This window comes from Ranitomeya imitator, chromosome 1, assembly GCF_032444005.1.
Source record: "Ranitomeya imitator isolate aRanImi1 chromosome 1, aRanImi1.pri, whole genome shotgun sequence".
Classification (NCBI taxonomy): Eukaryota; Metazoa; Chordata; class Amphibia; order Anura; family Dendrobatidae; genus Ranitomeya; species Ranitomeya imitator.
Window position 1 is genome coordinate 602042401 of NC_091282.1, and position 144179 is coordinate 602186579.

Sequence of the window (144179 nt, forward strand, 5' to 3'; positions counted from 1 at the left end):
GGGTTAGGGTTGTGGTTAGGGGTGTGTTGGGGTTAGGCTTTGGATTAGGGTTAGGATTATGGTTAGGGGTGTGTTGGGGTTAGGGCTGTGGTTAGGGGTGTGTTGGGGTTAGGGTTGTGATTAGGGTTATGGCTAGAGTTGAGATTAGGGTTAGGGGTGTGTTGGGGTTAGTGTTGGAGTTAGAATTGAGGGGTTTCCACTGTTTAGGCACATCAGGGGTCTCCAAACGCAACATGGCGCCACCATTGATTCCAGCCAATCTTGCGTTCAAAAAGTCAAATGGTGCTCCCTCCCTTCCGAGCCCCGACGTGCGCCAAAACAGTGGTTTACCCCCACATATGGGGTACCAGTATACTCGGGACAAACTGGGCAACAACTATTGGGGCCCAATTTCTCCTGCTACCCTTCTGAAAATAAAAAACTGCTTGCTAAAACATCATTTTTGAGGAAAGAAAAATGATTTTTTTATTTTCACGGCTCTGCGTTGTAAACTTCTGTGAAGCACTTGGGGGTTCAAAGTGCTTACCACATATCTAGATAAGTTCCTTGGGGGGGTCTAGTTTCCAAAATGGGGTCACTTGTGGGGGGTTTCTACTGTTTAGGCACATCAGTGGCTCTGCAAACATAACATGATGCCCGCAGACCATTCCATCAAAGTCTGCATTCCAAAACGTCACTACTTCCCTTCTGAGCCCCGACGTGTGCCCAAACAGTGGTTGCCCCCCACATATGGGGTGTCAGCGTACTCAGGACAAACTGGACAACAACTGTTGGGGTCCAATTTCTCCTGTTACTCTTGTGAAAATAAAAAATTGCGGGCTAAAAAATAATTTTTGAGGAAAGAAAAATGATTTTTTATTTTCACGGCTCTGCGTTATAAACTTCTGTGAAGCACTTTGGGGTTTAAAGTGGTCACCGCACATCTAGGTTAGTTCCATGGGAGGTCTAGTTTCCAAAATGGGGTCACATGTGGGGGAGCTCCAATGTTTAGGCATACAGGAGCTCTCCAAACGCGACATGGTGTCCGCTAACGATTGGAGCTAATTTTTCATTCAAAAGTCAAATGGCGCTCCTTCCCTTCCGATCCTTGACGTGTGCACAAACAGTGGTTTGTGACCACATATGAGGTATCGGTTTACTCAGGAGAAATTGCCCAACACATTTTAGGATCCATTTTATCCTGTTGCCCATGTGGAAATGAATAAATTGAGGCTAAAAGAAATTTTTTGTGAAAAAAGTACTTTTTCATTTTTACGGATCAATTTGTGAAGCACCTGGGGGTTTAAAGTGCTCACTATGCATCTAGATAAGTTCCTTGGGGGGTCTAGTTTCCAAAATGGGGTCACTTGTGGGGGAGCTCCAATGTTTAGGCACACAGGGGCTCTCCAAACGTGACATGGTGTCCACTAAAGATTGGAGCCAATTTTTCATTGAAAAAGTCAAATGGCGCTCCTTCCCTTCCGAGCCCTGTCGTGCGCCCAAACAGTAGTTCCCCCCCACATATGGGGTATCGGCGTACTCAGGACAAATTGTACAATAACTTTTGGTGTCCAGTTTCTCTTTTTACTCTTGGGAAAATAAAAAAAAATGTTGCTAAAAGATCATTTTTGTGACTAAAAAGTTAAATGTTCATTTTTTCCTTCCATGTTGCTTCTGCTGCTGTGAAGCACCTGAAGGGTTAATAAACTTCTTGAATGTGGTTTTGAGCACCTTGAGGGGTGCAGTTTTTAGAATGGTGTCACTTTTGGGTATTTTCATCCATATAGACCCCTCAAACTGACTTCAAATGTGAGGTGGTCCCTAAAAAAATGGTTTTGTAAATTTTGCTGTAAAAATGAAAAATTGCTGGTTAACTTTTAACCCTTACAACTTCCTACCAAAAAAAAAAAAATTTGTTTCCAAAATTGCGCTGATGTAAAGTAGACATGTGGGTAATGTTATTTATTAACTATTTTGTGCCACATAACTCTCTCGTTTAACAGAATAAAAATTCAAAATTTGAAAATTGCGAAATTTTCAAAATTTTAGCCAAATTTCCTTTTTTTTCACAAATAAATACAAAAATTATCGACCTAAATTTACCACTAACAATTTACCAATATGTCACAAAAAAACAGTCTCAGAACCGCTAGGATTCGTTGAAGCGTTCCTGAGTTATTACCTCATAAAGGGACACTGGTCAGATTTGCAAAAAACGGCCAGGTCATTAAGGTCAAAATAGGCTGGGTTATGAAGGGGTTAATATAATTAATAATATAATAATTATAATACATCGATATTAATATTGAGCAAAATTAATTTTGGCCTATTTATTTGGCCCTCCACAACAGTCACGGTCCCTCATGTGGCCCACCCCTGCTCTAAGGTATGCCCACGCACCACCTCATGTGGTTCAGATTGTCTGATGTCCTAGGTCTGTTAGAATTTTTGAAGATCCCTAACTCTCAGGAGATCTTTGCCTCCAAAGATAGCAGGCGTTAGATATTGACATCATATTTTCTATTGTGATTTTACCTTTATATAGAGACCAAATATGACCTGGTTTGCGTCATCTATCAGACTGTTATTCAATTGGAGTGATTCTAGTGGCGATGTGAGTGAATGTGTCGCGTCCATCCCTTTACTACAATACCAGAAATCTATATCTTATAAATATCAGATTGATTCAAACCCCGTGGGGGCTGGGCTGTCTTCAGTCTGTGCTGTGTGAATGGAAGCTCTGTGCCTGGGAAAGCACACTTCTGCTCTTCTAGTAAACACCTCTCCTTTTGGTATCTGTTTTTCCACTGAAGACCATTCCTTAATTACCTACACACTACAGGGATTCCTGGCTTCATAGATATTAGAGTATCAGCTCTTTCCCTATTTCTCTTGTTTTAATTACTTTCTCTCACCTCCCCATACATTCTGTGTAAAGGCCTACTTCCAAAAGAAGTTTAAATTCTGTCCAATGTGAGCTGGGAGGGGGGCATGCCCTCACCCTGGAGATCAGGGCCGGCGTCAGCACCCGGCGTACCCGGGCAAGTACCGGGGCCCTGGAGAGACAGGGGGGCCCATTCAGGGCCGGCGTCAGGGGCAGTCTGCCCGCATGCGGCCCCTGAGGCAGGCATCTGCAGCCCGAGGTGCACGCTAGAAGAGAGGAGGCAGCACGGAGCTCTAGGACTTTCGCAGCTCCTGGAGAGCCGCCCACAATCTGTCGCCATGGATACGCAGAGTGACTTCCGACCGTCCAGTGCCCAGAGAATGAGCCGCGCGTCACCAAACAGGAAGTGTGCAGCACCTGCCACCTGGAGCAAAGGATTGCGGGGGGATGCAGAGCCTGGCTGGGAGGAGGACAAGGTATGGGCTCTTATATACTGTGTGGGCTGTGTTATATACTATGTGGGCTGCTATTTACTACGTGGGCTGCTGTTTACTACGTGGGCTGCTATATACTATGTAGACTGCTATATACTACGTGGGCTGCTATATACTACGTGGACTGCTATATACTACATGGGCTGCTATATACTACGTGGGCTGCTATATACTACATGGGCTGTGCAATATACTACGTGGGCTCAGCTGCTATATACTACGTGGGCTGCTATATACTACGTGGGCTGCTATATACTACATGGGCTGCTATATTCTATGTGGGCTCAGCTGCTATATAACTCGTACTACATGGGGTGCTATATAATACGTAGGCTGCTATATACTACGTGGGCTCAGCTGCTATATACTACGTGGGCTGCTATATACTATGTGGGCTGCTATTTACTACGTGGGCTGTGTTATATACTGCGTGGGCTGCTATATACTATGTGGGCTGCTATATACGTGGGCAGTGTTACATACTATGTGGGCTGTGTTATATACTACGTGGGCTGCTATATACTACGTGGGCTGCGCTGTAGACTACTATGTGAGCAGTGCTGTATACTACTGTGTGGGCTGTGCTATATACTGTGTGGGCTGTGCTATATACTACTGTGTGGGCTGTGCTATATACTACTGTGTGGGCTGTGCTGTATACTACTGTGGGCAGTGCAGTGCTGTATACTACTATGTGGACTTTGCTGTATACTACATGGCTGTTCTATATACTATGTGGCTGTGCTATATACTATGTGGGCTGTTATATGCTACGTGGCTGTGCTATATAGTACGTGGGCTGTGTTATATACTACATGGCTGTGTTTATATGCGATCATGAATTGTGGTATGTGTTAAAGGGGGGGCCCACTGAGACTCTTTTGCCCGGGGCCCTCAAAAACCTGGAGCCGGCCCTGCTGGAGATGTTTTATGCATTTTAAAGGGAACCTGTCACGAGGTTTGGCCCATACGAGTTACGGCCACTGCTTTAAAAGGGCTCATAATGCTGTATATAAACCCCAACCCAACCTAGAAGAAATGAAAAATAAGTTTTATACTAACCTCTCACCTGCGGTGCGGTCTGGTCAGAGGGGTGTCGTTAGTCTTGGTCCGGCGCCTCCTATCTCCTTGCGATGCTGTCCACCTTCTTGCTTCGTGTGGATGACTCGTACCTGCATAATCCACACCGGCTCCTGGCATCACGCTCCAGCGCAGGCATACTTACGGTATCTGCCCTGTTGAGGGCAGAGCAAAGTCCTGCAGTGCGCTGGGCCTCTCTGACCTTTTCCGACACCTGCACCCTGCAGGACTTTGCTCTGCCCTTAACAGGGCAAATAAGTACGCCTGCGCCGGAGCGCGATGCCGGGGAGCCTGTGTGGATGATGCAAGGACGCGTCATCCATACAAACCAAGGAGGAGGACGGCATTGCAAGAAGATGGGAGGCACCAGACCAAGTAGAGTGACACCCCTCGTTACTCCCCGCAGGTGAGTATAAGAAAGTATAATAAGTTATTTTTCAGTTCGGGTTGGGGGCAGATATACAGCATTATAGAATGCTGTATATCAGGGGTGTCAAACTGCATTCCTCGAGAGCCGCAAACAGGTCATGTTTTCAGGATTTCCTTGTATTGCACAGGTGATAATTTAATCACCTGCACAGAATGATTCCAGCACCTTGCGTAATGCAAAGGAAATCTTGAAAACACGCATGGTCTGAGGCCCTCGAGGAATGCAGTTTGACACCCCTGCTGTGTATCATCCATGAAAGGTGAAGTCCGTAACTCGTATCGGCCAAACCTGGTGACAGGTTCCCTTTAATCTTTCTCTATGACACCAGGGATTAGACCCTCCGAGACTTCAGGGCATCCAGGACTAACTACACCAACCAGTAACACCCCAGCTCCAGCAAACAAAAAGGGTCTTGGATGAAACAAAGACTAATGTCCCTTTACTTAATAAAGGGAGAGCACGTGTGGCACAATTAAGAATAATTCACCTCTGAACTAGTGTTCAGATTGAAGCTGTGTCTTCACAATCGAAACTGCTGTATAGCCATCACATAGGAAACACTGTATATATCACATAGGAAATAGACTGCTGTATATACATTGCATAGGAGACGCCAAGACTGCTGTATATATATATATCACATAAGAGACGAAGAGACTGCTGTATATACATGACATAAGAGACATATACTGCTGTATAGACATTACATAGGAGATGCCAGCGTTGCTGTATATACATCACACAGGAGATGCCGGGGCTGCTGCAAAGAGAGCACACAGGAGACGCCGGGCTGCTGTAAATACATTCCACAGGAGACACAGTAGCTGTTGGATATACATCACACAGGAGATGCCAGGGCTGCTATATATACATCACAGGAGACACCGAGGCTCTCGATGTTTATAGTGCTGTGGATGCACTATAAACATCACACAGGAGACACTGTGGCCACTGTATATACATGATATAGGAGATGCCGTAGCCACTGTATAGTCTTGACATAGGAGATGCCGATGCTGCAGTATACACATCACAGGAGACGTCAGGGTTGCAGTATGTACATCACACAGGAGACGCTGAGGCTGCTGTAAATACAACCCACAGGAGACACCGGAGCTGTTGGATATACATCACACAGGAGATGCCACGGCTGCTATATATACATCACAGAAGACGCCAGGGCTGCTGTATATACATGACACAGGAGATGCATTATAAACATCACACAGGAGATGCTGGGGTTGCTGTATATATCACACAAGAGACGCCGGGGCTTCTGTATATACATCATACAAGCGATCCAGGGCTGCAGTATATACTTCACACAGGAGATGCTGGGGCTGCTGTATATACATCACACAGGAGATGCCGGGGTTGCTACATATACATCACACAGGAGATGCCGGGGCTGCTGTATATACATCACACAGGAGATAATAATAATAATAATCTTTATTTTTTATATAGCGCTAACATATTCCGCAGCGCTTTACAGTTTTGCGCACATTATCATCACTGTCCCCAATGGGGCTCACAATCTAGAATCCCTATCAGTATGTCTTTGGAATGTGGGAGGAAACCGGAGTGCCCGGAGGAAACCCACGCAAACACGGAGAGAACATACAAACTCTTTGCAGATGTTGTCCTGGGTGGGATTAGAACCCAGGACCCCAGCGCTGCAAGGCTACAGTGCTAACCACTGCGCCACCGTGCTGCTCAGATGCTAGGGCTGCTGTATATACATCACAAAGGAAATTCTGGGGCTGTTGCTGTCGTCTGTGGGACTGACTGCCCACAATGAATGTCCTAGTAATGGCTGGCGTCAGGACGTAACCCTTCAGTGCATGTAGGGCAGTGTTCTGTAGTGAATGCTATGTATAAATGCTTGCATTGTAAGGAGAAGTGAAAGGGTCATGAGATGGCAAAATGCAGCCACCAGCCCAAGCACTGCAGTACCTGGGAATCTGCCCTGCGGACGAAGAACAGGACATTGTGTGCCGGAGGTTCCCCATCCCTGCTATAAGGGAGACACAGAGTGGCAGTCTGGGTTCCTTCATCCTTCAAGAAACTGTTCTCAAGATCTCTGCTTATTGTCAGTGAATAAAAAGCACCATCCAGAGCCAAACAGCTCCGATCTCAGCAAGCAGAGGGATTGAGGAAGGTAAGAAATTGTAGCGGTCGGGCCCTTTAAGCCATGAGTAAATGACAGCTGAGCGGGGCCATAAATAGCGGCGTCCGTCCTGCCGAGTATTAATAGCTGTCGCTGGCCCGTATTTAGTATGCAGCTCTGCTCCGATGCTGCCTCACGACCCCCTATTCATGGACAGTCTGGAGCTGTGTAACGCTGATGTCCTGCCCCTGTCCCCACAACAACCACTGCCCGCTATGTGCACCCCTAGTGTGTGGAACTACAGGTCCCAGCATGGCCCCTTGCTGGTGTCCCCATAGCGGTACCAGGGTGACATTACTCCCATACCACCTGTACCAAACAGGAGAGTGTCACCCCACAGTGTATCACTACTCCCATCATCCACGGCCCTGGAGCTCACAATCTAATCTATCACACAGTGTATAACTACTCCCATCATCCCTGACCCCAGAGCTCACTATCTAATCTATCACACAATGTATCAGTACTTCCATCATCCCTGACCCCAGAGCTCACAATCTAATCTATCACACAATGTATCAGTACTCCCATCATCCCTGACCCCGGAGCTCACTATCTAATCTATCACACAATGTATCAGTACTTCCATCATCCCTGACCCCAGAGCTCACAATCTAATCTATCACACAATGTATCACTACTCCCATCATCCCTGACCCCAGAGCTCACAATCTAATCTATCACACAATGTATCAGTACTCCCATCATCCCTGACCCCAGAGCTCACAATCTAATCTATCACACAGTATCACTACTCCCACCATCCCTGACCCGGAAGCTCACAATCTAATCTATCACACAGTGTATCACTACTCCCATCATCCCTGACCCGAGCTCACTAGTGTCCTATCACACAGTGTATCACTACTCCCATCATCCCTGACCCCGGGAGCTCATAATCTAATCTCCTATCACACAATGCATAACTACTCCCATCATCCCTGACCCCGGAGCTCACAATCTAATCTATCACAGTGTATCACTACTCCCATCATCCCTGACCCCGGAGCTCACTATCTAGTCTCCTATCTCACACACTGCATTACTACTCCCATCATCCCTGATCCCAGAGCTCACTATCTAGTCTCCTATCACACAGTGTATCACTACTCCCATCATCCCTGACCCCTGAGCTCACTATCTAGTCTCCTATCACACAGTGTATCACTACTCCCATCATTCCTGACCACGGAGCTCACAATCTAATCTATCACACAATGCATCACTACTCCCATCATCCCTGACCCCTGAGCTCACTATCGAGTCTCCTATCACACAGTGTATCACTACTCCCATCATCCCTGACCACGGAGCTCACAATCTAATCTCCTATCACACAGTGTATCACTACTCCCATCATCCCTGACCCCTGAGCTCACTATCTAGTCTCCTATCACACATCACTACTCCCATCATCCCTGACCACGGAGCTCACAATCTAATCTCCTATCACACAGTGTATCACTACTCCCATCATCCCTGAGCTCACTATCTAGTCTGCTATCACACAGTGTATCACTACTCCCATCATCCCTGACCACGGAGCTCACAATCTAATCTCCTATCACACAGTGTATCACTACTCCCATCATCCCTGACCCCGGAGCTCACAATCTAATCTATCACACAGTGTATCACTACTCCCATCATCCCTGACCCCGGAGCTCACAATCCAATCTCCTATCACACAGTGTATCACTACTCCGAACATCCCTGACCCCAGAGCTCACAATCTAATCTCCTATCACACAGTGTGTCACGATTCACACCGTGACCGTCACCCCTACGTCACCGATCGGGGTGACTTTAGGCCAACAGACGGCTATCACATGTGCAGGGGGGCTTATCTTAGTTACCCTCCACTGCTACAGTGTGATGAAAAAAACACACAAAAGGCTATTGACCTCTTAGTTTACAGCAGGGGCTTATTTTAGGTATCCCACTGCTCTTCAATATACCACGAACTGCAGGGATTTATGCATATCCTGCTTTACAGTTCCGCTTGAACTTGCAGCTCTCTGGCACCCCACTTACCCTCAGGTCAGATTAGGTACTGCACCTAGGTTAGTCGTCAGAAAGGCTGCCTGCTATGTACTGGCTATTGGGCACGCTGCAGCAAAGCGATATAAATACTCCCACTCAGGCAGGAACAATAATTGTCAATGCCGCAGTCGCTACGACTCCCAAAGGCACAGCACACGGTATGCTGCCACCAGCTTCGATTAAACGGGTCCGAAGCGAACCCAAAACAGTAGCGTAATTCCCTTCAGAAGACGGTACGTTTTAGAGCAGGAAAAACAAAACTAGTATTTTATGTATTTTACTCCGTTAAAATTAAGGCAGTGTTTATAAAAAAGAGGTTACAATATGAGACAATTGAAAATATGTACAAGGTAATTATAAAAATAGCATGGATTAAAGAAGAAAGGTAAAACACATGTTTTCAGATCATGTCAAGCAAAACCATGCTGGCAGGCAGACCCCAAATGTCCCAGTGCATCAGGAGGTCTGGGTAGAAACAGCTCCTCAGGTAAGATTCAGGCTCAGACTGAAGACTGAATCTGAAGGCTGGGTTAAGTGTAGAGATTTTTAAACCCCAGCCTCGTGACCTTGTTAATGATATTTACTGAGGTCAGAGATCTTTACGTTCTCAGACCCTAGAGACAAAGAAATTCCAGACTGAGAAGGGAGGGACCACAGGTGGCTTTGCAGGATTGGTCACCTGCAGTTTAAAGCCACACCCTGCTCACACACAAGCTTCAGGTTACCCAGTGTCTGCCATAGGGCTGGTATTGTATTCAAAGGGGGGAAAGAGAGGGGGTTTTTACAGCTGCCATGTGTTTTCAGGACCATGGTTAGAAGTGCTAAAATCCCTCAGCTAAACTCCATGCGCACCTCAGTAGGTTCACCCTGGCGGGACAGTCCATCTGCATTTCCATGCTCCCTGCCCATTTTGTGTTCAATGGTGAAGTCAAACTGCTGAAGGGCAAGGCTGTAGCGTAGCAACCTGCCGTTGGTTCCACACATGGCGTTTAGACAGCGCAGAGGGTGGTGGTCGGTCACCACAGTGAAGGTGCGACCGTACAAGTAGGGCTACAAGCGCTGCAGGGCCCAGACTATGGCCAGGCACTCCTTCTCGATGGTGGAGTAGGCCACCTCCCTTGGCAAAAGTTTCCAGCTCAGGTATAACACGGGGTGCTCTTGGACCTCCAAGTCAACCTGGCTGAGCACAGCACCAAGGCCAAACTCGCTGGCATCGGTCTGCACCAAGAATGGTCGACTGCTGTCGACTGCTTTCAACACAGGGGCGTTGCACAGTGCTGTTTTCAACGCCTGGAAGGCCCCCTCACAGCCATCGGTCCAGTTGATGATGTGGGGTAGCTTCTTCCTGGTGAGGTCCGTCAAGGGTTTTGCCAGGCTACTATAGTGCTGTACGAAGTGCCTATAGTAACCTGCAGTGCCCAGGAAGGACATCACCTGTTTCTTGGTCACGGGAGTGGGCCAGTTCACGATCGCGCCCACTTTCTCAGGCTCTGGCTTTAGGGTGTTTCCGCCTACCCGGTGCCCCAGGTAGTGGACCTCCCTCATGTCCATCTGGCACTTTCCTGGCTTGATAGTCAGTCCTGCTTGGTGAATTCGCCTGAGCACCTCCTCGAGATGCTGCAGGTGTTCCTCCCAGGAGGGACTGAAGATGGCAATGTCATCCAAGTACGCCAAAGCGTACTTCTCCAGTCCCTGAAGCAGGAGGTTGACCATCCGCTGGAAAATTGCAGGGGCATTCTTCATGCCGAAGGGCATGACCGTGGACTCGTACAGTCCGAAGGACGTGATAAAGGCGTACTTCTTCTGCGCCTAGGGGCTCAAGGGAATCTGCCAGTATCCTCTACTCAGATCCATTATTGTCAGGTATTTTGCGCCAGCTAACCTCTCAAGCAGCTCCTCGATGCGTGGCATTGGGTGCGCGTCAGAGGCTGTGATGGCGTTGAGCCCCCTGTAGTCCACGCAGAACCAGGTGGACCGGTCTTTCTTTGGCACGAGAACTACAGGTGAGGCCCACGCGCTCTTTGACCGTCTAATCACCCCCAGCTGTAACATCTCATCGATCTCCTCGCGCGTAACCTACTGCACCTGGTCAGAGATTCGATAGGGTGTTCGCCGTAGTGGGGCATGGTTCCCGGTGTCCACCTTGTGGACTGCTAACTCAGTCCTCCCAGGTCGGTTGGAGAACACGACCCGGAAGGGTTCCAGTGTGGTTTGCAACTGCAACCGCTGTGGTTCAGTTAACGAGGCGCTTACCTCCACGTCCTCGATGGACCCACCAGCCTTGGCTTGGGCCAGCATGTCCAGGAGGGTGTCTTCCTCCCCGTCTTCGGGTAAGCTGCAGACCGGTAGGATGAAAGGTTCACGTTCGTGATGAGCCTTCATCATGTTGACGTGAAAGGCCTTCGCCTACCCCGAGCGTGGTCAAGCGTGACCACGTAGGTCACCGGGTTGAGCTGTTGGTGGACGACGTATGGGCCCTCCCAGGCTGCCTGAAGCTTATCCGTTGGTACGGGGACCAGCACCCACACCTTTTGACCCACGTGGTAGGTCCGCTCCCGGGCGTTCTGGTCGTACCAGTGCTTCTGGTCATGCACCAACTGCATCAAGGTCTGCATCTTGTCACGGAAGCGCATGACATACTCCACTATGGACACTTCAGAAGGGTTTGGCTCCTCTTCCCAGGATTCTCTTACCAACCCAGGGGGTCCCCGGACTCACCTACCGTACAGGAGCTCAAAGGGGGAGAACCCCGTCGAGGCCTGTGGAACCTCTCGGTAAGCGAATAGCAGGTGTGGGAGGTACCGCTCCCAGTCACGCCCTTGGGTCTCAATCAGCATGCGTAGCATCTGTTTGAGGGTACCATTGAAGCGTTCACACAAGCCATTGGTCTGTGGGTGATACGCACTCGATACCAGGTGCTTCACCTGCATTCTCTTACAGAGAGCCTCCATTAGGCGAGATATAAATTGGGTCCCTTGATTAGTAAGCATTTCTCTGGGAAATCCTACACGTGAAAAGATGGCCACACTGTCGTGTGGGCCAAGTTGGAGGTTCCGGAACTTTCTACGGTAAACCTCGGGTGTAAGGTGGTACTTTGCTATCAGGGCCTGCTTGATGGCCTCATAGTCTCCATCTTGAGGGAGGGCCGCAAACTCCTCCAGAGCTTTGCCTCTCAGCCCTGGTGTCAGGTATCGTGCCCATTCTTGTGCAGGCAGCTGGTACTGTCTGCAGGCTTTCTCAAAGGCCCGCAGAAAAGTGTCCAAGTCCCCATCCTTTTCCATAACTGGAAAGTGATCGGGCCGGGGCTTAGTTATCTGAGCGCTGCTGGGCTCACGGCTCTGGGCGGTGGGAGCATCTCCCGTTCATGTTCTTGCTGGGCTTGGCGCTCGGCTCTCTCAGCCTCCCGCTCGGCTCTCTCAGCCTCCCGCTCGGCTCAGGCCTCTCGCTCGACTCGCTCCTGTTATTGCTGGATCAGCTGCAGACGTCTCTCTAGGTCATCTGCGGAGCATTGTTGCAGAGCCAGCTGCAAGAGGAGGTCTGCGTCCTCCTGGTTGCCAGTAGGGCCCGTATTCAGTGGTTGGACCTCTGCTGCAGCACCATGTTTGCTTGTGCTGGCTTCTGCGGCCTCTGGGCTCTGTGGCCTGGCTTGGTCTGCTTCAAATTGCACCAGGTCAGCGACCATTTGAACCTTGGTCTTACCCTGGGGGTTCAGACCATGGTATGAGCATATTCCAGCAAGATTGTCCTTCTGCTGGGTGTACCAGGCTTCTCCTTTCGCAGCCATGGTTGCCAAATAAAAGATAGGACAGAAAAACAAAGAGAAAGGGAGGGGATAATTACCAGTACACAATTGTCTCAAGACTAATAAACACTGAGTTCGTTCTCCAAACTTATTTGCGCAGAGTCCTCGCAAGAACTTTGCAAGTTTTTAGTGAGATGAATGATTACTCAAACCAAATCACTAATGCTCTAAGATATCCCACCGCCTTGCCACCAATTTGTCACGATTCACACCGTGACCGTCACCCCTACGTCACGGGTTGGGGTGACTTTAGGCCAACAGACGGCTATCACATGTGCAGGGGGGCTTATCTTAGTTATCCCTCCACTCCACAATGTGATGAAAAAAAAAAACACAAGGCTATTGATCTCTCAGTTTACAGCAGAATTAATTCTAGGTATCCCACTGCTCTTCAATATACCAGGAACTGCAGGGATTTATGTATATCTCGCTTACAGTTCCCCTTGAAACTTGCAGTTCTCTGGTGCCTGCCCCCTTACTCTCAGGTCAGATTAGGTACTGCACCTGGGGTAATTAGTCGCCAGAAAGGCTGCCTGCTATGTACTCGCTATTGGGCACACTGCCGTGAAGCGATATAACTACTCCCACTCAGGCAGGAACAATAATTATCAACGCCGCAGTCGCTACAACGCCACCCAAAAGCCTGCACAAATGTATGCTGCCACCAGCTTCGATTAAACGGGTCCGAAGCTAACCCAAAAACAGTAGCGTAATTCTCTTCAGAAGACTTAGGTTACGTTTTAGAGCATGAAGAACGACTCTAGTATTAAATATTATACTCCGTCAAAAGTTTCAGGTAGTATTTATAAACAGTCATATAAAGATGTTACAATAAGAGACAATTGAAAATATGTACAAGGTAATTATAAAATAAAGGGATTAAATAAGAAAAGGTACAACTCACATGTTCTCAGTTCATATCAGGCAAAAAACCATGCTGCATGCACAGCCCAGATGTCCCAATGCATGGGGACTGGCAGTCAGGGCTTCCCAGGTAAAACTCAGACTCACATAGGCTCCAGCAGATAGACTGACTGCTGGGATCTGGGCAAAAACTTATAGCTGCAGCCTGTGACATCACAGAAAGGGGTTGGTTTGCTCCGTCCCTCCTACCTCCTCAGTTTAAACTAACTTTAACCCAAATTTCTCTAATGCTTGTAACTCTGATACAGAACATGTCATGGTCATAACAAAGCCAGCATTCATCGCATATTAACATAGGACATATTTGATCTCATTAGAATGCCAATGTGTGATGCGTAATTACAGAGAAATCCCTACTTTTTTACCTGATGGAGTTAGAAGCTCATGTTTACAGCGGTTAACAGATCCGTCGCTGGACATAAAGAATATGTATTTTCCTTTTTTCTAGCCTAACTCATTAGCCCAATATCTTATCATATTGGAACAAATGACTCTCATGGATTTCTGGAAACTTCTAGACAGTTCTGCTAGAGGGAGATTTGAGCCTAGTCATAAATACCTTTCGGCAATAAAACCCTCTTCCCCCATACATTCCAACACAAAGAGACAAAGAGAGCCATAGAGAGAAGAGGGGGGTTTAGGCCCCAGCATGAGCTGAAGGACAAAGCTACAACATCATATTATATTTCATACAATATCGTGACATACACTGTGTGATAGGAGATTAGATTGTGAGCTCTGGGGTCAGGGATGATGGGAGTAGTGACACACTGTGTGATAGATTAGATTGTGAGCTCCGGGGTCAGGGATGATGGGAGTAGTGATACACTGTGTGATAGGAGATTAGATTGTGAGCTCTGGGGTCAGGGATGATGGGAGTAGTGATACATTGTGTGATAGGAGATTAGATTGTGAGCTCTGGGGTCAGGGATGATGGGAGTAGTGATACACTGTGTGATAGGAGATTAGATTGTGAGCTCTGGGGTCAGGGATGATGGAAGTAGTGATACACTGTGTGATAGGAGATTAGATTGTGAGCTCTGGGGTCAGGGATGATGGGAGTAGTGACACACTGTGTGATAGATTAGATTGTGAGCTCCGGGGTCAGGGATGATGGGAGTAGTGATACACTGTGTGATAGGAGATTAGATAGTGAGATCCGGGGTCAGGGATGATGGGAGTAGTGATACACTGTGTGATAGGAGATTAGTTTGTGAGCTCCGGGGTCAGTGATGATGGGAGTAGTGATACATTGTGTAATAGGAGATTAGATTGTGAGCTCCAGGGTCAGGGATGATGGTAGTAGTGATACATTGTGTGATAGCAGACTAGATAGTGAGCTCGGGGTCAGGGATGATGGGAGTACTGATACACTGTGTGATAGGAGACTAGATAGTGAGCTCCAGGGTCAGGGATGATGGGAGTAGTGATGCATTGTGCGATAGATTAGATTGTGAGCTCCGGGGTCAGGGATGATGGGAGTAGTGATACATTGTGTGATAGGAGACTAGATAGTGAGCTCCAGGGTCAGGGATGATGGGAGTAGTGATACACTGTGTCATAGGAGATTAGATTGTGAGCTCCGGGGTCAGGGATGATGGGAGTAGTTATACACTGTGTGATAGGAGATTAGATTGTGAGCTCCGGGGTCAGGGATGATGGGAGTAGTTATACACTGTGTGATAGGAGATTAGATTGTGAGCTCCGGGGTCAGGGATGATGGGAGTAGTGATACACTGTGTGATATGAGATTAGATTGTGAGCTTCGGGTTCAGGGATGATGGGAGTAGTGATACTCTGTGTGATAGGAAATTAGATTGTGAGCTCCGTGGTCAGGGATGATGGGAGTAATGATACATTGTGTGAAAGGAGATTAGATTGTGAGCTCTGGGGTCAGGGATGATGGGAGTTGTGATGCACTGTGTGATAGGAGATTAGATTGTGAGTTCCCGGGGTCAGGGATGATGGGAGTAGTGATGCACTTTGTGATATGAGATTAGATTGTGAGCTCCGGGGTCAGGGATGATGGGAGTAGTGATACATTGTGTGATAGAAGACTAGATTGTGAGCTCCGGGGTCAGGGATGATGGGAGTAGTGATGCACTTTGTGATATGAGATTAGATTGTGAGCTCCGGGGTCAGGGATGATGGGAGTAGTGATACATTGTGTGATAGGAGACTAGATTGTGAGCTCCGGGGTCAGGGATGATGGGAGTAGTGATACACTGTGTGATAGGAGATTAGATTGTGAGCTTCGGGGTCAGGGATGATGGGAGTAGTGATACACTGTGTGATAGGAGATTAGATTGTGAGCTCCAGGGTCAGGGATGATGGTAGTAGTGATACACTATGTGATAGGAGATTAGATTGTGAGCTCCGGGGTCAGGGATGATGGGAGTAGTGATACACTGTGTGATAGGAGATTAGATTGTGAGCTCCAGGGTCAGGGATGATGGTAGTAGTGATACACTGTGTGATAGATTAGATTGTGAGCTCCGGGGTCAGGGATGATGGGAGTAGTGATACACTGTGTGATAGGAGATTAGATTGTGAGCTGCGGGGTCAGGGATGATGGGAGTACTGATACATTGTGTGATAGGAGATTAGATTGTCAGCTCCAGGGTCAGGGATGATGGGAGTAGTGATACACTGTGTGATAGTTGATTAGATTGTGAGCTCCCGGGGTCAGGGATGAGATGAGTAGTGATATATTGTGTGATAGGAGATTAGATTGTCAGCTCCGGGGTCACGGATGATGGGAGTAGTAATACACTGTGTGATAGGAGATTAGATTGTGAGATCTGGGGTCAGGGATGATGGGAGTAGTGATACACTCTGTGATAGGAGATTAGATTGTGAGCTCCGGGGTCAGGGATGATGGGAGTAGTGATACACTGTGTGATAGGAGATTAGATAGTGAGATCCGGGGTCAGGGATGATGGGAGTAGTGATACACTGTGTGATAGGAGATTAGTTTGTGAGCTCCGGGGTCAGTGATGATGGGAGTAGTGATACATTGTGTAATAGGAGATTAGATTGTGAGCTCCAGGGTCAGGGATGATGGTAGTAGTGATACATTGTGTGATAGCAGACTAGATAGTGAGCTCGGGGTCAGGGATGATGGGAGTACTGATACACTGTGTGATAGGAGACTAGATAGTGAGCTCCAGGGTCAGGGATGATGGGAGTAGTGATGCATTGTGCGATAGATTAGATTGTGAGCTCCGGGGTCAGGGATGATGGGAGTAGTGATACATTGTGTGATAGGAGACTAGATAGTGAGCTCCAGGGTCAGGGATGATGGGAGTAGTGATACACTGTGTCATAGGAGATTAGATTGTGAGCTCCGGGGTCAGGGATGATGGGAGTAGTTATACACTGTGTGATAGGAGATTAGATTGTGAGCTCCGGGGTCAGGGATGATGGGAGTAGTTATACACTGTGTGATAGGAGATTAGATTGTGAGCTCCGGGGTCAGGGATGATGGGAGTAGTGATACACTGTGTGATATGAGATTAGATTGTGAGCTTCGGGTTCAGGGATGATGGGAGTAGTGATACTCTGTGTGATAGGAAATTAGATTGTGAGCTCCGTGGTCAGGGATGATGGGAGTAATGATACATTGTGTGAAAGGAGATTAGATTGTGAGCTCTGGGGTCAGGGATGATGGGAGTTGTGATGCACTGTGTGATAGGAGATTAGATTGTGAGTTCCCGGGGTCAGGGATGATGGGAGTAGTGATGCACTTTGTGATATGAGATTAGATTGTGAGCTCCGGGGTCAGGGATGATGGGAGTAGTGATACATTGTGTGATAGAAGACTAGATTGTGAGCTCCGGGGTCAGGGATGATGGGAGTAGTGATGCACTTTGTGATATGAGATTAGATTGTGAGCTCCGGGGTCAGGGATGATGGGAGTAGTGATACATTGTGTGATAGGAGACTAGATTGTGAGCTCCGGGGTCAGGGATGATGGGAGTAGTGATACACTGTGTGATAGGAGATTAGATTGTGAGCTTCGGGGTCAGGGATGATGGGAGTAGTGATACACTGTGTGATAGGAGATTAGATTGTGAGCTCCAGGGTCAGGGATGATGGTAGTAGTGATACACTATGTGATAGGAGATTAGATTGTGAGCTCCGGGGTCAGGGATGATGGGAGTAGTGATACACTGTGTGATAGGAGATTAGATTGTGAGCTCCAGGGTCAGGGATGATGGTAGTAGTGATACACTGTGTGATAGATTAGATTGTGAGCTCCGGGGTCAGGGATGATGGGAGTAGTGATACACTGTGTGATAGGAGATTAGATTGTGAGCTGCGGGGTCAGGGATGATGGGAGTACTGATACATTGTGTGATAGGAGATTAGATTGTCAGCTCCAGGGTCAGGGATGATGGGAGTAGTGATACACTGTGTGATAGTTGATTAGATTGTGAGCTCCCGGGGTCAGGGATGAGATGAGTAGTGATATATTGTGTGATAGGAGATTAGATTGTCAGCTCCGGGGTCACGGATGATGGGAGTAGTAATACACTGTGTGATAGGAGATTAGATTGTGAGATCTGGGGTCAGGGATGATGGGAGTAGTGATACACTCTGTGATAGGAGATTAGATTGTGAGCTCCGGGGTCAGGGATGATGGGAGTAGTGATACACTGTGTGATAGGAGATTAAATTGTGAGGTCCGGGGTCAGGGATGATGGGAGTAGTGATACTCTGTGCGATAGGAGATTATATTGTGAGCTCCCGGGGTCAGGGATGAGGGGAGTAGTGATACATTGATAGGAGATTAGATTGTCAGCTCCCGGGTCACGGATGATGGGAGTAGTGATACATTGTGTGATAGATTAGATTGTGAGCTCCGCGGTCAGGGATAATGGGAGTAGGGATACATTGTGTGATAGGAGATTATGTTGTGAGCTCTGGGGTCAGGGTGTTGGGAGTAGTGATACACTGTGTGGGGAAAATGTATAATCTAAGTTTTAGTCTCTCTGCCAGCACATATAGGATGGGCGTTGACCCCCCTTCACTCTTTGTTTAGCTGAGGGAATTTTGCACTTCTAACCATGGTCCTGAAAACACAGGGCAGCTGTAAAAACCCCTCCCTCCCCCCCCCCCCTGAATACAACATACCAGCCCTATGGCAGACACTGGGTAACCTGAAGCTTGTGTGTGAGCAGGGTGTGGCTTTAAACTGCAGGTGACCAATCCTGCAAAGCCACCTGTGGTCCTTTCCTTCTCAGTCATGAATTTCTTTGTCTCCAGGGTCTGAGAACGTAAAGATCTCTGACCTCAGTGAATATCATTAACCAGCCCTTATGTGTGGTCACGAGGCTGGGGTTTAAAAATCTCTACACTTAACCCAGCCTTCAGATTCAGGCTCAGACTGAAGACTGAAGGCTTACCTGAGGAGCTGTTTCTACCCAGACCTCCTGATGCACTGGGACATTTGGGGTCTGCCTGCCAGCATGGTTTTGCCTGACATGATCTGAAAACATGTGAGTTTTACCTTTCTTCTTTAATCTATGTTATTTGTATAATTATCTTGCACAAATTTTCAATTGTCTCATATTGTAACATCTTTTCATAAACACTGCCTTAATTTTAACAGAGTAAAATACATAAAATACTAGTTTCGTTTTTCCTGCTCTTAAACGTTCCCTGTTTTCTGAAGTGAATTACGCTACTGTTTTGGGTTAGCTTCAGACCCGTTTAATCGCAGCTGGTGGCAGCGTACCGTGTGCTGTGCCTTTGGGAGTCGTTGTAGCGACTGCGGCGTTGATAATTATTGTTCCTGCCTGAGTGGGAGTATTTATATTGCCTCGCTGAAGCATGCCCAATAGCCAGTACATAGCAGGCAGCCTTCCTGGCGACTAATTAACCTAGGTGCAGTACCTAATCTGACGTGAGGGTAAGGGGGGGCGCCAGAGAGCTGCAAGTTCAAGCGGAACTGTAAAGCGGGATATACATAAATCCCTGCAGTTCGTGGTATATTGAAGAGCAGTGGGATACCTAAAAAAAGCCCCTGCTGTAAACTAAGAGGTCAATAGCCTTGTGTGTGTTTTTTCATCACATTGTAGCAGTGGAGGGGTAACTCAGATAAGCCCGCTTGCACATGTGATAGCCGTCTGTTGGCCTAAAGTCACCCCGATTCGTGGCGTAGGGGTGACGGTCACGGTGTGAATCATGACATATTCGTGGCAAGGCGGTGGGATCTTAGAGCATTAGTGATTTGGTTTGAGCGATCATTCCTCTCACTAAAAACTTGCAAAGTTCTTGCGAGGACTCTGCACAAATACGTTTGGAGAACGAACTCAGTGTTTATTAGTCCTGAGACAATTTTGTGTACTGGTAATTATCCCCTTCCCTTCTCTTTGTTTTTGTGTCCTATCTTTTATTTGGCAACCATGGTTGTGCTGGGAGAAACCTTTTATAAGCAGCAGACCAAAGAGACCCTTATTGCCTTATACAGGTCACAGCACATTGACTTTGCAGGCAAAAACAAAGCCCAACTGGTCTCAGATATGGTGCAATGAGAAGCCGCTCTAGACCAAGCCAGGCCACAGAGCCCAGAAGCCGTAGAAGCCAGCACAAGCGAACATGGTGCTGCAGCAGAGGTCCAACCACTGAATGCCGGCCCTATTAGCAATCAGGGCGAATTGGACCCCCACTTGCTGGCGGTCTTGGAACTACTCCCTGCCGATGACCATGATGGATATCGGCAGCTGCTCCAGCAATACCAGGAGAGAGCCGAGCGGCAAGCGGAGCGGAAATACCAGCTGCAGTTAGCCCGACTGCAAATGCAGGGGTCATCCCACTCCAGCCGTGAGCCCAGCAGCGCTCAGATACCGAAGCCCCAGCCTGATCACTTTCCTGTTATGGAAAAGGACACGGACTTGGACACTTTTCTGCGGGCCTTTGAGAACGCATGCAGGCAGTACCAGCTGCCTACACAAGAATGGGTACGATACCTGACACCAGGGCTGAGAAGAAAAGCTCTGGAGGCGTTTGTTGCCCTCCCTCAAGAACAAGATGGTGACTATGAGGCCATCAAGCAGGCTCTGATAGCCAAGTACCAGCTTACACCTGAGGTGTACCGTAGAAAGTTCCGGAACCTCCAACGTGGCCCACATGATAGCTACAGCGATGTGGTGCATGGACTCAGGACCCACTTTAACCAGTGGATCCAAGGACTGTCAGTGACCACCTTTGAGCAGCTGGGAGACCTGATGATCAAAGGCCAGTTCTTACATCTTTGCCCAGCTAATGTGCGACAGTTCGTGATGAACAGAGAACCCAAAGACGTGATGAAAGCAGTGCAGATTGCCGATGCCTATGAGGCCAACCGTAGATCGGAAGTGCGGAAGCCAGTCACCACCAGCTGGAGAGGGGGTAAGCCTGAAACCAAGGCCAGTATCCCTGCCAGCCAACACACCAGAGGTCCTGTCCCCGTGGCCAACAGCACCAGACCTACCACCGAACCTCGCCAGTGTTTCTTCTGCAAGCGGACTGGCCATATCAGTCCCTACTGCCCAGACAAGCAGAAGAACCCCCCAACCAAGGCCCCAGGGCCTAACACAGCAGTTCTTTTGGTGGGTGGGGTGGCGGGGAGGGTGTATGACAACGTACAGCACGTCACCGTGGGAGGCCATGTCGCTACAGGCATCAAGGACACCGGGGCTGAACGAACCCTCATCCGACCCGAACTGGTGGCCCCTGAAGAAATCATTCCGGGGAAAACCCTGTCACTGGGATTGGGGGCATCAGCTGTCCTTTGCCAATGGCCCGGGTTTATATTGATTGGGGTGCCGGAAGCGGGGTGAAGGAAGTGGGGCTGTCTGATAATTTGCCCACTGATGTTTTGTTGGGGACTGATTTGGGGAGAATGGTTGCATACTACGCCCCTGACACCCCTCCTCAATCTGCTAATAAGGGTAACGTTCACCCTGAGGATCATGATGATGATGATGATGATGATGATGATGGGAAATCGCATGTGTTACCTGACTATGCTTTATCTTGTAATGATGCATCTAATAACCATTTGTTCCCTAGGATTGATGGTGGAAATGTTGTACCTGTGCCAACTGAACCTGATAATGATTCTGTGAAGGTTGATGTGTCCATAGGTACAGGAGTGCTCAGCCACATCGCTCTGCGGAGTGAGATGGCTGAGGAACCCCTAGCAGGGGCAAGTGTCGGTGCTACAGGTAATGGGGAGAAGCATGAGAACCGTGAGAAAGGTGAGGCCATGAAATTGACCAGTGCCACAGAGGAAGGTAACTGGCCCATAAGTAGCACTGCCCCTGGAGTGTTGGGGGGGGGGGGGATGGGGAGGTAGGGACCATAGCAGCGCCGGTTGATGGGTCTGTAGAAATCCCCGGGGAGACAGCCTACGTAGCTGCTGTCACCCGCAGTCAGAATACCCGGAACACAGATAACTATCTGCCTTCCGGACCCTCCTCAGTCATCATTGTGCCTGAACCAGAGGTGGACCCAGAGCAGGTCCAAGAGGGTTCCCGTGGGGAAGGGACCCTGACATCGCTTCTGGCTTCCCCTAGCCAGGAGTTTCAGGCCGCTCTGCGTGGAGATGCGATCCTAGAGAGTTTGAGACAGCTCGCCGAGACATCCATCTCCGTGACTGAGAACGAGAGGGTGTTCTGGGAACGAGGAAAGTTGTACCAGGAGACAGTACCCGGAAAATCACAAAAGGAGTGGTTGAGGGAAAGACAGCTGGTCGTCCCGCAGCAATTTCGGGGTGAGTTGTTACGGATTGCCCATGAGATCCCGCAAGCTGGACACTTGGGGATCAGCAAAACTAAGGCCCGGCTGTCTCAACACTTCTATTGGCCTAAGATGGGGACAGATGTGTCAAACTACTGCCGCTCCTGTATCACCTGTCAAAGAGTGGGGAAGGCGGGGCCTGCTCTTAAGGCTCCCCTGATCCCTTTGCCAGTGATAGAGGAGCCTTTCCAGAGGGTCGCGATGGACATTGTGGGCCCGCTGGCCGTCCCCAGCAACTCTGCAAAGCAATGGATCCTTACTGTGGTAGACTACGCTACCCAGTACCCAGAGGCAGTAGCTCTGTCATTGGCCATCTTTTCACGTGTAGGATTTCCCAGGAAGATGCTTACTGATCAAGGGACCCAATTTATGTCTCGCTTAATGGAGGCTTTCTGTAAGAGAATGCAGGTGAAGCACCTGGTATCGAGTGCGTATCACCCACAGACCAATGGCTTGTGTGAATGCTTCAATGGTACCCTCAAACAGATGCTACGCATGCTGGTTGAGACTCAAAGGCGCGACTGGGAGCGGTAGCTCCTACACCTGCTATTCGCTTACCGAGAGGTTCCGCAGGCCTCGACGGGGTTCTCCCCCTTCGAGCTCCTGTACGGCAGGCGAGTACGGGGACCCCTTGGGTTGGTAAGAGAATCCTGGGAAGAGGAGCCGACCCCTTCCGAAGTGTCCATAGTGGAGTATGTCATGCGCTTCCGTGACAAGATGCAGACCTTGACGCAGTTGGTGCATGACATGACGCAGGCTCAGGCTGACCAGAAGCACTGGTACGACCAGAACGCCCGGGAGCGGATCTACCATGTGGGTCAAAAGGTGTGGGTGCTGGTCCCCGTACCAAAGGATAAGCTTCAGGCAGCCTGGGAGGGCCCGTACGTTGTCCACCAACATCTCAACCCGGTCACCTACGTGGTCACGCTTGACCACGCTCGGGGTAGGCGAAAGGCCTTTCACGTCAACATGATGAAGGTTCATCACGAACGCAAACCTTTCATCCTACCGGTCTGCAGCTTGCCCGAAGACGGGGAGGAAGACACCCTCCTGGACATGCTGGCCCAAGCCAAGACTGGTGGGTCCATCCAGTTGCGGACCAAGCTGGAACCCTTCCGGGCCATTTTCTCCAACCGACCTGAAAGGACTGAGTTAGCAGTCCACGAGGTGGACACCGGGAATCATGCCTCACTACGGCGAACACCCTATCAAATCTCCGACCAGGTGCAGCAGGTTATGCGCCAGGAGATCGATGAGATGTTACAGCTGGGGGTGATTCGACGGTCAAAGAGTGCATGGGCCTCACCTGTCGTTTTCGTGCCAAAGAAGGACCGGACCACCCAGTTCTGCGTGGACTGCAGGGGGCTCAACGCCATCACAGCTTCTGACGCGCACCCAATGCCGCGCATCGAAGAGCTGCTTGAGAGGTTAGCTGTTGTGAATTCTGCTTTTGGGCTCCCTCCGGCGGTTGGGGATCTGGTCTGGTTGTCTTCCCGTCATGTTCCTATGAAGGTTTCTTCTCCTAAGTTTAAGCCTCGGTTTATTGGTCCTTATAGGATTTCTGAGATTATTAATCCGGTGTCTTTTCGACTGGCGCTTCCGGCCTCTTTTGCTATCCATAATGTCTTCCATAGATCTTTATTGCGGAAATATGTGGAGCCCGTTGTTCCCTCTGTTGATCCTCCGGCCCCTGTGTTGGTTGATGGGGAGTTGGAACTCTGTCCTATCCTTTCCTATTTTAGCTAGAGTGGCCTCTTGTGCTAAACCCTGTTTTCTGACTGTGTGTGTCTTTCCTCTCCAATAATTGTGGGGGGCTGCCTATCCTTTGGGGTTCTGCTCTGAGGCAAGGTAGAATTCCTATTTCCATCCTTAGGGGTATTTAGTCCTCCGGCTGTGACGAGGTGTCTAGGGCTTGTTAGGTACACCCCACGGCTACTTCTAGTTGCGGTGTTAATATCAGGATTTGCGGTCAGTACAGTTACCACCTACTCCAGTGAAAGTTTTCATGCTGCTCCAAGGTCACCGGATCATAACAGTACAACTGGCCAATAATGAGTTAAATGCATCTCAGAAGAAGGGAAGAAAGGTGTTGAGCCATTTTTTTTTCTTCAGTCTGCTTTATCTTCTCTTCCCTCTTTATCTCTGGGTGGCTGAGGAGCCTTGTGCAAGCATGGATGTTCAGGAATTAGTTTCTCGTGTAGACCAGCTTGCTGCTAGGGTACAGGGTATTTCTGATTATATTGTTCAAACTCCTGTTTCAGAGCCAAAGATTCCTACTCCTGATTTGTTTTTTGGTGACAGGTCCAAATTTTTGAGTTTTAAAAACAACTGTAAACTATTTTTTGCCCTGAGACCTCGATCCTCTGGTGATTCCATTCAGCAGGTTAAAATCGTCATCTCCCTGCTGCGTGGCGACCCGCAGGATTGGCCGTTTTCCCTGGAATCTGGGAATCCGGCTTTGCTTAATGTAGACTCTTTTTTTCAGGCTTTAGGATTATTATATGATGAACCTAATTCTGTGGATCAAGCTGAGAAGACCTTGTTGGCCCTGTTTCAGGGTCAAGAGGCGGCAGAATTGTATTGTCAGAAATTCAGAAAATGGTCTGTGTTGACTAAATGGAATAATGATGCTTTGGCGGCAATTTTCAGAAAGGGTCTTTCTGAATCCGTTAAAGATGTTATGGTGGGGTTTCCCACGCCTTCCAGTCTGAGTGATTCTATGTCTCTGGCCATTCAGATTGACCGGCGCTTGCGGGGGCGCAGAACTGTGCGCGCTGTGGCGTTGTCCTCAGAGCAGATTCCTGAGCCAATGCAGTGTGATAGGATTCTGTCTAGAACGGAACGACAAGGATTCAGACGTCAGAATGGGTTGTGTTATTATTGTGGCGACGCTTCTCATGTCATTTCAGTCTGCCCTAAGCGGACAAAGAGGATCGCTAGTTCATTTACCATCAGTACTGTACAACCTAAATTTCTGTTATCTGTGTCCTTGATCTGCTCATTGTCATCATTTTCTGTCATGGCGTTTGTGGATTCAGGCGCCGCCTTGAATTTAATGGACTTTGAGTTTGCCAGGCGTTGTGGTTTTCCCTTGCAGCCTTTGCAGAACCCTATTCCTTTAAGGGGCATTGATGCTACACCCTTGGCTAAAAATAAACCCCAGTTTTGGACACAGGTTAACATGCGCATGGCGCCAGCCCATCAGGAAGATTGTCGATTTCTGGTGTTGCATAATTTGCATGATGCTATCGTGCTGGGTTTTCCGTGGTTGCAGGTACATAATCCTGTGTTGGACTGGAAGTCCATGTCTGTGACTAGTTGGGGTTGTCAGGGGGTTCATAATGATGTTCCTTTGATGTCAATCTCCTCTTTTTCCTCTTCTGAAATTCCAGAGTTTTTGTCTGATTTTCAGGATGTATTCGATGAGCCCAAGTCCAGTTTCCTTCCACCGCACAGGGACTGCGATTGTGCTATTGACTTGATTCCAGGCTGTAAGTTTCCTAAGGGCCGACTTTTCAACCTGTCTGTGCCTGAATATACTGCCATGCGGAGCCAAATTAAGGAGTCTTTGGAGAAAGGGCATATTCGGCCATCTTCTTCAACGTTGGGAGCGGGGTTCTTTTTTGTTGCTAAAAAAGATGGGTCCTTGAGACCCTGTATTGATTATCGCCTCTTGAATAAAATCACGGTCAAGTGTCAATACCCTTTACCTTTGCTTACCGATTTGTTTGCTAGGATTAAGAGAGCTAGTTGGTTTACGAAGATTGACCTTCGGGAGGCATATAATCTTGTTCGTATTAAGCAGGGTGATGATATCTTCCGGGATTATCTTGATAAATTCTTGATTGTATATTTGGACGATATTTTGATTTTTTCCGATGATTGGGAGTCTCATGTGCAGCAGGTCAGGATGGTATTTCAGATCCTTCGTGACAATGCCCTGTTTGTGAAAGGGTCTAAGTGTCTCTTTGGGGTGCAGAAGGTTTCTTTTTTGGGCTTTATTTTTTCTCCCTCGTCTATAGAGATGGATCCGGTTAAGGTTCAGGCCATTCATGATTGGATTCAGCCCACATCCGTGAAGAGCCTTCAGAAATTTTGGGGTTTTGCAAATTTTTATTGCCGTTTCATTGGTAATTTTTCCAGCGTGGTTAAACCCTTGACCGATTTGATGAAGAAAGACGCTGATGTGGCGAATTGGTCCTCTGCGGCTGTCTCTGCCTTTCAGGAGCTTAAACATCGATTTACTTCTGCTCCGGTGTTGCGCCAACCGGATGTTTCTCTTCCATTTCAGGTTGAGGTTGATGCTTCTGAGATTGGGGCAGGGGCCGTTTTGTCTCAGAGGGATCCTGTTGGTTCCTTAATGAAACCGTGTGCCTTCTTTTCCCGTAAGTTTTCGCCTGCTGAACGCAATTATGATGTCGGCAATCAGGAGTTGTTGGCTATGAAGTGGGCGTTTGAGGAGTGGCGACATTGGCTTGAGGGAGCTAAACACCGTATTGTGGTCTTGACCGATCATAAGAATTTGATTTACCTCGAGTCTGCCAAACGGCTGAATCCTAGACAGGCTCGATGGTCCTTGTTTTTATCCCGTTTTGATTTTGTGGTCTCGTACCTTCCGGGTTCTAAGAACATTAAGGCTGATGCCCTCTCTAGGAGTTTTTTGCCTGATTCTCCTGAGGTCTTAGAACCGGTCGGTATTCTGAAAGAAGGGGTGGTCCTTTCTGCCATTTCCCCTGATTTATGACGGGTTCTTCAGGAATTTCAGGCTGACAAACCTGACCGCTGTCCTGTGGGGAAACTGTTTGTTCCTGACAGATGGACTAGTAGAGTGATTTCTGAGGTTCACTGTTCCATGTTGACTGGTCATCCTGGCATTTTTGGTACCAGAGACTTGGTTGGTAGGTCCTTTTGGTGGCCTTCTTTGTCGCGTGATGTGCGTTCTTTTGTGCAGTCCTGTGGGACTTGTGCGCGGGCCAAGCCTTGTTGTTCCCGTGCTAGTGGGTTGCTTTTGCCATTGCCGGTCCCTGAGAGGCCCTGGACGCATATTTCTATGGATTTTATTTCTCATCTTCCGGTTTCCCAGAGGATGCCAGTTATCTGGGTTGTTTGTGATCGGTTCTCTAAGATGGTTCATTTGGTGCCTTTGCCTAAATTGCCTTGCTCTTCGGATTTGGTTCCGTTGTTTTTTCAGCATGTGGTCCGTTTGCATGGTATTCCGGAGAATATTGTGTCCGACAAAGGTTCCCAGTTTGTTTCTAGGTTTTGGCGGGCCTTTTGTGCTAGGCTGTGCATTGATGTCTTTTTCTTCTGCGTTTCATTCTCAGACAAATGGCCAGACCGAGCGAACTAATCAGACTTTGGAGACTTATTTGAGATGCTTTGTGTCTGCTGATCAGGATGATTGGGTGGCTTTCTTGCCATTGGCTGAGTTTGCCCTTAATAATCGAGCTAGTTTGGCTACTTTGGTTTCGCCTTTCTTTTGTAATTTTGGTTTTCATCTTCGTTTTTCTTCTGGGCAGGTTGAGCCTTCTTACTGTCCTGGTGTGGATTCTGTGGTTGACAGGTTGCAGCAGATTTGGGCTCATGTGGTGGACAATTTGGTGTTGTCTCAGGAGGAGGCTCAACGTTTTGCTAACCGTCGTCGGTGTGTTGGTTCCCGGCTTCGGGTTGGGGATCTGGTCTGGTTGTCTTCCCGTCATGTTCCTATGAAGGTTTCTTCTCCTAAGTTTAAGCCTCGGTTTATTGGTCCTTATAGGATTTCTGAGATTATTAATCCGGTGTCTTTTCGACTGGCGCTTCCGGCCTCTTTTGCTATCCATAATGTCTTCCATAGATCTTTATTGCGGAAATATGTGGAGCCCGTTGTTCCCTCTGTTGATCCTCCGGCCCCTGTGTTGGTTGATGGGGAGTTGGAATATGTTGTTGAGAAGATTTTGGATTCCCGTTTTTCGAGGCGGAAGCTTCAGTACCTTGTCAAATGGAAGGGTTATGGCCAGGAGGATAATTCTTGGGTTTTTGCCTCTGATGTCCATGCCGCTGATTTGGTTCGTGCCTTTCATCTGGCTCATCCTGATCGGCCTGGGGGCATTGGTGAGGGTTCGGTGACCCCTCCTCAAGGGGGGGTACTGTTGTGAATTCTGCTTTTGGGCTCCCTCCGGTGGTTGTAGGTGGTAATGCAGTTGTCCCTGGGCTGCAGTCTTGGACAGGTGTATCTGCTGATTGCAATTCTGACTGGGGTATTTAGGTTTGCAGGACTCATTAGGCTAGGGTCACATTGCGTTAATGCAACCCGTTTAGCGCTAGCGGGTTGCGCTAACGCAATGTTTTTAATGGGGCCGCGTCCTGGGGTCGCGGTAACGTCCCCACTCTCGCAGATCCCCGATCTGCGAGAGCGGGGAACGGACCGCGGGCGCGCCTCGGACGCTGCGAGCAGCGTCCGCGGCGCGCCAGGAAACACTGGCGCGTCGCTAGCGTGTGCCGAACATGGCACGCGCTGGTGCTGTGCGTTCCCATTGCCGTGAATGGGCGCGCTAACGGACGCGTTGCACGGCGTTTATTTCGCCGTGCAACGCTGTCCGTTAAGCGCGTTCCCATAACGCAATGGGAACCCAGCCTTAGTCCTTGCCAGTTGTCAATGTTTCTTGGGAAGTGTTGGACCTCTATCTGGCTTCTCCTGCTTAGCTGCCAATTCAGCAAAGATAAGTGTCTGTTTCTTTTTCTATGGCACACAAGCTGTGTGCTTGTTTTTTTGATTGTATTCCTGCTCTGTGTGTAGGAGTCTCTGGAGTTGCAGATATATGTTCCATGTCTTTAGTTAGATGGAGGAATTTTTTGTATAATCTGCTGTGGATATTTTTGGAAGGGTTTTAATACTGACCGCACAGAACTCTGTCCTATCCTTTCCTTTTTTAGCTAGAGTGGCCTCTTGTGCTAAACCTGTTTTCTGACTGTGTGTGTCTTTCCTCTCCTACTCACAGCCAATATTTGTGGGGGGCTGCCTATTCTTTGGGGTTCTGCTCTGAGGCAAGGTAGAATTCCTATTTCCATCTTTAGGGGTATTTAGTCCTCCGGCTGTGACGAGGTGTCTAGGGCTTGTTAGGTACACCCCACGGCTACTTCTAGTTGCGGTGTTAAGATCAGGATTTGCGGTCAGTATAGTTACCACCTACTCCAGTGAAAGTTTTCATGCTGCTCCAAGGTCACCGGATCATAACAGTTAGCTGGCGCAAAATACCTGACAGTAATGGATCTGGGTCGAGGATAATGGCAGATTCCCCTGAGCCCATGAAGAGCAGGAGAAGTCTGCCTTTATCACACCCTTTGGACTGTATGAGTCCACGGTCATGCCCTTCGGCATGAAGAATGCCCCTGCCACTTTCCAGCGGATGGTCAACCTCCTGCTTCAGGGACTGGAGAAGTACGCAGTGGCGTACTTGGATGACATTGCCATTGTCACGATTCACACCGTGACCGTCACCCCTACGTCACGGATCGGGGTGACTTTAGGCCAACAGACGGCTATCACATGTGCAGGGGGCTTATCTTAGTTATCCCTCCACTGCTAACAATGTGATGAAACAACACACACAAGGCTATTGACCTCTTAGTTTACAGCAGGGCTTATTTTAGGTATCCCACTGCTCTTCACTATACCATGAACTACAGGGATTTATGTATGTCCCGCTTACAGTTCTATTTAACACTTGCAGCTCTCTGGCGCCCCCCTTACTCTTAGGTTAGATTAGATACTGCACCCTGGGTAATTAGTCGCCAGACAGGCTGCCTGCTATGTACTGGCTATTGGGCACACTGCAGCGACGCGGTAAACTACTCCCACTCAGGCAGGAACAATAATTATTAACGCCGCAGTCGCTACAACATCACTCAAAAGCCTGTACGGTATTGCTGCCACCAGCTCCGATTAAACGGGTCCGAAGCTAACCCAACACAGTAGCGTAATTCCCTTCTGGAGACTTAGGGTACGTTTTAGAGCATGGAGAAAGAACTAGTATTAAATAATATACCCCACAAAATTTAGGCAGTGCTTTATCAAAATATTTTACAAAGATGTTACAAATGAGACAATTGCAAATATGTACAAGGTAATTATAACATAAAGGGGATTAAAGGAGAAAAGATAACACTCACATGTTCTCAGTTCATTGCCGGCAACCAGGCTAGTGGAGCTCCCATACGTCCCAGTGCATTGGACGTGCTCCAGGAAAAAGACAAGAAGTGCCTGCTAGGAGCCTGCCAGAAACATAAAACCTGCAGCTAGTGACATCACAGAAAGGCTGGCTTATCCAGACCCTCCTCTCTCTACATTCTGAGTACTTCAACCTTAAATTTGTCTACTATCTATAACTTCACTACAAAACATGTCATATTCATAACAAGCCCAGCATTCATCTCGGATTAATGTGGGCATTCTAATGAGATAAAATATGTCCTGTCTGTGATACATATTTACAGAGAAATCCCTACTTCTTTACCAGATGGAGTTAGAAGCCCGTGTTTAGAGTGATTAATAGATCCACCGAGGGAGATTAAGAATATATATTTTCGTGTTCTTAACTTAAATGGTTTGCCTAATATCTTACAAAAGCAGAACAAAGGACTTTAATGGATTCTGGAAATTTCTAATCCAGTTATAGCTGGAGAAGAGTTTGAGCCTTCCAAAGCGATCGTAAATTCCTTTGCTCTCCGAGCTAAAGGTACCTTCACACATAACGATATCGTTAACGATATCGTTGCTATTTGTGACGTAGCAACGATATCGTTAATGAAATCGTTATGTGTGACAGCGACCAACGATCAGGCCCCTGCTGGGAGATCGTTGGTCGCTGAATAAAGTCCAGAACTTTATTTCGTCGCTGGACTCCCTGGAGACATCGCTGGATCGGCGTGTGTGACACCGATCCAGCGATGTCTTCACTGGTAACCAGGGTAAACATCGGGTAACTAAGCGCAGGGCCGCGCCTAGTAACCCGATGTTTACCCTGGATACCAGCGTAAAAGTAAAAAACAAACAAACACTAGATACTTACCTACCGCTGTCTGTCCTCCAGCGCTGTGATCTGCTCTCCTCCTGTACTGGCTGTGAGCCGGAAAGCAGAGCGGTGACGTCACCGCTCTGCTTTCCGGCTCCCAGACAGTACAGGAGGAGAGCAGAGAAGCAGAGCGCAGCGCTGGAGGACAGACGGCTGTAGGTAAGTATCTAGTGTTTGTTTTTTTTTACTTTTAGCATGGTAACCAGGGTAAACATCGGGTTACTAAGCGCGGCCCTGCGCTTAGTTACCCGATGTTTACCCTGGTTACCGGCATCGTTGGTCGCTGGAGAGCGGTCTGTGTGACAGCTCTCCAGCGACCAAACAGCGACGCTGCAGCGATCCGGATCGTTGTCGGTATCGCTGCAGCGTCGCTTAATGTGAAGGGGCCTTTAGGGCAATAAAATTTCCCCCACACCCACTGACAAGGAGAGCTGAACTCTGAAGTAGAGGAAGGGGGGGTTTGAGCCCAACCTGGGCTAACAGGATACTAAACTTATATGATATTTCATACATCGTGACAGCCATTTTCAGTTCTTCCTGGAAGGAACACCTGCAGCATCTCGAGGAGGTGCTCAGGCGAATTCACCGAGCTGGGCTGACTATCAAGTCGGGAAAATGCCAGATGGGCATGAGTGAGGTCCACTACCTGGGGCACAGGGTAGGCGGGGGCACCCTAAAGCCAGAGCCTAAGAAAGTGGGAGCGATCGTGAACTGGCCCATCCCCAGGACCAAGAAACAGGTGATGTCCTTCCTGGGCACGGCAGGGTACCATAGGCACTTCGTACAGCACTATAGTAGCCTGGCAAAACCTTTGACGGACCTCATCAGGAAGAAGCTACCCCACATCGTCAACTGGACCGACGGCTGTGAGGGGGCCTTCCAGGCGTTGAAAACAGCACTGTGCAACACCCCTGTTTTGAAAGCAGTCGACAGCAGTCGATCGTTCTTGGTACAGACTGACGCCAGCGAGTTTGGCCTCGGTGCTGTGCTCAGCCAGGTTGACTCGGAGGACCAAGAGCACAACGTGTTGTACCGGAGCCGGAAACTTTTGCCGAGGGAAGTGGCCCACTCCACCATTGAGAAGGAGTGCCTGGCCATAGTCTGGGCCATGCAGCGCTTGCAGTCCTTCTTGTATGGTTGCAACTTCACCGTGGTGACCGACCACCACCCTCTGCGCTGGCTAAACGCCATGTGTGGAACCAACGGCAGGTTGCTATGCTGGTGCCTTGCCCTTCAGCAGTTTGACTTCACCATTGAACACAAAACGGGCAGGGAGCATGGAAATGCAGTTGGACTGTCCCGCCAGGGTGAACCTACTGAGGTGCACATGGAGGAATACCGAGGGGTTCTACCTCCGTATCACAGACCAAAAGGGGGAGGTGTCACGATATTGTATGAAATATAATATGATGTTGTAGCTTTGTCCTTCAGCTCATGCTGGGGGCTAAACCCCCCCTTCTCTCTGTGGCTCTCTTTGTGTTGGAATGTATGGGGGAAGAGGGTTTTATTGCCGAAAGGTATTTACGACTAAGCTCAAATTTCCCTCTAGCAGAACTGTCTAGAAGTTTCCAGAAATCCATGAGAGTCCTTTGTTCCAATATGATAAGATATTGGGCTAATGAGTTAGGCTAGAAAAAAGGAAAATACATATTCTTTATGTCCAGCGACGGATCTGTTAACCGCTGTAAACATGAGCTTCTAACTCCATCAGGTAAAAAAGTAGGGATTTCTCTGTAATTACGCATCACACATAGGACATATTTGATCTCATTAGAATGCCAATGACAATACGAGATGAATGCTGGCTTTGTTATGACCATGACATGTTCTGTAGCGGAGTTACAAGCATTAGAGAAATTTGGGTTAAAGTTAGTTTAAACTGAGGAGGTAGGAGGGACGGAGCAAACCCCTTTCTGTGATGTCACAGGCTGCAGCTATAAGTTTTTGGCCAGATCCCAGCAGTCAGTCTATCTGCTGGAGCCTATGTGAGTCTGAGTTTTACCTGGGAAGCCCTGACTGCCAGTCCCCATGCATTGGGACATCTGGGCTGTGCATGCAGCATGGTTTTTTGCCTGATATGAACTGAGAACATGTGAGTTGTACCTTTTCTTATTTAATCCCTTTATTTTATAATTACCTTGTACATATTTTCAATTGTCTCTTATTGTAACATCTTTATATGACTGTTTATAAACACTACCTGAAACTTTTGACGTAGTATAATATTTAACACTAGAGTCGTTCTTCATGCTCTAAAACATAACCTAAGTCTCCTGAAGGGAATTACGCTACTGTTTTTGGGTTAGCTTCGGACCCGTTTAATCGAAGCTGGTAGCAGCATACATTTGTGCAGGCTTTTGGGTGGCGTTGTAGCGACTGCGGCGTTGATAATTATTGTTCCTGCCTGAGTGGGAGTAGTTATATCGCCTCGCTGCAGCGTGCCCAATAGCCAGTACATAGCAAGCAGCCTTTCTGGTGACTAATTACCCCAGGTGCAGTACCTAATCTGAACTGAGAGTAAGGGGGTGGGGGGCGCCAGAGAGCTGCAAGTTTCAAGGGGAACTGTAAGCGGGATATACATAAATCCCTGCAGTTCGTGGTATATTGAAGAGCAGTGGGATACCTAGAATAAGCCCCTGCTGTAAACTGAGAGGTCAATAGCCTTGTGCAGAGGTGTCAAACTGCATTCCTCGAGGGCTGCAAACAGGTCATGTTTTCAGGATTTCCTTGTACTGCACAGGTGATAATTTAATTACCTACACACATAATGATTACAGCACCTTGTGCAAAGCTAAGGAAATCTTGAAAACACGCATGGTTTGCGGCCCTCGAGGAATGCAGTTTGACACCCCTGGCCATGTGTGTGTTTTTTTCATCACATTGTGGAGTGGAGGGATAACTAAGATAAGCCCCCTGCACATGTGATAGCCGTCTGTTGGCCTAAAGTCACCCCGACCCGTGACGTAGGGGTGAAGGTCACGGTGTGAATCGTGACGTGTATCACTATTCCCCATCATCCCTGACCCCGGAGCTCACAATCTATTCTATCACACACTGTATCACTACTCCCATCATCCCTGACCCCGGAGCTCACAATCTAATCTCCTATCACACAGTGTATCACTACTCCCATCATCCCTGACCCCGGAGCTCATAATCTAATCTCCTATCACACAATATATCACTACTCCCATCATCCCTGCCCCCTGAGCTCACAATCTAATCTCCTATCACACAGAGTATCACTACTCCCATCATCCCTGACCCCGGAGCTCACAATCTAATCTATCACACAGTGCATCACTACTCCTATCATCCCTGACCCTGGAGCTCACAATCTAATCTCCTATCACACAGTGTATCACTACTCCCATCATCCCTGACCCCAGAGCTCACAATCTAATCTCCTATCACACAGTGTATCACTACTCCCATCATCCCTGCCCCCTGAGCTCACAATTTAATCTCCTATCACACAGTGTATCATTACTCCCATCATCCCTGACCCCGGAGCTCACAATCTAATCTATCACACAGTGCATCACTACTCCCATCATCCCTGACCCTGGAGCTCACAATCTAATCTCCTATCACACAGTGTATCACTACTCCCATCATCCCTGACCCCAGAGCTCACAATCTAATCTCCTATCACACAATGCATCACTACTCCCATCATCCTTGATCCCGGAGCTCACAATCTAATCTCCTATCACACAGTGTATCACTACTCCCATCATCCCTGACCCCAGAGCTCACAATCTAATCTCCTATCACACAATGTATCACTACTCCCATCATCCCTGACCCCGGAGATCACAATCTAATCTATCACACAGTGTATCACTACTCCCATCATCCCTGACCCCGGACCTCACAATCTAATCTACTATCACACAGAGTATCACTACTCCCATCATCACTGACCCTGGAGATCACAATCTAATCTCCTATCACACAGTGTATCACTACTCCCATCATCCCTGACCCCAGAGCTAACAATCCAATCTCCTATCACACAGTGTATCACTACTCCCATCATCCCTGACCCCAGAGCTCACAATCTAATCTCCTATCACACAGTGTATCACTACTCCCATCATCCCTGACCCCGGAGCTCACAATCTAATCTCCTATCACACAATGTATCACTACTCCCATCATCCCTGACCCCAGAGCTCACAATCTAATCTCCTATCACACAGTGTATCACTACTCCCATCATCCCTGACCCCAGAGCTCACAATCTAATCTCCTATCACACAGTGTATCACTACTCCCATCATCCCTGACCCCGGAGCTCACAATCTAATCTCCTATCACACAGTGTATCACTACTCCCATCATCCCTGATCCCAGAGCTCACAATCTAATCTCCTATCACACAATGTATCACTACTCTCATCATCCCTGACCCCGGAGCTCACAATCTAATCTCCTATCACACAGTGTATCACTACTCCCATCATCCCTGACCCCGGAGCTCACAATCTAATCTCCTATCACACAGTGTATCACTACTCCCATCATCCCTGACCCCAGAGCTCACAATCTAATCTCCTATCACACAATGTATCACTATTCTTATCATCCCTGACCCCAAAGCTCACAATCTAATCTCCTATCACACAGTGTATCACTACTCCCATCATCCCTGACCCCAAAGCTCACAATCTAATCTCCTATCACAAAATGTATCACTACTCCCATCATCCCTGACCATGGAGCTCACAATCTAATCTCCTATCACACAGTGTATCACTACTCCCATCATCCCTGACCCCAGAGCTCACAATCTAATCTCCTATCACACAGTGTATCACTACTCCCATCATCCCTGACCCTGGAGCTCACAATCTAATCTCCTATCACACAGTGTATCACTACTCCCATCATCCCTGACCCCAGAGCTCACAATCTAATCTACTATCACACAGTGTATCACTACTCCCATCATCCCTGACCCCAGAGCTCACAATCTAATCTACTATCACACAGTGTATCACTACTCCCATCATCTCTGACCCCAGAGCTCACAATCTAATCTACTATCACACAGTGTATCACTACTCCCATCATCCCTGACCCCAGAGCTCACAATCTAATCTACTATCACACAGTGTATCACTACTCCCATCATCCCTGACCCCGGAGCTCACAATCTAATCTCCTATCACACAGTGTATCACTACTCCCATCATCCCTGACCCCAGAGCTCACAATCTAATCTACTATCACACAATGTATCACTACTCCCATCATTCCTGACCCCAGAGCCCACAATCTAATCTCCTATCACACAATGTATCACTACTCCCATCATCCCTGACCCCAGAGCTCACAATCTAATCTCCTATCACACAATGTATCACTACTCCCATCATCCCTGACCCCAGAGCTCACAATCTAATCTCCTATCACACAATGTATCACTACTCCCATCATCCCTGACCCCAAAGCTCACAATCTAATCTCCTATCACACAGTGTATCACTACTCCCATCATCCCTGACCCCAAAGCTCACAATCTAATCTCCTATCACAAAATGTATCACTACTCCCATCATCCCTGACCATGGAGCTCACAATCTAATCTCCTATCACACAGTGTATCACTACTCCCATCATCCCTGACCCCAGAGCTCACAATCTAATCTCCTATCACACAGTGTATCACTACTCCCATCATCCCTGACCCCAGAGCTCACAATCTAATCTACTATCACACAATGTATCACTACTCCCATCATCCCTGACCCCAGAGCCCACAATCTAATCTCCTATCACACAGTGTATCACTACTCCCATCATCCCTCACCCCAGAGCTCACAATCTAATCTACTATCACACAGTGTATCACTACTCCCATCATCCCTGACCCCAGAGCTCACAATCTAATCTACTATCACACAGTGTATCACTACTCCCATCATCCCTGACCCCAGAGCTCACAATCTAATCTATCACACAGTGTATCACTACTCCCATCATCCCTGACCCCAGAGCTCACAATCTAATCTCCTATCACACAATGTATCACTACTCCCATCATCCCTGACCCCAGAGCTCACAATCTAATCTATCACACAGTGTATCACTACTCCCATCATCCCTGACCCCAGAGCTCACAATCTAATCTCCTATCACACAGTGTATCACTACTCCCATCATCCCTGACCCCAGAGCTCACAATCTAATCTCCTATCACACAGTGTATCACTACTCCCATCATCCCTGACCCCAGAGCTCACAATCTAATCTCCTATCACACAGTGTATCACTACTCCCATCATCCCTCACCCCAGAGCTCACAATCTAATCTACTATCACACAGTGTATCACTACTCCCATCATCCCTGACCCCAGAGCTCACAATCTAATCTACTATCACACAGTGTATCACTACTCCCATCATCCCTGACCCCGGAGCTCACAATCTAATCTATCACACAGTGTATCACTACTCCCATCATCCCTGACCCTGGAGCTCACAATCTAATCTCCTATCACACAGTGTATCACTACTCCCATCATCACTGACCCCGGAGCTCACAATCTAATCTCCTATCACACAGTGTATCACTACTCCCATCATCCCTGACCCCAGAGCTCACAATCTAATCTCCTATCACACAGTGTATCACTACTCCCATCATCCCTGACCCCAGAGCTCACAATCTAATCTCCTATCACACAATAGATCACTACTCCCATCATCCCTGACCCCAGAGCTCACAATCTAATCTCCTATCACACAGTGTATCACTACTCCCATCATCCCTGACCCCAGAGCTCACAATCTAATCTCCTATCACACAGTGTATCACTACTCCCATCATCCCTGACCCCGGAGCTCACAATCTAATCTCCTATCACACAGTGTATCACTACTCCCATCATCCCTGACCCCAGAGCTCACAATCTAATCTCCTATCACACAATGTATCACTACTCCCATCATCCCTGACCCCAGAGCTCACAATCTAATCTCCTATCACACAGTGTATCACTACTCCCATCATCCCTGACCCCAGAGCTCACAATCTAATCTCCTATCTCACAGTGTATCACTACCCCCATCATCCCTGACCCCAGAGCTCACAATCTAATCTCCTATCACACAATGTATCACTACTCCCATCATCCCTGATCCCGGATCTCACAATCTAATCTCCTATCACACAGTGTATCACTACTCCCATCATCCCTGACCCCGGAGCTCACAATCTAATCTCCTATCACACAGTGTATCACTACTCCCATCATCCCTGACCCCAGAGCTCACAATCTAATCTCCTATCACACAGTGTATCACTACTCCCATCATCCCTGACCCCAGAGCTCACAATCTAATCTCCTATCTCACAGTGTATCACTACCCCCATCATCCCTGACCCCAGAGCTCACAATCTAATCTCCTATCACACAATGTATCACTACTCCCATCATCCCTGATCCCGGATCTCACAATCTAATCTCCTATCACACAGTGTATCACTACTCCCATCATCCCTGACCCCGGAGCTCACAATCTAATCTCCTATCACACAGTGTATCACTACTCCCATCATCCATGACCCCGGAGCTCACAATCTAATCTCCTATCACACAGTGTATCACTACTCCCATCATCCCTGACCCCGGAGCTCACAATCTAATCTCCTATCACACAGTGTATCACTACTCTCATCATCCCTGACCCCAGAGCTCACAATCTAATCTCCTATCACACAATGCATCACTACTCCCATCATCCCTGACCCCAGAGCTCACAATCTAATCTCCTATCACACAGTGTATCACTACTCCCATCATCCCTGACCCCGGAGCTCACAATCTAATCTCCTATCACACAGTGTATCACTACTCCCATCATCCCTGACCCCGGAGCTCACAATCTAATCTCCTATCACACAGTGTATCACTACTCCCATCATCCCTGACCCCGGAGCTCACAATCTAATCTCCTATCACACAATGTATCACTACTCCCATCATCCCTGACCCCAGAGCTCACAATCTAATCTCCTATCACACAGTGTATCACTACTCCCATCATCCCTGACCCCAGAGCTCACAATTTAATCTCCTATCACACAGTGTATCACTACTCCCATCATCCCTGACCCCGGAGCTCACAATCTAATCTCCTATCACACAATGTATCACTACTCCCATCATCCCTGACCCCAGAGCTCACAATCTAATCTTCTATCACACAGTGTATCACTACTCCCATCATCTCTGGCCCCAGAGCTCACAATCTAATCTCCTATCACACAGTGTATCACTACTCCCATCATCCCTGACCCCAGAGCTCACAATCTAATCTCCTATCACACAGTGTATCACTACTCCCATCATCCCTGACCCCGGAGCTCACAATCTAATCTTCTATCACACAGTGTATCACTACTCCCATCATCCCTGACCCCAGAGCTCACAATCTAATCTCCTATCACACAGTGTATCACTACTCCCATCATCCCTGACCCCAGAGCTCACAATCTAATCTCCTATCACACAATGTATCACTACTCCCATCATCCCTGACCCCGGAGCTCACAATCTAATCTCCTATCACACAGTGTATCACTACTCTCATCATCCCTGACCCCGGAGCTCACAATCTAATCTCCTATCACACAGTGTATCACTACTCTCATCATCCCTGACCCCGGAGCTCACAATCTAATCTCCTATCACACAGTGTATTACTACTCCCATCATCCCTGACCCCGGATCTCACTATCTAATCTCCTATCACACAGTTTATCACTACTCCCATCATCCCTGACCCCAGAGCTCACCATCTAATCTCCTATCACACAGTGTATCACTACTCCCATCATCCCTGACCCCAGAGCTCACCATCTAATCTCCTATCACACAGTGTATCACTACTCCCATCATCCCTGACCCCAGAGCCCACAATCTAATCTCCTATCACACAGTGTATCACTACTCCCATCATCCCTCACCCCAGAGCTCACAATCTAATCTATCACACAGTGTATCACTACTCCCATCATCCCTGACCCCGGAGCTCACAATCTAATCTCCTATCACACAGTGTATCACTACTCCCATCATCCCTGACCCCGGAGCTCACAATCTAATCTCCTATCACACAGTGTATCACTACTCCCATCATCCCTGACCCCAGAGCTCACAATCTAATCTCCTATCACACAGTGTATCACTACTCCCATCATCCCTGACCCCAGAGCTCACAATCTAATCTCCTATCACACAGAGTATCACTACTCCCATCATCCCTGACCCCAGAGCTCACAATCTAATCTCCTATCACACAGTGTATCACTACTCCCATCATCCCTGACCCCAGAGCTCACAATCTAATCTATCACACAGTGTATCACTACTCCCATCATCCCTGACCCCAGAGCTCACAATCTAATCTCCTATCACACAGTGTATCACTACTCCCATCATCCCTGACCCCAGAGCTCACAATCTAATCTCCTATCACACAGTGTATCACTACTCCCATCATCCCTGACCCCAGAGCTCACAATCTAATCTCATATCTCACAATGTATCACTACTCCCATCATCCCTGACCCCAGAGCTCACAATCTAATCTCCTATCACACAATGTATCACTACTCCCATCATCCCTGATCCCGGATCTCACAATCTAATCTCCTATCACACAGTGTATCACTACTCCCATCATCCCTGACCCCAGAGCTCACAATCTAATCTATCACACAGTGTATCACTACTCCCATCATCCCTGACCCCAGAGCTCACAATCTAATCTCCTATCACACAGTGTATCACTACTCCCATCATCCCTGACCCCAGAGCTCACAATCTAATCTACTATCACACAGTGTATCACTACTCCCATCATCCCTGACCCCAGAGCTCACAATCTAATCTCCTATCACACAGTGTATCACTACTCCCATCATCCCTGACCCCAGAGCTCACAATCTAATCTCCTATCACACAGTGTATCACTACTCCCATCATCCCTGACCCCAGAGCTCACAATCTAATCTATCACACAGTGTATCACTACTCCCATCATCCCTGACCCCGGAGCTCACAATCTAATCTCCTATCACACAGTGTATCACTACTCTCATCATCCCTGACCCCGGAGCTCACAATCTAATCTCCTATCACACAGTGTATCACTACTCCCATCATCCCTGACCCCGGAGCTCACAATCTAATCTCCTATCACACAGTGTATCACTACTCCCATCATCCCTGACCCCGGAGCTCACAATCTAATCTCCTATCACACAGTGTATCACTACTCCCATCATCCCTGACCCCGGAGCTCACAATCTAATCTCCTATCACACAGTGTATCACTACTCCCATCATCCCTGACCCCGGAGCTCACAATCTAATCTACTATCACACAATGTATCACTACTCCCATCATCCCTGACCCCAGAGCTCACAATCTAATCTCCTATCACACAGTGTATCACTACTCCCATCATCCCTGACCCCAGAGCTCACAATCTAATCTACTATCACACAGTGTATCACTACTCCCATCATCCCTGACCCCAGAGCTCACAATCTAATCTCCTATCACACAGTGTATCACTACTCCCATCATCCCTGACCCTGGACCTCACAATCTAATCTCCTATCACACAGTGTATCACTACTCCCATCATCCCTGACCCCGGAGCTCACAATCTAATCTCCTATCACACAGTGTATCACTACTCCCATCATCCCTGACCCTGGACCTCACAATCTAATCTCCTATCACACAGTGTATCACTACTCCCATCATCCCTGACCCCAGAGCTCACAATCTAATCTCCTATCACACAATGTATCACTACTACCATCATCCCTGACCCCAGAGCTCACAATCTAATCTCCTATCACACAGTGTATCACTACTCCCATCATCCCTGACCCCAGAGCTCACAATCTAATCTACTATCACACAGTGTATCACTACTCCCATCATCCCTGACCCCAGAGCTCACAATCTAATCTCCTATCACACAGTGTATCACTACTCCCATCATCCCTGACCCCAGAGCTCACAATCTAATCTATCACACAGTGTATCACTACTCCCATCATCCCTCACCCCAGAGCTCACAATCTAATCTATCACACAGTGTATCACTACTCCCATCATCCCTCACCCCGGAGCTCACAATCTAATCTCCTATCACACAGTGTATCACTACTCCCATCATCCCTGACCCCGGAGCTCACAATCTAATCTCCTATCACACAGTGTATCACTACTCCCATCATCCCTGACCCCAGAACCCACAATCTAATCTATCACACAGTGTATCACTACTCCCATCATCCCTGACCCCAGAGCTCACAATCTAATCTCCTATCACACAGTGTATCACTACTCCCATCATCCCTGACCCCGGAGCTCACAATCTAATCTCCTATCACACAATGTATCACTACTCCCATCATCCCTGACCCCGGAGCTCACAATCTAATCTCCTATCACACAATGCATCACTACTCCCATCATCCCTGACCCCAGAGCCCACAATCTAATCTATCACACAGTGTATCACTACTCCCATCATCCCTGACCCCAGAGCTCACAATCTAATCTCCTATCACACAATGTATCACTACTCCCATCATCCCTGACCCCAGAGCTCACAATCTAATCTACTATCACACAGTGTATCACTACTCCCATCATCCCTGACCCCAGAACCCACAATCTAATCTCCTATCACACAATGTATCACTACTCCCATCATCCCTGACCCCAGAGCTCACAATCTAATCTACTATCACACAATGTATCACTACTCCCATCATCCCTGACCCCGGAGCTCACAATCTAATCTCCTATCACACAATGCATCACTACTCCCATCATCCCTGACCCCAGAGCCCACAATCTAATCTATCACACAGTGTATCACTACTCCCATCATCCCTGACCCCAGAGCTCACAATCTAATCTCCTATCACACAATGTATCACTACTCCCATCATCCCTGACCCCAGAGCTCACAATCTAATCTCCTATCACACAGTGTATCACTACTCCCATCATCCCTGACCCCAGAGCTCACAATCTAATCTACTATCACACAGTGTATCACTACTCCCATCATCCCTGACCCCAGAGCTCACAATCTAATCTACTATCACACAGTGTATCACTACTCCCATCATCCCTGACCCCAGAGCTCACAATCTAATCTCCTATCACACAGTGTATCACTACTCCCATCATCCCTGACCCCGGAGCTCACAATCTAATCTCCTATCACACAGTGTATCACTACTCCCATCATCCCTGACCCCAGAGCTCACAATCTAATCTCCTATCACACAGTGTATCACTACTCCCATCATCCCTGACCCCGGAGCTCACAATCTAATCTCCTATCACACAGTGTATCACTACTCCCATCATCCCTCACCCCAGAGCTCACAATCTAATCTACTATCACACAGTGTATCACTACTCCCATCATCCCTGACCCCAGAGCTCACAATCTAATCTCCTATCACACAGTGTATCACTACTCCCATCATCCCTGACCCCGGAGCTCACAATCTAATCTCCTATCACACAGTGTATCACTACTCCCATCATCCCTGACCCCAGAGCTCACAATCTAATCTATCACACAGTGTATCACTACTCCCATCATCCCTGACCCCAGAGCTCACAATCTAATCTCCTATCACACAATGTATCACTACTCCCATCATCCCTGACCCCAGAGCTCACAATCTAATCTCCTATCACACAATGTATCACTACTCCCATCATCCCTGACCCCAGAGCTCACAATCTAATCTCCTATCACACAGTGTATCACTACTCCCATCATCCCTCACCCCAGAGCTCACAATCTAATCTACTATCACACAGTGTATCACTACTCCCATCATCCCTGACCCCAGAGCTCACAATCTAATCTATCACACAGTGTATCACTACTCCCATCATCCCTGACCCTGGAGCTCACAATCTAATCTCCTATCACACAGTGTATCACTACTCCCATCATCCCTGACCCCGGAGCTCACAATCTAATCTCCTATCACACAGTGTATCACTACTCCCATCATCCCTGACCCCAGGAACTCACAATCTAATCTATCACACAGTGTATTACTACTCCCATCATCCCTGACCCCAGAGCTCACAATCTAATCTCCTATCACACAATGTATCACTACTCCCATCATCCCTGACCCCGGAGCTCACAATCTAATCTCCTATCACACAATGTATAACTACTCCCATCATCCCTGACCCCAGAGCTCACAATCTAATCTCCTATCACACAATGTATCACTACTCCCATCATCCCTGACCCCAGAGCTCACAATCTAATCTCCTATCACACAATGTATCACTACTCCCATCATCCCTGACTCCGGACCTCACAATCTAATCTCCTATCACACAGTGTATCACTACTCCCATCATCCCTGACCCCAAAGCTCACAATCTAATCTCCTATCACACAGTGTATCACTACTCCCACCATCCCTGATCCCAGAGCTCACAATCTAATCTCCTATCACACAGTGTATCACTACTCCCATCATCCCTGACCCCAGAGCTCACAATCTAATCTCCTATCACACAGTGTATCACTACTCCCATCATCCCTGACCCCAGAGCTCACAATCTAATCTCCTATCACACAATGTATCACTACTCCCATCATCCCTGACCCCAGAGCTCACAATCTAATCTCCTATCACACAATGTATAACTACTCCCATCATCCCTGATCCCAGAGCTCACAATCTAATCTCCTATCACACAATGTATCACTACTCCCATCATCCCTGACCCCAGAGCTCACAATCTAATCTCCTATCACACAATGTATAACTACTCCCATCATCCCTGATCCCAGAGCTCACAATCTAATCTCCTATCACACAGTGTATCACTACTCCCATCATCCCTGACCCCAGAGCTCACAATCTAATCTCCTATCACACAGTGTATCACTACTCCCATCATCCCTGACCCCGGAGCTCACAATCTAATCTCCTATCACACAGTGTATCACTACTCCCATCATCCCTGACCCCAGAGCTCACAATCTAATCTCCTATCACACAATGTATCACTACTCCCATCATCCCTGACCCCAGAGCTCACAATCTAATCTCCTATCACACAGTGTATCACTACTCCCATCATCCCTGACCCCGGAGCTCACAATCTAATCTTCTATCACACAGTGTATCACTACTCCCATCATCCCTGACCCCAGAGCTCACAATCTAATCTCCTATCACACAGTGTATCACTACTCCCATCATCCCTGACCCCAGAGCTCACAATCTAATCTCCTATCACACAGTGTATCACTACTCCCATCATCCCTGACCCCGGAGCTCACAATCTAATCTTCTATCACACAGTGTATCACTACTCCCATCATCCCTGACCCCAGAGCTCACAATCTAATCTCCTATCACACAGTGTATCACTACTCCCATCATCCCTGACCCCAGAGCTCACAATCTAATCTCCTATCACACAGTGTATCACTACTCCCATCATCCCTGACCCCGGAGCTCACAATCTAATCTCCTATCACACAGTGTATCACTACTCTCATCATCCCTGACCCCAGAGCTCACAATCTAATCTCCTATCACACAGTGTATCACTACTCCCATCATCCCTGACCCCGGAGCTCACAATCTAATCTCCTATCACACAGTGTATCACTACTCCCATCATCCCTGACCCCAGAGCTCACAATTTAATCTCCTATCACACAGTGTATCACTACTCCCATCATCCCTGACCCCGGAGCTCACAATCTAATCTCCTATCACACAGTGTATCACTACTCCCATCATCCCTGACCCCAGAGCTCACAATTTAATCTCCTATCACACAGTGTATCACTACTCCCATCATCCCTGACCCCAGAGCTCACAATCTAATCTCCTATCACACAGTGTATCACTACTCCCATCATCCCTGACCCCAGAGCTCACAATCTAATCTCCTATCACACAGTGTATCACTACTCCCATCATCCCTGACCCCAAAGCTCACAATCTAATCTCCTATCACACAGTGTATCACTACTCCCATCATCCCTGACCCCGGAGCTCACAATCTAATCTTCTATCACACAGTGTATCACTACTCCCATCATCCCTGACCCCAGAGCTCACAATCTAATCTCCTATCACACAATGTATCACTACTCCCATCATCCCTGACCCCAGAGCTCACAATCTAATCTCCTATCACACAATGCATCACTACTCCCATCATCCCTGACCCCGGAGCTCACAATCTAATCTCCTATCACACAATGTATCACTACTCCCATCATCCCTGACCCCGGAGCTCACAATCTAATCTCCTATCACACAATGTATCACTACTCCCATCATCCCTGACCCCGGATCTCACTATCTAATCTCCTATCACACAGTTTATCACTACTCCCATCATCCCTGACCCCGGAGCTCACAATCTAATCTCCTATCACACAGTGTATCACTACTCCCATCATCCCTCACCCCAGAGCTCACAATCTAATCTATCACACAGTGTATCACTACTCCCATCATCCCTGACCCCGGAGCTCACAATCTAATCTCCTATCACACAGTGTATCACTACTCCCATCATCCCTGACCCCGGAGCTCACAATCTAATCTCCTATCACACAGTGTATCACTACTCCCATCATCCCTGACCCCAGAGCTCACAATCTAATCTCCTATCACACAGTGTATCACTACTCCCATCATCCCTGACCCCAGAGCTCACAATCTAATCTATCACACAGTGTATCACTACTCCCATCATCCCTGACCCCGGAGCTCACAATCTAATCTCCTATCACACAGTGTATCACTACTCCCATCATCCCTGACCCCGGAGCTCACAATCTAATCTCCTATCACACAGTGTATCACTACTCCCATCATCCCTGACCCCAGAGCTCACAATCTAATCTCCTATCACACAGTATCACTACTCCCATCATCCCTGACCCCAGAGCTCACAATCTAATCTCCTATCACACAGTGTATCACTACTCCCATCATCCCTGACCCCAGAGCTCACAATCTAATCTCCTATCACACAGTGTATCACTACTCCCATCATCCCTGACCCCAGAGCTCACAATCTAATCTCCTATCACACAGTGTATCACTACTCCCATCATCCCTGACCCCAGAGCTCACAATCTAATCTACTATCACACAGTGTATCACTACTCCCATCATCCCTGACCCCAGAGCTCACAATCTAATCTCCTATCACACAGTGTATCACTACTCCCATCATCCCTCACCCCAGAGCTCACAATCTAATCTATCACACAGTGTATCACTACTCCCATCATCCCTCACCCCGGAGCTCACAATCTAATCTCCTATCACACAGTGTATCACTACTCCCATCATCCCTGACCCCGGAGCTCACAATCTAATCTCCTATCACACAATGTATCACTACTCCCATCATCCCTGACCCCGGAGCTCACAATCTAATCTCCTATCACACAATGCATCACTACTCCCATCATCCCTGACCCCAGAGCTCACAATCTAATCTCCTATCACACAGTGTATCACTACTCCCATCATCCCTGACCCCAGAGCTCACAATCTAATCTATCACACAGTGTATCACTACTCCCATCATCCCTGACCCCAGAGCCCACAATCTAATCTATCACACAGTGTATCACTACTCCCATCATCCCTGACCCCGGAGCTCACAATCTAATCTTCTATCACACAGTGTATCACTACTCCCATCATCCCTGACCCCAGAGCTCACAATCTAATCTCCTATCACACAGTGTATCACTACTCCCATCATCCCTGACCCCAGAGCTCACAATCTAATCTCCTATCACACAGTGTATCACTACTCCCATCATCCCTGATCCCAGAGCTCACAATCTAATCTCCTATCACACAGTGTATCACTACTCCCATCATCCCTGACCCCAGAGCTCACAATCTAATCTATCACACAGTGTATCACTACTCCCATCATCCCTGACCCCAGAGCCCACAATCTAATCTATCACACAGTGTATCACTACTCCCATCATCCCTGACCCCGGAGCTCACAATCTAATCTTCTATCACACAGTGTATCACTACTCCCATCATCCCTGACCCCAGAGCTCACAATCTAATCTCCTATCACACAGTGTATCACTACTCCCATCATCCCTGACCCCAGAGCTCACAATCTAATCTCCTATCACACAGTGTATCACTACTCCCATCATCCCTGACCCCAGAGCTCACAATCTAATCTCCTATCACACAGTGTATCACTACTCCCATCATCCCTGATCCCAGAGCTCACAATCTAATCTCCTATCACACAGTGTATCACTACTCCCATCATCCCTGACCCCAGAGCTCACAATCTAATCTCCTATCACACAATGTATCACTACTCCCATCATCCCTGATCCCAGAGCTCACAATCTAATCTCCTATCACACAATGTATCACTACTCCCATCATCCCTGACCCCAGAGCTCACAATCTAATCTATCACACAGTGTATCACTACTCCCATCATCCCTGACCCCAGAGCTCACAATCTAATCTCCTATCACACAGTGTATCACTACTCCCATCATCCCTGACCCCGGAGCTCACAATCTAATCTCCTATCACACAATGCATCACTACTCCCATCATCCCTGACCCCAGAGCCCACAATCTAATCTATCACACAGTGTATCACTACTCCCATCATCCCTGACCCCAGAGCTCACAATTTAATCTCCTATCTCACAGTGTATCACTACTCCCAACATCCCTGACCCCAGAGCTCACAATCTAATCTCCTATCACACAGTGTATCACTACTCCCATCATCCCTGACCCCAGAGCTCACAATCTAATCTCCTATCACACAGTGTATCACTACTCCCATCATCCCTGACCCCAGAGCTCACAATCTAATCTACTATCACACAGTGTATCACTACTCCCATCATCCCTGACCCCAGAGCTCACAATCTAATCTACTATCACACAATGTATCACTACTCCCATCATCCCTGACCCCGGAGCTCACAATCTAATCTCCTATCACACAGTGTATCACTACTCCCATCATCCCTGACCCCAGAGCTCACAATCTAATCTACTATCACACAGTGTATCACTACTCCCATCATCCCTGACCCCAGAGCTCACAATCTAATCTCCTATCACACAGTGTATCACTACTCCCATCATCCCTGACCCCAGAGCTCACAATCTAATCTCCTATCACACAATGCATCACTACTCCCATCATCCCTGACCCCAGAGCTCACAATCTAATCTCCTATCACACAATGTATCACTACTCCCATCATCCCTGACCCCGGAGCTCACAATCTAATCTCCTATCACACAGTGTATCACTACTCCCATCATCCCTGACCCCGGAGCTCACAATCTAATCTCCTATCACACAGTGTATCACTACTCCCATCATCCCTGACCCCAGAGCTCACAATCTAATCTCCTATCACACAATGCATCACTACTCCCATCATCCCTGACCCCAGAGCTCACAATCTAATCTCCTATCACACAATGTATCACTACTCCCATCATCCCTGACCCCGGAGCTCACAATCTAATCTCCTATCACACAATGTATCACTACTCCCATCATCCCTGACCCCAGAGCTCACAATCTAATCTCCTATCACACAGTGCATCACAACTCCCATCATCCCTGACCCCGGAGCTCACAATCTAATCTCCTATCACACAGTGTATCACTACTCCCATCATCCCTGACCCCAGAGCTCACAATCTAATCTCCTATCACACAGTGTATCACTACTCCCATCATCCCTGACCCCAGAGCTCACAATCTAATCTCCTATCACACAATGTATCACTACTCCCATCATCCCTGACCCCAGAGCTCACAATCTAATCTCCTATCACACAGTGTATCACTACTCCCATCATCCCTGACCCCGGAGCTCACAATCTAATCTCCTATCACACAGTGTATCACTACTCCCATCATCCCTGACCCCGGAGCTCACAATCTAATCTCCTATCACACAGTGTATCACTACTCCCATCATCCCTGACCCCAGAGCTCACAATCTAATCTCCTATCACACAATGCATCACTACTCCCATCATCCCTGACCCCAGAGCTCACAATCTAATCTCCTATCACACAATGTATCACTACTCCCATCATCCCTGACCCCGGAGCTCACAATCTAATCTCCTATCACACAGTGTATCACTACTCCCATCATCCCTGACCCCAGAGCTCACAATCTAATCTCCTATCACACAGTGTATCACTACTCCCATCATCCCTGACCCCAGAGCTCACAATCTAATCTCCTATCACACAGTGTATCACTACTCCCATCATCCCTGACCCCAGAGCTCACAATCTAATCTCCTATCACACAGTGTATCACTACTCCCATCATCCCTGACCCCAGAGCTCACAATCTAATCTCCTATCACACAGTGTATCACTACTCCCATCATCCCTGACCCCAGAGCTCACAATCTAATCTCCTATCACACAGTGTATCACTACTCCCATCATCCCTGACCCCGGAGCTCACAATCTAATCTCCTATCACACAGTGTATCACTACTCCCATCATCCCTGACCCCAGAGCTCACAATTTAATCTCCTATCACACAGTGTATCACTACTCCCATCATCCCTGACCCCGGAGCTCACAATCTAATCTCCTATCACACAGTGTATCACTACTCCCATCATCCCTGACCCCAGAGCTCACAATTTAATCTTCTATCACAAAGTGTATCACTACTCCCATCATCCCTGACCCCGGAGCTCACAATCTAATCTCCTATCACACAGTGTATCACTACTCCCATCATCCCTGACCCCAGAGCTCACAATCTAATCTCCTATCACACAATGTATCACTACTCCCATCATCCCTGACCCCAGAGCTCACAATCTAATCTCCTATCACACAGTGTATCACTACTCCCATCATCCCTGACCCCAGAGCTCACAATCTAATCTCCTATCACACAATGTATCACTACTCCCATCATCCCTGACCCCAGAGCTCACAATCTAATCTATCACACAGTGTATCACTACTCCCATCATCCCTGACCCCAGAGCTCACAATCTAATCTCCTATCACACAGTGTATCACTACTCCCATCATCCCTGACCCCAGAGCTCACAATCTAATCTCCTATCACACAGTGTATCACTACTCCCATCATCCCTGACCCCGGAGCTCACAATCTAATCTCCTATCACACAGTGTATCACTACTCCCATCATCCCTGACCCCAGAGCTCACAATTTAATCTCCTATCACACAGTGTATCACTACTCCCATCATCCCTGACCCCGGAGCTCACAATCTAATCTCCTATCACACAGTGTATCACTACTCCCATCATCCCTGACCCCGGAGCTCACAATCTAATCTCCTATCACACAGTGTATCACTACTCCCATCATCCCTGACCCCGGAGCTCACAATCTAATCTCCTATCACACAGTGTATCACTACTCCCATCATCCCTGACCCCAGAGCTCACAATCTAATCTCCTATCACACAGTGTATCACTACTCCCATCATCCCTGACCCCGGAGCTCACAATCTAATCTCCTATCACACAGTGTATCACTACTCCCATCATCCCTGACCCCAGAGCTCACAATTTAATCTCCTATCACACAGTGTATCACTACTCCCATCATCCCTGACCCCGGAGCTCACAATCTAATCTCCTATCACACAGTGTATCACTACTCCCATCATCCCTGACCCCGGAGCTCACAATCTAATCTCCTATCACACAGTGTATCACTACTCCCATCATCCCTGACCCCAGAGCTCACAATCTAATCTCCTATCACACAATGTATCACTACTCCCATCATCCCTGACCCCAGAGCTCACAATCTAATCTCCTATCACACAGTGTATCACTACTCCCATCATCCCTGACCCCGAAGCTCTGCATGTGAAGGGAAGGAGGATAACTTTAAGCGCAATAGAGGAACATGCAAGCCTGATACTACCACTCCCAACGTGCCACCCGGCACTGTCCTCTCTCCCTCTCGGCATCTGCAGCTGTCATCCACCTGTCGCTCGCTGTCACTTAATTCTGGCACGTGCAGGGTTAATCATCTTCCTGTGAGGTTGCTAGGGGTGTGGCAGATCCGCCCCATGGTAACTTGCTGCTCTCTGGCTACAGCGATTAGTCCGGCGGGGTCACGTGGTTCAGAGTCTGCGGCTCTAGAAGTTGTAGGAAAGTGACACAATCGTAAAGAAGAACTGAGAATCCGAGGGTGACGGAGGCGGACACTGGAGCTCCCCGGGGGCTACTGGACAGAGGTGAGGGACCACAGAATCCCCGGGGGCCACAGGACAGAGGTCAGGGGGCTACAGACTCCCTTGTGGTTAAGGACAGAGGTGATTGGGCCGCGGAATCCCTGGTGGACAGAGGTGAGGGGGGCCACGGAAACCACGGGGGGCAGAGGTGAGGAGGCCACAGAAACCCGGGGGGGGGGGGCAGAAGTGAGGAGGCCACGGAAAACCCCTGGGGGACAGAGGCGACGGGGGTATGGAAACCCCAGGGGACAGAGGCGAGGGGGCCACGGAAACCCTGTGGGGCAGAGGTGAGGAGGCCACGGAAACCCTGGGGGGACAGAGGTGAAGAGGCCACGGAAACCCTGGGGGGACAGAGGTGAAGAGGCCACGGAAACCCTGGGGGGACAGAGGTGAAGAGGCCACGGAAACCCTGGGGGGACAGAGGTGAGGAGGCCACGGAAGCCTCGGGGGGACAGAGGTGAGGAGGCCACAGAAACCCGGGGGGACAGAAGTGAGGAGGCCATGGAAAACCCCGGGGGACAGAGGCGACGGGGGTACGGAAACCCCAGGGGGACAGAGGTGAGTTGGCCACGGAAACCTCGGGGGGACAGAAGTGAGGAGACCACGGAAACCCGGGGGGACAGAAGTGAAGAGGCCATGGAAAACCCCGGGGGACAGAGGCGACGGGGGTACGGAAACCCCAGGGGGACAGAGGTGAGGAGGCCACGGAAACCCCGGGGGGACAGAAGTGAGGAGGCCACGGAAACCTTGGTGGGGGACAGAGGTGAGGAGGCCTTGGAAACCTCGGGGGGACGGAGGTGAGGAGGCCACGGAAACCCGGGGGGACAGAAGTGAGGAGGCCATGGAAAACTCCAGGGGACTGAGGCAACGGGGGTACGGAAACCCCAGGGGGACAGAGGTGAGGAGGACACGGAATCCTGGGGGGGGGCAGAGGTGGGGAGGCCACAGAAACCCGGGGGGACAGGTGGGGAGGCCACGGAAACCCTGGAGGGACAGAGGCGAGGGGGCCATGGAAACCCTGGGGGGGGACAGAGGTGAGGAGGCCACGGAAACCCTGGGGGGACAGAGGCGAGGGGGCCATGGAAACTACGGGGGGACTGAGGTGAGGAGTCCACGGAAACCCTGGGGTGACAGAGGCGAGGGGGGCCACGGAAACCCCGGGGGGACAGATGCGAGGGCGACAGAGGCGAGGGGGCCATGGAAACCCCGGGGGGACAGTGGTGAGGAGGCCACGGAAACATTGGGGGGACAGAGGTGAGGGGGCCACAGGACAAAGATGAAGTGTCTACAGAGTTCCCGACTGAGACTGGACAGAGGTGAGTGGGCCACAGACTCCTCTTGGGACACAGTATATTAATGAGTGGGGCCACAGACTCCCCGAGGTACAGCGGTGAGGGGGTCACAGACTTTTCGGGGCCACAAGACAGAGGTGACGGGCCACAGTATTCCAGAGTGATACAAGATAGAGGTAAGGGGTCAGATTCCCCAGGGGACAGAGGAGAAGGGGCCACCGGATGCTCAGCAGTGTGGTCAGGTATGGTGATAGGACTACAACTCCCAGCGTGTCATCTAGTCTAGTGTTTGAGGTCCCTCCCCTTGGGCGCCCAGAGCCGTTCCCTACAGTTGGGTGCCCAGAGCCCACCACCTTGGTGACACTGTATGTGTGGAGCAGTGTGAGCGTCCGGCTGTGCTCTGCTCTTCACTTTTTATGGTGTCTTTGTGACAAGATGCGGAGACCTGGGGGGCAAACTGACAAGGAGGGGCACTGTGTATGGTTGCCACCAAGCATTATCTGTGGGATGGGTGCAGAGTCTTGGTGCCAGATGTGAGGGGGGTGCACAGTCACATGCCGCCTGGATACGCTGACTCCTCCTCTGGTCTCCAGGTTATATAATGCTGCACGCTGTAAATACACCCGCATGGTAACATGGGCTAGCCAATCGGTGCTGTTGGAGAAGTGAGGAAGGGGCCACAGACTGTAAGGAAGCTGGAACTAGTCCCAAATCCAGGCAGATATCCTCAGGGGGAAACATCCATAGGACATTCAAGAAAGGACCCCCAGGAAGGGGACTAGATCGGGGTATATCTGAGCCGCTCAAGGGTGATGAGACCAGCTATATACAAAAGGGTGATGTCAGAAGGAGGAGACCTTGGAGACCTTTAGGCTGTGTCCCCACAATCAGAAAATGCTGTGGGTTTAACGCTGCGTCAAACCCGCAGCGACCAGATGTTACAGCATAGATGTTACAGCACTATGCGCCTGCATATCACCCGAGGTCACTTACATGTGGTGCGTCTATGAAGACTGCAGCATGTCAATTTCTTTGCCGCAAGAGAATTAATAGAATGTATTGAATGCTGTAAATCCGCAAGGTTTAGTGAACACAGAGCCTGATTTACCTGCATTCAATAGAAGGCAGCGAACATACGCTCGTCCAAAGCTCTGCTATTTCCTGATCGTGGGAACGTATCCTTACTCAATCACTTACGAAGTTGTCAGAGGAAGTGGCTTTCACCCTGCTGCATCACTCTCTACTGAAAGCCTCTGAGGTTCCCATCTCTAAGAACGCTGGGCACTGGGAGTGCACCGCTGTACGAAGGCTGGGCAGGAGGAGCGCACCGCTGTACGAAGGCTGGGCAGCAGGAGCGCAACGCTGTTCGAAGGCTGGGGAGCGGGAGCCCATCGCTATGACAAGGCTGGGGGAGCGGGAGCCCAACGCTGTGAGAGAAGGCTGGGGAGCATGAGCCCACCACTGTGAGAAGGCTGGGGATTGGGAGACCATCGCTGTGAGAAGGCTGGGAGCGGTAGCGCCCCAACCTCATGTAACAGTTGTGCCAGTACCGCAGCCTTCTCAATAATCTCAGTATCCATGTCCCGCTAGTACCTCCACATGGCCTGGCATCAGTGAACCCCTGGTGGAGGAGTGGTGCACCTCAGGAGCATTTTTTACATGAGTTGCCACCACCAGATGTGACAGTTCATGGGTTGCTGGCTGTCCCACACCATGTTCTGCTTAAATGTCTGATTTGGACAACCTCTCACCTGGTTCACTGTGGCCTTGTGACGATGGTGTGGAGACACCGGGGTCAACAGGCATCCTGGTATGCTAGCCAAAACCGCATAGATCAGGGATGAACACCTGCTCTCCTTTTACCATGGGCATAATACTACTCAGGCAACACAGGGTGAGGGTAACAGTGTGGCAATATTTTATTGAACCACAAAATAGGCAAATAGCACGTAGAACACCCCCAAGCAAAATACCCAAGATGGTGCAAATTAGTTTCACCCTTCCACTGACTAGCTGGGATAAGAGCAGCTGTGACTTCAGAGCTTCCAGGGCCATCTACCCCACCTGTGGCACACACAGACAGGAGGTAACGACAAGCTTAGGAAGATGAAAATCCATTGAGGTACAAGGCCAGGTGAGCAGAGAGCCACAATCTGGCTTCTCCGAACATCTCCATGGAGTCCAAATCCTGACTACCCCAAAAGTATCCATGGTTCAGTGATGGTCAATGGAACAGATCTGTTTTCTTTCAGCCTGGGACGTGGTCCCTTAAGCTGGCATCCTGTAGAATGACAAATCTGTGTCCCTCATGATGGAGCCTTGATGTCTTGGCTGCTGTCCTGTAGAAAGTCTATGGTTGTTTGGATGTATTTCTGTATGTGGAGATATCTTTTACAGAGGCGCATATATCCTCTTTTCATAGTTAACAATTGTCATTCAAACCAGCATCCAAAGTTAAAGGGGAAGAATGGTGACTAGATCAACTAGCATTATTTAATCTATTTGCATAGTCTTTCCTCTGTTTAGCAAGTTAACACACTAGCTGGCCTGGACAATGTGTATTCAATGTATCAGCAAACATCATTGTTCAATTATCCTGCGTCTCAGTCATCCAGGATAATGGCACGATATGTTACATCAAATGTCAAATTACAAGTCAATATTACAGGCTTAAACAAACAAAAGCCTGTGTTTTCTTGACCAACCAGAAAGAAACACATACATTCAAAAGTCAACATATAGATCTATTCCTTCTGGCTTACTGAAAATAGACGACTGGTTAATTAACCCCTTCAAGTCGCTGCCCTTTTTCGTTTTTGCGTTTTCATTTTTCACTTCCCTCCTTCCCAGAGCCATAACTTTGTGAGGGCTTATTTTTTCGGTACTTTTGAACGACACCATTGGTGTTACCCTGTCTTTTACTAGAAAACGGGAAAAAAATTCCAAGTGCGGTGAAATTGCAAAAAAAGTGCAATACCACACTTGTTTTTTGTTTGGCTTTTTTGCTAGGTTCATTAAATGGTAAAACTAACGTGCCATTATGATTGTCTAGGTCATTACGAGTTCATAGACATCTAACATGTCTAGGTTATTTTTTATCCAAGTGGTGAAAAAAAATTCAAAACTTTGCTTACAAAAAAAAAAAAGTGCCATTTTCCGATACCCCAAGCGTCTCCATTTTTCGTGATCTGGGGTTGGGTGAGGGCTTATTTTTTGCATGCCGAGCTGACGTTTTTAATGATACCATTTCGGTGCAGATACGTTCTTTTGATCGCCCGTTATTGCATTTTAATGCAATGTCACGGCGACCAAAAAAAACGTAATTCTGGCGTTTCGGATTTTTTTCTCGCTACGCTGTTTAGCGATCAGGTTAATGCTTTTTTTTTATTGATAGATCGGGCGATTCTGAACGCGGCGATACCAAATACGTGTAGGTTTTTTTTTTTTTGTTAATTGTTTTATTTAGGATGGGGCGAAAGGGGGGTGATTTAAACTTTTATATTTTTTTCATATTTTTAAAAACATTTTTTTTTACTTGTGCCATGCTTCAATAGCCTCCATGGGAGGCTAGAAGCTGGCATAGCCAGATCGCTGCTATGTAGCTGAAATGCAGGTGTGCTGTGAGCGCCGACCACAGGGGGGCGCTCACAGCAGGCCTGCATCAGTAACCATAGAGGTCTCAAGGACCTCTATGGTTACCTTCCTGATGCATCGCCGACCCCGATCATGTGACGGGGGTCGGTGATGACATCATTTCCGTCCGGAAGCGCCGGTTAAATGCCGCTGTCTGCGTTTGACAGCGGCATTTAACAGGTTAATAGCGGCGGGTGAATAGCGATTTCACCCGCCGCTATTGCGCGCACATGTCAGCTGTACAAAACAGCTGACATGTCGCGACTTTGATGTGGGCTCACCGCCGGAGCCCACATCAAAGGGGGAGACACGACATGCGCCATACTAGTACGGGGCATGTCGTGAAGGGGTTAATAAAATGCTGTGTCGTCACAGATGGGTTGACTTTATGATAATGCATTGGTTTTGTTGTGAAGTTGGGTGTTACACACGTGGTTGTGGAACCACTGTGCCACCATCCGAGGAGAGCTTGGAGAATAGTAACTAAGCGACCACTTGGTTCTTCACTAGAGTGTAGACTTGAACCTAGAGGGATGCCAGGTGCCACTCCAAGACAGACCCTGGAGCTGCAGCAGCTGACCCCCTAAGAGGTATAGGGAAGCAGGGATGGACCGGGAGAGTCATGACGGCCAGGTATTGGATAGCAGGAGGATGGATTCTGCACGCCTGGTAGACGGGACAGGAACTGGCACAAACTGGACAAACTGGTTCAGACTTAACGGATTAGGAAAGCGGTAACAGGGGCGGACCAAACGAGTCAGGGTCAGGACTTGAAATGAGCAGAACGGGATCAGAAGCGGGTTCAGACAGGATGGATTGGATCAGGAGGACAGGCAGAATCGGGTACAGACAGGGTGGACTGTATCAATCTGGGCGCACGGCAACAGGCTCCTTACTACTTAGACTGACGTGTATGACACGAATGAACTAGAATAGGTAAAGCAACTCCCTAGAGGGGATGCCTTAAACACCTAATATTTCCCAGCCATTGGCTGGGAACATTTTTGTAAGCTGTAACGAATGAAAGTGGAGGCACAGGTGTTGAAGTGCACATTCGTTTATTTCAATTTTGTGGAACCACGTACCGAGATAACTGCAAGGGGCGTAACTATGCGAGTCCCAGACACCCGTAGTAAAACCCCAGGTCAGAATGGAATGCCCAGGGGACGCAGGTGCTACCTACATAGCCCGGTCATGTTGAAGCTGGCCCAGCAGTGCAGATATTCAGGCAGGGATAACAGATAGAGTAGTAGTAGTCGGATTACTGGTAGCGTAAGCAAGGGACGGAGCTGGCTCAGGCAATACTGTCATGAGTTCGGGTTAGTAGAACAGCTGGACCAGGTAGCAGTAGTAGAGGCAGTGCAGGTATCGTTCCAGGTTCCGAGTAAGGAGTCACCAGTAGGGTTGAGCGACTTTTACTTTTTTAGGATCGAGTCGGGTTTCGCGAAACCAGACTATCTCAAAAGTCGAGTCGAGTGAAATCGGCCGATTATCGCGAAAAGTCGGGGATCAACCGAAACACGAAACCCAATGCAAGTCAATGGGGAAGCATAGTCGGCAGTGAGTGGAGGCCAGGAAAACATGTACAGTGCCCATTTTAATGGCAAAAACATCCATTCTTGTTACTGAAGCTTGTCAATCTTAATTTACCTTATAATAATAGTTAGGCATTGGAAATTGGGGGTCATTTGGCTAAAGTTGTGGGGGTTATGGCTGGTTCAAGTATTTAGTGGGCCCAGGAAACGTGGACCACATCACGGCAGTGGAGCAGGGAGAGGTAAGTATTTCAACTTTGCAAGTGCTGTGATCCTGAGCAAGCAGGGGGAGCCCACTTGTTCGCATTGCCACTGGCACAGGGCCCCTCAAAGTACGGCGGTGTGTTTGCATGGCGGGGGCGCCTCCCACCGGCAGCGACACTTTTGCGTACTATGAGGGGCCCTGTGCCAGTGACGTCACCAACGAGTATTCCCCCCTTACCTGATGAAGGAACCTGCACTTTCATCAGCATTGGTGTGGTCAGCGGAGGACAATTGGAAGGAGTATCTGACACAGTTAGTAGGCCAAAATAATGAATTGAGGTTAACGTCTGGCAAAAAAAAATATAATAAATAAACAGGTGGCATACCTAGGTACAGGGGTGGGCTCCTCTGCTGACTTGCAGACAGTGGTATTTGGCGTAAAGTATTAACTGGTGTAAATGTAGAACAGGGCCCCTGAATATTTTTACTAACATCATATATGTCAACAAATTGGTATTGGCAGTGCCATTGAAGGATTTAACCGCATAGACTAAACAGTGGTGGAGCAGTGAGAGACAATTTTGCAAGTGGTAGAGCACTGTTTGAGCTTGGGGGGGGAACACTCTCTCGTGGCCGGCGGTACTGGCCCAGGGCCCCTCATGATACAACGGTGTGTCTGACGTTGGTTGTGCACCACCACCGCCAGAGACACTTCATTGTACTATGAGGGACCCTGTGCCAGTGCCGTCGCCCAAAAGTGGGCACACCCACCTCTTCAGACAAACGGCACTCTCACGGGTGCTGGCGCCAAGTGGTGACCACGGCCCTGTGGGGGGAGTCAGCCCATTTAGGGAGGTGTAAAAATGTCGTATGCTGGACATACAGCAGCTGCAAATGGAGAAAATGGAACAGTCAGTAAGACCAGTCCAAAAGCAAGACCTTTTTACAGGAAAACTAGGTGTCAGCCGGGAAAGGTGGGGCAAAATAATTAGAAATCCATGATTGGTTCATTTTAATGAAGGTTAGATCATCCACATTTTGGGTAGCCAGACGACTCCTTTTTTTCGGTCAATATTGAACCAGCAGCACTGAATACTCTTTGTGATAGCACACTAGCTGCTGGGCAAGCAAGCTCCTGCAATGCATATTCTGCCAATTCAGGCCAGGTGTCTATTTTGGATGCCCAGTAATCAAATGGGAATGACGGGTGAGGGAGAACATCGATAAGGGAGGAAAAATAGTTAGTAACCATACTGGACAAATGTTGTCTCCTGTCACTTTAAATTGATGCTGCAGTACCTGTCCTGTCTGCGGTCATTGCGAAATCACTCCACAACCTGGTCAGAAAACCCCTCTGTCCAACGCCACTTCTGATTTGTGCACCTCTTACACCTCTGCCACGTTGCCCCCTGCAGCTTGTGTGAGAACCATCACCGCCGCTGTGTGCTGGGAATGCCTGAATCAAACGGTCTACAAGAGTTGCTTGTTTGGTTGCCAATATTTGCTCAAGGTTCTCATGTGGCATGATAGTTTGCAATTTCCCTTTATAGCGTGGATCCAGGAGGCAGGCCAACCAGTAATCGTCATCGGTCATCATTTTTATAATGCGGGGGTCCCTTTTTAGGATACACAAGGCATAATCCGCCATGTGGGCCAATGTTCCAGGTGTCAATTCACTGCTTGTGCTGGGTTGAGGAGCACTTTCTGGCAAATAAACGTCACTTGTCTCCCTCAAAAACCCTGAACCTGACCTTGCAACGCCACCAGTTTCTATTGCCCCCTGAGAAGCTTCCTCATCCAAAAAATATTCATCCCCATCACCCTCCTCGTCCTCCTCCTCTTCGCCCGCCACCTCGTCCAGTAGACTTTCCTGACCAGACAATGGCTAACTGTCATCAAGGCTTCCCTCGTCCTCGGCTGCAGACGCCTGCTCCTTTATGTGCGTCAAACTTTGCATCAGCAGACGCATTAGGGGGATCTCATGCTTATGATGGCGTCGTCTGCACTAACCAGGCGTGTGCATTCCTCAAAACACTGAAGGACAGGACAGAGGTCTTGTAGCTTCGACCACGGCACACCTGACAACTCCATGTCTGCCATCCAACTGCCTGCCTGCCTTCCACAAATACATAACCGCATGCCTCTGTTCGCACAGCCTCTGAAGCATGTGCAGTGTGGAGTTCCACCTTGTTGCAACGTCGATTATTAGGCGGTGCTGTGGAAGCTTCAAAGATCGCTGATGGCTCTTCATACGGCTGGAGTGTACGGGAAAACGGTGGATGTGTGAGCAAAGTCTGCGCACCTTCAGGAGCAGGTCGGGTAACCCCGGATAACTTTTCAGGAAGCACTGCACCACCAGGTTCAAGGTGTGAGCCAGGCAAGGAATGCGTTTCAGTTCTGAAAGGGCTATGGCAGCCATAAAATTCCTTCCGTTATCACTCACTACCTTGCCTGCCTCAAGATGTACACTGCCCAGCCATGACTGAGTTTCTCGCTGCAAGAACTCGGACAGAACTTCCGCGGTGTGTTGTCGCCCAAACACTTCATTTCCAACACAGCCTGCTGACGCTTGCCACTAGCTGTTCCATAATGGGACACCTCGTGTGCAACAGTGGCAGCTGCGGATGGAGTGGTCGTGCGACTGCGGTCTGTGGACGAGCTCTCGCTTCTGCTGGAGGACGAGGGGGAGGAGGGGGGGTGAACGCCTACAGCCAACTGTTTCCTAGACCGTGGGCTAGGCAGAACTGTCCCAATATGGCTGTCCCCTGTGGACCCTGCATCCACCACATTAACCCAGTGTGCCGTGATGGACACGTAACGTCCCTGGCCATGCCTACTGGTCCATGCATCTGTTGTGAGGTGCATCTTTCTACTGACAGATTGCCTGAGTGCATGGACAATGCGGTCTTTTACATGCTGGTGGAGGGCTGGGATGGCTTTTCTCACAAAGAAGTGTCGACTGGATAGGTCGTAGCGTGGTATTGCTTAGTCCATCAAGGCTTTGAAAGCTTAGCTTTCAACTAACCGGTAGGGCATCATCTCTAACGAGATTAGTCTAGCAATGTGGGCGTTCAAACCCTGTGTACGTGGATGAGAGGATGAGTACATCCTTTTCCTAACAAGAGTCTCTTGTAGGGTGAGCTGGACTGGAGAGCTGCATATGGTGGAACTAGCGGGGGTGATGGTGGACATGGCAGATAGAGAGGGTTGGTGATGATATTCTTGCAGTTGGCCTACATACAGTGTTTCCTACCACGAACCTGGTGATTCCCTGACTGCTTTGGCCTTGCGACGAAACCTCCACATTTGCTGCAGGTGGTGTCGTAAACGGTGGGCTTACAGTGAGGGAAGGAATGTAGCGTTGCTGACTAGCTTCATTGTGAGAGGGTGCGACAACTTACGGGACGTTTGGTAATTAGTCCAGGCTTGCAAGTGCATGGTGGTTAAATGTCTACGCATGCAACTTGTATTTAGATTTTTCACTTTCTGACCTCTGCTGAAGGTCCTTGAGCATTTCTTACAGATGACTTTGCACTGATCATTTTGATCTTGGTTAATAAATTGCCAGACTGCACTCTTCCTACTATCGGATACCTTTTCAGGCATTGCACACTGAGCTACTTTAACCGGATGGCCACGCTGTCCTACAACTGTTTTTGGTTTTGCCACACGTTTTTGGCCAGATACGGGCCTGCCAAATGAAAGCTGTTGTGATGTTGATGCCTGCTGCGGCTCCTCCTCCTCCGCTTCAGAGCTACTGCTGGCGGCACCCTGTTCCCCCAATGGCTGCCGTTCGGGGTCAACAACTGGGTCATCTATCACCTCCTCTTCTATGTCCTGTGCACCTTCCTCTGTGTCACCGTGTAAGCCGGTGCTATAGCGTTCGGGACGGGGCACCATAGTCTCATCAGGGTCAGATTCTGGCTCAGTACACTGCGAGGGCAACGTTGTGATCTGAGTCAATGGAACAGCATAATAATCTAGCTGTGGCTGTGCATCTGTGCACTCCATGTCCGATTCATCTTGTAATGGGCATGGCCTGTTAACAATTTCCCTTTCTAACCCAGGCACGGTATGTGTAAAGAGCTCCATGGAGTAACCTGTTGTGTCGCCTGACGCATCCTTCTCTGTTGTTCTGGGTGAAGGACACAAGGAAGCGACTTGTTCCTGACCGGGAGCATCTACTGACGACGCGCTGCTTTTAAATTTTGCAGTTTCCGAAGAGGAGGCGAAAGAGCTAGAGGCAGAGTCAGCAAGGAAAGCCAAAACTTGTTCCTGCTGCTCCGGCTTTAAAAGCGGTTTTCCTACTCCCAGAAAAGGGAGCATTCGAGGCCTTGTGTAGCCAGACGATGACGCTGGCTCAACAACTCAAGACTTAGGTGCTATATTGCTTTTCCCACGGCCACGACTTCTTCCACCAGACTTCCTCATTCTTGGAAAAATGTAACCAAACTAACAAACGTTATATGGTACTGTAAAACCAGTTAGAACGTGTACGTAAACTTGTTGTGAGTTTAAATCTCCCTTTATAGGTGTGTGAGACTGCTGGGAAAATCAGGCCCACTGTATTATACTACACAGTTTGAGTGGCAGAAAGTGGATGACAGATGCCACAAACAGGACTGACGCAGATGCACTCAGTGGCAATATAAATCTCCCTTTTTTATGTGTGGGAGAATGCAGGAAAAAATCAGGGCCACTGTATTACACTACACAGTTTGAGTGGCAGAAAGTGGTTGGCAGATATATCAAACAATACAAGGGCTGTAGTAGAATTTCAATCTCCCTACAATGATCAAAGGACAAGTATGGCAGCAATAAAAAGGACTGCTGCACACAAGAGTGTGGACAAAGAAACAAGAGAACTGTGCAGAAAAGAAGGAGCAACAGGATTTTTGCTTTGAAAAAAGCAGTTGGTTTGCACGGCGGTGTACAAACAGCAATGCAGCTATCAGGGAGCCTTATAAGGCAGCCTTATAAGCTACAGAGCTGATGCACAGAAATCTAGCCTAAACTGTCCCTGCAAAGAAAAGGTGGTGTTGGACAGTGGAAATCGCTACAGCACAAGCGGTTTGGGGGTTAATATTCCCTTCCTAACAATATCCCTGCTTCAGACGAAGCTACAGCAACCTCTCCCTATGCTCAGATCGGCAGAAGTAAGATGGCGGCTGGCGTGCACGCCCCTTTATAGCCCCTGTGACGCCGCAGAAAGCAACCCAATCACTGTAATGCCCTTCTCTAAGATGGTGGGGACTGAGACCTATGTCATCACGCTGCCCACACTCTGTGTCCACCTTCATTGGCTGAGAAATGGCGCTGAACGCATCATATGAAACACAATTTTGGCACGAAGATCGCCGACCGCGTGGCCGATCCCACACTTCGATCGGCTCGGGTTTCACGAAACCCGACTTTGCTGAAAGTCGGCGACTTATGAAATTGACCGATCCGTTTCGCTCAACCCTAGTCACCAGTAGTCTGAGGAGATAAACAGTATTAGCCGTATACAAGGAGGACTCAGGCAAGGCACAGCAGGGCTAAGAGCAAACAGAACACTAAACCGAAAATAAGCTACAAGAATCATTTGTTGCTCCGGCGCCCTCCCAATGGCAGAGGGGCCAGAAATAACACAAAGCATAACATGATTGGTTAAAGGGAACCTGTCACCTGTTATGAACAGGTATTTCAGAACCACAATGGACATTGAAGTTCAGAGCACACAAAGTGACCTGACAATTACCAAAAACAAAGGACGAGCTCTGAGACTTGGGAACTCTGCTGACCGCAATCCCTAATCCTAACACACCACACTAGAGGTAGCCGTGGATTGCGCCTAACGCTCCCTATGCAACTCGGCACAGCCTGAGAAACTAACTAGCCCTGAAGATAGAAAAATAAGCCTACCTTGCCTCAGAGAAATTCCCCAAAGGAAAAGGTAGCCCCCCACATATAATGACTGTGAGTAAGATGAAAATACAAACACAGAGATGAAATAGATTTAGCAAAGTGAGGCCCGACTTACTGAATAGACCGAGGATAGGAAAGATAGCTTTGCGGTCAACACAAAAACCTACAAACAACCACGCAGAGGGGCAAAAAGACCCTCCGCACCGACTAACGGTATGGAGGTGCTCCCTCTGCGTCTCAGAGCTTCCAGCAAGCAAGAAAAACCAATATAGCAAGCTGGACAGAAAAAATAGCAAACAAAAATAACACAAGCAAAACTTAGCTTATGCAGGATAGAGAGGCCACAGGAACGATCCAGGAGGAAGCAAGACCAATACTAGAACATTGACTGGAGGCCAGGATCAAAGCACCAGGTGGAGTTAAATAGAGCAGCACCTAACGACTTAACCTCATCACCTGAGGAAGGAAACTCAGAAGACGCAGTACCACTCTCATCCACCAAAGGAAGCTCATAGACTGAACCAGCCGAAGTACCACTCTCGACCACAGGAGGGAGCTTGGCCACAGAATTCACAACAGTCACCCCTAGAATCGAAGATGAGCTAAGCCCACCGGCATCAGGGGCTTATCTACAGCATTCTGTAATGCTGTAGATAAGCTCCTGATGTTTCCTGAAAGCTGAGTAAAAGAGGTTAGATTATACTTACCTGGGCGGGCGGTCCGATCCGATGGGCGTCGCGGTCCGGTCCGGGGCCTCCCATCTTCATAGGATGACGTTTTCTTCTTGTCTTCACGCTGCGGCTTCGGCACAGGCGTACTTTGTCTGCCCTATTGAGGGCAGAGCAAAGTACTGCAGTGCGCAGGCGCTGGGCCTCTCTGACCTTTCCTGGCACCTGCACACTGCAGTACTTTGCTCTGCCCTCAACAGGGCAGACAAAGTACGCCGGAGCCGCAGCATGAAGACAAGAAGAGGACGTCATCGTAAGAAGATGGGAGGCCCCAGACCGCGACGCCCATCGGACCAGACCGCAGCGGGACCGCCCCTGGGTGAGTATAAACTAACCTCTTTTTCTCATCTTTCAGGATACATCGAGGGCTTATCTACAGCATTACAGAATGCTGTAGATAAGCCCCTGATGCCGGTGGGCTTCGCTCACCATCAATTTTGGGGGTGACAGGTTCCCTTTAATAGCATATTTTTAAAAATGCGTGCTGTTTCTTTAAGAGACTGGGAGTGCGCCGTCGGCACCATACCCGGGGAAGTGCTGGCCGCACGCCAGGAAGCAGGAGGAAGGCCAGAGACCGCGGTAGGGTGCTGGGGAGCAGAGAGCGGGAGCCCCTCAGAGGCACGGGCATGACAAAAGCACACGCGCTGCCCCTTTAAGACATGTGCAGGTCCTGGGAGGAAGCAGATGCTGTGGGGACCAGAGCAGTGCGGGAGGGTAAGTGGACACGCCGGCGTCCTTTCCGAGAGGAGGAAGGAGACTTGTGCAAGGGCGCCAGCGCATTTCTAACATTGGGTGGCCTTGTGGTGATGTACTGGTGTCATTGTGAAGATAGTGTACCCTTGTGTTTTTGGGATGGTCTCCGTAGTGGTGAGCTTCTCTCATTGTGCTGAAGGGATGTTCTCGGATGTGGTGAGTTGGCTTTGTAATGATGGGATGCTCTGTGTGATGATGTACTGGCTGTGTTGTGTTGGTGAGTTGGCCTCGTGATGATAGGTTGGCCTTGAGAAGATGGGTTCCCCTTGTTGTGTTGGTGAGTTGGTCTTGTGATGATGGGTTGGACTTGTGCTGGTGAGTTGACTACTGTGAAGATTTGGTAGTCTTGTTTTGTTGGCCTCGTGATGATGGGCTGCTCAATGTGTTGATGGGTTGACCTCATCATAATGCTGTGTTAGCCCTGTTGATGGTTCCGGCCTTGGCTTGCCAGCGTTCCTGTCTGTGTCACCTCCACATGTTGAGTGTTTTGGACGGTGGCATTTTCAGTTGATGATTGCGGGTCTGGAGCAGCTGTCGAGTGCTCCCATTATTACGACTGAGATAAACACTGAAGGGCAACAGTAGAATTGTGTCGTTAGCCAAGAGCCATGTGAGACTATGTCCCTGACTGCCGAGTCCTTTGTATACTTGGGTGCCCTACTATCCAGCTTTCTTCATGTTGGAGTCCGTCCTGATCCTGGTGTCATGTATTGTGGTGTAGAATCACCTGCTCGCCTTCGTCTGTGCAGGCTGCTGCCACGCTGCTCCGTGTTCTGTAACGTTTGCACATACATCGCTCTGCCCTCAGCTCATTTGGATGAATTTACAAGTGAGATAAATCATTAACAAAGGAGGCGAATTCTCTGGGTCCAGTAAATAGAAGAATAATGGTGTCAGTCATTGCACTGGCATCATCACACTAGTGCAAGTCCTACCTACGATGAGCTGTAACTCTGCGAGGATGGCAATAAGTGTATTTCTTCCTGGAAACTATCAGCAAGCAGGTTAGCTGCCTGTAAGCAATTAAAAGATGGGGTGCATTCTTAGTTCTTCATCATTTCTGCTAGCTGTACATGGAGATACACAGTCCGGGGGTTCACACAACATCACTACTGGAGGATGATGAGGGAGGGTGGTGATGGCCAGGAGTTTCATGTTGTTCATTCTCAGCAGGGCTGTTCCATATTGGGGTGAAGGATGTCGGAGAGTCACGAAGGCCGCGACTCAGAAAATAATTGGGTGATTCCCAATGCGGAGGTAAGAGAAGAATCCCTCTGTGATAATGTCCTGTGTTCATTGATAGTGCTGACATTCTGGTGATATTGGCAGTGACGCTGTCCTCGAGAGCTCACAGTCTAGTAATATCCCCAGTGATACTGTCCTCGGGAGCTCACAGTCTGGTGATATCTAAAGTGACGCTGTTCCCAGGAGCTCGCTGTCTGGTGATATCAGCAATGACGCTGTTCCCTCGAAGCTCACAATCTGGTGATATTCCTAGTGACGCTAGCCCCCAGAGCTCACAGTCTGGAGATATCGGCAGTGACACTTCCTGGGAGCTCACAATCTGGTGTTATCCCTAGTGACACTGTCCCGCGGAGCTCACAGTCTAGTGACATTGACAGTGGTGATGTTCCTGGGAACTCACAGTCTGGTGATATCCTCAGTGACACTGTCCCTCAGAGCTCACAGTCTGGTGATATGGGCAGTGACACTGTTCCCGGGAGCTCACAGTCTGGTGATATGGGCAGTGACACTGTTCCCGGGAGCTCACAGTCTGGTGATATCCCCAGTGACGCTGTTCCCGGGAGCTCACAGTCTGGTGATGCCCCCAGTGACACTGTCCCCCAGAGCTCACAGTCTGGTGATATCCCCAGTGACGCTGTCCCCCAGAGCTCACAGTCTGGTGATATCCCCAGTGACGCTGTCCCGTGGAGCTCACTGTTTGGTGATAACCCCAATGACGCTGTACCTCGGAGCTCACAGTCTGGTGATATGGGCAGTGACGCTGTTCCCGGGAGCTCACTGTCTGATATCCCCAGTTACGCTGTCCCCCGGAGCTCACAATCTGGTGATATCCCCAGTAGCGCTGTCCCCTGGAGCTCACAGTCTTATGATATCCCCAGTGACGCTGTTCCCTGGAACTCAGTCTGGTGATATCCCCAGTGACGCTGTTCCCCGAAGCTCACAGTCTGGTGATATCCCCAGTGACTCTGATCCTGGGAGCTCACACTCTGGTGATATCCCCAGTGACGCAATCCCCCGGAGCTGACAGCTTAGTGATATCGGCAGTGACCCTGTCCCTGGAGCTCACAGTCTGGCGATACCAGCAGTGGCGCTGTCCCGGAAGCTCACAGTCTGGTGATACCAGCAGTTGCGCTGTCCCCAGAGCTCACAGTCTAGTGATATCCCCAGTGACACTGTCACCCGGGTGCTCACAGTCTTATGATACAGGCAGTGACGCTGTCCCCGGAGCTCACAGTTTAGTGATATTGGCAGTGACACTGTCCCCTGGAGCTCACAGTCTGGTGGTATGGGCAGTGACGCTGTTCCCGGGAGCTCACAGTCTGGTGATATCCCCAGTGACGCTGTTCCCGGGAGCTCACAGTCTGGTGATATCCCCAGTGACGCTGTTCCCGGGAGCTCACAGTCTGGTGATATCCCCAGTGACGCTGTTCCCGGGAGCTCACAGTCTGGTGATATCCCCAGTGACGCTGTTCCCGGGAGCTCACAGTCTGGTGATATCCCCAGTGACGCCATCCCGCGGAGCTCACAGCTTAGTGATATCGGCAGTGACACTGTCCCCCACAGCTCACAGTCTGGTGATATCCCCAGGGACACCATCCCGCGGAGCTCACAGCTTAGTGATATCGGCAGTGACACTGTCCCCCACAGCTCACAGTCTGGTGATATTGACAGTGATGCTGTCTCTGGAGCTCACAGCCTGGTGATACCAGCAGTGGCGCTGTCCCCGAAGCTCACAGTCTGGTGATACCAGCAGTGACACGGTCCCCGGAGCTCGCAGTCTAGTGATATCCCCAGTGAGACTTTCCCCCGGGGTTCTCAAAGTCTAGTGATGTCACCAGTGACACTGTCCCCCGGGAGCTCACAGTCTTATGATATCGGCAGTGATGCTGTCCCCGGAGCTCACAGTCTGGTGATATGGGCAGTGACACTGTTCCCGTGAGCACACAGTCTGGTGATATCCCCAGTGACGCTGTCCCCCAGACATCAGTCTGATGACATTAACTGTGGTGCTGTTCCTGGGAGGTCACAGTCCGGTGATATCCTTAGTGTTGCTGTCCCCCGGAGCTGACACTTTAGTGATATCGAGAGTGACTCTGTTCCTGGGAGCTCACAGTCTGGTGATATTGTCATCGACAACTGTCCCAAGTAGCTCACAGTCTGGTGATATCCCCAGTGATGCTGTCCCCCGGAGCTCACAGTCTGGTGATACTAGCAGTGACTCTGTCCCCGGAGCTCAGTCTGGTGATATCGGCTGTGACTTTATTCCCGGAGCGCACACTCTGGTGATATCGGCTGTTTCTTTGTTCCGGAAGCTCACAGTCAGGTGATATCGGTAAAGTTCAGAAGTGAAGGACAGTCCAGGTGAAGAAATAAACACTTTATTGTGCCATAGGTGATATCGGTAGTGACGCTATCCCCAGTATTCCCAGTGATGCTGTTCCCAGGAGCTCACAGACTGGTTATATTGGCGGTAACGATATCCCCAGTGCCGCTGTCCCTTAGAGCTCACAGTTTGGTGATATCTGCAGTGATGCTGTCCCCGGATGCTCACAATTTGGTCATATCGGCTGTTGCTCTGTTCCCGGAGGTCACAGTCTGGTGATATCCCAAGTGATGCTGTCGAGCAGAGCTTACAGTCTGGTGATATCCCAAGTGATGCTGTCCCACGGAGCTTACAGTCTGGTGATATCCTCAATGACGCTGCCCTCAGGAGCTCACAGTCTGGTGATATCTCCAGTGACGCTGTCCTCGGGAGCTCAGTCTAGTGATATCCCCAGTGACGCTGTACCCGGGAGCTCACAGTCTGGTGATATCTCCAGTGACGCTGTCCTCGGGAGCTCAGTCTGGTGATATCCCCAGTGACGCTGCCCTCAGGAGCTCACAGTCTGGTGATATCTCCAGTGACGCTGTCCTCGGAAGCTCAGTCTAGTGATATCCCCAGTGATGCTGTACCCGGGAGCTCAGTCTGGTGATATCCCCAGTGACGCTGTCCCGGGAGCTCACAGTCTGGTGATATCCCCAGTGACGCTGTCCCGGGAGCTCACAGTCTGGTGATATCGTCTGTGACTTTGTTCCCGAAGCTCACAGGTGATATCGGTAGTGACGCTGTCCCCAATATTCCCAGTGACGCTGTTCCGAGGAGCTCATAGTCTGGTTATATTGGCGGTGATGATATCCCCAGTGCCGCTGTCCCTTAGAGCTCGCAGTTTGGTGATATCTGCAGTGATGCTGTCCCCGGATGCTCACAATTTGGTCATACCGGCTGTGGCTTTGTTCCCGGAGCTCACAGTCTGGTGATATCCCAAGTGATGCTGTCGAGCAGAGCTTACAGTCTGGTGATATCCCCAGTGACGCTGTCCCCCAGAGCTCAGTCTGGTCATATCGCCACATATCCAAGCCCTTGCCTCCTCCTGCCGTCTCAAACTCAAAAATATTTCCCGGATCCGTGCTTTCCTTGACAGCGACACCACAAAAACGCTAGTGCATGCCCTTATCTCCCGCCTCGACTACTGCAACCTCCTACTCTCTGGACTCCCCTCTAGCACTCTGGCACCGCTCCAATCCATCCTACACTCTGCTGCCCGACTAATCTACCTGTCTCCCCGCTATTCCCCAGCCTCTCCCCTATGTCAAGCCCTTCACTGGCTTCCTATCGCCCAGAGACTCCAGTTCAAAACCCTCACAATGACATACAAAGCCATCCACAACCTTTCTCCTCCATACATCTTTGACATGGTCTCCCGGTACCTACCTACACGCAACCTCCGATCCTCTCAAGACCTCCTTCTCTACTCCCCTCTCATCTCTTCTTCCCACAACCGCATCCAAGACTTCTCCCGTGCTTGCCCCATACTCTGGAACTCTCTACCCCAACACATCAGAATCTCGCCTACCATAGAAACCTTCAAAAAGAACCTGAAGACCCACCTCTTCCGACAAGCCTACAGCCTGCAGTGATCCTGAAGTTACTGAACCGCCGCGCAACCTGCCCTACCCTCTCCTAGTGTTTCATCACCCCTCCCCTGCAGACTGTGAGCCCTCGCGGGCAGGGTCCTCCCTCCTTATGTACCCGTGTGCCTGTTATCTGCTCATGTTTAATGTATTTGTCTATATTTGCCTCGTATTCACATGTAAAGCGCCATGGAATAAATGGCGCTATAAAAATGTATAATAATAATATCGCCAGTCACACTGTCCCTAGAAACTCACAATCTGGTGATATTGGCAGCGACGCTGTCCCCTGGAGTGATACTGTCCTCGGGACCCCCACTTCTGGCAGTCTTCTATATATAGCGCTGTGTTAAATAAAATTGCGGAGTGCGGGCTGTGAATGCTGCAGTCATGTGCCCCCCGTAGCGGCTATTTTCCCCCCACCACTGTAATAATGGCAGATAACACCAAAGCTGGGAAGTGAGCAGATGTTTAAGGGCACACTGCACCAACTTCTGTCTCCTCCATCTGCTATTTCTCCCTGTTGTCAGCTATTTCACATTCCGCTCTGGTTGCCTGACCAGACCCCCTTCTCCTTTGTTGGCGGTGCTCCTCATTATTTGGGTGGGTGCAGTGTGCTCCATGCTGGATGGCGTCCAGTAGTCGTCCCTCTCTTCTGGCCAGTGCTTGCATGGCAGCCCGATGATTATTGCTTCTGTTCCTGCAGAGTTTCCCAGTGGAGACAGTGGGAGCGGAGGAGGACGGGGCTGCAGGTGAGGAGACATGTAGAAGGCACCTGTCTGGTAACCACTCGTCTGTCGCAACTGACCCGGACAATGAGGAGACCGCGCAGCCGCCGGATGTGAAGCCCAACACGGTAAGCCTCCCCTAACTGACCAAGGGAGCCGTGGCGCCATGTTAGTCATAGTTGTGCCAGTATATAATGAAGTGATTCTGTCTCCCAGGAGCTCGGAGAGAGCCCCACACAGCAGGAGGAGCCATGCACTGAGCAGCCCCAGAGGTCAGGTGAAGAGCAGGTGCCAGATACAGGGGCCACGAGAGGTTCCAGCACAGTGGGTGAGCGCAGTGACAACCCTCTGACCAGTGCATGGACTGGCATGCCACTCATTAGAATGTCTCCACCTCTAACTCCGCCCCTCTGTCTTTTTTCTTGTCTTGAAGCGAGTTGTTTTCAGAAAATTGCACAAATCCTCCCTGAGCCCCTGTCACTGAGTGTCCTGAGGAGCCGGGCCCCACGCTTGCCTTGTGGAACAGGTGCTGCATGGCACTGTTAGGCCGGCCTCACAGCATCTAAAAATACGGTCCGTTATTTACGGCCTTAATACGCAGAAAAGTCCCCAAAATACTGATCCGTATGTCATCCGTAGGCAGGGTGTGTAAGCGTATTTTGCGCATGGCATCCTCCATATGTAATCGGTATACTGTCCGTACTGCGAGATTTTCTCGCAGGCTTGCAAAACCGACATATAATGGATCAAATCTCGCAGGCTTGCAAAACCGACATACGGACATATAATGGATCCATGGGCTCAAATAAATATATATATCATACAGCGCTAGATAGCTTAAAAGCCGGTAATTCAATTGCCGGCTTTTCCTATCTCCTTCTCAAACCCAACATGATATGAGACATGGTTTACATACAGCAAACCGTCTCATATCCCTTTTTTTTTTTTTTTGCATATTCCACACTACTAATGTTAGTAGTGTGTATGTTCTAAATTTGGGCGCTCTAGCTATTAAATTAAAGGGTTAAATTGCAGAAAAAATTGGCGTGGGCTCCCGCGCTATTTTCTCCGCCAGAATGGTAAAGCCAGTGACTGAGGGCAGATATTACTGCCCCCCGGCTAAAAATATCTGCCCCCAGCCACCCCAGAAAAGGCACATCTGGAAAATGCGCCTATTCTGGCATTTGGCCACTCTCTTCCCATTCCCATGTAGCAGTGGGATATGGGTAATGAAGGATTAATGTCACCTTGCTATTGTAAGGTGACATTAAGCCAGATTAATAATGGAGAGGCGTCAATTATGACACCTGTCCATTATTAATCCAGTAGTATGAAATGGTTAAAAAAACACCCACACACATTATTACAAAGTATTTTAATGAAATAAATACACAGGTTGTTGTAATATTTTATTATACTGGTAATCCACCTGAAGACAATTGTGACTTGTAAAAAAACAAACAAACAACAATGTTCCATACCTTCCGATGATCAGTCTCGTCCCACGCTGTAAATCCATCTGAAAGGGTTAACTAATTTTACATTAATTTTACCTCGAGTTGCGGTGATGCACCCTCTGCTGGATGTCCTCATATGAACTCGAGCCTGGGAACTTTTCAGAATATTTTCCCAGGCTCGAGTTCATATGAGGACATCCAGCAGAGGGCGCATCACCGCAACTCGAGGTACGGTAACTACAGGTCATTCACCTACATTCCATTCATTCGGCCGGCTTTTACAGGCAGGGGCGGCTGCATTAGCAGGCTTCTGCTTGTAAAACTAGTTAACCCTTTCAGATGGATTTACAGCGTGGGACGTGGGACATCCAGCATCCATTTTAGATGGATTTACAGCATGGGACGAGACTGATCATCGGAAGGTATGGAATATTGTTGTTTGTTTTTTTACATTTGTTACAGGTGACAAGGGTCTTCAGGTGGATTACCAGTATAATAAAATATTACAACAACCTGTGTATTTATTTCATTAAAATACTTTGTAATAATGTGTGTGTCTTTTTTTAACCATTTCATACTATTGGATTAATAATGGAGAGGTGTCATAATTAACGCCTCTCCATTATTAATCTGGCTTAATGTCACCTTACAATAGCAAGGTGACATTAACCCTTAATTACCCCATATCCCACCGCTACACCGGAATGGGAAGAGAGTGGTCAAGTGCCAGAATAGGAGCATCTTCCAGATGTGCCTTTTCTGGGGTGGCTGGGGGCAGATGTTTTTAGCCGGGGGGTTGGGGGGGCAATAACCGTGGACCCTCTCCAGGCTATTAATATCTGCCCTCAGTCACTGGCTTTACCATTCTGGCGGAAAAAATTGCGCGGGAGCCCATGCCAATTTTTTCCGCTATTTAACCCTTTAATTTAATAGCTAGAGTACCCAAATTTTGCACATACACGCTACTAACAGTAGTGTGGAATATGCCAAAAAAAAAAAAGGGATATGAGATGGTTTACTTTATGTAAACCATGTCTCATATCATGTCGGGTTTGAGAAGGAGATAGGAAAAGCCGGCAATTGAATTACCGGCTTTTAAGCTATCTAATTATTTATTATATTTATTTTTATTATTAATATATATACATATATGTGTCTCACTGATAGATAGATTTTTCTGTATTTTCATGACTAAGAAAATTGTACATTCACACTGTAGGCATCAAAACTATGAATTAACACATGTGGAATTATATACTTAACAAAAAAGTGTGAAACAACTGAAAATATGTCTTATATTCTAGGTTCTTCAAAGTGGCCACCTTTTCCTTTGATGACTGCTTTGCACACTCTTGGCATTCTCTTGACGAGCTTCAAGAGGTAGTCACCGGGAATGGTCTTCCAACAATCTTGAAGGAGTTCCCAGAGATGCTTAGCACTTGCTGGCCCTTTTGCCTTCACTCTGCGGTCGAGCTCACCCCAAACCATCTCGATTGGGTTCAGGCCTGGTGATTGTGGAGGTCAGGTCACCATCACTCTCCTTCTTGGTCAAATAGCCCTTACACAGCCTGGAGGTGTGTTTGGGGTCGTTATCCTGTTGAAAAATAAATGATAGTCCAACTAAACGCAAACCGGATGGAATAGCATGCCGCTGCAAGATGCTGTGGTAGCCATGCTGGTTCAATATGCCTTCAATTTTGAATAAATCCCCAACAGTGTCACCAGCAAAGCACCATCACACCTCCTCCATGCTTCACGGTGGGAACCAGGCATGTAGAGTCCATCCGTTCACCTTTTCTGCGTCGCACAAAGACACGGTGGTTGGAATCAAAGATCTCAAATTTGGACTCATCAGACCAAAGCACAGATTGCCACTGGTCTAATGTCCATTCCTTGTGTTCTTTAGCCCAAACAAGTCTCTTCTGCTTGTTGCCTGTCCTTAGCAGTGGTTTCCTAGCAGCTATTTTACCATGAAGGCCTGCTGCACAAAGTCTCCTCTTAACAGTTCTTGTAGAGATGTGACTGCTGCTAGAACTCTGTGTGGCATTGACCTGGTCTCTAATCTGAGCTGCTGTTAACCTGTGACTTCTGAGGCTGGTGACTCGGATAAACTTATCCTCAGAAGCAGAGGTGACTCTTGGTCTTCCTTTCCTGGGGCGGTCCTCATGTGAGCCAGTTTCTTTGTAGCACTTGATGGTTTTTGCAACTGCACTTGGTGACACTTTCAAAGTTTTCCCAATTTTACGGACTGACTGACCTTCATTTCTTAAAGTAATAATGGCCACTCGTTTTTCTTTACTTAGAATTTGTATTATGGCAAGGAAAAAGCAGCTAACAGTCTATTTAGTAGGACTATCAGCTGTGTATCCACCAGACTTCTGCACAACACAACTGATGGTCCCAACCTCATTTATAAGGCAAGAAATCCCACTTATTAAACCTGACAGAGCACACCTGTGAATTGAAAACCATTCCCAGTGACTACCTCTTGAAGCTCATCAAGAGAATGTCAAGAGTGTGTAAAGCACAAGGTGGAACTTGCACTATTGCTGACTGACTAAATACTTTTTTGCCCCACTATATATACCCCTATACTATGTGTAGACATTTATCTTAGCTATTCTATTCTAACCTGTCAGTGTGATGTTACTGTACACCGCACTGAATTGCCGGCTTTTCGCTAGAACACCGCTGCGTATTTCTCGCAAGTCACACTGTTGGTCTGTGGGTAATCCATACTTTTCTCGCGCCCCATAGACTTTCATTGGCGTATTTTTTGCGCAATACGGTGACAAAAGCAGCATGCTGCGATTTTCTACGACCGTAGAAGACTGTATAATACGGATCAGTAAAATACGGCAGATAGGAGCTGGGCCATAGAGAATCATTGTACCGTATGCAATCCGTATTTTCTGCACCTCTCATACGTCCGTAAAACTCGCTAGTGTGAGGCCGGCTTTATACTGCACCTACATAGGAGAGGCTTGTGCTGCTCCCTCCTGACACAAGGCTTTCTACAGCACGGCTCTGTTATACTACACATACATAGGAGAGGCTCGTGCTGCCCCCTCCTGACACAAGCCTTACTACAGCACGGCACTGTTATACTGCACCTACATAGGATAGGCTCGTGCTGCCCCTCCTGACACAAGGCTTACTACAGCACGGCACTGTTATACTGCACCTACATAGGAGAGTCTCGTGCTGCGCCCTCCTGACACAAGGCTTACTACAGCACGGCACTGTTATACTGCACCTACATAGGAGAGGCTCGTGCTGCCCCCTCCTGTCACAAGGCTTACTACAGCACGGCACTGTTATACTGCACCTACATAGGAGAGGCTCGTGCTGCCCCCTCCTGACACAAGGTTTAGTACAGCATGGCACTGTTATACTGCACCTACATAGGAGTGTTACGGGTTTATTGGGTAGACTAAAGCTGATTACCCGGGCCCCTGCGATATCCCTCAGACTAGGGAAAACCCTGTCTGTCCCTCTCCCAGAATTTACACTGATGGTGTGCTTGTCTGGGCCGCCAGGCCTGACCCTAACTCCTGTTTCAGCCCTATGCTGAAACCTCCACCCGCCACCCAGTGATAAGACCACACACCAACCTACACAGAAAGTACAGACAGGGAAAACTAAAAACGCACCACGCTGCAGACACACAGGAAAACACTATAATGTGCACAGGGCAAAAATAAACACAAATATAGGAAGGAGAAATATGACAAAGGATAATATACCACCAGATACGATACTTCAACTCCTAGACCACCACTCCAGACCGAGATCACCAGGCACAAGACACAAGCTATAATCGGCGACGCCCAAAGTCCAGAATGACTATTTAAAGGCCACGGGCGTGACCCAGCCTCCAACCAGATTACCAGCCAGATTAACCCTGGATAACCTGTATGAAATCTCGCCGGCGCCACTGAGCGTATAGTGGACAAATGTGGAATTACCGACGCAACACCAACTCCAAGGTACCCCTAACCCCTGGATGGCCAGCCAGAACAGCATCATGATGCTCACCCAATACCTTTAGGCGAAGATGGAGCGGTACAAATGATTTGTTAACGGGAAGCTCTGATGGTACTTCCTCCTGAGCCTCGGCAATCTCCGCCTCAACCTCTGTCGTGAGAGCCGAGACCACTACACCCTTTTGGAGGATGGGTACCGGATCTTCCCGAGGTTCTCCCCCCGGAAAACACCTGGATAAAGCATCTGCCTTAGTGTTCTTAGACCCCGGACGGTACGTGACAAAAAAGTTGAAAGGCGTGAAAAACAATGCCCAGCCAGCCTGCCTGGGGGACAGACGCTTGGCTGACTCTAATTAGAGCAGATTTTTATGGTCGGTGATAACTGTAACCTGGTGGACCGCCCCCTCAAGAAGTGTCGCCATTCCTCAAAAGCCAACTTGATAGCCAACAACTCCCTGTTGCTGATATCGTAGTTACGTTCGGCAGACGACGGCTTCTTGGAAAAGTAGGCGCATGGACGCAACTCGCCTAAGGATGAGCCTTGTGACAGTACCGCCCCCACTCCAACCTCAGATGCATCAACCTCCACGGTAAATGGTTTTCATACGTCCGGTTGCACCAGAATGGGGGCCGAAGCAAAACTGTTCTTCAGAAATTCGAATGCGTGCACAGCAGCCTCAGGCCAGGCGGAGAAATTGGTACCCTTTTTCGTCATGTCAGTAAGCGGTTTCAATGGTAGAAAAATCTTTGATAAATTTTCTATAATAATTAGAAAATCCAAGGAACCGCTGGAGTGCTTTTAGGTTATCAGGCCGTTCCCAATGCAGCACCGCTTGCACCTTAGCGGCGTCTATTTTAAACCCTGAAGCAGACACAATATAACCCAAGAAAGGCAACTCCTGAACCGAAAAAACACATTTCTCAAGTTTTGCATAGAGCTTATTTTCTCTGAGTAGCTGTAACACCTGCCTCACATGCTCTAAATGAGTATCACGGTAGCATGAATAAATGAGAATGTCATCTAGGTACACAATAACGAATTTCCCCAGTACATGCGAGAACACATCATTTATGAAATGTTGGAATACAGCAACAACCCAAAAGGCATCACCAAATTTTCAAAATGACCCTCAGGAGTATTAAAAGCCGTCTTCCACTCATCACCTTGACGGACTCTTATGAGGTTGTACGCCCCCCTGAGGTCAAGCTTGGAAAACCACTTAGCACCAGCCACCTGGTTGAACAAATCAGGTATCAGTGGCATAGGGTACGAACCATAATCTGGTTTAACTCCCTAAAATCCAGACACGGGCGTAGTCCGCCATCTTTCTTCTTAACGAAGAAGAACCCCGCTGCCACCGGCGAGGACGAAGGCCGGATGTGCCCTTTGCTTAGACTCTCTGAGCAATGTAGTCCTTTAGGGCTTGCCTCTCAGGACCAGAGATGTTAAACATCCTAGCTTTCAGCAACTTGGCCCCTGGTTTAAACCTAATAGTACAGTCATAGGGTCGATGTGGTGGCAATTCCGAGCAACCCTTCGCAGAGAAAACATCTGCGAAATCCAGCAGTGACTCAGGAATGCTGGAAGTCACAGCAGACACACATGTGGCCAGACAATTCTCCTGGCAGAATCCGCTCCACTGAATTATATCCTGAGTTTTCCAGTCAATCACTGGGTTGTGCATAGACAACCATGGAAAACCCAAAACCATTTGTGCAGGAAGATTACTGAGCACCCTACACGTTACTTGCTCAGAATGTAGGACCCCAATGTGGAGTTTAACCTCAGCCACAAACTCAGTAATCTCCCCCTGTGGGAGTGGAGTAGCATTGATGGTGACCACCCGGATAGGATGAGGCAATTTATCGACCGTGAACCCGGCCGTGCGTGCAAACTCCGCATCAATGAGATTAGTGGCCGACCCACTATCCACAAAAACAGTGATTGGCAGCTCTCTGCCAGCGACAATAACTCTGGCAGGGAGCATACATTGAGAGACCCCCATGGAGGACATGCATAAGCTCAGATTGGCCTCCTCCACACCCTCTGAGCTTAGAAGTTTTCCGCCGTTGCACTTTTCTTAGAAAACAGAGGACAAGTATTTACATAATGCCCTTTTTTACCACAGCAAAAACAGGCTCCCTGCTTCCTGAGTGAGGAGGCAAGATGATGTGACACCCCGGCGATTTGCATAGGCTCCGTGGGCTCACCTGCAGCAACCACACGTGCACCTACGCCCTCCCCCATAGGCGGCGTCTCTTGCGCCCCCTGACGCAAACGGCGATCAATGCGGACAACAAGACTCATGGCAGACTCTAGAGAAGCAGGAGTCTCATACATAAGGAGGGCTTGTTTAACCCTTCTCGAAACCCCATGTACAAACTGACTCCGCAGCGCAGGGTCATTCCATTGTGTGTCCACCGCCCAGCGGCGAAATTCAGAACAGTAATCCTCCGCCATTCGCTCCCCCTGGCAGAGAGCGCGTATTTTAGACTCTGCTAGAGCCAGTCTGTCAGGATCATCATAAATGAGTCCAAGAGCAGAAAAAAAAATCTCCACTGAGTTTAATGCAGCTGAATCAGATGGTAATGAAAACGCCCATGCTTGGGGGTCTCCATTCAGTAATGACAATACCAGGCCCACACGCTGAGCCTCATTACCTGAGGAAACCGGGCACATACGAAAATATAATTTGCAAGCTTAACGAAAAACAACAAATTTACTGCGTTCCCCAGCAAACCTCTCAGGTAAAGGGATCTTTGGCTCTGCGACTCTACCTGCAGTTTCAGCTTGCACATTAGACACTACAAGACCTTGTTGCTGAACGGCCCCCTTCAACTCCGTGACCTGTAAGGACAGCGCCTCCAACTGGCGGGTTATGGAAGTCATGGGATCCATGGCATCCAAAATTTATTTAGGCCGATTATAATGTCACGGGGGTATTGGGTAGACTAAAGCTGATTACCCGGGCCCCTGCGATATCCCTCAGACTAGGGAAAACCCTGTCTGTCCCTCTCCCAGAATTTACATTGATGGTGTGCTTGCCTGGGCCGCCAGGCCTGACCCTAACTCCTGTTTCAGCCCTATGCTGAAACCTCCACCCGCCACCCAGTGATAAGACCACACACCAACCTACACAGAAAGTACAGACAGGGAAAACTAAAAACGCACCACGTTGCAAACACACAGGAAAACACTATAATGTGCACAGGGCAAAAATAAACACAAATATAGGAAGGAGAAATATGACAAAGGATAATACACCACCAGATACGATACTTCAACTCCTAGACCACCACTCCAGACCGAGATCACCAGGCACAAGACACAAGCTATAATCTGCGACGCCCAAAGTCCAGAATGACTATTTAAAGGCCACGGGCGGGACCCAGCCTCCAACCAGATTACCAGCCAGATTAACTCTGGATAACCCGTATGAAATCTAGACGGCGCCACTGAGCGTATAGTGGACAAATGTGGAATTACCGCTGTCTGTCGGACGCCCTAGTGTGAATAGCGTCCGACATGACAAGGAGAGGCTCGTGCTGCTCCCTCCTGACACAATCCTTACTACAGCACGGCTCTGTTATACTGCACCTACATAGGATAGGCTCGTGCTGCCCCCTCCTGTCACAAGGCTTACTACAGCATGGCACTGTTATACTGCACCTACATAGGAGAGGCTCGTGCTGCCCCCTCCTGACACAAGGCTTACTACAGCATGGCACTGTTATACTGCACCTACATAGGATAGGCTCGTGCTGCCCCCTCCTGTCACAAGGCTTACTACAACACGGCACTGTTATACTGCACCTACATAGGATAGGCTCGTGCTGCCCCCTCCTGACACAAGGCTTACTACAACACGGCACTGTTATACTGCACCTACATAGGATAGGCTCGTGCTGCCCCCTCCTGACACAAGGCTTACTACAACACGGCACTGTTATACTGCACCTACATAGGAGAGGCTCGTGCTCCCCCTCCTGACACAAGGCTTACTACAGCATGGCACTGTTATACTGCACCTACATAGGATAGGCTCGTGCTGCCCCCTCCTGTCACAAGGCTTACTACAGCACGGCACTGTTATACTGCAACTACATAGAATAAGCTCGTTCTAACACAAGGCGTTTTAAAGAATGGCTTCTACTTAGGATCCCCGTCCCCCATATCACTTAGATATACTTCTTCGTGACACCTGCGTTCCTTCTTGTCTCTCATGCCCCCAAATATTCTGCCTCTGCAGGAAGGGATCTTGAAGAAGTGAGCTGCTCCAGTAGTGATGATGATGTAGAGGGTCTCAGGAAGCGCATGGGCCGTGGAGTTGCTCCTATCACTTTTGGTGACTGCGCAAGAGAGGCTGTACAGCAGGACACCGATGCTGGCTCTTCCACGAACCTCAATGCATTTTTCATTGCAGCCATTGGCCTCATCTGCATTAGTCTTCTTGTATTCTCCGGTAAGATTTGACCAGAGCTGTTCCTTCTGCCTGCCTCCCATCTTTTCAGCAATCCGTGTCTGATCCTGGGAATGGGTAATGGGGGGCCAGGTTTCTAATCTGTAGCTCATGGTCTCTTTCCTATCTGCAGGCAGCATCTTCAACACTGATGAGGGTGAGTTCAGCCTCCTCCATATCCAGTGAGTACAGGGCTGGTTGTAAGATGTAGGCTTATCTGAGTGTTCTTCCTCCCCAGATCCTCTGCAGACTGTTGTGTCTCGAAGTGTGAAGGGAGGAGATAAGCAGCCTTTACAAGTCATCTCTGACATTCAGGTGAGTGTTTCCATCTTACGGGGGTTGAAGGGGGATCCATATTTATATAGAGTACTTCTGTGTGTGGCCCCCTGCATTCAGGTACGGTGCTCCTGTGCGCTGCGTCACGTATTCAGGTATGGTGCTCCTGTGTGTCACCTCTTGTGTTCAGGTATGGTGGTCTTGCGTGCCACTCCATGTCCAGGTACCATGCTCTTGTGTGCCACTCCCTGTGTTCAGGTACGGTGCTCCTGTGTGCCACGTAATGTGTTCAGGTACGGTGCTCCTGTGTGCCACGTCATGTGTTCTGGTACGGTGCTCCTGTTTGTCACCTCTTGTGTTCTGGTACAGTGCTCTTGTGGACCATGCTCCTGTGTTCAGGTACGGTGTTCCTGTGTGCCACCCCCTGTGTTCAGGTACGGTGCTCCTGTGTGCCACCCCCTGTGCTCAGGTACGGTGCTCCTGTGTGCCACCTCTTGTGTTCTGGTACGGTGCTCTTGTGGACCAAGCTCCTGTGTTCAGGTACCATGCTCCTGTGTGCCACCCCCTGTGTGCCACCTCTTGTATTCAGGTACGGTGCTCCTGTGTGTCACCTCTTGTATTCAGGTATGGTGCTCCTGTGTGTCACCTCTTGTATTCAGGTATGGTGCTCCTGTGTGTCACCTCTTGTATTCAGGTACGGTGCTCCTGTGTGTCACCTCTTGTATTCCGGTACGGTGATCCTCTGTTTCACCTCTTGTATTCAGGTACGGTGCTCCTCTGTTTCACCTCTTGTATTCAGGTACGGTGCTCCTGTGTGTCACCTCTTGTATTCAGGTATGGTGCTCCTGTGTGCCGCGTCACGTGTGCAGGTACCGTGCTCGTGCGTGCCACCCTGTGCTCAGGTACCATGCTCCTGTGTGGCACTCCCTGTGTTCAGGTACCGTGCTCCTCTGTGCCACTCCCTGTGTTCAGGTACCGTGCTCCTGTGTACCGCGTCACGTGTTTAGGTACGGTGCTCCTGTGTGTCACCTCTTGAGTTCAGGTATGGTGCTCATGTGTCCCACCCCCTGTGTTCAGGTACTGTGCTCCTGTGTGTCACCTCTTGTGTTCATCTATGGTGCCCTTGCGTGCCACCCCGTGTCCAGGTACCATGCTCCTGTGTGCCACTCCCTATGTTCAGGTACGGTGCTCCTGTGTGCTGTGTCACGTGTTCAGGTACAGTGCTCCTGTGTGTCATCTCCGATGTTCTGGTATGGTGCTCTTGTGGACCATGCTCCTGTGTTCAGGTACGGTGCTACTGTGTGCCACACCCTGTGTTCAGGTTCAGTTCTCCTGTGTGCCACCCCCTGTGTTCAGGTACGGTGTTTTTGTGTGCCACCTCTTTTTTCCAGGTACGGTGCTTCTGTGTGCCACCTCTTTTTCCAGTACGGTACTTCAGCATGTGTTCTAAGGCGGTACATATTTTCATTGTTGCTTCTGTATGATTGTCTTTCACCTATCTTCGGCTAGGAGTGGATCGAGCAGCACGCGGACCAGTTCACTGGGGATACGAGCAGCCTGCAGGTTATGAGTGGTCTCCTAGACAAGGTTGCTAAGGAAAACCAAGATATTCGGCACATGCAAGCCAAGCTCCAGGTGACCAAAGTCCAAAATATGCTTCACTGATATGTGCAGGGCTTTGGAGTCAGTGTCCATTTTGGTGGAGTCAGTCGGTATAAAATGCACTGACTCCCATGTCTAAAATAAATAATCAATTGGTACAGTAGTTCAGTGCAGGATGTGCTGTAGATGTTTTCATAATTTAGGAAAGTTCTGAAATGTCCTATAAATGGTTGTTCTGTTCCTGATCTCAGGATCTCGGCTTTTGGTGGAGATGAATCTGTGCTGCACTTTATGTCCATGCTCAGTAGTGATCGGGGTTGTGGAGTCAGAGCTGTGAGTCGGAAATTGAGGAGTCGTAGGTTTGGCTTACCAACCCCACAGCCCTAGTTTTGTGTCTCATCCAAATCACATTTGTCACCTGAACTACATCTTGTCTTATCCTCCAGAGCTGCAGTCACCATTCTGCTCTTACATCACGTGTCATTACATCATGTCTTATCCTCCAGTCCAGTCCTCTTTGCCATGCATTGTAGCTCAGCTGACACACTGTAACTAATTGCTCTGGGACATATGACAATGTAGGTGATACAGATTGTGTAATTACCCCCATAACGGAAATTTTGTATGTCCTGTACATGCAGTAGAGAGGGAAATTTTTTGAGTCTTCTCATAGGTCGATTACCAAGGAGTTTGGTGAGTTTGTGTAGATGGTGGACTCTGCGTGACCCTATGTTTCCATCTATAGGCGCAGAAAGAGGAGTTAGAAGCTCTGCTATCTGTCAGTGATGGGGTGAACGTGACTTCAGGACCCCAACATACAGCAGTGACAAAAGAGAACATCAGACTGAAAGAAGCCCTCCTCAAAGAGGAGACCACACACTTGTCCGCTAAGGAGGAGCTGCAAAACATACAGGAGAAGCTGGAGGCCATGGAGAGCATCGGTATGGAGAAGAAGTCTCTGGTGGTGGAGAATTCCCAGCTGAAGGTGGAGCTGGATGCCCTCCAGAGGCAGATTGAAGGCTTTTTACCTCAGAAGGAGACCCTAGTGGCTGAGTCTCAAATGCTGCGGCAAGAACTGGATAAACAGCGGCTGCTGGTGACCTCCATCAGACAAGATCTAGACAACCTAGTGACAAAAAGCTCTGAAGGTGAGAATGAGAAGTTACTCCGAGAGAGGATCTCTGAGATGAGCAGCAAGCTGGCCATGGAGGCTCAGAGGTCCGAAACGTGGGAGAAGAAGTATGTGGAACATGCACAAAGAAGGACAGAGCAAGTGGGAGAAAAAAGAAGGGACCATCACCATAAGGAGTGGAAGAGGGCGGAGAAGTTCGGCAAATCCGCAAACATCTCCAGTCCTGGAGACTTGAAAAAGCCACATTACAAGCAAGGCAAGCGATGGACGGAAGAGAGCCTCAGAGAGTCACAGCATGAAGAATGGAAAAGCAAAAAGCAGGATGACAGGCTCTGGCAGGACAAGAAGCATCGGCAGTCGGAGGGGGAGAAAGCTAGAGATGAGGTCCCAGAGGACAGAGAGAACTGGAAGAGCAAGGCCAGAGAACACAAGAGCAAGGACTCTGCGCACTACCAACATAATCAGGGAGAATCTGGCGAAGGGTTCCATCCTCGCAAGGGGCAGAGGGACTTCACAGACAGTTACAAGAGACGGGAGGGTGGCGATAAAGGAAAAGCTCATCGGCATCATGACCATAACAAGTTCTGGAAGAAGCTCTCGGACCATCAGTACAGGGTTCCTGAAGGATGCTCTAGCCTAGAAGACTGCGCCCGCAAGGACGGTGTGGATTTATTCAATGTGGAGCTGAAGCCGGTGCAGAGGAAGCACTTTGAGGAGATTCTACTGAATTTCTTGACCAAGTCCCAACTGTCACAACACCTCCCTGAGCTCACACCTCTTCTGGATGGCTTCTTTGAGGGGCCTCTCTTCTCCCATGACAAGATCCGCTTTACGGACTTTGTGGATGATGTGGAGGATTTCCTGGAGGATCTGGCCAGAAAAGAGACAGGAGATGATGATATTGTGGACGACTTTGAAAGATATGTCTATATCAGCTTTTTCGGTGAAGCCGCCACCAAGAAAAGGTGAGTCTATATGCCCATGACCATAAATGTGGTTAACTGTGTACCTGTTTCAACCAGTACATCTGCCATTATGGCACCCACGGGAATTTGGTAGTCTTTAGAGGCCATATTGGTTGTCGTTGATCCCTTGACTTCGGTTAGAATCCTATAATAGAAACAGACAGCGTCCAGTTCAGGTGAAAAAAAATTTCAACGCTCCATATGTTCTGCCATATATGCATCTAGGCAGAATAAATGGAGCTTTGAAAAATTGTTTCACTTTAAAGGGAAGTACCGCGTTTGTAGGTCATTAATAAATCACTGTAATGTAGCATAACATGCTGCTATAAGCAAGTTTGAAATGCATGTGAAACAGATTTCATGTGTTATATGAGTTTAAAGAATGCACTGGGAGCTGACATCTTGGTTTTGCAGCAGTAGCAGGGCACTATCAGTGTCATTTTACGGCACCCCATGGACATAGGGTCAGCGCCGGTCTATTATCTCCTATCTGTAACATTGCAGCAGCATTAGCAGTGAGCTGGGCACGCCTCTGTGGGCTGCACAACTCACTGCTGTAGGTCTGACTGGCCGCCATTTTACTATAGCCCTGTGCTCTCTATCACAGGACAGAAGAAGCCCTCACTGCTCCTCTGTACGCCAAGCAGGCACACATCCTCTGCTCCTCACACGCTGCCCTGTGTGCTTCTCCTGCTGTGTCTCTGCCTCCCCCTCACACACAGTCCCTGTGATCTCCAGTAAGCTGCACTCACAGCCTGCAGAGAGGGAGGTGACACCTGCAGAGAGGGAGCAGGGCAGCTGACAGGACAGGGATTAAGGTGGGGGAAGGGGGATAGCAAGAATGTTATTCACAAAAAATGCTGCTGAGCCCACTGTGTTCTGCTCCTCTGTAACCAAGCTGTGCCTCTGATGCAGTAACTGCTGGTCATAGCAGGTCACAGGGCAGTCACACACAAAATGGTGCTGCCCTGTAGTGATGGGTAGTTCGTGAGTGAGTAGTTCAAAATGAACTAATCTTCAGAGTGAACTAGTTCATCTAGTTCACCATCCTGACAGAGATTAGTTCATTATGAACTAAACAGCAAGTGGGAGGAGACAGAGAGTGATCCCTCATACAGCTCCTCACACTGAAGATCCCTGGTCTCACACTTGCTCTTTATAGCTCCTGATGCTGGAAAAGAAGGTAGTAAAACACTATACCACACATCAAATAGTAAATACAAATATAATAGTAATAATAAAAACTGAAATTGGACAGACACAGTTGGACAGACACAATTGGACAGACACAGCTCATGTGTGTATGAGAGAGAGTGTTTCTGTGGTGTGGTTCATGCCCCTCACCAGTCTTTGTGATAAGATCAGCCTCCTGTAGAGGATCAGCCTCCTGTAGCCTAGAAGATCAGTCTTGCTAAAATCTTTACCACTGGCTCCTGTTCTGTTCTCAGGATGCTGAACGGCTTCTCAGCTCCCTCATACACACTAATACAGGGGGAACTGCTGCTGGGCTCAGTGAGATGCATCACGTTGAACTAGTCTGTCCTGAGTCATTCTCAACAGAACATCTAGTTCAGCAGTTCATATAGTTCATTTAGTTCACATAGTTCATTTAGTTCACAGGTCACATGACATGATGCATTTCCTATCAGCTCCTCCCAGGATAGGGTGGAGAATTATCAGGCTGTCTAATAGGAAGATTTTCTTTGCCCCATAGCAACCAATCACAGGTCAGCTTTCTAATACTGCAGTAGTGCAGTGCAGTGCTCTGGCAAGTGAAATCTGAGCTGTGATTGGTTGCTATGGGCAGCAAAAGATCCATTTACTGTAAGGCAGCTTTGTAAATCTGTAAGGCTACGTTCACATTAGCGTTTTGCGGGGCTGCGTCGGGCGCAGCCGCGGCGATGCATGCGTCATGCGCCCCTATATTTAACATGGGGGCGCATGGACATGCGTTGTCTTGCGTTTTGTGACGCATGCGGCTTTTTTGGGCGCAATGTCTTTTTTTGCGCAGAGGACGCAGCAAGTTGCATTTTTTTTGCGTCCAAAATCATGCCAAAAAAGGACGCATGCGTCACAAAATGATGCGTTTTGCATGCGTTCTTGTTTGCGTTGTGCGTTTCGTCACCGACGCAGCACCGCACAACGCAAATGTGAACGTAGCCTAATTCGGTGTAGTTTCACCACATCTCTTCCTTTTGCCACCTACTGCAGTGGTGTGAAATGAATACTGACTGCTCAGTGCTCAATACCAGAGATTGCAAGTGACCGTAATGTGTGCAGATAATACACTGAAGAGAAAGAAGCCAGGTATGGAATCATTTCACACTTAGTGGAGATCAGAAGAAAGCAACATGTTCCTACTGCTCCAATGTGATAAGTGTAGCTTGTGGTTCTGTGGGTAATCTGTCACGCCATTTAACCCCTTCCCGACCTGTGACACAGCGTATGCGTCATGAAAGTCGGTGCCAATCCGACCTGTGATGCATATGCTGTGTCACAGAAAGATCGCGTCCCTGCAGGCCGGGTGAAAGGGTTAACTCCAATTTCACCCGGCCTGCAGGGACAGGGGGAGTGGTAGTTTAGCCCAGGGGGGGTGGCTTCACCCCCTCGTGGCTACGATCGCTCTGATTGGCTGTTGAAAGTGAAACTGCCAATCAGAGCGATTTGTAATATTTCACCTAAAAAACTGGTGAAATATTACAATCCAGCCATGGCCGATGCTGCAATATCATCGGCCATGGCTGGAAACACTGATGTGCCCCCACCCCACCGATCGCCCCCCCCCTCCCCCCGATCTGTGGTCCGCTCCCCTCCGTCCTGTGCTCCGCTCCCCCGTCCTCCTGTCCGCTCCCCCCGTGCTCCAATCACACCCCCCGTGCTCCAATCAAACCCCCCCGCACTCCGATCCCCCCCCGCACAGCGATTCCCCCCCCCGTGCTCCGATTCCCCCCCCCGTGCTCCGATCCACCCCCCTGCACAGCGATCCCCCACCCCGTGCTCCAATCCACCCCCCCGTGCTCCGATCCACCCCCCCATGCTCCGATCCACCCCCCCGTGCTCCGACGCTTTCCCCGTGCCCTGATCTCCCCCCCCCCCCCCCCCCCCTTATACTTACCTCCCGGGATCCGTCCGTCTTCTTTCCTGGGCGCCGCCATCTTCCAAAATGGCGGGCGCATGTGCAGTGCGCCCGCCGAATCTGCCGGCCGGCAGATTCGTTCCAAAGTGAGTTTTGATCACTGAGATAGGTTATATCTCAGTGATCAAAATAAAAAAAAATAGTAAATGACCCCCCCCCCCCCCCTTTGTCACCCCCATAGGTAGGGACAATAAAAAAATAAAGAATTTTTTTTTTTTTTTACACTAAGGTTAGAATAGGGTTAGGGGTAGGGTTAGGGGTAGGGCTAGGGTTAGGGGTAGGGTTAGGGCTAGGGTTTGGGTTTCGGTATGTGCACACGTATTCTGTTCCTCTGCGGATTTTTCCGCTGCGGATTTGATAAATCCGCAGTGCTAAACCGCTGTGGATTTATTGCGGATTTACCGCGGTTTTTCTGCGCATTTCACTGCGGTTTTACAACTGCGATTTTCTATTGGAGCAGTTGTAAAACCGCTGCGGAATCCGCAGAAAAAAGTGACATGCTGTGGAATGTAAACCGCTGCGTTTCCGTGCAGTTTTTCCGCAGCATGTGTACAGCGATTTTTGTTTCCCATAGGTTTACATTGAACTGTAAACTCATGGGAAACTGCTGCGGATCTGCAGCGTTTTCCGCAGCGTGTGCACATACCTTTAGAATTAGGCTATGTGCACACGGTGCGGATTTTGCTGCGGATCTGCAGCGGATTGGCCGCTGCGGATTCGCAGCAGTGTTCCATCAGGTTTGCAGTTCCATGTAAACATATGGAAAACCAAATCCGCTGTGCCCATGGTGCGGAAAATACCACGCGGAAACGCTGCGTTGTATTTTCCGCAGCATGTCAATTCTTTGTGCGGATTCCGCAGCGTTTTACACCTGTTCCTCAATAGGAATCCACAGGTGAAATCCGCACAAAAAACACTGGAAATCCACGGTAAATCCACAGGTAAAACGCAGTGCCCTTTACCCGCGGATTTTTCAAAAATGATGCTGAAAAATCTCACACGAATCCGCAACGTGGGCACATAGCCTTAGGGTTAGGGTTGGAATTAGGGTTGTGGTTAGGGGTGTGATTAGGGTTATGGCTACAGTTGGGATTAAGGTTAGGGGTGTGTTGGAGTTAGAATTGAGGGGTTTCCACTGTTTAGGCACATCAGGGGTCTCCAAACGCAACATGGCGCCACCATTGATTCCAGCCAATCTTGTATTCATAAAGTCAAATGGTGCTCCCTCAATTCCGAGCCCCGACGTGCGCTCAAACAGTGGTTTACCCCCACATATGGGGTACCAGCATACTCAGGACAAACTGCGCAACAATTACTGGGGTCCAATTTCTCCTGTTACCCTTGTGAAAATAAAAAAATGCTTGCTAAAACATAATTTTTGAGGAAAGAAAAATTATTTTTTATTTTCACGGCTCTGCGTTGTAAACGTCTGTGAAACACTTGGGAGTTCAAAGTGCTCACCACATATCTAGATAAGTTCCTTGCGGGGTCTAGTTTCTAAAATGGGGTCATTTGTCGGGGGTTTCTACTGTTTAGGCACACCAGGGGCTCTGCAAACGCAACGTGACGCCCGCAGACCATTCCATCAAAGTCTGCATTTCAAAAGTCACTACTTCCCTTCGGAGCCCCGACGTGTGCCCAAACAGTGGTTTACCCCCACACATGGGATATCAGCGTACTCAGGACAAACTGGACAACAACTTTTGTGGTCCAATTTCTCCTGTAACCCTTGGGGAAAATAAAAAATTCTGGGCTAAATAATTATTTTTGAGGAAAGAAAACGTATTTATTATTTTCACTGCTCTGTGTTATGAACTTCTGTGAAGCACTTGGGGGTTCAAAGTGCTCACCTCACATCTAGATAAGTTCCTTTCGGGGTCTAGTTTCCAAAATGGGGTCACTTGTGGGGGGTTTCTACTGTTTAGCCACATCAGGGGCTCTGCAAACGCAACGTGACGCCCGCAGAGCATTCCATCAAAGTCTGCATTTCAAAACGTCACTACTTCACTTCCGAGCCCCAGCATGTGCCTAAACAGTGGTTTACCCCCACATATGGGGTATCAGCGTACTCAGGAGAAACTGGACAACAACTTTTGGGGTCAAATTTCTCCTGTTACCCTTGGGAAAATAAAAAATAGCGGGCTAAAAAATCATTTTTGAGAAAAGAATTTTTTTTTTTAATTTTCATGGCTCTGCGTTATAAACTTCTGTGAAGCACTTGAGGGTTCAAAGTGCTCACCACACATCTAGATTAGTTCCTTTGGGGGTCTAGTTTCCAAAATGGGGTCATTTGTGGGGGATCTCCAATGTTTAGGCACACAGGGGCTCTCCAAACGCGACATGGTGTCCGCTAATGATTGGAGCTAATTTTCCATTTAAAAAGCCAAATGTCGTGCCTTCACTTCTGAGCCCTGCCGTGCGCCCAAACAGTGGTTTACCCCCACATATGGGGTATCTGCGTACTCAGGACAAACTGGACAACAACATTTGTGGTCCAATTTCTCCTATTACCATTGGCAAAATAGGAAATTCCAGGCTAAAAAATCATTTTTGAGAAAAGAAAAATTATTTTTTATTTTCATGGCTATGCATTATAAACTTCTGTGAAGCACCTGGGGGTTTAAAGTGCTCAGTATGCATCTAGATAAGTTCCTTGGGGGGGTCTAGTTTCCAAAATGGGATCACTTGTGGGGGAGCTCCAATGCATAGGCACACAGGGGCTCTCCAAACGCGACATGGTGTCCGCTAACAATTGGAGCTAATTTTCCATTCAAAAAGTCAAAAGGCGCGCCTTCCCTTCCGAGCCCTGCCGTGTGCCCAAACAGTGGTTTACCCCCACATATGAGGTATCGGCGTACTCGGGAGAAATTGCTCAACAAATTTTAGGATCCATTTTATCCTATTGCCCATGTGAAAATGAAAAAATTGAGGCGAAAATAAATTTTTTGTGAATAAAAAGTACTTTTTCATTTTTACGGATCAATTTGTAAAGCACCTGAGGGTTTAAAGTACTCACTAGGCATCTAGATAAGTTCCTTGGGGGGTCCAGTTTCCAAAATGGGGTCACTTGTGGGGGAGCTCCAATGTTTAGGCACACAGGGTCTCTCCAAATGCGACATGGTGTCCGCTAACGATGGAGATAATTTTTCATTCAAAAAGTCAAATGGCGCTCCTTCCCTTCCGAGCCTTACCATGTGCCCAAACAGTGGTTTACCTCCACATGTGAGGTATCAATGTACTCAGGAGAAATTGCCCAACAAATTTTAGGATCCATTTTATCCTGTTGTCCATGTGAAAATGAAAAAATTGAGGGTAAAAGAATTTTTTTTGTGAAAAAAAAGTACTTTTTCATTTTTACGGATCAATTTGTGAAGCACCTGGGGGTTTAAGGGGCTCACTATGCATGTAGATAAGTTCCTTGGGGCGTCTAGTTTCCAAAATGGGGTCACTTGTGGGGGAGCTCCAATTTTTAGGCACACGGGGGCTCTCCAAACGTGACATGGTGTCCGCTAAGGAGTGCAGCCAATTTTTCATTCAAAAAGTCAAATTGCGGGGCGTGGCTATGTAGTGGAAGAAGAAGGACGCACTTAGTGAGAGCTCCGCACATCCTGAATCTATCCTGCCATTAGTACCTTGCCACCGCAGGCGGTACCGACGGAGACCGGGATCCTGTGATCGCAGGAGCCTTGTGGACCCTCTGGGCGGCAGCTGCGGTGATCTGAGGTGCCGGGAGCTGCGAGGGCTGAAGCGGCCAGGAGACTGCACGTGTGGCGGCGGCCATCTTTAGGGCGCGCGCTCCGAGACACAGAGCGCGGCGCCAGCCTCTGTGGAAGCCGGACGTACTCCTTCCTGGAGCCGGAGATAACCAGACAACAGCGGTGAGAGCCGCGCTGGTGTGCAGTAACTGTGGGGCTTGAGGGGGACGGCGGTGCCTGTGGGGAGCAGCGGCCATTAATATAGCGCGCACCCTGGCAGTAGGGGAAGCAGCGCTCCATATTACACCTGCGGTGCTGCTGGAAAAGAGAGTGCATATCTGAGAACATAAAGGGGTGGTGTAGTGTGTGTGCCCTGAGAAATTGGGCCCTGCACCCCCCCTATCAATCAGATACTTTAAATACCAGCACCACAATACTGGGAGGATTAACCCCTCTTCCTGCTGTTCCCCCCCCCCTCCCCCCCTCCCCGTGGAGGTGAAGATTACCAGAACTGCCTCTATAAACCCCATTATCTGCCAAACCAGTGGCCTCTTTGGAGAACAGTCCAGTGCCTCATTATACGGGACCTAGAACCAGGGCTCTGTTTATCCATAACTACAATTGTGACTATTTGTGGGGCCCTTTTAACTGTCTACCATGCAGCACTCTAAGGGAGCAGGAGCTGCTGATAGGCTAAAGAAATATGCCAGGGACGATCCCCCTGATAACGTGCGCTCTCTCAGAAATAACTCTGCACCGGCCCAACGCAAGGGCCGTCCTTCTGATAGTAATGAAGAGGGAGACCAAGATGAACTGACTCTTAAACAGGCATCCGAGCAGCTAATGCAGGCTATTACCCTCACTAGATCATCTCTCACGGAAAAAATAGAGGATGTGCACACAGAAGTGGGTCGTTTGCGACACGACATGCAAGCTATGAGAGGTCGTATTTCGGAAGTCGAAACCAGAGTGTCTCATATAGAAGATACCATCATTCCTATGGAGGCTAAAATAACAAAAGCTGCTGGCTCCGTAAACGCTTGGAAGCAAAAGGCAGATGATTTGGAAAACAGACTACGCTGCAACAATATTAGGATTATTGGTCTCCCAGAGCGCTCGGAGGGTCAGCAACCCGAACAATTCCTGGAAGAATGGCTTAAGACCTCCCTGGGGGATGGATTCTCCTCGACATTCTCGGTGGAGAGGGCCCATAGAGTCCCAACGAGACCTCTTCCCCCTTGAACTCCACCTCGACCTTTCCTGGCACGCCTCCTCAACTGCAGAGATAGAGATACTACTCTTCGCCTGGCGCGACAGAAGGGCCCCATCAGATTTAATAATGCTATTATATCAATTTTTCCGGACTTCTCCATGGAACTTCAAAAGCAGCGAGCACGATTCATAGATATCAAGAAACAACTCAGGGATAAGAATATCATCTATTCCATGCTGTATCCAGCTCGGCTCCGCATTGTCCATGAGGGCTCCACCTTGTTCTTTACAGATCCAGCAGAGGCGGCAGAATGGCTGCGGTCGCACGGGGCGTCTAATGTGAAAGACTCCTAATCTAAGTTCTTTATCTAATGGCAATATACGTAGAGCTCTTCGAATGGGTGCGAAAGGTGGCGACAATACCGGACACTGAATTCAGTGAGGGTATCCCCTTCTTTATTTGACTGTAGGAGTATGGGAACATACTCCTCTACTGTTCCAGTTTTGTTTGGTTTGGTTTCATATACCAAGTTTGGATGTTTAATATGTACGGTTGCCGCCAATATTAACTTTTTGCTCTGTGTGATGTCTCTGGGCTACGCCCAAATATCATACCATACAATTATTTTCTCTTTTATATATATATATGGGGTCTGAAATTGTATGCATGACTTGGAACATACGGGGTATTAAGACTCCTAAGAAGAAAGTCAAGGTATTCTCGCAGATCAAAAGACATCATCCCCATGTTGTGGCATTAGTGGAGACACATCTGACTAGGGACACGGTTCGATGTATGCAAAAGCCGTGGGTGCAATGGTCTCTCCATGCATTTCATACCAGTTATTCAAGAGGGGTCTCTCTGTTGATACACAAGGAGGTTAAATGGGAGGCCAGAGAAGCACGGCGGGATCCTGAAGGCCGTTTTCTCTTTGTGCATGCATTTCTTAATTCACGTGAATATGTGATATTGTGTATTTATAACCCTCCCCCCGCTAACATGTCGGTTCTCCGTATGGCATTGGGCTTCTCCCTAAAATACCCGGATGCTAGTGTTGTTTGTATGGGTGACTTTAATCTGGTCATGGATCACTCCATGGACAGATTGAGATTGGATGACACAGTGTCCGGGGAGTCTGTGTCTCAGTCCCCTTCCCAACTGGCATTGTTTATGGATGGCAGCGGTTGGCTCGATTTGTGGAGAATGAGTCACCCAGGGGTTAAGGGGTATACTTGCCACTCATCTACTAAGCGAATTTTATCTCGTATAGACTATATATTTGGATCTAGTGGCCTGGTATTATGGGTGGATAATGTTGAACATGGCAATAGGGGGATTTCGGACCACAGTCCGATAACTCTTAAACTTAAATATGGGCAGCCCAATAACAATAGATCCTGGAAGTTAAATCCCTTCTGGTTGAAATTAATAGATTCTAGTGATAGGACGATTGAACAGTTAGGTTGTTTTATTTTAACACACCCAGAACCCCAGAATCTTGATTTATTTTGGGATGCCCTAAAGGCATATTTGAGGGGGTGCTTATCCTCTACAATTTCCTATATTAAAAGGGTGACGGCGAGGGAGGATGATGAGATGGAGCAGCGATTAAAAGATTCGGAGGCCACATATATAGCAAATCAGACCAGTAGTAACAGGGCTGAATGGCTTACTTCTCAGAGGATGTATACTCAACATTTAGACGTTAAGTCGAAAAGCAAACTATTTTTTACCCGCCAGTCCTACTTTGAACTAGGGAACCAGGCCAGCACACTCTTGGCTTTCTTAGTGCGCCAGCATAACACCGCTAATACAATATTGCAGATCCGCGCACTCGATGGCTCATTAGTTTCATCCACTGATGACATACTTCAATGTTTTCATGACTATTATAAATCATTATATAAATCCAGTAGCGGTTTTGGTGTTGGTGACTGTCTAGATTACTTATCAGATATAACATTCCCCACACTGAGCCCATCCCAACAAGCCTTCATGGAGGCCGAGTTTACTTTGGAGGAAGTGGAACACGCTATAGCGGACATGGCTACTGGGAAGGCCCCGGGACCAGATGGGTTTCCCATTGAGCTATACAGGAAATACCGGGATAAGTTTGCACCACTTCTATTGAAGGTACTTAGGGGAATATGGGAAGGAGAGTCTGTGCCTGAAACGTTCTATGATGCCAACATTATTGTGCTCAAGAAGGAGGGGAAGGATCCTCTGGATTGTGGATCATACCGACCAATTTCTTTGGTGAACGTAGATTATAAAATCTTTACTAAAATTCTGGCTACCAGACTGAACACAATTATATTAGATCTTATACAGGTCCTTCTCAAAAAATTAGCATATAGTGTTAAATTTCATTATTTACCATAATGTAATGATTACAATTAAACTTTCATATATTATAGATTCATTATCCACCAACTGAAATTTGTCAGGTCTTTTATTGTTTTAATACTGATGATTTTGGCATACAACTCCTGATAACCCAAAAAACCTGTCTCAATAAATTAGCATATTTCACCCATCCAATCAAATAAGTGTTTTTTAATAACAAACAAAAAAACCATCAAATAATAATGTTCAGTTATGCACTCAATACTTGGTCGGGAATCCTTTGGCAGAAATGACTGCTTCAATGCGGCGTGGCATGGAGGCAATCAGCCTGTGACACTGCTGAGATGTTATGGAGGCCCAGGATGCTTCAATAGCGGCCTTAAGCTCATCCAGAGTGTTGGGTCTTGCGTCTCTCAACTTTCTCTTCACAATATCCCACAGATTCTCTATGGGGTTCAGGTCAGGAGAGTTGGCAGGCCAATTGAGCACAGTAATACCATGGTCAGTAAACCATTTACCAGTGGTTTTGGCACTGTGAGCAGGTGCCAGGTCGTGCTGAAAAATGAAATCTTCATCTCCATAAAGCATTTCAGCCGATGGAAGCATGAAGTGCTCCAAAATCTCCTGATAGCTAGCTGCATTGACCCTGCCCTTGATGAAACACAGTGGACCAACACCAGCAGCTGACATGGCACCCCACACCATCACTGACTGTGGGTACTTGACACTGGACTTCAGGCATTTTGGCATTTCCTTCTCCCCAGTCTTCCTCCAGACTCTGGCACCTTGATTTCCGAATGACATGCAAAATTTGCTTTCATCAGAAAAAAGTACTTGGGACCACTTAGCAACAGTCCAGTGCTGCTTCTCTGTAGCCCAGGTCAGGCGCCTCTGCCGCTGTTTATGGTTCAAAAGTGGCTTTACCTGGGGAATGCGGCACCTGTAGCCCATTTCCTGCACACGCCTGTGCACGGTGGCTCTGGATGTTTCCACACCAGACTCAGTCCACTGCTTCCTCAGGTTCCCCAAGGTCTGGAATCGGTCCTTCTCCACAATCTTCCTCAGGGTCCGGTCTCCTCTTCTCGTTGTACAGCGTTTTCTGCCACATTGTTTCCTTCCAACAGACTTACCATTGAGGTGCCTTGATACAGCACTCTGGGAACAGCCTATTTGTTGAGAAATTTCTTTCTGGGTCTTACCCTCTTGCTTGAGGGTGTCAATGATGGCCTTCTTGACATCTGTCAGGTCGCTAGTCTTACCCATGATGGGGGTTTTGAGTAATGAACCAGGCAGGGAGTTTATAAAAGCCTCAGGTATCTTTTTCATGTGTTTAGAGTTAATTAGTTGATTCAGAAGATTAGGGTAATAGGTCGTTTAGAGAACCTTTTCTTGATATGCTAATTTATTGAGACAGGTTTTTTGGGTTATCAGGAGTTGTATGCCAAAATCATCAGTATTAAAACAATAAAAGACCTGACAAATTTCAGTTGGTGGATAATGAATCTATAATATATGAAAGTTTAATTGTAATCATTACATTATGGTAAATAATGAAATTTAACACTATATGCTAATTTTTTGAGAAGGACCTGTACATCCGGACCAAACTGGCTTCATGCCTGGGAAAAGTACTTCCATCAATATTAGGCGTGTTCAGTCGGTCATCCAATATAGCTCTCTAGAGGCAGATAATAGATGGGCACTGGCTTCACTGGACGCAGCTAAAGCTTTTGATTCCCTTGAGTGGTCCTTCCTCTCTGCATGTTTGCGAAGGTACGGTTTTGGGGACAAATTTCTGAGAGGGATAGGTACAATATATGCGAAGCCTAGAGCACGTATGGTTGTGAACGGCCTGATGTCTGAGTCTTTTTTGTTACATAGGGGAACTCGCCAGGGGTGCCCTCTCTCTCCTGCTCTATTTGCCTTGGCGATTGAGGCTGTGGCAATACGAATGAGGTCTTCCATCGACATTAGGGGGATACATATAGCGGATCGAGTTGATATTATTGGCCTCTATGCAGATGATATGGTAGTGTTTATGGATCAAACAGAGGATACGTTACCAAAAGTAATAGCGATTATAGACAAATTTAGCAAATTCTCCGGCCTTTATATAAACTGGGATAAGTCTGCCCTGATGCCTCTCTCTCATACCCCAATGCCACGTCTCGAAACTCTCTCGCCGTTGCCCATAGTCTCCAACTTCAAGTATCTGGGAATCTATATGTCTCAACATAGTCAATTTGATCTACAATTTAATATCTACCCATTATTGGATCTGGTTAAATCCAAATTTGCTACTTGGGATAAACTCCCGCTCTCCGTGGCTGGTCGTATTAATCTGATCAAAATGATACTGCTCCCCAAGTTAAGTTACTGCTTCCAACACAGTGCTGTCCCAATACCTAAATCCCTCTTTGCGACTCTAAATTCCCTAACAACATCTTTCATATGGGGGAAGACTAGGCCTAAACTTAGATTATCTGCTCTGCAGAGACCGAAACAGGGGGGCGGGGCAGCCTTGCCAGACTTTTACCTATATTATCTTGCCGGGCAGGCAAAAATGATAAATAAATGGATGCCCAATAACTCTCTTCCTAATTCTGAGAACCATCTGCTCCACTCCGCCCAAATCGAATGTCCATTGGGGTTTCTGGAGCTGGAGAGGGTTGGTGTCCCTCGTCTGTTGCCTATGCTCCGGTTGGCACGATCAATATGGAAACAGGAACACATGGGCTACCTGCACAGAGAACAAGTCTGTAAGAACATGTTCACACACCACCAAGAAACCTGAAGACACAAAAGAGAATGGTAAAACCAAAAACACTCAGTTTGAAAAAATGTTTGCAGTAATCCGCAAGTGCTAGTAAAAGATGTAAATAACAGGGTATTTGGTTGATACGTTTTTTGCAAAAAATGTATACTAAGCTGCTCTACCAATCTTCACGGTATACCCTTATCAGAGCAGTCCTAACTAATGTATGCAATCCCTATCTGATGTATTTAAAAACCTGATCATCTGTACATTACCTGTGTGATGGACTGCTCTGATAAGGGTATACCGTGAAGATTGGTAGAGCAGCTTAGTATACATTTTTTGCAAAAAACGTATCAACCAAATACCCTGTTATTTACATCTTTTACTAGCACTTGCGGATTACTGCAAACATTTTTTCAAACTGAGTGTTTTTGGTTTTACCATTCTCTTTTGTGTCTTCAGGTTTCTTGGTGGTGTGTGAACATGTTCTTACAGACTTGTTCACTGTGCAAGTAGCCCATGTGTTCCTGTTTCCATAATTGTTCTCTTGTGTCTACAAGACTGGGGAGTTCCACCACTCCTCTTGGGCTAGCTGCACAAAAGCTGTTCTACTCTGTATGCACACATGGATTTTTCCTCTCTGAACCCTGTTCACACAGGTAATATACAGATGATCAGGTTTTTAAATACATCAGATAGGGATTGCATACATTAGTTAGGACTGCTCTGATAAGGGTATACCGTGAAGATTGGTAGAGCAGCTTAGTATACATTTTTTGCAAAAAACGTATCAACCAAATACCCTGTTATTTACATCTTTTACTAGCACTTGCGGATTACTGCAAACATTTTTTCAAACTGAGTGTTTTTGGTTTTACCATTCTCTTTTGTGTCTTCACGATCAATATGGAGACAAATTAAAAAAATAACTAAATCTGTTGATATAGCAACGGAAATGCCATTGTGGAATAACAGTTATTTTCCGGGACTATTGGGCCACCCATCCACGGAATTTTGGGTATCGTATGGTGTTCTCTCAGTAGGTCATATACATAACCAGGGGATTTTCATTTCCTTTGAACAATTACAAAATTCTCACAATATCCCGAGGTCTCAATTTTTCCGCTATTTACAATTAAGGTCAGCTTTTCAATCACACATGCGGAATATGGGTACAGGTCGAGCTATTTCATCTCTACCTTTAATAGGAATTCTTAATTCGCAAGGTCCTCAAGGACTTATTTCCTCTTTATATACCTATTTGTTATCTACAGGAGGGGGGTCTATTATAGACTCTATTAAGGGGAAATGGGAGGGGCTTCTTCCAGATACACCAGGGGAAGAATGGGAAGATATTTTGGAATCTTCAACTAGGGTTTCCCCATCTATTAATAAGAAGATGATTCAATTATACATTATATACCAATCCTATTTGACCCCGATCCGCCTTTTTAAGATGGGTCGTCTCCAGTCATCAGATTGTCTAAGATGTCATTCCAGTGATGCGGACTTTATTCATATGATTTGGAGATGTCCTGTTATTTTTCATTACTGGAAAGAGGTGACAACATTGTTGACATCCTTGTTATCGATTCCTGTCCCGCTTGAACCATTGACCTGTCTATTTGGGGTGTGGGATGCGGAAGCCTGGGATCACTACACTGGGATACTTCTACGTGAGACACTATTTATGGCGCGAAAGGTACTGGCGCTACGATGGATGGGTGGTCCTTGCCCATCTCTTAGAGCTTGGGTTGATCTAGTAAACTCAATTATTCCGTATGAACGGACATTATATCAAAATAGAGGGTGTCCAGATAAATTTGAGAAAATATGGGGCAGATGGAACTCCTCCCATCACACTCTATAATTTAATAATAATTTAGAATACATGTGAGAAGTGGGGTTCGTGGTTTTTGGGACATTGCTTACAGAGTGAAATTTATACGAAATTTTATTTTGGCGGCGTTTTCTTTCTTTCTTTCTTTCTCTTTTAGTAGTTAGTTTAGTTAAGGTTATACAACAAGATACCAGTGATCGACATGCACCATTTGTTACCCTTGTAATACTCTAGAAGTGATAATGTAATGAGAGTAATTGCATTTCATGATATAATGGAAAATGATGGATACAAGTGCAAATGTGTGTATTGTATGATTTATTTTGCAACTAATAAACGAATTTAAAAAAAAAAGTCAAATGGCGCTCCTTCCCTTCCAAGCCCTGCCGTGCGCCCAAACAGTGGTTTACCCCCACATATGAGGTATCAGCGTACTCAGGACAAATTGGACAACAACTTTCGTGGTTCAGTTTCTCCTTTTACTATTGGGAAAATAAAAAAATTGTTGCTGAAAAATCATTTTTGTGACTAAAAAGTTAAATGTTCATTTTTTCCTTCCATTTTGCTTCTGCTGCTGTGAAGCACCTGAAGGGTTAATAAACTTCTTGAATGTGGTTTTATGCACCTTGAGGGGTGCAGTTTTTAGAATGGTGTCACTTTTGGGTATTTTCAGCCATATAGACCCCTCAAACTGACTTCAAATGTGAGGTGGTCCCTAAAAAAAATGGTTTTGTAAATTTCGTTGTAAAAATGAGAAATCGCTGGTCAAATTTTAACCCTTATAACTTCCTAGCAAAAAAAAATTTTGTTTCCAAAATTGTGCTGATGTAAAGTAGACATGTGGGAAATGTTATTTATTAACTATTTTGTGTCACATAACTCTCTGGTTTAACAGAATAAAAATTCAAAATGTGAAAATTGCGAAATTTTCAAAATTTTCGCCAAATTTCCGTTTTTATCACAAATAAACACAGAATTTGACCTAAATTTACCACTAACATGAAGCCCAATATGTCACGAAAAAACAATCTCAGAACCGCTAGGATCCATTGAAGCGTTCCTGAGTTATTACCTCATAAAGGGACACTGGTCAGAATTACAAAAAACGGCAAGGTCTTTAAGGTCAAAATAGGCTGGGTCATGAAGGGGTTAAATAATATTAATAATAAATATTTCACAAAGAAAAAAAGAAATTACTAACTTGAATAATTAACTTTTGAATTTTTTTAAAGTACCCCTTTAACCCCTTTCTGCCATTAGACGTACTATTGCGTCCATGTGGGGTGGGCTTTACTTCCCAAGGACGCAATAGTACGTCATATGCGATCGGCAGCGCTCACGGGGGGAGCGCCGCCGATCGCGGCCGGGTGTCAGCTGTTTATCGCAGCTGACATCCGGCACTATGTGCCAGGAGCTGTCACGGACCGCCCCCGGCACATTAACCCCTGGCACACCGCGATCAAAGATGATCGCGATGTGCCGGCGGTGCAGGGAACCACCGCGCAGGGAGGGGGCTCCCTGCGGGCTTCCCTGAGACCCCCGGAGCAACGCGATGTGATCGCGTTGCTGCGAGGGTCTCACCTCCCTCCCTGCTCCCTCCAGCCCCGGATCCAAGATGGCCGCGGATCCGGGTCCTGCAGGGAGGGAGGTGGCTTCACAGAGCCTGCTCAGAGCAGGCACTGTGAAGGCTGCAGCGCTGCATGTCAGATCAGTGATCTGACAGAGTGCTGTGCAAACTGTCAGATCACTGATCTGTGATGTCCCCCCCTGGGACAAAGTAAAAAAGTAAAAAAAAAAAATTTCAAATGTGTAAAAAAAAAATAAAAAAAAATATTCCAAAATAATGAAAAAAAAAAAAAAATATTATTCCCATAAATACATTTCTTTATCTAAATAAAAAAAAAAAACCAATAAAAGTACACATATTTAGTATCGCCGCGTCCGTAACGGCCCGACCTATAAAACTGGCCCACTAGTTAACCCCTTCAGTAAACACCGTAAGAAAAAAAAAAAAAAAAACGAGGCAAAAAACAACGCTTTATTATCATACCGCCGAACAAAAAGTGGAATAACACGCGATCAAAAAGACAGATATAACTAACCATGGTACCGCTGAAAACGTCATCTTGTCCCGCAAAAAACGAGCCGCCATACAGCATCATCCGCAAAAAAATAAAAAAGTTATAGTCCTGAGAATAAAGCGATGCAAAAATAATTATTTTTTCTATAAAATAGTTTTTATCGTATAAAAGCGCCAAAACATAAAAAAATGATATAAATGAGGTGTCGCTGTAATCGTACTGACCCGAAGAATAAAACTGCTTCATCAATTTTACCAAACGCGGAACGGTATAAACGCCTCCCCCAAAAGAAATTCATGAATAGCTGGTTTTTGGTCATTCTGCCTCACAAAAATCGGAATAAAAAGCGATCAAAAAATGTCACGTGCCCGAAAATGTTACCAATAAAAACATCAACTCGTCCCGCAAAAAACAAGACCTCACATGACTCTGTGGACCAAAATATAGAAAAATTATAGCTCTCAAAATGTGGTAACGCAAAAAAATATTTTTTGCAATAAAAAGCGTCTTTCAGTGTGTGACGGCTGCCAATCATAAAAATCCGCTAAAAAACTCGCTATAAAAGTAAATCAAACCCCCCTTCATCACCCCCTTAGTTAGGGAAAAATTAAAAAAATGTATTTATTTCCATTTTCCCATTAGGGCTAGGGTTAGAGTTAGGGCTAGGGTTAGGGCTAGGGTTAGGGCTAGGGTTAGGGTTAGGGTTAGGGCTAGGGTTAGGGCTAGGGTTAGGGCTAGGGTTAGGGCTAGGGTTAGGGCTAGGGTTAGGGCTAGGGCTAGGGTTAGGGCTAGGGTTAGGGCTAGGGTTAGGATTAGGGTTAGGGCTAGGGTTAGGGCTAGGGCTACAGTTTGGGTTGGGGCTAAAGTTACAGTTAGGGTTTAGATTACATTTACGGTTGGGAATAGGGTTGGGATTAGGGTTAGGGGTGTGTCAGGGTTAGAGGTGTGGTTAGGGTTACTGTTGGGATTAGGGTTAGGGATGTGTTTGGATTAGGGTTTCAGTTATAATTGGGGGGTTTCCACTGTTTAGGCACATCAGGGGCTCTCCAAACGCGACATGGCGTCCGATCTCAATTCCAGCCAATTCTGCGTTGAAAAAGTAAAACAGTGCTTCTTCCCTTCCGAGCTCTCCCGTGTACCCAAACAGGGGTTTACCCCAACATATGGGGTATCAGCGTACTCAGGACAAATAGGACAACAACTTTTGGGGTCCAATTTCTCCTGCTACCCTTGGGAAAATACAAAACTCGGGGCTAAAACATATTTTTTGTGGGAAAAAAAAAGATTTTTTATTTTCACGGCTCTGCTTTATAAACTGTAGTGAAACACTTGGGGGTTCAAAGTTCTCACAACACATCTAGATTAGTTCCCTGGGGGGTCTAGTTTCCAATATGGGGTCACTTGTGGGGGGTTTCTACTGTTTAGGTACATTAGGGGTTCTGCAAACGCAATGTGACGTCTGCAGACCATTCCATCTAAGTCCTCATTCCAAATGGAGCTCCTTCCCTTCCGAGCTCTGCCATGCGCTCAAACGTTGGTTTCCCCCAACATACGGGGTATCAGCGTACTCAGGACAAATTGGACAACAACTTTTGGGGTCGAATTTCTCCTCTTACCCTCGGGAAAATACAAAACTGGGGGCTAAAAAATAATTTTGGGGGGAAAGATTTTTTTTTTTAATTTTCACGGCTCTGCGTTACAAACTGTAGTGAAACACTTGGGGGTTCAAAGCTATCACAACACATCTAGATGAGTTCCTTAGGGGGTCTAGTTTCCAAAATGGTGTCACTTGTGGGAGGTTTCTACTGTTTAGGTACATTAGGGGCTCTGCAAATGCAATGTGACACCTGCAGACCATTCCATCTAAGTCCTCATTCCAAATGGAGCTCCTTCCCTTCCGAGCCCTCCCATGCGCCCAAACAGTGGTTCCCCCCCACATATGGGGTATCAGCGCACTCAGGACAAATTGGACAACAAATTGTGAGGTCGAATTTCTCCTGTTACCCTCGGGAAAATACAAAACTGGGGGCTAAAAAATAATTTTTGTGGGAAAAAATTTTTGTTTTATTTTTACGGCTCTCCATTATAAACTTCTGTGAAGCCCTTGGTGGGTCAAAGCGCTCAGCACACATCTAGATAAGTTCCTAAGGGGGTCTACTTTCCAAAATGGTGTCACTTGTGGGGGGTTTCTACTGTTTAGGTACATTAGGGGCTCTGCAAACGCAATGTGACACCTGCAGACCATTCCATCTAAGTCTGCATTCAAATGGCACTCCTTCCCTTCTGAGCCCTCCCATGTGCCCAAACAGTGGTTCCCCCCACATATGGTGTATCATCGCACTCAGGACAAATTGGGCAACAAATTTTGGGGTCCAATTTCTCCTGTTACCCTCAGGAAAATACAAAACTGGGGGCTAAAAAAATAATTTTTGTGGGAAAAAAATTTTGTTTTATTTTTACGGCTCTGCATTATAAACTTCTGTGAAGCACTTGGTGGGTCAAAGTGCTCACCACACCTCTAGATAAGTTCCTTAGGGGGTCTACTTTCCAAAATGGTGTCATTTGTGGGGGGTTTCAATGTTTAGGCACATCAGTGGCTCTTCAAACGCAACATGGCGTCCCATCTCAATTTCTGTCAATTTTGCTTTGAAAAGTCAAACGGCGCTCCTTCCCTTCCGAGCTCGCCCATGCGCCCAAACAGTGGTTTACCCCCACATATGGGGTATCAGCGTACTCAGGACAAATTGTACAACAACTTTTGGGGTCCAATTTCTTCTCTTACCCTTGGGAAAATAAAAAATTGGGGGCAAAAAGATAATTTTTGTGAAAAAATATGATTTTTTATTTTTACGGTTCTACATTATAAACTTCTGTGAAGCACTTGTTGGGTCAAAGTGCTCACCACACCTCTAGATAAGTTCCGTAGGGGGTCTAATTTCCAAAATGGTGTCACTTGTGGGGGGTTTCAATGTTTAGCCACATCAGGGGCTCTCCAAACGAAACATGGCGTCCCATCTCAATTCCAGTCAATTTTCCATTGAAAAGTCAAATGGCACTCCTTCGCTTCCGAGCTCTGCCATGCGCCCAAACAGTGGTTTACCCCCACATGTGGGGTATTGGCATACTCAGGACAAATTGTACAACAATGTTTGGGGTCCATTTTCTCCTGTTACCCTTGGTAAAATAAAACAAATTGGAGCTGAATTAAATTTTTTGTGAAAAAAAGTTAAATGTTCATTTTTATTTAAACATTCAAAAAATTCCTGTGAAGCACCAGAAGGGTTAATAAACTTCTTGAATATGGTTTTGAGCACCTTGAGGGGTGTAGTTTTTAGAATGGTGTCACACTTGGGTATTTTCTATCATATAGACCCCTCAAAATGACTTCAAATGAGATGTGGTCCCTAAAATAAAATGGTGTTGTAGAAATGAGAAATTGCTGGTCAACTTTTAACCCTTATAACTCCCTAACAAAAAAAAATTTTGGTTCCAAAATTGTGCTGATGTAAAGTAGACATGTGGGAAATGTTACTTATTAAGTATTTTGTGTGACATATCTCTGTGATTTAATTGCATAAAAATTCAAAGTTGGAAAATTGCGAAATTTTCATAATTTTCGCCAAATTTCCGTTTTTTTCACAAATAAACGCAGGTACTATCAAATAATTTTTACCATTGTCATGAAGTACAATATGTCACGAGAAAACAATGTCAGAATCACCAGGATCCATTGAAGCGTTCCAGAGTTATAACCTCATAAAGGGACAGTGGTCAGAATTGTAAAAATTGGCCCGGTCATTAACGTGCAAACCACCCTTGGGGGTAAAGGGGTTAACAAGAGTTTGTTATGTAATGATCAGATGTATTAACTATTTCTGATCATTTTAACAAAACTATAACTCATCCTAGGAGCCACAGCTTCTGTGTAACGAACTAGAACTGATCCATCTCTTCTCCGCAGAATCCAGAGAAATACTGAACTAAATGAACTAATCTTTTGAACTAATCTTTTCAGTGAACTAGTTCATGGTGAACTAATCACCAAAATGAACTAGATTTCCCATCACTACTGCCCTGTGATGCTGCTCTTCATTCTGCCCCAGGGATATTAGACCACCCAAAAGGGGAGGGAAATGGTGATGTCAGCAGTTACTGCCCCAATTTTCCAGCAAAGAGTAAAGCTGCTAAATCTTACTATAGCTGCTTGAGGTCTAAAACGGAAAATGCTCCCCCTAGTGGTAAATATGTATATTTGTAGAAAAATATATAATATTTTTCATATGGAAATGTTTGCAAACAGTGCAAACATTGCATTAACCCCTTAGTGACAGAGCCAATTTGGTACTTAATGACCAGGCCAATTTTTGCAATTCTGACCACTGTCACTTTATGAGGTTATAACTCTGGAACGCTTCAATGGATCCCGCTGATTCTGAGATTGTTTTTTCGTGACATATTGTACTTCATGTTAGTGGTAACATTTCCTCGATATTACTTGCGATTATTTATGAAAAAAACGGAAATATGGTGAAAATTTTTAAAATTTTGCAATTTTCAAACTTTGTATTTTTATGCCCTTAAATCAGAGAGATATGTCACGAAAAATAGTTAATAAATAACATTTCCCACATGTCTACTTTACATCAGCACAATTTTGGAAACAAAATTTTTTTTTGTTAGGGAGTTATAAGGGTTAAAAGTTGACCAGCAATTTCTCATTTTTACAACACCATTTTTTTTTAGGGACCACATTTCATTTGAAGTCATTTTGAGGGGTCTATATGATAGAAAATAATGAAGTGTGACACCATTCTAAAAACTACACCCCTCAAGGTTCTCAAAACCACATTCAAGAAGTTTATTAACCCTTTACGTGCTTCACAGGAACTGAAACAATGTGGAAGGAAAAAATGAACATTTAACTTTTTTTTGCAAACATCTTAATTCAGAACCATTTTTTTATTTTCACAAGTGTAAAAACAGAAATGTAACCATAAATTTTGTTATGCAATTTCTCCTGAATACGCCAATACCCCATATGTGGGGGTAAACCACTTTTTGGGCGCACCGCAGAACTTGGAAGTGAAGGAGCGCCGTTTGACTTTTTCAATGCAGAATTGGCTGGAATTGAGATCGGACGCCATGTCACGTTTAGAGAGCCCCTGATGTGCCTAAACAGTGGAAACTCCCCACAAGTGACACCATTTTGGAAACTAGACCCCTTAAGGAACTTATCTAGATGTGTGGTGAGCACTTTGAACCCCCAAGTGCTTCACAGAAGTTTATAACGTAGAGCCGTGAAAATAAAAAATCGCTTTTGTTTACACAAAAATGATCTTTTCGCCCACAAATTCTTATTTTCACAAGGGTAACAGGAGAAATTAGACCACAAAAGTTGTTGTGCGATTTCTCCTGAATACGTCGATACCCCATATGTGAGGGTAAACCACTGTTTGGGCGCACCGCAGAGCTTGGAAGTGGAGGAGCGCCGTTTTACTTTTTCAATGTAGAATTGGCTGGAATTGAGATTGGACGCCATGTCGCGTTTGGAGAGCCCCTGATGTGCCTAAACAGTGGAAACCCCACACAAGTGACACCATTTTGGAAGCTAGACCCCCCATGGAACTTATCTAGATGTGTGGTGAGAACCTTGAATGCCCAAGTGCTTCACAGAAGTTTAGAATGCAGAGTCGTGAAAATAAAAAATATTTTTTTTTCCACAAAAAAGATATTGTAGCCCCCAAGTTTTTATTTTCACAAGGGTAACAGGAGAAATTGGACTGCAATAGTTGTTGTCCAATTTATCCCGAGTACGTTGATGCGCCATATGTGGGGGTAAACCACTGTTTGGGCGCACGGCAGAGCTCGGAAGGGAAGGAGCGCCTTTTTGGAATGCAGACTTTGATAGAATGGTCTGTGGGCATTATGTTGCGATTGCAGAGCCCCTGATGTACCTAAACTGTAGTAACCCCCCACAAGTGACCCCATTTTGGAAACTAGACCCCCCAAAGAACTTATCTAGATGTGGGGTGAGAACTTTGAATGCCCAAGTGCTTCACAGAAGTTTAGAATGCAGAGTCGTGAAAATAAAAAATATTATTTTTTTCCACAAAAAAGATATTGTAGCCCCCAAGTTTTTATTTTCACAAGGGTAACAAGAGAAATTGGACCACAGAAGTTGTTGTCCAATTTATCCCGAGTACGCTGATGCCCCATATGTGGGAGTAACCCACTGTTTGGGCGCACGGCAGAGCTCAGAAGTGAGGGAGCACCATTTGACTTTTTGAGCGCAAAATTGGCTGTCGTGTTTGGAGACCCCATGATGTACCTAAACAGTGGAAACCCCCCAATTCTAGCTCCAACCCTAACCCCAACACACCCCTAACCCTAATCCCAACCTGATCCATAATCCTAATCACTAACCCTAACCATAATCACAACCCTTACCCCAAAACAACCCTAATGTCAACCCTAACCATAACCCTAATCAAAACCCTAAATCCAACACACCCCTAATCCTAATCTCAACCCTAACCTCAAACCTAACCCTAATCCCAATACACCCCTAATCACAACCCTAACCTTAACCCTAATCCCAAACCTAACCCTAATCCCAAGCGTAACCCTAATGCCAACCCTAACCCTAATACCAACCCTAATCCAAACCCTAACCCTAATCCCAGCTCTAACCCTAACTTTAGCCCCAACCCTAGCCCTAACTTTAGCCCCAACCCTAACCCTAGCCCTAAGGCTACTTTCACACTTGCGTCGTTTGGCATTCCGTCGCAATCCGTCGTTTTGGACAAGAAACGGATCCTGCAAATGTGCCCGCAGGATGCGTTTTTTGCCCATAGACTTGTATTGCCGACGGATCGTGACGGATGGCCACACGTCGCGTCCGTCGTGCACTGGATCAGTTGTGTTTTGGCGGAGCGTCGGCACAAAAAAACGTTCAATGAAACGTTTTTTTGTACGTCGCATCCGCCATTTCTGACCGCGCATGCGTGGCCGTAACTCCGCCCCCTCCTCCCCAGGACATAGATTGGGCAGCGGATGCGTTGAAAAACTACAGCTGCTGCCCACGTTGTGCACAATTTTCACAACGTGCGTCGGTATGTCGGGCCGACGCATTGCGACGGCCCCGTACCGACGTAAGTGTGAAAGAAGCCTAACCCTAAATTTAGCCCCAACCCTAACCCTAAATTTAGCCCCAACCCTAACCCTAGCCCTGTCCCTAACCCTACTTCTAACCCTAACCCTACCCCTAACCCTAACCCTAAGTTTAGCCCCAACTGCTGTTCTTCTGCCGGCCGGCAGATGGAGACAGATGGCGGGCGCACTGGGCATGCGCCCGCCATTTTCTTCTGCCGGCGGCCAGGAGGAGCAGCAAGAGGATCCAGGGACCTAGGTGAGTATGCTAGGGTCCCCGAATCCCCCTATTTCTCTGTCCTCTGATGTGCGATCACATCAGAGGACAGAGAATTACACTTTACTTTTTTTTTTTTTTTTTGCGGTCGCCGGTAAACAGTTAATTACCGGCGATCGCAAAACAGGGGTCGGTAATACCGACCCCGATCATGCTCTTTGGGGTCTCGGCTACCCCCGGCAGCCGAGACCCCAAAGATTCTCCCGGTGCTGGCTGGCGGGCGCACTGCACATGCGCCCGCCATTTTGAAGATGGCGGCGCCCACCGGGAGACACGAGGAGCATCGGGGGAGCTAGGTGAGTATTGGGGGGCCACCTGGGACCCCTTTTCTCTGTCCTCCGATGTGCGATCACATCGGAGGACAGAGAAATTAAAAAGAGAAAGCGTTTTTGTTTTTTTTTTGTTGTTTTTTTTTGCGATCGCCGGTAAACGGTTAATTACCGGCGATCGCAAATGCGGGGTGGGTTAACAAAACCCCGAATCATGTTCTCTGGGGTCTCGGCTACCCTCGGCAGCCGAGACCCCGGAGAAAATCGGCCTCTGGGGGGCGCTATTGACTTTTTCCACAGCGCCGTTAATTAACGGCGCTGTGGTTTAAGTACCCTTAGCGGCCGCCGTTAAAAGGCGTATCGGCGGTCGCTAAGGGGTTAATACATTTTAATTACTATTTTAAGCTTAATTTCACAAAAAAAACAAAATACAAGAAAACTAGTGGCACCTTTCCTTTAACTGGACGTGGTCTTTGTTCTATTGAGTTTTTCCAAATGAGCTACTTAGGACTCTAACAGTGCATTCACTATTTGGGCCTGTGTGCCGTCTGTTATTGTCCAATGTGGGAGTTGCTGTAAGGGTACCGTCACACAGTGCCATTTTGATCGCTACGACGGTACGATTCGTGACGTTCCAGCGATATCGTTACGATATCGCTGTGTCTGACACGCAGCAGCGATCAGGGATCCTGCTGAGAATCGTACGTCGTAGCAGATCGTTTGGAACATTCTTTCGTCGCTGGATCTCCCGCTGTCATCGCTAGATCGGTGTGTGTGACACCGATCTAGCGATGCATTCGCTTGTAACCAGGGTAAACATCGGGTTACTAAGCGCAGGGCCGCGCTTAGTAACCCGATGTTTACCCTGGTTACCAGCGTAAATGTAAAAAAAAACAAACAGTACATACTTACATTCCGGTGTCCGTCAGGTCCCTTGCCGTCTGCTTCCCGCACTGACTGACTGCCGGCCATAAAGTGAAAGCAGAGCACAGCGGTGACGTCACCGCTGTGCTGTGCTTTCACTTTACGGCCGGCAGTCAGTGAGTGCGGGAAGCAGACGGCAAGGGACAGACACCGGAATGTAAGTATGTAGTGTTTGGTGTTTTTTTTTACGCTGGTAACCAGGATAAACATCGGGTTACCAAGCGCGGCCCTGCGCTTAGTAACCCGATGTTTACCCTGGTTACCCGGGGACCTTGGCATCGTTGGTCGCTGGAGAGCTGTCTGTGTGACAGCTCCCCAGCGACCACACTACGACTTACCAACGATCACGGCCAGGTCGTATCGCTGGTCGTGATCGTTGGTAAATCGTATAGTGTGACGGTACCCTAAGCCACCTTTTTATCTAACTAGAATCATGTCTGCACCATCTGATGCCTCCATAGACAGTATGCACACAGCACGTTAATGAGTAGTTAACCCTTTGTAATCAGACATTAGTGGGGAATACATTTCCACATTGTCTAATTTAGCCATCGTCAGTCATGAGACCTTCAGCCGTTCCGGCTCAGCCACCTCTTCCTTTTCCCTTGTAGCATGAGTTGGAGGGCAGCAATACTTGTAGATTATCTGATTATCTTTTGTTATGTCACCAGTCACTGGCACTTCCTCTAATAACATCTTCTAGGTCTTAATTCCCCTTCTAGATTTGCCAAGAAGGATGAGCAGTGGAAGACCAAGCACCACAAACAATCTGGAAAACTGGTGAATTATGGCCAAGCCCTTAACAGTTCCGATGACCAACATCTCATGGAAAATCAGCCCTTGAGGACTGATCACCATGTAGGCTCCCGTGATTTCAAACATATGAAAATGCACACAACGTGGCCTACAAACACTCCAAACAAAGACAAATCTGATCACAAATTTGAGATGCAACACAATCCCAAAACCCATCACCGATCACCCATATACAATGACCATGCTGAGAACGATGGTTCTTTTCATCATACTGACCACCATTCTGAGAAGAAATCCAAATACCCCCACAAGTCTGGGGCTGGCAAACACAATGATCGCCACTTTCACAAACCAGATGAGGAAGATGGAGACTGGCAGAAGCACAACTCTGAGTCTTACAAAAGGCCTAAGTATCCTGATGAGGGGTTTAGAATGGATTCTTATAAGTATAAAGGTAAGAATCCCAATAAATCTAAGGAAGACATAGAACGTAAACACTGGCCTAAGAAACATGAGAAAGATTCCAACAACAAACGGCATCTGTCATCCCAGAGTTATGGAGACCATCATGATCACAAACCATGGAGAGATGGTGACTACAGACATGGACAGCCTGACTCTAATCACAAGTTTTATCAAGGAAACAGTCAACATTACCCTTCAAAGAGTTACTACCAGAAGCATGAAATCGATGGCAGATGTAGAGGCTACCACTACAAATATGATGAAGCTGAGAATGGGCAAGAGAATTACCAGAAGCATTGCAAGGACAAACATGGAAATTACCTTAAAAAACATGATGTGGCCAAGGATCGGCATTGGGACTACCACAACAAGCAGGGCAAAGACCACAAGAATGGCGACAACAGGGATGGGGATTACCACAAGCACGACAAAACCTATAAGCATGGAAACGTCAGGGATGGAAATTACAACAAGCACGAGAAAGACCATAAGCATGGAGACGACGGATTGGGATTATCATAAGCATTAAGATGACAGGGATGGGGACAAAGACCACAAGCGTGGAAACAAGAAAGATAGGGACTATCGCAAGTATGACAAAGACCACCATAAGCATGGAGATTGCAAGAATAAACATATTAACTGCTACAAATAAGATGATGAGAGAAGACCAAGGGACTACCACCACAAGCACGATGACCACCATAATCCCCCCAGGAAGTATTAGATAATTTTCCATGGTCTGGGGTGAGGAGTGTTTATGATAAGGAGATGGTAGAATCAGGAAGATTTTGTGTGGCTCATTGCTGTTTTAGTCTCACGTTTGCATAGTTCCCACTGTTTATGACCACCTGACATCTTCCAGGATTTGGTTTGCTTAGGACATTTGCACTTTTTGTTGGTTTTGCCCCTCCTGCCTTCAGCATGAATTTGGCACTCCTTTCCACATTTCGGTTGTCCCCCTCCAGTTTTCCATCTTGTTACATCTTTGCTGTGTTTTTTTCTCTTTGATCTTCTGTATATGTAGACAATAGAAAGTAGAGGGTAATAGCAGTTCTTACCAGTAACCTGTTAGGAGACTAGGAAGGGTCAGATTGTGGAGAGGCTCAGTATCTGGCCCCCAGATAAGTGGCCAATCAGTTCATGGTGTAAAGGTACCTTCACACTGAGCGACGCTGCAGCGATACCGACAACAATGTCGATCGCTGCAGCATCGCTGTTTGGTCGCTGGAGAGCTGTCACACAGACAGCTCTCCACCGACCAACGATCCCGAGGTCCCCGGTTACCAGGGTAAACATCGGGTTACTAAGCGCAGGGCCGCGCTTAGTAACCCGATGTTTACCCTGGTTACCAGGGTAAACGTTAAAAAAACAAACACTACATACTTACCTTCAGCTGTCTGTCCTCCAGCGCTCTGCTTTCCTCTGCACTGTCAGACGTCACCGCTCTGCTTTCCGGCTGGCCGGCGCTGACACAGGAGGAGTGCAGAGAAGCAGAGCGCCGGTGACAGACAGCTGAAGGTAAGTATGTAGTGTTTGTTTTTTTAACGTTTACGCTGGTAACCAGGGTAAACATCGGGTTACTAAGAGCGGCCCTGCGCTTAGTAACCCGATGTTTACCCTGGTTACCAGTGAAGACATCGCTGGATCGGCGTCACACACGCCGATCCAGCGATGTCAGCGGGAAGTCCAGCAACGAAATAAAGTTCTGGACTTTCCTCAGCGACCAACGATCTCCCAGCAAGGGCCTGATCGTTGGTCGCTGTCACACATAACGATTTCCTTAAAGGGAACCTGTCACCCCCGTTTTTTGAGATTGAGCTATAAATACTGTTAAATAGGGCCTGCGCTGTGTGTTCCTATAGTGTATGTAGTGTACCCCGATTCCCCATGTATGCTGAGAAATAACTTACCAAAGTCGCCGTTTTCGCCTGTCAATCAGGCTGGTCAGGTCGGGAGGGCGTGGTGACATCGCTGGTTCTTCCTCAGCTTTACGTTGGTGGCGTAGTGGTGAAGACACAGCGCGCGATCTGCGCTGTCATCCCTTTCGTCGGTGGGGGCGGCCATCTTCCTGGGGCCGCGCGTGCGCAGATCGAGTGCTCTGCTGCACGGGGCTTCAGGAAAATGGCCGCGGGATGCCGCGCGTGCGCATTAGAGATCGCGGCGGCCATTTTCCCAAAGCCGAGTTTGCATCTCGGCTTTGGGAAAATGGCCGCCGCGATCTCTAATGCGCACGCGCGGCATCCCGCGGCCATTTTCCTGAAGCCCCGTGCAGCAGAGCACTCGATCTGCGCACGCGCGGCCCCAGGAAGATGGCCGCCCCCACCGACGAAAGGGATGACAGCGCAGATCGCGCGCTGTGTCTTCACCACTACGCCACTACGCCACCAACGTAAAGCTGAGGAAGAACCAGCGATGTCACCACGCCCTCCCGACCTGACCAGCCTGATTGACAGGCGAAAACGGCGACTTTGGTAAGTTATTTCTCAGCATACATGGGGAATCGGGGTACACTACATACACTATAGGAACACACAGCGCAGGCCCTATTTAACAGTATTTATAGCTCAATCTCAAAAAACGGGGTGACAGGTTCCCTTTAATGATATCGTTGCTACGTCACAAAAAGCAACGATATCGTTATGTGTGACGGTACCTTAAACCTAAAAGAAGTCCATATGGTTTATCACTTGTGCTCCTGGCCTTAAGTTTGTAGATGATTGAAAGCTGTTCATACGTGTAGACTGCCATGAATCGTGTCACCAAGGCAGTTATCAAAGGAAAGGGTCCACATTATTTCAGCGGCAGTCACTGCTCTTACTGGGACAGATGTTCCAGACTCACTGCAGATGCAGGTCCAATTAATAGAAGTGCTGTCCAGGTCACAGATGGAGGCAGAGATCTCGGGTTTCTTCTGGAATTTTTACGGACCATCCCAAAATGTCAAGTAGTATAATGTCTGTCTAAAATCCACACTATGCAATAATAAAAAACACCAGCCCACCCCTAGGCCGCTAGAGGCACCAAATCCATGGGACTAGATGTAATCCAATGGAGGCAAAAAAGGGATTGATCAAGCATCCAGCGATTTTTGCAAAATTTATTGAAGAAGGTGTAAAAATATATAAAATGCTAATAAAATGACAGCATAGCAGCAACGCATTACAAACGCACACAGCATTCTTTGTCAGAGCTGTGGTCATCCACCAATAGACGTACACATAGAACATCACGTGATCAACCTAAAAACAACAATCATCAGGTGTGAATAAAATTCAGAAAGGACATTTCATTAGATAGAATCTCCCATGCCAGTATGTGACCCCATAATGACACATGGAAATGAAAACAAATCAATATGCCTCATGGTCTCCGAGCCGCTTTCCAGTTTCAATGTGGAGAAAACCTTTTCTATCTTATTGACCCGAAAAACATAGATGTCTCGCCATGATGTGACTGGACAAAATGTCTAGAAGCATGAGACTTGGAACAGTTAGTATCACGAAACTGCAGATACCCGGGAGATATTGGGTGAGGTGCTCTTTCACACTCCTGGTGGTGAGCTGTTTGGTGAGGAGCTCTTTCACACTCCTTTTGGTGAGATGTTCTGAGATGCGCTCTTTCACACTCCTGGTGGTGAGATGTTCGGAGATCCCCTCTTTCACACTCCTGGTGGTGAGATTATTTGGAGAGGCGCTCTTTCACACTCGTGGTGAGATGTTAGGGGAGTTGAGCTTTCGCACTCCTGGTGGTGCGGACTACATACAGTTTGTTGCATAATGTACAGTTGATTACGTATATAACATTGTCACTGCTACAATAGTATTGTTTAGTCTGCACTATACTTTTAGCTTTGTGAAGGGTCCAGCCAGGATATCCAGGGGACACTAGGGCAGATTGGATGTACCATCTAGACACCTGCAGCCCTAAGGGTCTGGACATTCGCAAAGAACACTATAGAAAAAATCATTTACGATTTGTTTTCTTCATTTCCTTGTGTCATTATGGGGTCATATACTGGGGGGTTCTATCCAATGAAATGTCCTTTCTGTATTTTTTTCACACCTGAGGATTGTTGTTTGTAGATAGAACATCACATGATCAATGTGTACGTCTATTGGTGGATGACCGCAGCTCTAACAACGCCGTGTGCATTTGTAACGCGTTACTGCTATGCTGTCTTTTTTATTAGCGTTTTATATATTTTTACACCTTCTCCAATAAATTTAGCAAAATCGCCTGAAGCTTGATCAGTCCTCTCTTTAATGCTTAAAATCTGCACAGTCCTCTCCACCATGGAGTTGGGACATTGGCAGCAAGGACAAACCCTCACAAGGCAGCAGCGGGAAAAGTGGGGTTAGCCAAAGTCAGAAGTGGATCTGAAAGAATGTCTTTATCTTGTTACTTCTGTCTCCTTTCTTAACGCTTCCCCAGTCTTTATTCTACCTTTCTATGTACTCCATTTTCCTCTTCTGTCAGGCTTCTTCCTTTGTCTTCTACTTCCGTCATTCTCTGTCTTTTACGCCTCTCCATCCTTTCCTTTTTCAGGCTGCTCCGTCCATTGTTTCTCTCCTTGGTGTGTACTTCTTCCCGCACCTCCATCCCTCTCCTGTTTTATTTTTCTTTGTCCTTCTATCTTTCCTTCTTTCTGCCTCTTTTTTTTTCCCACCTTTGAGCTTTTTTCCTGCCTCTCTCCGTGCTGTAGACTTGTACTTCTAGTGTTTTCTTCTCTTCTGGCCTTGGTGCCGAGTCTGTCCTCTGTGCAGGTATTGGTGATGTGGCCCCGATGGCTGCCCCTCTCCTGATTGTTTTAGAGCTGGCCATTGCTGCTCTTCTCGTCCACTCACTGGGTTGCTTTTTATCTTTTTGTGTGTTTGTTGTGGTTTGCTGTTTTAATTTAATTCTCACTGATCTAATGCATTTTGGAAATAAAAGTTTTAAAATGTTGCAGTTTTTTTTTATTATAAACTAAGAGGGGCCTTCTCCAGAGTGAGCATAGGTGGGTGTACCAATGCACAGTTGGAGCAGTCAGCTGGCATTCAAAAGGACAGGGCGGCATCCTGGGCAGTGCTAGCAGTTGCTTGTGATGAGAAGAGGCCAGAAGTCCCGAGTCCTAAGGTTGGAGGTAGCCAGACATCCCAAGAACGAGGGGTGGGAACAACCAGGAATTTTTGGTACACTGAGAGACGAAGGTCCGGAGTCACCGTTGCGAGGGGCAGTGGCAGCCGGGAGTCTTTGTTGCGAGGGACAGTGGCAGCTGGTTATCACCAATGCAAGGAGAAGTGGGAGCCAGGAGTCTCCACTACGAAGAGAGGCGGCGGCTGGGAGTCCCTGGTACAAGGGTTGACCAGTAGTTGCCGAAGCGAGGAGAGGTGGCAGCCGTTAATCCCTCAATTCCAGTGGCAGTGGAAGTCAGGGTTTGATGCTGCAGAAATACGCAACAGTGTGCACGTAGCCGAAACCAGGAGAGGAACAGAGGAAAGGCTCATACAGACACGTCTTCGCTCCTTTGGCTCATACAGGCACATTACAGCTCCTGCAGCTCGTACATTCACATCGCGGCTCGTACAGGCACGTCGCGGCTCCTGCGGCTTGCAAAGGCATGTCACCACTCCTGCGGCTCGTACAGGCATGTCACGGCTCATAGGGTACGTTCACATTTGCGTTGTTGTGTGTTGCGTCGGCGACGCAACGCACAACGCATGCAAAAACGCATGGTTTTGTGACGCATGCGTCCATTTTTGGCTTGCTTTTGGACGCAAAAAAAATGCAACTTACTGCGTCCTCTGCGCCCTGACGCTTGCGCCAAAAATAACGCATGCGTCACAAAACGCAAGACAACGCATGTCCATGCGCCTCCATGTTAAATATAGGGGCGCATGACGCATGCGTCGCCATGGCTGCACCCGACGCAACGCTAATGTGAACGTAGCCTTACAGGCACTTTGCGGCTCCTGCGACCTGTACAGGCATATCACCACTCCTGCGACTCGTACAGACACGTCTCCATTCCTGCGGCTCGTACAGGCATGTCGCGGCTCCTGTGGCCCGTACAACAGGCACGTCTCCGCTCCTGCAGCTCGTACAGGCATGTTGCGGCTCGTACAGGCATGTCACCGCTTCAGCAGGTTCATTCACGTCTCCGCTTCTGCGGCTCGTACAAGCACGACGCGGCTCGTACAGACACGTCACCACTCCTGCGGCTCGTGCCGGCATCTCTCAGCTTGTACAGGCATGTCACCACTCCTGCGGCTCGTACAGGCACGTCTCCTCTTCTGTGGCTCGTACAGGCCCGTCACCACTCCTGCGGCTCGTGCCGGCATGTCTTAGCTGGTACAGGCACGTCGCCACTCCTGCGGTCCGTACAGGCTCATACAAGCTCTGCGTGGCTCTAGGCGACTCGTACAGGCACGTCACCGCTCCAGCAGGTTCATACATTCATGTTTCCACTCCTGTGGCTCGTACAGCCACGTGGCGGCTCGTACAGGCATGTCTCCGCTCCTGCGGCTTGTACAGGCATGTCTCCGCTCCTGCGGCTTGTACAGGCACATCGCGGCTCCTGCGGCTCGTATAGGAACGCCGCAGCTCATACTGGCACGTCGCGGCTCGTATAGGCACGTCACCGCTCCAGCAGGCTCGTACAGGCACGTTACCGCTTCTGCGGCTCATACAGGCACGTTGCCGCTTCTGCGGCTCGTACCGGCACGTCGCGGCTCCAGCAGGTTCATACATTCACATCTCCGCTCCTGCGGCTCGTACAAGCACGACGCGGCTCGTGCAGGTAAATCACCACTCCGGCTCATACAGGCATGTCACCGCTCCAGCAGGTTCATACATTCACTTCGCTCCTGCGGCTCGTACAGGCATTTTTCCGCTCCTGCGGCTCGTACAGGCACGTCACGGCTCCAGCTTGTAAAGGCACGTCGCAGCTTGTACAGGCATGTTGCGGCTCCTGCTGCACGTCGCGGCTCCTGCGGCTCATACAGGCACGTCACCGCTCCAGCAGGTTCATACATTCACGTTTCCGCTCCTGCGGCTCGTACAGGCACGTCGTGGCTCCTGCGGCTCGTACAGCCACGTCACGGCTCACAGGCACGTCACTGCTCCTGCGGCTTGTAAAGGCATGTCTCCGCTCCTGCGGCTCGTACAGGCACGTCGCGGCTCCTGCGGCTCATACAGGAACGTCGCGGCTCGTACAGGTACGTCACCGCTCCAGCAGGCTCGTACAGGCACGTCTCCACTCCTGCGGCTTGTACAGTCACGTAGTTGCTCCTGCGGTTCCTACGGGCACGTCGCCACTCCTGCGGCTCCTACGGGCACATCGCCACTCCTGCGGCTCGTACACGCATGTCAACACTCCAGCAGGTTCATACATTCATGGCTCGTACAGGCACGTCATGGCTCGTACAGGCACGTCACAACTCCTGCGGCTCATACAGAGAGGTCACAGCTCCTGCGGCTCGTACAGAGAGGTCACGGCTCCTGTGGCTCTTACAGAGAGGTCACGGCTCCTGCGGCCTGTACAGAGAAGTCACGGCTCCTGCGGCTCATACAAGCACGTCACGGCTCCTGCAGCTCGTACAGGCACGTCGCCCCTCCTGCGGCTCATACAGGTATGTCACCGCTCATGTGGCTCGTACACGCACGTCAACACTCCAGCAGGTTCATGCATTCATGGCTCGTACAGGCACATCATGGCTCGTACAGGCATGTCATGGTTCATACAGAGAGGTCACGATTCCTGCGGCTCGTACAGAGAGGTTGCGGCTCGTACAGGCACGTCGCCGCTCGTACAGGCACGTCTTGCGGCTTGTACAGGCACTTCGTGGCTCCTGTGGCTTGTACAGGCATGTCGCGGCTACTGCGGCTCATACAAGCACGTCACGGCTCCAGTGGCTCGTACAAGAACATTGCGGCTCCTTCGGCTCATACAGGCACATCACCTCTCCTGCAGCATGTACAGGCATGTCACCGCTCCAGCAGGTTCATACATTCAAGGCTCATACAGGCATGTTCTGGCTCCTGAGTCTCGTACAGAGAGTTCACGGCTCCTGCTGCTCGTACAGAGAGGTCACGGCTCCTGAGGCTCATACAGGCACGGCTCCACTCCTGTGGAGGTCCAATTGAAAATACTCCAAGCACAAAGGGAAGAAGTTACAACCTTTGCAAAACTGAAGGTCCTTGAACAAGCACTAGGTCAAGATGCTGATGTGAACTGCCTTGTTCCAGGTGAGGTGGAGGACCCAGCTGATCGCACTGCTCACTACGTGCTAAGATGTTTATCACTCATATCAGTGCCACTTCCGTTCTCCCACATGGACGCACCCGCAAGCCAAGAGATGTCGCCATCTACTGCCGACAAGGTAACTTCCAGCAGTAACCCACAATTTAGGCCGCAGCCACCAGACCCTATAGAGACTAAACCACAGCTTAACCCCCATGCCGCCTCATTTCGTCTTGATTCGTTTCAGTCATATAAGCCAGAGGACTTACATTCCCCAGGGATACCACAAGTTAATCCTGCAACTATGACCGGAAGATTGGACATGTCTGACTTTGCCAGATACATGATTCGCAGGGAGTTAATAAACATCAGTCTCTCAAAGCTTGATGATCATGCCAAAAAGGTTAGACCGTGAATCAGCGGAGCGTATCAAGACAATAAGGGCAGTTCACTTGGACCATTCAGATACCGGTCTTATTGCAGCATGGGAGATACTGGAACAAACCTACGGTAGCTCAGAATACATAGTGTGCCTTGTTTAAGAGACTGCAAACTTTCCCAAAAATAACTAAGGCTAGGTTCAGATTGCGTTAGTGCAATCCGTTTAGCGCCTAGCGCTAGCGGATTGCGCTAACGCAATGTGATATAAAGGGGTCGCGTTAAACGTCCCCGCGGGGAATGGACCGCGGGCGCGCCTCGGACGCTGCAAGCAGCGTCCGCGGCGCGCCACAAAACACCGGCACATCGCTAGCGCGTGCCGAAAATGGCACGCGCTAGTGATTCGCGTCCCCATTGCTGTTAATGGGCGCGCTAACGGACGCGTTGCACGGCGTTAATTTCACCGTGCAACGCTGTCCGTTAGCGCGGTCCCATTAACGCAATGGGAACCTAGCCTAACAAGGACAACCGAAAACTTCAAGACCTGAGCGACCTGCTAAAGGAATTAGAATTGGCAAAATTAGACCCACGTCTTTCAGGACTGAGTTACCTTGATACTGCTCATGGCGTGAATCCAGTAGTGTCCAAGTTGCCATATGGCATGCAGGATAAATGGGCTGACAACGGCTCACGGTATAGAAGACAGCATAATGTGTCTTTTCCTCCCTTATCACATTTTTCCAGATTTATCAGTGATCAAACTCTGAAGAATGATCCCAGCTTCGATTTCACTGAATCTATGCCACCAGCTTCATCGTCATCATCTACAAGATAAGATAACATTACCACCAAACGTAGAGAGTTAAGGGGCACAGTATGCGTGAGAAAGACTGAAGTTCCACTTACAGCACCTGCCTTCACTAAAACTAATGCTGTTGCTCCTAAGGTTATGGACTAACTGTATGTGCCTTATCCACAAAAGACCTCACCCACTTAAGAAATGTTGTGGACTCAGGGCAAAGACTTTGTAGGAGCGCAGAGATACTTTCAAGGAGCTTGGGATATGTTATAAGTGTTGCGCCTCCTCAGACCACCTTGCTGGTGGTCTGTAATGACTTAATGACTGTAAGGCCGTCATTAAATCCACTGAAGGTAGTAGTGACAGACACGTTACATCCATGCATGCCACACCAGCTCCACACACTCCACAACCTTCAGCATCATCCAATCCTGCACAAAAGCATGGCGGGGAGCCACAAGTTCCTGATCCTACTGCAACTGCTGTTTCCTCCTCATGTATTGAAGTATGTGGAGAAGGAACTGAACTTAAATGCTGTGCCAAGGTATGTCTGGTCAATGTCTATCCAGAAGGACAACACGACAAGGCCTCCAGAATGTATGCCATAATAAATGAGCAGAGCAACAGGTCTCTAGCAAAGCCAAAACTCTTTAAGATCTTCAATATAAAGGGACAAATGACTCCATACACCCTCAACATCTGCTCTGGTTGTATTAAGACTTCTGGCAGAAGAGCTTCTGGGTACATTGTCTCTTCAATCAAAAGGAACATGCACATGCCCTTGCCAATTTTAATTGAATGTGATCAGATACCTGATAACAAGGAAGATATCAGGACCGGCCAGGCGAACACTCACCAGGAGCCTGAGCGGTCCGAGCTGCGGGAGATCAGAGTCACAGATGCCCCAGGATGGACGGTGGATACCACGCTGTCCAGGAACTGAGGGCCGCGGTGCAGGCAGAGCAGCTGGGAGAGTGAGTAGAATGCAGGAACAGGACCTGCAATCACGTGACCGCAGGTCATGAGGAAAGGGGGCGGGGCCTAGCGTAAAACTGCCGGAGAAGACAGCGGAGCACACAGCAGATCCCCGAGGTTCAGAGGGGAACGGTAACCACGGGACACCAGGGAGGCAAGAGCACAGGGAAAGGGTAGTCAGGGCTAGCCGAGGTCAGAAAAGCCGGGTCAGACGAGGAAGTACAGAATCAGAAGACAAGAAGCAAAACCCTTGAACACAGCCAAAGTCAGAAACCAGAGAAGCAGATGAAGTACAGAATCAGTATGCAAAATCACAACTGAGAACAAACCAGACAAAAACCAACATACAGAAGAGGACTCCGGCACAAAGGCACAGCCACACATGGGTCGACGTTCTCAGCCGAGGACAAAAGTATAATCGACGACGCCTAGATCCACAAAGAGGCTATATGAAGCCTCACTGGAACCAAAGGGAGGCTCCCAAGGTTAACCCCAACACCCTCATCACCAAATCCAAAGAGAAGGTTGGTTTGGACTGTCAGCGATTTGATTGCTTCTCTAGATGGACAAGGCTCATTCGCGCCATTGCATGGTTAGTCCACATCGCACAATGCTATCGCAATAAGGACAGTAACGCTGATTGTCGAGGTTGGCACATCTGTCATAAGCCTCTCTCTGCAGAAGACATTACCCTGAGTGAACTGTTTGTGATATGTAATGTGCAGCAGCATGTTTTTCACAAGGATCTGGAATATATACGTAAAAATCATGGTATTTCTAAAAATAGCCCTATTGTTGACTTAAATCCAATAATTGACAAGAAGGGTTTACTGAGATTTTGTGGTCGCTTAAACAAAGCTAAGTTGGAGGAGGCAGAAAAGAATCCTCTAATTATTCCTGGCCGTCACCATATCACCACTCTACTAATACAACATTACCATGAAAAGATCAAACATTAAGGATCCATCCAACCAGAAGGAACTTTCAAGGAACTTTCGGACTATTTCAGATGTTCTTCTGATTCCACTGGAACTTGAACCATTGGATTTCTTCTGGAACTGGTTATAGACATTTGCCTACGTCATTTATATGTTATTGTTGCATTGCATGCACTGTTTTGTCTTTCAGGATGAGGTATCCCTCTGTGTCCTTAAGGAAATACTGTAGCATCACGGCATGGCCTCTCATCTCTCACACTACGTATCTTACCCACTGCTCCAGGTCATGATGTGGTTTCTGCTTCTTGCCAGCTCCATATTCTGTGCCTCTGCTCTCTGCATGCTTCCTGGCTGTGTGTGCATAGGGCGGCGGCGCCTGAACATTCTGGTTCTTATAGGAATCAGGTGCACCTGTCTAATCTGTTCCTGACCAATTACCAAGAGGCCTCCAGTATTTAGTGCAGCTCCACCCAGTGGACTGGGCCTGTGCAATGTGTTAGCTCAGTTTGTGTTTAGCTTCTGAGTTTGCCAGGCCTTGCTCTGTTTTACTCCCTCTCTAGAGGCTCTTCTCCTTGCTTTGCCTTGATCTTGTTGGTCTGCCCTCCAGGAGGCTGTATAATCCTGGTCTGTGTGTCTGTGTCCTTGTTTTGTCTTGTTTAGGTTTGTCCGCCCTCCAGGAGGCAGAATATCCTGGTCCCTGTGTCTTTGTTCTTGTTCCTTGTCTTGTTCCATTACCTTGTCTGAACTTAGTCCTATCTCTGTCTCCTTGTCTGTGGCTTCCTTCCCTGCTGTGTCTTTCCTTGTGTTCTCAGTCTGCTTATGCTCTGCACTCTTGCGGCTCTGCCTGCTCTGAACCCTTGTGACTTTACCTGGGCTGCAGAGACCTCTTGCTGCAGCTCCTCTCTGCATTCCTTGCGGCTCTGCTTAGCTTTTGCTGCTGCAGAAACCTCTTGATGCAGCTCCTCTCCGCATTCCTTGTGATTGCGCTCTGCTTAGCTTCTGTTGCTGCTCCATTTCCTGCTGCTCTACCATTCCTATCCGCAGCCCTGCGGTTCTCTTCCTGTGTGAACAGGTCCCAACCTGTTCCTTCCCACTCCATTCCTTCCTGCTTGTTTCCGTACCTGCATCTCCTGTGTGAACAGGTCCCAACCTGTTCTTTCATACTTCATTCCTTCCTGCTCATTTTCTTACCTGCACCTCCTGTGTGAACAGGTTCCTACCTATTACTTCATACACCACATCAACCTGCCCTGTGTCCTGCCAGCCCTGTGTCTCTGCCGTTCCTGCCAGCCCTGTGTCTATGCCAGCTGTGTCTCAGCCGTGTTGTTGTACTTTGCTGCCATGTACTAGCCGATGTTATATTATATTCTTCATGTATTATTTCTGGGCTTTACCCATAATACCTTTCTTTCTGCAACTCCTATCTGTATCTCACTTCCTTCTTCTTTGTCAGTGCCATCTTGGATAACACATTGGACTGGAGAAAGGATTCTCTTGTTACCTCTAACTTCGTGCTTCTAACCTGCAGTACTAACTTCTACCTCATCTTCATCACTTCATCATCCCTGATATCTCACCAAGGTACTGTAAATAAAACCTGTTGAATTCATCACTGCATCATCCTTCCAGACTAATCACGTGCAGCTCAGCAGTAATATTAGCACAAGTTAGGCTGGTTTCACATTTGAGGTTGTGTCCGCAGCGTTTCTGATGCATACATCCGCATGCATCTTGATTTCCTATCTTTAACATTGTAGACCAACACATGCACCTTCGCGATGTGCGGCAGGGCGCGGCTAACGCACCATGTTGCATTTTTGGGGGCGGCAAATTTCCGTCGCCATCCGCATACAGATGCTTGCGGAAGGAGTGCATCAAATAAACGCATTACAGTCTATGGGAACGCATAGGTATGCAAGTACATGTGTTGCGTACGATTGCGTACGCATGCGTTCTTATGAGTAAACATGTCTAGGAACTGGTTTTAAACCACCCCCCAAACAATCCTTATAAAAGAAGGTGTGGGCAGTGGAAGTCCATTACTCTCAAGACTACTAGCATTGGAAGACTTTTTTGGAAGCACTGGAAGACTCTGACTATAATGTAAGTATACAAGCTATATGTCTGCCTGTCTGTTTTCTCCCTGCAGTCTGTAATCATTTCTGTCTCTCTTGCAGCATTCCTATTCTATTACAGATGCGCCTTCTCTGGGGTGGCCGGGGGCAGATGTTTTTAGCCATGGGGGCCAATAACCATGGTCCCTCTCTAGGCTATTAATATCTGCTCTCAGTCACTGGCTTTCCCACTCTGGCGGAGAAAATTTTGCAGGAGCCCACGCCAGTTTTTTCAGTGATTTAACGCTGTATTTTAACACCTAGATCTCCCAAATTTTGCGCACAGACACTTCCAACATTAGTAGTGAGTAGTGTTGAGCATTCCAACACTGCAAATATCGGGTATCGGCCGATATTCGCTGTATCGGAATTCCGATACCGAATTCCAATACTTTTGCCATATCGGATACTGGAATCGGAAGTTCCCATAGTGCAATGATGCACTATAATGGAGTGTGGGCGGAGACTGTATGTGTGTGTGTGCGGGCGGGGTCTGTGCGTGACCGTGGGGGGCTCTGTGCGTGTGTGCCGGGGCTCTGTGCGTGTGTGCCGGGGCTCTGTGCGTGTGTGCCGGGGCTCTGTGGGGGCTGCCAGGGCTCTGTGCGTGTGTGCAGGCATCGTCCGATGGGACTACAAGTCCCATCGGACGATGCTTACTACAGTGACAGTGATTGACACATTAGCCAATGATGGGACAGTAGTAGTCCCATCATCCGGCTAATGTGTTGAATGAAAAAAAAAAAAAACACATACATACATACATACTACATACAGTACATAAATACAGACATACAGTACATTAAACATAGAGTACATACTCACCATCACTTGTCACTTTGTTCCCCGAAGCCAGTGTTTTCTGTAAAAAAAATATGAAAATAACAAACAACCAATATACTCCCTGTCCGCAGAAATCCACGAGTGTCCCATGACGATCTCCCGTGGTGAACGGCGGCATCAGCTGATGCGACCGCTCTCCAGGGGCTCCAGGAACACAATGACGGGAGGAAGGTATCCTTCCGCACTGTATTCCTCCACCGCTGTAAAAAAAAATAGTCCCTAGTCTCACTTTTGGCATTAATGTGTGACAAATTTTACCACGCAGCAATTGCCATAAAGTGAGACTTTGTCCTAAGGTAACCTCAGTGATGCACTGCAGGAGCCATTGCCTCCTGCCAGTGTGTCACTGAGGGTCACTGTTCTATAGGGGAGATCGTCGTGGCCCCTCTCTAGGCTATGAATATCAGCCCGCAGCTGTCTGCGTAGCCTTTCTGGCTATAAAATATAGGGGGACCCCACGTCATTTTTTTGGGGGTGTCCCCCTATTTTAATAGCCAGTAAAGGCTACGCAGACAGCTGCGGGCTGATATTCATAACAGGCTACAAATATTGGCCCCCGGCCGTCGGCTTTCCCCCTCTGGCGCAGACTTGTAGTCCCATCGGACGATGCCTGCACACACGCACAGAGCCCCGGAACGCACGCACAGAGCCCTGGCACGCCGCACAGAGCCCCGGCAGGCCCGCACAGACCCCAAAGAGGCCCGTTCAGATCCCCGGCAGGCCCGCACAGACCCCGCCCGCACACACAGACACGCACAGTGTCCGCCCACACTCTTCCCCCCTCTGGAACAGGATGTAGAAGGACAGAAAGGGCTTATTTACATTCGGATTCGCACATCGGAGGACAGAGAAAAGGGGTCCCAGGTGGCCCCCCAATACTCACCTAGCTCCCCCGATGCTCCTCGTGTCTCCCGGTGGGCGCCGCCATCTTCAAAATGGCGGGCGCATGCGCAGTGCGCCCGCCGGCCGGCACCTGGAGAATCTTTGGGGTCTCGGCTGCCGGGGGTAGCCGAGACCCCAAAGAGCACGATCGGGGTCGGTATTACCGACCCCTGTTTTGCGATCGCCGGTAATTAACTGTTTACCGGCGACCGCAAAAAAAAAAAAAAAAAGTAAAGTGTAATTCTCTGTCCTCTGATGTGATCGCACATCAGAGGACAGAGAAATAGGGGGATTCGGGGACCCTAGCATACTCACCTAGGTCCCTGGATCCTCTTGCTGCTCCTCCTGGCCGCCGGCAGCAGAACATGGCGGACGCATGCCCAGTGCGCCCGCCATCTGTCTCCATCTGCCGGCCGGCAGGAGAACAGCAGTTGGGGCTAAAATTAGGGGTAGGGTTAGGGGTAGGGTTAGGGGTAGGGTTAGGTTAGGGGTAGGGTTAGGGTTAGGTTAGGGGTAGGGTTAGGTTAGGGGTAGGGTTAGGTTAGGGGTAGGGTTAGGGTTAGGTTAGGGGTAGGGTTAGGGGTAGGGGTAGGGTTAGGTTAGGGGTAGGGGTAGGGTTAGGTTAGGGGTAGGGGTAGGGTTAGGTTAGGGTTAGGGGTAGGCTGAGGGTTAGGTTAGGGGTAGGGTTAGGGGTAGGGTTAGGTTAGGGGTAGGGTTAGGTTAGGGGTAGGGTTAGGGGTAGGGTTAGGTTAGGGGTAGGGTTAGGTTAGGGTTAGGTTAGGGTTAGCGGTAGGGTTAGGGGTAGGGTTAGGGTTTGGTTAGGGTTAGGTTAGGGGTAGGGGTAGGGTTAGGTTAGGGGTAGGGTTAGGTTAGGGCTAGGGTTGGGGCTAAATTTAGGGTTAGGGTTGGGGCTAAATTTAGGGTTAGGGTTGGGGCTAAACTTAGGGTTAGGCTTCTTTCACACTTACGTCGGTACGGGGCCGTCGCAATGCGTCGGCCCGACATACCGACGCACGTTGTGAAAATTGTGCACAACGTGGGCAGCAGCTGTAGTTTTTCAACACATCCGCTGCCCAATCTATGTCCTGGGGAGGAGGGGGCGGAGTTACGGCCACGCATGCGCGGTCAGAAATGGCGGATGCGACGTACAAAAAAACGTTTCATTGAACGTTTTTTTGTGCCGACGCTCCGCCAAAACACAACTGATCCAGTGCACGACGGACGCGACGTGTGGCCATCCGTCACGATCCGTCGGCAATACAAGTCTATGGGCAAAAAACGCATCCTGCGGGCACATTTGCAGGATCCGTTTCTTGTCCAAAACGACAGATTGCGACGGAATGCCAAACGACGCAAGTGTGAAAGTAGCCCTAGGGCTAGGGTTAGGGTTGGGGCTAAAGTTAGGGCTAGGGTTGGGGCTAAAGTTAGGGTTAGAGCTGGGATTAGGGTTAGGGTTTGGATTAGGGTTGGTATTAGGGTTAGGGGTGTGTTGGGGTTAGGGTTGGAGCTAGAATTGGGGGGTTTCCACTGTTTAGGTACATCAGGGGGTCTCCAAACACGACAGCCAATTTTGCGCTCAAAAAGTCAAATGGTGCTCCCTCCCTTCTGAGCTCTGCCGTGCGCCCAAACAGTGGGTTACCCCCACATATGGGGCATCAGCGTACTCGGGATAAATTGGACAACAACTTCTGGGGTCCAATTTCTCTTGTTACCCTTGTGAAAATAAAAACTTGGGGGCTACAAAATCTTTTGTGAAAAAAAAATATTTTTTATTTTCACGACTCTGCATTCTAAACTTCTGTGAAGCACTTGGGCATTAAAAGTTCTCACCACACATCTAGATAAGTTCCTTGGGGGGTCTAGTTTCCAAAATGGGGTCACTTGTGGGGGTTACTACAGTTTAGGTACATCAGGGGCTCTGCAATCGCAACATAATGCCCACAGACCATTCTATCAAAGTCTGCATTCCAAAAAGGCGCTCCTTCCCTTCCGAGCTCTGCCGTGCGCCCAAACAGTGGTTTACCGCCACATATGGCGCATCAGCGTACTCGGGATAAATTGGACAACAACTATTGCAGTCCAATTTCTCCTGTTACCCTTGTGAAAATAAAAACTTGGGGGCTACAATATCTTTTTTGTGGAAAAAAAAATATTTTTTATTTTCACGACTCTGCATTCTAAACTTCTGTGAAGCACTTGGGCATTCAAAGTTCTCACCACACATCTAGATAAGTTCCATGGGGGGTCTAGCTTCCAAAATGGTGTCACTTGTGTGGGGTTTCCACTGTTTAGGCACATCAGGGGCTCTCCAAACGCGACATGGCGTCCAATCTCAATTCCAGCCAATTCTACATTGAAAAAGTAAAACGGCGCTCCTTCTCTTCAAGCTCTGCGGTGCGCCCTAACAGTGGTTTACCCCCACATATTGGGTATCAGCGTACTCAGGAGAAATTGCACAACAACTTTTGTGGTCTAATTTCTCCTGTTACCCTTGTGAAAATAAAAATTTGTGGGCAAAAAGATCATTTTTGTAGAAAAAATGCAATTTTTTTTTTTCACGGCTCTACGTTATAAACTTCTGTGAAGCACATGGGGGTTCAAAGTGCTCGCCACACATCTAGATAAGTTCCTTAAGGGGTCTAGTTTCCAAAATGGTGTCACTTGTGGGGGGTTTCCACTGTTTAGGCACATCAGGGGCTCTCCAAACGCGACATGGCGTCCAATCTCAATTCCAGCCAATTCTACATTGAAAAAGTAAAACGGCACTCCTTCTCTTCCAAGCTCTGCGGTGCGCCCTAACAGCTGTTTACCCCCACATATTGGGTATCAGCGTACTCAGGAGAAATTGCACAACAACTTTTGTGGTCTAATTTCTCCTGTTACCCTTGTGAAAATAAGAATTTGTGGGCAAAAAGATCATTTTTGTGTAAACAAAAGCGATTTTTTATTTTCACGGCTCTACGTTATAAACTTCTGTGAAGCACTTGGGGGTTCAAAGTGCTCACCACACATCTAGATAAGTTCCTTAAGGGGTCTAGTTTCCAAAATGGTGTCACTTGTGGGGAGTTTCCACTGTTTAGGTACATCAGGGGCTCTCTAAATGTGACATGGTGTCCGATCTCAATTCCAGCCAATTCTGCATTGAAAAAGTCAAACGGCGCTCCTTCACTTCTAAGTTCTGCGGTGCGCCCTAACAGTGGTTTACCCCCACATATGGGGTATTGGCGTATTCAGGAGAAATTGCATAACAAAATTTATGGTTACATTTCTGTTTTTACACTTGTGAAAATAAAAAAAATGGTTCTGAATTAAGATGTTTGCAAAAAAAAGTTAAATGTTCATTTTTTCCTTCCACATTGTTTCAGTTCCTGTGAAGCACGTAAAGGGTTAATAAACTTCTTGAATGTGGTTTTGAGAACCTTGAGGGGTGTAGTTGTTAGAATGGTGTCACACTTCATTATTTTCTATCATATAGACCCCTCAAAATGACTTCAAATGTGATGTGGTCCCTAAAAAAAATAGTGTTGTAAAAATGAGAAATTGCTGGTCAACTTTTAACCCTTATAACTCCCTAACAAAAAAAAATTTTGTTTCCAAAATTGTGCTGATGTAAAGTAGACATGTGGGAAATGTTATTTATTAACTATTTTTTATGACATATCTCTCTGATTTAAGGGCATAAAAATACAAAGTTTGAAAACTGCAAAATTTTAAAAATTTTCGCCATATTTCCATTTTTTTCATAAATAATCGCAAGTAATATCGAAGAAATGTTACCACTAACATGAAGTACAATATGTCACGAAAAAACAATCTCAGAATCAGCGGGATCCGTTGAAGCGTTCCAGAGTTATAACCTCATAAAGTGACAGTGGTCAGAATTGCAAAAATTGGCCTGGTCATTAAGTACCAAATTGGCTCTGTCACTAAGGGGTTAAAGGGGTTGTCCAGGTTTGTAATGAGTCTGCAGTCATTCTTTGTGACTGCAGACTTCTGACTTCTCACAGTGCGAACTGCACGCTGTCAGGATTCTCTCGTGCTGGTGATTTACATACACGCGGTCACGTGCTGACTAGACATGTGTAGCCTCCGTCATTGAAAATGAACTAAGCGAGGCCGGGCACGTCTAGGCGGAATGTGGTCAGAAGTATACAAATCACATGCTTGTGCTGACATGACCATCCACCGGCAAGGCAGAATCCTAAAAGTGTGCAGTGCATGCGTTGTGAGAATTCAGAAGCTGCGATGTCAGGATTCAGCTCTGCAGGTTCCAGTAGTCGTCACATGGACACTTCACTCATATGCGATTTTCATACTTATGGTCCGGTGACAACGAGCTTCTCTTCTGCTTCTCTCAGTTTTTCACTGAACATTGAGAGCATTAGGGAGAGGAGCTCGTGGGTACATGACTAAGTGTGCAAATCGCATATGTCCTTGGTGGAGGGGGGGCACCAAAATGAATTATTGTCCCTGGTGCCAGAAACCCTAGATACACCTCTGCCGGTATGCCACTGCGAGCGGCGATTACCGGGTCCGGTGGAGGGATGTGTGTGCACAGGCAGTCAGGCAGGGACTGTGGGGGGGGAGTGCCATTTTTCCGTTCGCCTCAGGCAGCAGAGAGGCTAGGTTCACCCCTGAGTGTTCTCCGAACAGCCGCCTAATCACCTAAAAGAAGGACGCCGAATCCTGGAACAGATGCGTGCCGAGCTCACAGAACTCTCACTCCAACAGGTACAACAAATGGACACAGTACTAAAGCAATATCAGGACATTTTTGCTCATCATGACAATGATTTTGGGTGTACGACAGCCATCTCCCACGAGATTCCAATGGGAAACACCGCACCCATTCGGGAGTGATAGTGACAAATCCCACCACAAATGCACCAGGAACTGAAAGAGATGTTGGCGCATATGCTGCAGAGTGGGTTCATCCAAGAGAGTCAAAGTCCGTGGACCGCATCCATTGTCCTAGAAGGACAGGGCCCTGTGCTTCTGTGTGGACTACCAGAAACTGAATTCCTCTACCGTGCGATACTTGTACCCACAACTAAGAATAGAGGAATCGTCTGCTCTGGGAAAAGGGAAGTACTTCTCATCATTGGATCTGGCCAGTCCCCATGTCTGAGTATGACCGGGCAAAGACAGCATTCATACTGCCCATGGGATTATTCAAATTCAATCAGATGCCTTTCGGCCTTACCAACTCACCCGGGACCTTCCAACGATTGATGGAGAGATGTTTGAGAGATTTGAACTTTGAGGCTACCCTCATCTATTTGGATGACATCGTTTATGCAGCCACTTTTAAGGAGCATCTGCAACGGCTGGAGCAAGTGCTGAGCCGGTTACAAAGCACGGCCTGAAAGTGAAACCCTGGAAGTGTCATCTCTTCCACAAGCAGATTGAATATCTGGGACATGTGGTATCTGCTGAATGAGTGAGACCGTTGCGTGAGAAGATCGCAGGAGCACAGGACTGGCCCACCCTGAAAACCGTGAAGGATGCCCGGGCCTTTCTGGGACTTACTGGGTACTATCGACAGTTCGTGAAAAACTTCACTGGTATTGCTAATCTGCTGCTGGAGTTGTTGAAAGCGGTGCTGTCCGGCAAAAAGAATCGGACCATCCAGTGGGGAGATAGCCAGGAAGAAGCTTTTTGAGCCCTAAAAATGGCCCTGACTGAAGCACCTGTTTTGGCCTATGAAGACTTCTCTCAACCCTTCATCTTTTACACTGACAGAAGCCTGCATGGACTAGGAGCTGTATTGTCACAAATGCAGGAAGGAAAAAAGTGAGTGATTGCTTATGCGAGCCTGTTCCCCACGACTCTGAACGAAATACAGATAATTACAGTTCTTTCAAGCTGAATCTAGTGGAGTTGGTGTGGGCCATGACTGAGAAATTCGCTGAGTACCTGTCTGGGTCTGAAGTCTTGGTACGCACCGATAACAATCCTCTGGCCCACCTGGAAAATGCGAAACTGGGGGCCCTGGAGCATAGATGGGTGGCTCGTATAGCCAAGTACCGATACAAGATTGCCTATCGAAGAGGAGCTGAGAATACGCATGCTGATACTTTATCCAGGATAACTCACGAGCAACCTAGGCACAAACGGGATGAAGAGCTAAGGATGAAGAGATTCATGGACTTCAGAATTCAGCCAGGATGCTGGCAACAACACAGGGACAGATCGGGAGGCGTCCGAAAAACATACACTGGGACGATCCTGTGATGACTGGGTACGGCTGCAGGAGGTGTTGTGAATTCTGTGGCAGAGCTCCCTCCTGTGGTCACAAGTGGTACTTCGGCTGATTCTCTCTGGGAGCTTCCGTTTGTGGAGGAAACTGGTACTGCTGCTTCTGAGTTTCCTCCCTCAGGTGATCTGGTGAGGTCGTTAGGTGCTTCTCTACTTAACCCCACCTAATGCTTTGATTCATGCTTCCTGTCTATGTTCCAGTGTTGGACTTGTGTTTCTCTGGATCATTCCTGTGGCCTGCTGCTCTGCATAGCTAAGTGCTTCTTTGCTATTTGTTGCTATTTTTTCTGTCCAGCTTGTCCATTTTGTTTTGCTGGAAGCTCTGGGACGCAAAGGGTGTACCTCCGTGCCGTTAGTTCGGTACGGAGGGTCTTTTTGCCCCTTTGCGTGGTTTTCTTTAGGGTTTTGTGTAGACCGCAAAGTTATCTTTCCTATCCTCGTTATGTCTAGAATATCGGGCCTCACTTTGCTGAATCTATTTCATCCCTACATTTGTCTTTTCATCTTACTCACAGTCATTATATGTGGGGGGCTGCCTTTTCCTTTGGGGTATTTCTCTGAGGCAAGGTAGGCTTGTTTTTTCTATCTTCAGGCTAGTTAGTTTCTCAGGCTGTGCCGAGTTGCATAGGGAGCGTTAGGCGCAATCCACGGCTGCCTCTAGTTGTGTTTAGAGAGGATCAGGGATTGCGGTCTGCAGAGTTCCCACGTCTCAGAGCTCGTTCTATTATTTTGGGTTATTGTCAGATCACTGTATGTGCTCTGACCTCCATGTCCATTGTGATACTGAATTGCCTATCATAACAGTACAGGAAGCCAAAAGTACTAATGATTCTCAATAGAGGGAAAAAAGATGTTCTGAGACCATTTTTTTTTCTTGGCTTTGTGTTTTGTCTTTTTTTTCCCCTAGACATTTGGGTGGTTCAGTACACAGGTGTAGCGATGGACATTAGAAGTCTGTCTTCATTTGTGGATCAGCTCTCGGCAAGAGTACAAAAGATTCAAGACACTATTGATCAGAAATCTATGTTAGAACCAAGAATTCCTATTCCTGATTTGTTTTTTGGAGATAGAACTAAGTTTCTGAGTTTCAAAAATAATTGTAAGTTATTTCTGGCCTTGAAACCTCGTTCCTCTGGTGATCCAGTTCAACAGGTTTTGATTATTATTTCTTTTTTGCGCGGCGACCCTCAGGACTGGGCATTTTCTCTTGCGCCAGGAGATCCTGCATTAAGTAATATCAATGCGTTTTTCCTGGCGCTCGGATTGCTGTACGATGAGCCTAATTCAGTGGATCAGGCAGAAAAGAATTTGCTGACTCTTTGTCAGGGTCAGGATGAGATAGAGGTATATTGCCAGAAATTTAGAAAATGGTCAGTGCTCACTCAATGGAATGAATCTGCGCTGGCATCTATGTTCAGAAAGGGTCTCTCTGAAGCCCTTAAGGATGTCATGGTGGGATTTCCTATGCTTGCTGGTTTGAATGAGTCTATGTCTTTGGCTATTCAGATCGGTCGACGCTTGCGTGAGCGTAAATCTGTGCACCATTTGGCGGTATTACCTGAGCTTAAACCTGAGCCTATGCAGTGCGATAGCACTTTGACCAGAGTTGAACGGCAAGAACACAGACGTCTGAATGGGCTGTGTTTCTACTGTGGTGATTCCACTCATGCTATCTCTGATTGTCCTAAGCACACTAAGCGGTTCGCTAGGTCTGCCATCATTGGTATGGTACAGTCAAAATTTCTTCTGTCCGTTACCTTGATCTGCTCTTTGTCATCATATTCTGTCATGGCGTTTGTGGATTCAGGCGCTGCTCTGAATTTGATGGACTTGGAATATGCTAAGCATTGTGGGTTTTGCTTGGAGCCCTTGCAGTGTCCTATTCCATTGAGAGGTATTGATGCTACGCCTTTGGCCAAGAATAAGCCTCAATACTGGACCCAGCTGACCATGTGCATGGCTCCTGCACATCAGGAGGATATTCGCTTTCTGGTGTTGCATAATCTGCATGATGTGGTCGTGTTGGGGTTGCCATGGCTACAAGCCCATAATCCAGTATTGGATTGGAAATCCATGTCGGTGTCCAGCTGGGGTTGTCAGGGGGTACATGGTGATGTTCCATTTTTGTGAATTTCGTCATCCACCCCTTCTGAGGTTCCAGAGTTCTTGTCTGATTACCGGGATGTATTTGATGAGCCCAAGTCCGATGCCCTACCTCCGCATAGGGATTGTGATTGTGCTATCAATTTGATTCCTGGTGGTAAATTCCCAAAAGGTCGACTGTTTAATTTATCCGTGCCTGAGCACACCGCTATGCGCAGTTATGTGAAGGAATCCCTGGGGAAGGGGCATATTCGCCCGTCATCGTCGCCATTAGGAGCAGGGTTCTTTTTTGTAGCCAAAAAGGATAGTTCGCTGAGACCTTGTATAGATTATCGCCTTCTTAATAAGATCACTGTTAAATTTCAGTACCCCTTGCCTTTGTTATCTGACTTGTTTGCTCGGATTAAGGGGGCTAGTTGGTTCACCAAGATTGATCTTCGTGGTGCGTATAATCTGGTGCGAATCAGGCGAGGCGATGAATGGAAAACTGCATTTAATACGCCCGAGGGTCATTTTGAGTATCTAGTGATGCCATTCGGACTTGCCAATGCTCCATCAGTGTTTCAGTCCTTTATGCATGACATCTTCCGAGAGTACCTGGATAAATTCCTGATTGTGTACTTGGATGACATTTTGATCTTCTCGGATGATTGGGAGTCTCATGTGAAACAGGTCAGAACGGTTTTTCAGGTCCTGCGTGCTAATTCTTTGTTTGTGAAGGGATCAAAGTGTCTCTTTGGTGTGCAGAAGGTTTCATTTTTGGGGTTCATCTTTTCCCCTTCTACTATCGAGATGGATCCTGTTAAGGTCCAAGCCATCCATGATTGGACTCAGCCGACATCTCTGAAAAGTCTGCAAAAGTTCCTGGGCTTTGCTAATTTTTATCGTCGCTTCATCTGCAATTTTTCTAGTATTGCCAAACCATTGACCGATTTGACCAAGAAGGGTGCTGATTTGGTCAATTGGTCTTCTGCTGCTGTGGAAGCTTTTCAGGAGTTGAAGCGTCGTTTTTCTTCTGCCCCTGTGTTGTGTCAACCTGATGTTTCTCTTCCGTTCCAGGTCGAGGTTGATGCTTCTGAGATTGGAGCAGGGGCTGTTTTGTCGCAGAGAGGTTCTGATTGTTCAGTGATGAAACCATGCGCTTTTTTTTTCCAGGAAGTTTTCGCCTGCTGAGCGGAATTATGATGTGGGCAACCGAGAGTTGCTGGCCATGAAGTGGGCATTCGAGGAGTGGCGTCATTGGCTTGAAGGAGCTAAGCATCGCGTGGTGGTATTGACTGATCATAAGAACCTGACTTATCTCGAGTCTGCTAAGCGTTTGAATCCTAGACAGGCTCGTTGGTCGCTGTTTTTCGCCCGTTTTGACTTTGTGATTTCGTACCTTCCGGGCTCTAAAAATGTGAAGGCGGATGCTCTGTCTAGGAGTTTTGTGCCCAACTCTCCGGGTTTATCTGAGCCGGCGGGTATCCTCAAGGAAGGAGTAATTGTGTCTGCCATCTCCCCTGATTTGCGGCGGGTGCTGCAAAAATTTCAGGCTAATAAACCTGATCGTTGTCCAGCGGAGAAACTGTTTGTCCCGGATAGGTGGACAAATAAAGTGATCTCTGAGGTTCATTGTTCGGTGTTGGCTGGTCATCCTGGAATCTTTGGTACCAGAGAGTTAGTGGCTAGATCCTTTTGGTGGCCATCTCTGTCGCGGGATGTGCGTTCTTTTGTGCAGTCCTGTGGGATTTGTGCTCGGGCTAAGCCCTGCTGTTCTCGTGCCAGTGGGTTGCTTTTGCCCTTGCCGGTCCCGAAGAGACCTTGGACACATATCTCTATGGATTTTATTTCAGATCTTCCCGTCTCTCAAAAGATGTCAGTCATTTGGGTGGTCTGTGATCGCTTTTCTAAGATGGTCCATCTGGTACCCTTGTCCAAGTTGCCTTCCTCCTCTGATTTGGTGCCATTGTTCTTCCAGCATGTGGTTCGTTTGCATGGCATTCCAGAGAATATCGTTTCTGACAGAGGTTCCCAGTTTGTTTCGAGGTTTTGGCGAGCCTTTTGTGGTAGGATGGGCATTGACTTGTCTTTTTCCTCGGCTTTTCATCCTCAGACTAATGGCCAGACCGAACGAACCAATCAGACCTTGGAAACCTATCTGAGATGCTTTGTTTCTGCCGATCAGGATGACTGGGTGTCCTTTTTGCCTTTGGCTGAGTTCGCCCTTAATAGTCGGGCCAGCTCGGCTACCTTGGTTTCGCCATTTTTCTGCAATTCTGGGTTCCATCCTCGTTTCTCTTCAGGACAGGTTGAGTCTTCGGACTGTCCTGGTGTGGATACTGTGGTGGACAGGTTGCAGCAGATTTGGACTCATGTAGTGGACAATTTGACCTTGTCCCAGGAGAAGGCTCAACGTTTCGCTAATCGCAGACGCCGTGTGGGTCCCCGACTTCGTGTTGGGGATCTGGTTTGGTTATCTTCTCGTCATATTCCTATGAAGGTTTCCTCTCCGAAGTTTAAACCTCGTTTCATTGGTCCTTATAGGATTTCTGAGGTTATTAATCCTGTGTCTTTTCGTCTGACCCTCCCAGATTCTTTTTTCATACATAACGTCTTCCATAGGTCATTGTTGCGGAGATACGTGGCACCTATGGTTCCATCTGTTGACCCTCCTGCCCCGGTTTTGGTGGAGGGGGAATTGGAGTATATTGTGGAGAAGATTTTGGATTCTCGTGTTTCAAGACGGAAACTCCAGTATCTGGTTAAATGGAAGGCTTATGCTCAGGAGGATAATTCCTGGGTTTTTGCCTCTGATGTCCATGCTCCCGATCTTGTTCGTGCCTTTCATGTGGCTCATCCTGGTCGGCCTGGGGGCTCTGGTGAGGGTTCGGTGACCCCTCCTCAAGGGGGGGGGTACTGTTGTGAATTCTGTGGCAGAGCTCCCTCCTTTGGTCACAAGTGGTACTTCGGCTGATTCTCTCTGGGAGCTTCCGTTTGTGGAGGAAACTGGTACTGCTGCTTCTGAGTTTCCTCCCTCAGGTGATCTGGTGAGGTCGTTAGGTGCTTCTCTACTTAACCCCACCTAATGCTTTGATTCATGCTTCCTGTCTATGTTCCAGTGTTGGACTTGTGTTTCTCTGGATCATTCCTGTGGCCTGCTGCTCTGCATAGCTAAGTGCTTCTTTGCTATTTGTTGCTATTTTTTCTGTCCAGCTTGTCCATTTTGTTTTGCTGGAAGCTCTGGGACGCAAAGGGTGTACCTCCGTGCCGATAGTTCGGTACGGAGGGTCTTTTTGCCCCTTTGCGTGGTTTTCTTTAGGGTTTTGTGTAGACCGCAAAGTTATCTTTCCTATCCTCGTTCTGTCTAGAATATCGGGCCTCACTTTGCTGAATCTATTTCATCCCTACGTTTGTCTTTTCATCTTACTCACAGTCATTATATGTGGGGGGCTGCCTTTTCCTTTGGGGTATTTCTCTGAGGCAAGGTAGGCTTGTTTTTTCTATCTTCAGGCTAGTTAGTTTCTCAGGCTGTGCCGAGTTGCATAGCGAGCGTTAGGCGCAATCCACGGCTGCCTCTAGTTGTGTTTGGAGAGGATCAGGGATTGCGGTCTGCAGAGTTCCCACGTCTCAGAGCTCGTTCTATTATTTTGGGTTATTGTCAGATCACTGTATGTGCTCTGACCTCCATGTCCATTGTGATACTGAATTGCCTATCATAACAAGGAGGAATATGGGGAGCTCGCTCAGTTGAGGCAGTGGGTGGCCTTGAAACAACTTCCCAGCCAAAGAAAGAGGGAGACACCCTGTCCCCAGGAACCCTGCAGATGTTACGGCAGTGGGAGAGGCTCCAACTGGAAGATGGCCTGCTGTATCGGAAAGTGCAGTTAGCACGGGAGTTGGAAGTCACCTGGCAAGTGGTGCTCCCAGAAAAGTTGCTTAACGAGGTGGCCACAGAAGCTCATGAGAGAGGGGCCCACTTTGGCCAGGAGAAGACATTCTAGTGGCTGCAAACGCTGGTCTACCATCCTCTGCTGAAGAATGCAGTAGATGAAGCCTGTTAGCAATGCAGGAACTGTGAACTCTCTATGCCTCCGGAACAGAGGGTCCCTACACAGACCATCGTAACTTCTGCTCCTCTGGAGGTGTTAATAATTGACTACTTGACCGTGGGTCCAGCTCAACTGGGGTATGAACATTGGTGATGACCAATCATTTTACTAAATTTGCTGTGGTGACTCTGACCAGGGATCAGACTGCTGATTCGGTGGCACAGGCCATTTGCAGAGACTTCATCCGAGTGTAAGGTTGTCTGAAGAGAATTCATTCTGACCAAGGTGCCTGCTTTCAAGGATGAGTGATGAAAGAACTACATCGCCTGTACCAGACTGAGAAGTCCAGGACAACGTCCTACAATCCACAAAGAAATGGAGCTTGCGAGTGTTTCAATCGGATGCTAATTCAGATGCTGAGGACGATGGAGGAAGACAGGAAAGTTCGCTGGCCTGAGTATGTGGCTGAATTAATCTGGGTGTACAACAACCAGGTGCACAGCACAACTGGATACATGCCCTACACTCTGCTGTTAGACCAAAAAGAGCGAGAAATCACTGACCTGCTTTAATTGGATCCAGAGGAAGACTACCCATAAAAGGGGGTGCCCACCTGGGTCCATGAACATCGGCATCATTTGTAGACTCTCAATTGACTTGTGCAGACCAAGTTTCGGGAGCTTGAACACCATGAGATGACTTCCCTGCGAGGGACAGCTCTCAAGGCCAGGGACCGAGTGTTGGTCCGAGACAAAAATCCTCAAGGCAAATTAGAATACCGATGGCAAAAGATTCTGTACCGGGTGAAATGCCAGATCGGATGGTCCTGTCTGAGGTTCAATGTGAGGGGGAAGAAGACACCCCCACTCGAGTAGTCCATTGAAACATGCTGCGCCCTTGCTTGTCACGAGATCCAGTTAAACAAGAGAGAGAGCACATTGTCCCTTCTACAGCTCTCGTCTATGAAGAATTCTTCGACCTGCCACTTGTCAACCCAGAAGACGAACAGGAGCCTGAAGCTCCCGAGATGGCCGCTCCATTGAACCTGGGCGCGTCCCCATCATCACCCACTGAACCTGACTCCACTACTCAACCCGAATTACACCGCACAGAACGGACAACAGCTGGAATACCACCAACCCATTATGAACAAGACCGATTTATTTGGCAGCGACCCATCCAAGAGATGGAGGAGTGTCAACGTTTACTGCAGGAACTCTCGCCCGTGAAATGGCGAGCTAAAGGAGATGGGGAGTGTAATGAGGAAGCCCGGACCGTGGGTACCTGTTCTGTGTCGGGTCCTGAACTGTCGGGGCCGTCTCCTCTGTTGTCTGGGGAAAAGCATAAGGGACCAGACAAACCTTTGCACCCAGAATTAGGGGGCATGGCTAAGCTGCAGCTGACACAGCGTGCACGGAAGCAGTCAGTCTTGGCGGGAGGTAGTGCGCAGCAGGGAGATAAGAGTGTGTCATCCCCGGAATAATGCTACCCCGCAGGCCCACGTCCGCTTACGTGCAGTGTGTCTAGTGGTGACTAGAAAACGAGGTGATATACGCTGCCAGGGTCGGACTGGCCAACCGGGATACCGGTGAAATGCCTGGTGGGCCCCGACCCAGGGAGGAGGAGAAGGAGGAGGAGGAAGAAGGAAAAAAAAAAAGAGACGCGGGCCCTTTAAATCTTTGAGCAGCGCTGACCGCCACCACGACCAGGGACACCCCCCCCCCCCCCGGTGCCAGCGCTTCTAATACTCATCTCTCCTGGTTCCTGCAGCAGCTGACTCTGCGATGTCCAAGGGCAGAGGGTGCGATGATGTCATCACTGCGCGCTCAGCCTCTCTGTCCTGAGCATTGCAGAGCCGGAGAGACGCTGAGTGCACCGGACCTGCGCTGGGAACAGGAGAGGTGAGGATTTTTTTTTCTTTATGTCTGACCAGGGCCCATAATAATTTATGAAGGAGCAGAGTGGGGGGCATAATACTGTGCAGGGGGAGGGGGGGCATAATAATGTGTGGAGGAGCTGGGGGGGGGAAACTGTGCGGGGGCATAATACTGTGTGGAGGAGCTGGGGGGAGAATACTGTGCGGGTCCTGGGGCATAATACTGTGTGGAGGAGCTGGGGGGAATACTGTGCAGGGTATAATACTGTGTGGAGGAGCTTGGGGGGAATACTGTGCGGGGCCCGGGGCATAATACTGTGTGGAGGAGCTGGGGGGGGGGGGAATACTGTGCGGGGCATAATACTGTGCAGAGGAGCTGGGGGGGGAATACTGTGTGGGGGCAAAATACTGTGTGGAAGAGCTAGGGGGGAATACTGTGCGGGGCCCGGGGCATAATACTGTGTGGAGGAGCTGGGGGGGGGGGGGAAATACTGTGCGGGGCATAATACTGTGTGGAGGAGCTGGGGGGGGGATACTGTGCGGGGCCTGGGGCATAATACTGTGTGGAGGAGCTGGGGGGAATACTGTGTGGGAGCATAATACTGTGTGGAGGAGCTGGGGGAGGAAATACTGTCCGGGGCATAATACTGTGTGGAGGAGCTGGGGGGAGGAAATACTGTGCGGGGCATAATACTGTATGGAGGAGCTGGGGGGAATACTGTGCGGGGGCATGATACTTTGAGGAGGAGCTGGGGGGGAATACTGTGCGGGGCATAATACTATGCGGGGGCATAATACTGTGTGGAGGCGCTGGGGGGGAAATACTGTGTGGGGCATAATACTGTGCGGGGGGGCAATAATACTGTGCGGGGGCAATACTGTGCAGGGGGTGGGCATAATACTGTGCGGGGGCATAATACTGTGTGGAGGAGCTGGGGGGAAATACTGTGCGGGGGGCATAATACTGTGCGGGGGGG

At 48.1% G+C, this 144179-nt stretch overlaps 1 protein-coding gene across 4 annotated transcripts; it reads left to right on the plus strand.

Annotated features, from left to right (window-relative positions):
* Positions 1–52886: 52886 nt before the first annotated feature.
* On the plus strand, positions 52887–115601 carry PBXIP1 (PBX homeobox interacting protein 1). 4 transcript variants are annotated; one of them, XM_069768643.1, is made up of 10 exons: positions 52887–53024; positions 68244–68330; positions 72976–73125; positions 73214–73325; positions 82691–82903; positions 83034–83057; positions 83139–83215; positions 84686–84811; positions 85524–86875; positions 113267–113428. In XM_069768643.1, exons 2-10 carry the CDS (start codon positions 68271–68273, stop codon positions 113271–113273), a joined length of 2121 nt encoding a protein of 706 aa, XP_069624744.1. In that variant the 5' UTR covers positions 52887–53024; positions 68244–68270; the 3' UTR covers positions 113274–113428. The 4 variants fall into 4 exon arrangements, with proteins under 4 accessions (XP_069624744.1, XP_069624718.1, XP_069624728.1 ...); XM_069768617.1 differs by having other exon boundaries at positions 52888–53024; positions 113286–115601; XM_069768627.1 differs by having other exon boundaries at positions 52891–53024; positions 68247–68330; positions 113286–115601.
* Positions 115602–144179: the final 28578 nt, after the last annotated feature.

Excerpts from the sequence above, each read along its gene's own strand:
- PBXIP1 (XM_069768617.1), top strand. The coding sequence starts at position 68,271 with ATGTCGGAGAGTCACGAAGGCCGCGACTCAGAAAATAATTGGGTGATT. Across the intron at positions 83,216-84,685 it reads AAGTCATCTCTGACATTCAG|GAGTGGATCGAGCAGCACGC; the intron begins GTGAGTGTTTCC and ends ATCTTCGGCTAG. Across the intron at positions 84,812-85,523 it reads ACATGCAAGCCAAGCTCCAG|GCGCAGAAAGAGGAGTTAGA; the intron begins GTGACCAAAGTC and ends TTCCATCTATAG.